General features: G+C 35.8%; 12 protein-coding genes, 3 long non-coding RNA genes and 1 pseudogene across 26 annotated transcripts; 9 read left to right on the top strand and 7 right to left on the bottom strand.

Moving 5' to 3' along the window:
- The first annotated feature begins 10915 nt into the window (after positions 1–10915).
- LOC147500615 (F-box protein At4g22280-like) lies at positions 10916–13693 on the top strand. Of its 2 annotated transcripts, none has more exons than XM_086562228.1 (4): positions 10916–12049; positions 12132–12290; positions 12392–12716; positions 12931–13443. In XM_086562228.1, exons 1-3 carry the CDS (start codon positions 11195–11197, stop codon positions 12692–12694), a joined length of 1317 nt encoding a protein of 438 aa, XP_086418354.1. In that variant the 5' UTR covers positions 10916–11194; the 3' UTR covers positions 12695–12716; positions 12931–13443. The 2 variants fall into 2 exon arrangements, with proteins under 2 accessions (XP_086418354.1, XP_086418353.1); XM_086562227.1 differs by lacking the exon at positions 12931–13443 and adding an exon at positions 13499–13693 and having other exon boundaries at positions 10920–12049.
- A 1048-nt stretch (positions 13694–14741) lies between these two features.
- EMB2656 (ARM repeat superfamily protein) lies at positions 14742–20723 on the top strand. Its single transcript, XM_086562226.1, is given in 13 exon segments — positions 14742–15255; positions 15324–15527; positions 15614–15759; positions 16072–16340; positions 16499–16584; positions 17446–17593; positions 17670–18056; positions 18059–18108; positions 18246–18760; positions 18868–18928; positions 19074–19355; positions 19647–19908; positions 20070–20723. Coding segments are annotated over 13 exon segments (3132 nt in total). The 5' UTR covers positions 14742–14868; the 3' UTR covers positions 20405–20723.
- A 3665-nt stretch (positions 20724–24388) lies between these two features.
- On the top strand, positions 24389–32321 carry MHK (Protein kinase superfamily protein). 9 transcript variants are annotated; one of them, XM_086562219.1, is made up of 18 exons: positions 24389–24511; positions 25153–25507; positions 25627–25705; positions 26634–26702; positions 26854–26943; positions 27129–27267; positions 27386–27488; positions 27593–27645; positions 28169–28235; positions 28648–28756; positions 28832–28897; positions 28999–29067; positions 29148–29208; positions 29314–29418; positions 29529–29563; positions 29688–29733; positions 30020–30104; positions 32014–32321. In XM_086562219.1, the coding sequence occupies exons 2-18, from the start codon at positions 25500–25502 to the stop codon at positions 32144–32146; spliced, it is 1317 nt and encodes a 438-aa protein (XP_086418345.1). In that variant the 5' UTR covers positions 24389–24511; positions 25153–25499; the 3' UTR covers positions 32147–32321. The 9 variants fall into 9 exon arrangements, with proteins under 9 accessions (XP_086418345.1, XP_086418348.1, XP_086418347.1 ...); XM_086562222.1 differs by having other exon boundaries at positions 24401–24511; positions 29154–29208; XM_086562221.1 differs by having other exon boundaries at positions 24401–24511; positions 29154–29208; positions 29311–29418.
- A 951-nt stretch (positions 32322–33272) lies between these two features.
- Positions 33273–35279, bottom strand: LOC147500612 (adenosylhomocysteinase). Its single transcript, XM_086562216.1, has 2 exons — positions 34464–35279; positions 33273–34354 (listed from the first exon to the last, which is right to left on the bottom strand). Exons 1-2 carry the CDS (start codon positions 35178–35180, stop codon positions 33608–33610), a joined length of 1464 nt encoding a protein of 487 aa, XP_086418342.1. The 5' UTR covers positions 35181–35279; the 3' UTR covers positions 33273–33607.
- Positions 35280–39481: 4202 nt separating this feature from the next.
- Positions 39482–43006, top strand: SHM4 (serine hydroxymethyltransferase 4). The gene is made up of 4 exons (XM_086562215.1): positions 39482–40243; positions 40776–41166; positions 41296–41397; positions 42442–43006. The coding sequence occupies exons 1-4, from the start codon at positions 39566–39568 to the stop codon at positions 42684–42686; spliced, it is 1416 nt and encodes a 471-aa protein (XP_086418341.1). The 5' UTR covers positions 39482–39565; the 3' UTR covers positions 42687–43006.
- Positions 43007–43731: 725 nt separating this feature from the next.
- Positions 43732–47316, top strand: AT-HSFA5 (winged-helix DNA-binding transcription factor family protein). The gene is made up of 2 exons (XM_086562214.1): positions 43732–44233; positions 45822–47316. The coding sequence occupies exons 1-2, from the start codon at positions 44000–44002 to the stop codon at positions 47025–47027; spliced, it is 1440 nt and encodes a 479-aa protein (XP_086418340.1). The 5' UTR covers positions 43732–43999; the 3' UTR covers positions 47028–47316.
- Positions 45013–45815, bottom strand: LOC147500610 (uncharacterized). The gene is made up of 2 exons (XR_015196424.1): positions 45239–45815; positions 45013–45105 (listed from the first exon to the last, which is right to left on the bottom strand). It is a non-coding gene; the product is annotated as an uncharacterized LOC147500610 (long non-coding RNA).
- Positions 47317–48720: 1404 nt separating the features above from the next.
- Positions 48721–49134, top strand: LOC147500608 (protein RALF-like 33 pseudogene; annotated as a pseudogene).
- Positions 49135–61426: 12292 nt separating this feature from the next.
- On the bottom strand, positions 61427–63376 carry LOC147500607 (phosphoserine aminotransferase, putative (DUF760)). The gene is made up of 3 exons (XM_086562213.1): positions 62900–63376; positions 62472–62758; positions 61427–62384 (listed from the first exon to the last, which is right to left on the bottom strand). Exons 1-3 carry the CDS (start codon positions 63041–63043, stop codon positions 61580–61582), a joined length of 1236 nt encoding a protein of 411 aa, XP_086418339.1. The 5' UTR covers positions 63044–63376; the 3' UTR covers positions 61427–61579.
- Positions 63377–73546: 10170 nt separating this feature from the next.
- RALFL32 (ralf-like 32) lies at positions 73547–73918 on the bottom strand. Its single transcript, XM_086563663.1, has one exon. It carries the CDS (start codon positions 73916–73918, stop codon positions 73547–73549), a length of 372 nt encoding a protein of 123 aa, XP_086419789.1.
- Positions 73919–74313: 395 nt separating this feature from the next.
- Positions 74314–78286, bottom strand: LOC147500605 (selenium-binding protein 2-like). The gene is made up of 7 exons (XM_086562212.1): positions 77945–78286; positions 77321–77516; positions 76450–76677; positions 75553–75784; positions 75335–75442; positions 74964–75235; positions 74314–74721 (listed from the first exon to the last, which is right to left on the bottom strand). Exons 1-7 carry the CDS (start codon positions 78093–78095, stop codon positions 74442–74444), a joined length of 1467 nt encoding a protein of 488 aa, XP_086418338.1. The 5' UTR covers positions 78096–78286; the 3' UTR covers positions 74314–74441.
- A 5636-nt stretch (positions 78287–83922) lies between these two features.
- LOC147500604 (uncharacterized) lies at positions 83923–90153 on the top strand (the record flags this gene model as incomplete). Its single annotated transcript, XM_086563662.1, is given in 4 exon segments — positions 83923–84022; positions 84025–84260; positions 84305–84413; positions 89651–90153. Coding segments are annotated over 4 exon segments (948 nt in total), but the record flags the coding sequence as incomplete, so codon positions are not given.
- LOC147500603 (uncharacterized) lies at positions 90154–90850 on the top strand. Its single transcript, XR_015194717.1, has 3 exons — positions 90154–90376; positions 90457–90543; positions 90654–90850. It is a non-coding gene; the product is annotated as an uncharacterized LOC147500603 (long non-coding RNA).
- A 66-nt stretch (positions 90851–90916) lies between these two features.
- LOC147500602 (uncharacterized) lies at positions 90917–91746 on the top strand. The gene is made up of 3 exons (XR_015194716.1): positions 90917–91003; positions 91389–91507; positions 91588–91746. It is a non-coding gene; the product is annotated as an uncharacterized LOC147500602 (long non-coding RNA).
- A 13699-nt stretch (positions 91747–105445) lies between these two features.
- Positions 105446–107598, bottom strand: LOC147500601 (Pentatricopeptide repeat (PPR) superfamily protein). The gene is given in 2 exon segments (XM_086559400.1): positions 105446–106752; positions 106754–107598. Coding segments are annotated over 2 exon segments (1821 nt in total). The 5' UTR covers positions 107548–107598; the 3' UTR covers positions 105446–105725.
- Positions 107599–108053: 455 nt separating this feature from the next.
- Positions 108054–110641, bottom strand: LOC147500600 (putative serine/threonine-protein kinase PBL28). 3 transcript variants are annotated; one of them, XR_015196423.1, is made up of 9 exons: positions 110266–110459; positions 109991–110017; positions 109668–109778; positions 109265–109594; positions 109049–109164; positions 108665–108928; positions 108385–108585; positions 108147–108301; positions 108054–108090 (listed from the first exon to the last, which is right to left on the bottom strand). XR_015196423.1 is itself a non-coding variant. In XM_086562211.1 (9 exons), the coding sequence occupies exons 2-9, from the start codon at positions 110357–110359 to the stop codon at positions 108236–108238; spliced, it is 1209 nt and encodes a 402-aa protein (XP_086418337.1). In that variant the 5' UTR covers positions 110360–110397; positions 110523–110641; the 3' UTR covers positions 108054–108235. The 3 variants fall into 3 exon arrangements, 2 of the variants coding, with proteins under 2 accessions (XP_086418337.1, XP_086418336.1); XM_086562211.1 differs by adding an exon at positions 110523–110641 and having other exon boundaries at positions 108054–108301; positions 110266–110397; XM_086562210.1 differs by having other exon boundaries at positions 108054–108301.
- Between the last annotated feature and the right edge of the window lie 688 nt (positions 110642–111329).

Here is a 111329-nt window from a genome sequence, read left to right as displayed (position 1 = left end):
TGAAAAGCTATATCACCTCGAGGGGAAAAACAAAACGTGTCCGAGATGTAACGCTAATGCAAACCACAAGCGCCACCTAACCTTCTTCAACACTAAACTCGTCAAAACTTATCAACTATGTTCATTGACGAACACACCCGATAAAGCAAACATGCAAATCGGGTTGAAGATTATAAAAATGCCGGTGTGAGTAGCCCTAAAATACAACATATAATTATACATATACATATACATACACAATCCATACGGTAGCTTAGTTCCTCCATCGAGCTTTTAACTTTCAACGACTAATACAACATCTTTAAGTTCAATAACTAAGGCGGTGGTTCCTCCAATCGAGGCTTTTAACTTCCCACTAACCACACAACATATTATACGCGATCATAAATAAGGCATGTAGTTCCTCCATCGAGGCTTTTAGGTTCTAACTAAACAAATAACCAACCAAACATATTACCATAATTAGATTATTTCAGGCTTTCTTTGTGTGTCCCTAAAAATCACGTCGTATCTATGTCTTACCTAGTTTCCCCTGCTACCACAATCGCAACTCCAACGCCGAACATGTACATCCACATGCCTCCTTACATAATGAGCCACTCCGTGCGTAACCACCGAAATGGGATGCCGCGACACCAGGTAAATCCTCACACGGAAGCCAAATCTATGTAAGCACTGCCACTATTCGGCATAAAATATTGCGCATCATCGTTCTATTTTGCGAACGGAATATATCAAGCCACTATTCGGCTACGATTGCCCAACACATGGGTCAATCAACATCTTATATATACACCCAACACATGGGTCAATCATATCACATAAGCCCACACAAGGCAAATCTCATGAGTTGTGGTAGTCAGGTTCTAGGATTTTCGTTACGTAATTTATTCAGGTGTCATACGTTTATGACTCATAAGCATTTCTACTATACCACGCGCAGGTCAATTACCTTATTGCACTAAGCCACAATACATAGAAATATCCCAGTTACCTCATAACCATTTTCATCCTTTCACGTGCCAATATATTATTGCACTACACCACACTCCCGTGCAGTGGGCAAATATTCACCAATACTATATTAGCATCTCACATATAAAATAATGGAGTGTATATACATTTCTCCAAGATATTGTATTAATACAACTATCCCAGCATATTATATCATGTCACAATGCTTCAACGTATCGCATACATTTTATTATAACGTATTAGGAATATAATGTCTCCTAACATCTCAATATCGTCACGTGTCAAAATACACAACATCAATGTCAAATCTTTCTTAGATAATGACAACCAAATATACAGGCTTCCACAGCATTTTATTACTATATGTGTCCATATAATATACACACAAAACGTAGCACAAATAAACAGTCCACAGTCCACAATCAAAGCCCAATATATATATATGCTTTACACACTACTCACGTCAAATCTAAATTAGATAATGACCAACCAAGTTATATAATATCGACAACATTTTATTTCTATATTTATCCATATAGTCCAATATGTGAAAACTAGAAAAGTCAACATTCACAGTCAACGGTCAAAGTCAAACGGTCAAATGTCAAAGTCAACGGTCGACGGTCAAAGCCAAAGTCAACACATCATGGTCAAAGTCAACGCATCATGGTCAAAATCAAATTCAACCCATCATGGTCAAAGTCAACACATCATAGTCAAAGCCAAAGTCAACCCATCATGGTCAAAGTCAAAGTCCAACGTCAACGGTCAAAGTCAACCCATCATGGTTAAAATCAAAGTCAACCCATCATGGTCAAAGTCAACACATCATGGTCAAAATCAAAGTCAACCCATCATGGTCAAAGTCAACACATCATGGTCAAAGCCAAAGTCAACCCATCATGGTCAAAGTCAAAGTCAACCCATCATGGTCAAAATCAAAGTCAACCCATCATGGTCAAAGTCAACACATCATGGTCAAAATCAAAGTCAACCCATCATGGTCAAAGTCAACACATCATGGTCAACGTCAAAATCAACACGTCATGGTCGAGTCAAATCATTATCATTTATCAAAGTCAAACCGTCGTTTCCGTGTTCGACATGTTCAGAATCATAGCCATGGTTCATGGCTAAGGTCAAAGGTGTAGGGCTCATGGCCAAGGTCATGGTTCGGACCCAACTGGCCAAGCCCAAACCTTAGAATCTGAAAGTTTAAACAGTGAAAGACCCATGTAGATCTATTTTAAGTCCAATGGACTGGTCCATGCAATATTAGAAACGGGCCCAAAAACTTATACTGAACTGGCCCAAAACATAATTTGGAGAAGGCCCAAACAAAACTTAATTAAACTGATCCAAAAATACAAATGGGTTCGGCCCAAAAACAAACAAAGAAAACTGTCCCAAAACTTAACTTAAACTGGGCCCAAACTAGACTTAATGAAACTGGTCCAAAGATTTCAAAACAAATAGAAAAGGGCCCAACCACTTAAATTAGATTTCGGCCCACATAAAACTAAAACTGAAATTTCGGAGTTCCTCCCTCGAAATTTCGGCCAAGCCACTAAAACATTTCGGCCCAACCGCTTAAAAATGAAATGGCCCAACCACTAAACAAACTAGGCCCAAACAAAACCAAACAGGGTCGGCCCAACCAAAACCAAAGGCTTTGGCCCAAGGCCCAACCGAACTTTACTGTTCATCATCTCTCCCAAATTCTCCTCCTCCTCCACCAAAACCGGCCACCACTAATTCCAATCGCCACCCCTCCAAACATACCCGAAAATGCTCAGGGGAAAAACCCCCACAACATTAACAAAACCGAAACCCCCAACTCCTTAAATCCAATCTTTCCCCAAAACTAGATCTACAAATATTTCCACCGCCATTAATGGCTTCCTACAGCCCACTCAACCCCCACTCACCTCCAACAATACACTCAACACAACAAAGCAAAACAACACAACCAATAAACCAAAAAAAACCCCCACCCACGCCAGCCATTGACGAGTTTTACAGAGCTTCAAAGACCCGATCAAAAACCGACCGTCAGCGTCCATCACCACCAACCACCGTCACCATCACCCCATTATCAATCAATAACAAAAACACAAACAACCATACCGTTACATAAGATTGTTGGGAGATTTCGTGGTATAGGGCTTTTCTCGCCATTAACGCCCATGAAGTTTCAACATAGAAACAGAAGAAAAAACAAAAAAACGATCTATAGCTTGGGCTTTAATCACGGCCATAAAGCTTGGACCGATTCGAATGAGATTTCTCGAAGTTTCAATAAAAACAGTTTAACCAATGTATAAAAACGAAACCTATACACCGATATACTTAAAATTATAACTTTGGGTGAGATAGCAAAATAGCTACTCACCAGTATGAACAACTCCTACTTATTTCTCCGAAGTCCGGAAATTTCGCTCCCACCCTCCGAAATCCAAATCTCTCTGCCTCCATTTTCATTATTTTATTTTTCTCAAACCCTATTTTCTAGAAAATGTGTTTATATACTTGGGTCCTAAACCCAAGCCCAACACCGACTTCGGCCCAAAACCAGCCCACGTATCCCGAAGTCCAATCCGAATTTAATTTTGAAAATAAATAATTAAATTAATTACTTAATAATTAAATATGTCTTTTAAAAATACGGGCGTTACATATACATAACTATTATATATTAATATTATATTAATTACTCAACCAAATTTCTTATAACGTGAAAACCTCACTCTCCATTAAAAAAAAAACTCACCTTTGATAAAATCCTTCAACTTCATTTTGTTGTTTAATAATAGAAGTTTGATTGAAGTTTTGTGAGATTGCCTAATAAGGCGAAGTTCATATATATTGAAGCTACTTGAATAGCAAGGAGTTCACAATCATACGAAAAGAGATAAGATAAATATCATTTTAAATGCAAAACTATACTTATCGAGACATTCCCACAACATATAACCCAACTATGTTTTGAGGTTAGTTCAATGCAGTTGCATCCAATTTCCAATTCCCGTTATTTATTTTTTGAGATAAGTTCAATGCATTTGCATCTAGTTTCTGATTTCTCGTTAATTATTCTTTTCGGTTAGTTCAATACATTTGCATCCAATTTCCAATTTTTTGTTGTTAATTGTTATATTATTTGAAGTCAGTTCAATGCATTTGCATCTAGTTTCTGATTTCCCGTTAATTATTTTGTAAGATTAGTTTAATGCATTTGCATCCATTTTTCGATTTCTCATTTATTATTTAATAAAGTTGCATTTTCATCTAGTTTCGATTTCCTGTTAATTATTGTTTGAGGTTAGTTCAATGAGTTTATATTCAGTTTCCGATTTTTCGTTAATTATTTATGGAGGTTTTGCATCCAGTTTATTTTTTTAGATTAGTTCAGTGCAGTTGCATCCGGTTTTCGATTTCCCGTTAATTATTTTTTAAGATTAGTTTCATGCATTTGCATTATGTTTCCAATTTATAATTAATTTTTTTTAGAAGTTAGTTCAATGCAGCTGCATCTAGTTTCTAATTCTCTGTTAATTTAATCTTTGAGGGTTAGCTCAATGCATTTGCATCCAATTTCCGATTTTCCGACAATTATTTTATTTATATTAGTTTGATATATTTGCATCCAAATTTTAATTTTCCATTAATTATTCTTTGAGGTTAATTTAATGCGGTTCTATCCATATTCCGATTTTCTATTATTTACTTTTTAAGATTAGTTTAATGTTTGTATTTGCATCCAGTTTCCGATTTCCCGTTAAATATTAGTTACGTTAAGGTTAGTTCGATGCATTTGCATCCAGTTTTCAGTTCCCCATTAATTGTTTTTTTTACATTAGTTTCAATCAATATTATATATATTTTAAAATATTTGTCATTATTGTTTTGCCGTTATTTTTTTTTTATTTTTTCATTTTCTATTATATATTTTGTGATGTTATTTTTTGTATAATTGTTTTTAACTATGTTTTGAAGCCATGTTAAGGATATATTTGAAATAAGTCGATGTTTTATCATAGACACTAAAATTGTATGATTTGTAATAGGGAATTAGTTTTTATAAATAACCTATTTTTTGCAATTTTTTTTATTTGATCAAATATATAATAATTGGAACACTAAAAGTGTTTGATTCGTAATAGGAAATTACTTTCTACACATCACCTATTTTTTTAGCAATTTTTTTTTTATTTGATCAAATATATAAGAATTTGAAATACATTCAAACTTTCTAAATACAAGAATTAGAAATACACTCAAACTGTCTAAAGAGGTTCAATGTACGTGGGATTATAGGCTATTAGAAAATATTATCTTTCATACTAAAGTGCCACATAGAATAGAGAAAAAGCTAACTCTCATATTAGAGTGCCACATAGGAGAGAGAGAAAATCCTCCTTTAAAGGTCTCTGCTTTAGTATATAGATAGTAGATTTACAGACCCTCCTTGGAAAATTCTTTCAGATTGTAAACTACTTCCTTAAACATTAGCAAACAGAATAAAATTAACAGGCAGTGCCCTGCACAAAACAATCCAGTGGAGGCCCTCAAGCAGATTGTTTCAAGCTTATTGGGCTAGTTCATAAGCGTTCCTTGACATTGCATCTATTCGTCCAAGCAAAACTAACCTGAATATTATAGCATAGAGTGTTATAATATTAGCAGACTCAAATCAGACACTGACAATACAGTCAAAGTATGGCATGTAAAGATGCAAAGAGGAAGCACTTCTGAGTTAAAAAAAAGTTTGAGCTCGCGGACATTATGCTTTAACGCAAATAATACCCATGCATAGATTTGAATATCGTCCAACACTGCATCACGACCATCAACGCTTTCATTGATAATTAGTTTGAAACTTCTTATATCAGACGTATCGTGACTAATAAGTAAACGATCAACAAAGTTCCTGAAATCCACCGCATTTCGATCCTTCCCCTCCATGTTTTCAAACTCCTGTTGGTTAAACTCCAAGTCGTAAAGAGAGTAGCAAATGTGTCTCCATTGTCGAGAAAGAATGCTGGTTTTCACATCTTCCATGGGAAGAAAAGATAGTATGTGGTCTCGGATTCCCTCGGGCAAAAAGCTAAACCTGTCTGTAACTTGTACTCTTTCACTTGTCATTGTGAACTTCATGATTTGTTTACAACAGAAACTGGCAACGTACGTTTCTTTCTCTTCTTATACGTCTCCCTCTCTCTCCTCGTATCTATTTTTCTTCTCCTCCTTTCTACTTCTCTTCAAGAATCCAAATCAAACAAAACTCTTTTTTACTAACACCCCCACTACTTACGGTTGTATTACAAATGGACTTTTGAATGCATAAATACTAATTTACTTTGAACCTGCTTTTAGTCAAAATGTGTTGCCAAACACCCCCCTACATACGCCAGTTGTGTTCGAAACTGAAAAGTAATAATTTCGGTAATGGGCTTGGGCTCATGACTGTATGATGCTAAAGTTATTTTAGTAGGCCCGACACCACCAATAGGCTCTATATCTTGGTGCGATAAACTCGCCTGAACTTAAGGGCTTGTGTAGCATCCTTCAGTCCTTCTATAATTTAAGTGACGGATGTACAACAGACTTTGTACAGTTTGAACATGGGTTGCCAAAGGACGGCAGATTTTCTGTTGTTTGTGGCATAATTTCCCATTTACGTGTACAGACTACAGACTAAAACACATTTTCCCGTGTGGCAGACTTAAAAATTGACACATGACAGAAATTGTGTTGTGCTATCTGCCCATAGTAAGTTTGACATGGCATATAGCATGCGCTAAAGACGATTAGGCTGCTGAATTTGACATTGTAACAACCGTGGTGTAAACGTGTATTTTAGTTCTACTTTGCATCCCATTCTGAGCCCCATGATTAGTGTTTCATACTCAGTCTCGTTGTTAGAGGTCGTAAAGTTGATGCGAACTGACTTCTCAATCATAGTTCCATCTGGAGATACTAAGACGACTCCGATTCCACTTCTTCCGGAGTTGCTAGAATTATCCACAAAGAGTGACCAGATGGACTTGTCATGTTTTTTAATGGATGGGATGTCTGTTTCTGGTTCCCAATTCAGGTCGTCAATGGGAAAATCTGCTAAAAAATCTGCAATGACCTACCCTTTCTGAGAAGTGCGCAGGACGAACTCGATGTGGTGTTCTCCGAGCTCTTCTGCCCATATTGTCATGCGAGTTGTCTTGTTTTCTTTAAGAATGATCTTTTTCAGTGAGAGGGATTGGATGTGCTAGAAAATAAAGCCTGAACTTTCTTGCAAAATATAGCAATGTGAGTATTGCTCTTTCAATGTAAGAGTAGTTCTTTTCAGCTAGTGTTAACGTCTTACTTGTGAAATAGATCGGCTTTTCTGAGTTGTTGTCCTTCTTGAAGAGAACCGAACTGATGGCAAAGTCTGACACCGCCAGGTAAAGCCCCAACGTTTCACTATCTGTTGGTTTTGCTAAGACGGGCGGTGTTGTCAGGTACTCTTTGAAAGTAGAGAACGCTTGGTGGCACTGGTCATTCCATGAGAACTGTTCCCCTTTTTTGAGAAGCTGTAGGAAAGGTCGGCATATGTCTGACGCCCTTGATATGAATCGGTTGAGTGCTGCAACCATCCCAGATAGCTTATGTATTTGTTTCTTTGTCTTTAGATCAGGCATGTCCAAGAATGTTCGGATCCAGACACATTGATATACGACCAGACACCAAGCGAAAATATCTTTATTCATTGATAAAAAAATTACAAGTTGGGCCTTGAATGTAGGGTCAAGGTTAGTCTCCACATAGACGAACTTGGGATCGTCTTCTGTTCCTAAGTTCACTCGCTCTTTTTCTTAAGTTTGAACTGTTGCTTTTGAAGATGAGGCGACCTCTGGGGAACTGGTCTTTGGTGGTGCTTTGTTGATCTGAGGAATGAAGGTATTGGCAACAAGAGTTGGAGCGACCTCTGTGGTTACGACAACAGGGGTTAATACGACCTCTGTGGTCATGACAACAGGGGCTGGTGTGACCTCTTGGGTCCTGACTGACGAATGGACATTTTTTATAAAACCCCCAGCGTTTTGCTTTGGTGATTTGGACTTGACTTTAGCGATTAAATCTTTGGCCATCGTGCTAGTGGTGGGATCGCCCTAGTGCTGATAGACGGGTCAGCGGACTTGTTCACTGAGAGGATCTGATTGCAGTGATAAGCCTCGAGCTGATTGCTGCGAAGCTCCATCATACCCCTAGGGCCAGGAAAGCGGAGCACTTGGTGGAGTATTGAGGGTATTACTTGCATTTGATGAATCCAGCTGGTGTCCTAAGATGGCATTGTAGGACGAGTGGCTGTCTAGAATGCTGAAACGCGTGTTGAAACTGACTTTGTCCTCCCTGGATCCAACGAAAACTGGAGTATGATGTCACCAATCGGGTCGGCTCAGGAGCCATTGAACCCGTAAAGAGGAGCTATTGGATCTATGAATACCGACTTGGGCAGGTTCATTTCTTTGATGTTATGATAGAACAAGATGTCACACAAACTACCAAGATCTATCAGGACACGTTTGACATGGACAACTAGTGCATCATTGTGAAGGAGGCAAACATTGTTAAGGTCGGCCTCTGTGAAAGTTATATCAACTGAACTGCGTGGGGCAAGTGCGACATGTGAAGAGAATTGGTAGATTTCTTTGAGAGCACCTACGCGCCTCCTTTTTTCTCTAAAGGATGTAACATAATCATTTTGGAAAGTTATCATATGTATCGTTTTGTCATTATCTTTGTCTGAAGAGTGCTAACGGCGTTCATGACGGGAATAGTCGCCGGGGCTGTCCTCTGCTACAGGAGCGAGCTTGGATACTTTGGCGATTATGGCGAGGTGGAGATCTACTCTGTTTCCTGCGAGCCATGAGCTTATGGCGCAGGTCGCCATTAGCGATATTGGGATAATGCTTGAGATTCCCTGATTCGATGAGGTCTTGGAGGTAGTGCTTGATCCCCCATTACTCATCGGTCTCATGATATTTTGCTCGGTGGAATGCATAATAAGGCTTGCTAGGTCGATCTTCTGGCTTCCGTACATCAGGTCGGTAATAGGCAGCTCTCTTGATCTTTTCCAGTATGTAACTGGGAGATCGGGTGAGTACAGCGAACTCGCAGTTGTTGTTTGTTCTATTTTCAGACTACTGTCCTTGTTATCTGGGTCGCTTTTTTGAAGGTGGGGCGTCATCAAAGATCGCTGCCACCTCTTGTTCTTCTGTTAAGCCATGACGTTTTAGGCCTTCTTGCAACTTAATATACTTGTCTACTCGAGCGTACAACTCAGACAAAGTTTCTGGACGTTCTTTTATGAGCGATCTGGAGAGCGCTGTGTTGCGCACTCGCCAGGCATTGGAGAATGCTAACGTTGCAAATGACTCTTTGAGGCCGCTTTCCATGCCAAGTAGTTCGGTTTTAAACCGACCTAAGAAGGCGCAGATGGTTTCATCTTTGCCTAGTGAGAGCTGAAAAAGTGAATCTATATATGCTTTCTTATGCCTATTGTGGACGTACTGCCTAGCAAATAGGTTGGTGAGATTCTTGAAGTTCTTTATCGAGTCTGGCTCGAGTGAAAAAAACCAATTGAGAACGCCATCTTGTAGACTGGCAAGAAACAAACAACAATGGAGGTGATCGAACTCCTGGGCACTATAGAATGCGAGGCTCTGAATGTAGCGGGCTACGTGTTGACCTGGACACGTGCTACCATCGTACATTGCAAAATTTGGTTGGACGAAATCTGGAGGGGAAGGTTTACTGAGTACCTCAGCAATGAAAGGGGATGTGCGGTACATCTTTAGCATCTTCTGAACAATCTGGGTGGCGTCCTTCTTGACTGCGCTATGGTATATTCTTTGTGACAACTAGTTAACCTGCTGATTGACCTCGTTGATACCGTCCTCTGCTAAAGCACCAGGTGGAGTTTGCGCATCCACTTGTGCTTCCAAAGCAACATTCTCCTGCCTGAGTAGGGTGATATGCTCATTCATTGTACCTAACTAGGCTTGCTAAGCCCTGGATCTTAGCTTCAAGGATTGCCATGCTTCGTGGGCTTAAGTATTTTTGTTTTTGTAAAGTGGTTTCTCAAGAAATCGAGACCACAGACGGGGATAATGTAAAGGTGTATTTTAGTTCTACTTTACATACAAGATAAAGAAGAAGGGTTTGAATATTGGAAAGACCGAGTTCATTGTTGAGTGAACTGTCTACGTATCTATCTCTCACTTCTGGGGGGAGAGTAGAATTAGGTCTGATGTAGTTCATGTAGGGGGTATTTATAGCTGGTGAACGTGGAGATTTATTCAACACGTGTACTGAAAAACACAAATGTATGGTTGAGACTGAGAAGGAGTAATGGAATGGTGTTGGTAGGGAGTGGTTACAGAGGTTCGTAATTTGCGGTGATGGAATGTGTAAGTACGGCTTTGGCAATGATTGCTTCTAGAAGATAGGCGGTGTCACGAGATTGAACGCTCTGTGTGAGGATGTGTGAGTTGATCTGTTTTGGAGAGATCTCATAGTTTGGGTGTGTGAATTGATGATGTAGGTCGCTCTGAAAACATTTCGAGGAACGAGGTCAGAGGTCGGTGTGGTATTTTTGCTATGTTGGACACGTGCTTGATATTCATGAATGAGGATATCACTCCCTCACACATGGTATGACGGAGTGACTAAAGACCTGAGCTTCCTCGGTGAATTAGTTTTCAAACGATTTCTCATATTATCTCCAAACCGACTGATTAATTGGCCGAGATGAACGATTTCTCACCAAATAGAGGAAAAGATGAAACTCACGAAAGACCCATTGAAAATATCGGTTTCTAGAGAAGAAATTTCAACGGGTTATATAAACGCCCCAAGCCCAAGCAGAAACATTCACTGATGATGCTAGGACCAAGCCTTTTTACTCATCACGCAAGAAGCCCAGAAGTGCATTGGTGATGCTAGGCCCAAACCATTGCCAACTTTTTTCAGTTCAAGAATCAAGAGTTTATAGAGCTGCTTGTGGAGTTGTGATGTGAGGACTGAGAAGCGGGAAGAAAGAGGAAAGAGGGGAAATGAAAAAATGAGCTGGGAGCTGATGTAAATATAAAAGAGTGAGAAGTAGAAATAGGGAACGGAAAACCATAAGTTGTCAATGCGAGGACAAGGTGTTTGAAGAAACTTTTCTACTAAACGAGGGATGGACAGGCTTAGCTTTTTACCTGATCGAATCCGAGAGCACATACTCTCATTTCTTCCTATGGAAGAGGCTGTTAAGACTGGCATTCTTTCTTCGCAATGGAGAGACATTAGCGGTTCTCTTTCCAACTTGGATTTTGATCAACGCAAGTTTGAAGAAGCGGAGGGAAAGAATCGAAAGGCGATCGATTTCAAGGATTCTGTTAATTGTTTTCTTATCAATTATAATAGGCCTCAGATAAGAAGCTTCAAACTCAAACTCCCTTATTATGCTAATCCACATATTACTGATATTCATACCAATGCGTGGATTTCCTTTGCTGTAAAGCATAATGTTCAGGAGCTTCATCTCGCTTGCTTACCTCAGCTTCCTGGTCGCATCTTTACGTGCCATACCTTGACTGTATTACGTTTAGAAGCTGTGGAATTTCATGTTCGTAGTATGGTTTCTTTTCCTAATCTCAAAAGATTGGAGCTCGGTTGGTGTAAACTTCATGGTGATAACTTTACTGGAAACATATTCTCGTGTTGCCCTGTTCTAGAACATTTGATCTTATTTGGTAACTACTGGTATGATTTTAATGCCGTAATAATTTCTCCTCAAAACCTGAAGGTGTTTGAGTATTGGAATAATAGGATTGGTACTTTCACCGACATCTACATTTGCACCCCAAATCTCCAAAAGATAACTTATCTTGGGATGGACCTCCCAAATATTAGTTTGGAGACCCTTTCCTCTTTGGTCAGTGCTTGTTTTACGTTATTTGCAAATCATTGTCCTGATAAAAATCTGGCTAAGATTCTGATGGGGTTGCACAACGTGGCAACATTACGCTTGTTTGGTGGTTGTCTTGAGGTATGCTTCATCTTTATGATTTGAAAAAGGGAAACAGAATAAGTTTTTTTTATTGGTATCTTACACATATATGTGCATCCAGCTGTTAAGCAAAGATCCAGATTTAGCAGCTTCTCTTACCTCATGTTGTAGCTTGAGACATTTGCAACTTGCGACGGATCCTTTCAAAGACTCAGTTAAAGTGTTAATCCTCTTACTCAGGACTTATCCCAACCTGGAAACTTTGGAGATATGTTTTGTGGTATTACTTGATTTTTTTTTAACGACATTACTAATGCCTCCGAATTAGTTTTAAACTTTTAATTTTACTTTCTTGACTCATGAATAACTATTGTTGATTAGTCAGAAAACTTGGAAAGTGTCCTCGAGCTGTCTAAGGAGTCGTTTGATGCCTATTTGTCAAAGCACCTTACTGGACATTTAATGAAGCACATAAAAACAATTGAGATAGAAGATTTTCAAGTTGCAGCTGAGGATGAATTACACATTGTGAAATATTTACTTGAGAATGCCACCAGCTTAAAGAAAATGAAAATCAAATACCACGACAAAGCTCAAAAAGATCTAAAGTTCCGGATGTTGGTTGCTGAGTCGCTATTGACAATTACGAAGGCTTCTTCCCATGCAGTAATTGTGTTCTCATGAATCAATCTCATTATGTTGGCAGGTGCATACTCTATTCTGCTATCTATCTTCTGAGCATTGCACTTACACTTTTTCTTTATCTACAGATTAGCATGCACTTAGAGTTGAATTTATCTTCTTTTGAATTTTACTACTGGCTTCATTTCTTTTTCCAACCTGTAGAAATAGACTTGTTGATCTTACTCGTCCAAGATGTGGCGATTCCTCTAAATTAAGTTATCATGCTGTTTTTACAGGTTGAAAAGTTGGACGTATCTGTAAAATTTGATTAGTTTATGACAATCTGGAGGACTAAAAATGATGCTATATTCAAGGGGAGAACAGCTCCCGTTGAGTCCATCATTTGCAGTATCAAAGTCGTATTAGACTTTGGACTTTGATTGATTCGGAGAGGAGAAAGTGTTTTTTCGGAATCTTGTGTTAGATTGGGGGTATCCCACAGCTTTTTTCCTTAATGCATAAGATACCGATTTACCAAATCGAAAAACCTAATAGTTAATACGAATGTTTGTGATCTTATTATAAATCGAAAGACTATACATCCCTGACCAATTATATGGCTGCTCCTGTTACTCTGCTAATATTGTTTATTTCTTTTCTGCATACATAGAAATGTTTTTATTCTCAGTGCCTGGGAAGCTTTAGCTAATCCCTGAACCATACTAGCAGAAATCTAATATCCCTTATTAAACCACAAAAACAAGGCTAACTCAAAATTTTATTCCCCCTCTAAACCCGAGAGCCAGTCGAATACTTGCACTGGATTCACACAGATGATCGACTCACTCTCCTTTGTGTATGCAGGAAGTTCAAGGAGCGAAACACAGTCCCAGAAAAGCTTCGCTTGAGAGAAGGACTGCATAAAGCATTTTGTGACTATTAGTCGGATATGATTGCAAAATTTATGGAAGCAGTCTCAGCCCAAGTGTGGATAATCTTTTCTTTTGTTTTTCTATGTAGAAAAAGAGAGAAACGACTTATATAGAACTCTTTCACTTATGCATGGATACTTAAAATCTGTATGACTGTTTCTCAACTCGGTACTAGTAAACTGTTATGGGAGGGGTTCTAGGGACGTTAAAAAAACACCTAAACAAACTCAAATTTGTTAGGGTATTTATAAGTTTTAGATGAGGCTAAGTTTTTGTAGATATTATCTCATAACTATTCTAAATATTGTCACAAATAATCAAAAAATTACAAAAATTATAAACTTTCCAAATATGGTAAAAAAAATGGTGAAAATGAACGGTCCACAATTGGCCAAATTTTGCAATTTGTTGATTGTATTTAAAGTTTGATTTTTTTTTTATTATTTGTGATAATGTTTAGAATAGTTAGGATAATATATTTACAAAAACTTAGCCTAATCTAAAAGTTATAAATACCCTAACAATTTTGAGTTTGTTTATATGTTTTTATAACACGTGTCCCTAGAACCCTTTTCTAGGGCTGGACATCGAGTCAAGTCGAGCTTTAAGTGAGTTCGAGTTCAAATTCTTTCGAGCTGATCTCGAGTTGGCTCATCAAGTATCCAAGTAGCTCTCGAATCTGGATCTTGACGGTTCAGATCTATATGTTCAAACTCCATCACAAGTTTTCAATATTGATTTAATTTGTGTTTGTGCATAAATTTGAATTCGAACATATTCTAGAAACAAGTGAGCAAAAATAGATATATAATACTTACTAAATATCAAAATAACATGCAGAGATAGTCTCACGATATACGAGAGTGTGATTACAATTCACTAAAATAACAATGAATCTCTATCTAACAAGTATTATAAGTTGAACACATTATTGTTACAATCAATATTTGATAAGTTATTATAATTTAGCACACTATTATAACAATTATCTTGTGTTTTAACAAAATTATCTAAAATACAAATAGTTTCGAGAGCTACTTGATTTTGAGCTCAAGTTGCTCACGAGCAAAGTCTAATGACCAGTCCTACCCTTTCCAAATCTTATTATGTCAATGAAGAAGGACCAGGTGTCCAGATTGTCCAGGCCTCCAGGGACCAACAAATACTTAAAATCTAAAATAAAAAAAAATTCAAAACCATTTTCCCGCCCAAATCCAATCCCCATCTTAAAACACAAAAAATTGATTCATCAAAAAAGAAAATAAATCATTTCACATTCCCAGACAACAAACTTCAATTCCAATGGCAAACAAGAACAAGGCAGAAGAAGAAGAAGAAGAAGAAGAAGAAGAAGAAGAGAAATCCCTAATGGGAAAAATAGCTAGGGTTTTAGACGAAAGCAGTTCAACTAACGCTATTCACAATCGAAAACTAAAACAACTCTCCTCACTCCGTTCTTCATCTTCACTTTTCTTCTCATCTTTCACTAAAACACTAACCCCACTTTTCAATTTCCAAAAACGCACTTCCTCATCTACGCGTATCATTCGTTTCATCTCCATCTTCACTGCCCATAAAAACCCCACAATCTCAGACAAATTTCTAGAAGATTTCTTACGATATTTAATAACTGCCTCGGCTGCTTTAAACAAGACTGCGAGATTTCGGTCTTGCCAGATTCTTTCAGAGGTAATAATTTTATTTTAAGGTTTTGGATTGTTGAAATTTTGGTGATGGGTTTGTTTGTTTGTTTGTAGATTATATTGAGGTTGCCGGATGATGTGGAAGTGAGTGATGAGTTATGGGATGAAGTGATTGAGTGTATGAAGGTTAGAGTTGGGGATAAAGTGCCTATGATAAGGACTTACGCGGTTTGTGCACTTGCGCGGTTTGTTAATGATTCGGAGAATAGTGATGTTCTTGATTTGTTTCTTCAAACATTGTCTCTTGAACCAAATGCTGTAAGTGTTTTCATTTCGACAAATATATATTTTTTTTTGTGTAATGTTGTTTTTCTTGTATAAGTCTAATGGAAAAATTTGTGTAGGAGGTTCGAAAGACTATAATTTTGTCATTGCCGCCTTCAAGTGAAACGTTAACAACCATTATTGAATGCACACTTGATGTGCATGAGGCAGTGCGGAAGGCAGCGTATTGTGTTATAACTAATAAATTCCCTCTTCAAAGTCTGAGGTAAACTACTCTTCATACTCATTTGGTATTTTCCCATCATTCTTCATGCTAGGATTTTAGTCGAATGAGGTTGGTATATGTATATATATTTTGGCATTTATGTGAAAAGAAGAGTGATTTAATGACCTTGTGTAGTAATGTTGGGTAATAGATGATTGTTTTGTTATAGAACCTGCAAATGGCATATGCTTTGAACTTGTACTCATGGAGTTATGGATGGATTTCTTAGTAGTTCTAACTGAAAAAGTTGTTGATGTATATGAGAGTGAATGTCTAACAGGGATTTCTCTCCTTTTTTTTTTTTGGTTTTAGCATCAAGCATAGGACCATCATTCTTCAAAGAGGGCTATCAGATAGGTCTTTGTCTGTGTCAAAGGAGTGTTTGAAGTTAATGAAAGATGAATGGCTTGTGAAGTCCTGCAACGGAGACCCTTTGCTTCTTCTTCAGTTTCTTGATGTGGAAACTTATGAATCGGTTGGAGAGGCTGTAATGGAATCGCTTTTGAAAGATGGAATGGTAGATGTCAGAGAAGATCAAAGTATTCGACATTTTATAGAATCCACCCGTGACACAAATGAAGGTTAGTAGAAGTTATAGCTCAGTTGCCTGCCTGCAAGTTTAGAAAACACTGTGCAATGTGTTGGTGTTTTATTAAGCTTAATTTCTTTGTTTGATTTAAGGAATATAGATAAGTAACTTGGTTTCCTTGTTTTCTTCATGTAACTTGGGCATACTCAGGGGAACACACTCAGAGCACTGTGCTGGAAGCCGAGGTCGCTTTTTATTGGAGAATCGTTTGTAAACACTTGCAAACTGAAGCACAAGTAAGCACTACTTTCTTTTGGAGGTTTCTCAGCTTATAGGTGGACATGATTATCATATAAATACATTTACCTTTATGAAACTTTACATCTGCTATCCAGTTGGAGAAGTTTCATATTTCAACAACTGAGGCCAGAGGATGTTGCCACTTCATAGTATGTCCAATTGGTGAATTAACTTCTTAACGACGACGATTATATTCTGAACTTTCTTTTAAACAAGGATCTTTATACATTTGACTTACTAAGTCTCCGAGAACCACATCACAACACCAAGGCACCAATGTTTGCTTTTTTTTTGGTTTTTCAAGACCCGCCTCACCACAAGTTCCCAATGCGCCATTTTTAATTTTTGTTTTGAAAAGTAGTCACAGTTTGTTGTCTAAGGCACTCATTTGACAAGCCTAGTTGATGGTTATTTGTATCAGAATTATTATAAGTTTATAACTCATATGTACTCTAAATCTTATGAGAACCAAGATCTACTAATACATGAAAAAGAAGAATTTAGCTTAAGTTGGTCAGCCAAATGCTTCTGCACTTATCAAGCATTTGCCTATTTCTACAGTAAATTATCAAGCAATGTGTTCTTGCATTGCATTTTATTTCTCCTTCAGAAACATTTTAGTTTCCTGTGAACATTTTAAAACAATTAAACAGAATAGATTTAAATTTGCTTAGATGCTACACTCTGTTGATTTTTCACTGCCGGTGTGTACTGTGTAGTAAGTTTTTCCAGGCCATTGCCCAAATTCTAAATGTTTCTGCTTGACAATGTTTTTTATAATTAGAATCTGCTGACTTGCTGAGACACAGTTATGGATAAGGATCTCTTTCGTCTAAACATTTTTCATATAATAACAGGCTAAAGGATCTAATGCCGCAGTAACATCAGGCACTGAGGCAGCAGTATATGCAGAAGAAGCGTCTGATAAAAATGATCTTCTGGAGAAAGTTCTTCCTGCAACAGTTTCTGATTATGTTGAGCTGGTCAAAACTCATCTTGTTGCAGGTCAGTATATTTTTAACTTAAGTTGCAGTAGCATATAGGTCTCTGATCTTGTAAAAGTTTAACACAGTTTTCTCAGGACCAAACTATCGGTTCACATCCAGACAGCTGCTACTGCTTGGTACGATGCTTGATTTTTCTGATGCTACAAGCAGGAAGGTTACTGGTGCTTTTCTGCAGGAGGTATTGCACAAACCACTTGAGAATGAAGTTGATGTGGACGGTAACCAGTATATTATAGGAGATGGAATCCATCTTGGCGGAGACAGGGATTGGGCTCTTGCCGTGTCAGAGTTGGCAAAGAAAGTCCATGCTTCTGCTGGAGAATTTGAAGAAGTAGTTAGTCGGGTTGTGAAGGAACTTGCTCGACCTTGCAGAGACAGAACTGCGGATTTCATGCAGTGGATGCACTGCCTTGCAGTGACCGACCTTTTCTTGGAAAATGTAAAATCTTATCATTGTTTGCAAAGGGGGTCATAGAACCATCTGAACTACTGCACTGTTTACTGCTTCCAGGAGTAAGTATTTAAGCAAAAGATCTGCATTAATAATAATATTCTTGCTTTACTCTGCCTGTGTTGTTGTAACTCTTTTCAATGGTGTCCTTCGGATCTTTCCTAATATGTTTTTCAAATGGTATGAAATATGGATGCAGGCAAATCATGCTCACTTGGACGTGCAGAGGGTCGCTTTAAGATGCCTTGGTATCTTTGGGTTGCTAGAGAAGAAACCAAGTGAGGAACTAGTCAAGCAGTTGAGGCTTTCTTTTGTTAAAGGCCCCTCCTCAGTTAGTATCATGGCTACAAAAGCATTATTTGATCTTGCAATGTGGCATGGCCCCCAGGAAATCGACAGAGCCATGGGACAGGACCTGTTACCACAACCCAACATTAATAAAAAGAATTTCTCTTTGATTGATTTATCTGATAGCAATCAAAGCTTGAACATTGAGTTGCTCGATCTCTTATGTGCTGGACTTGACAGAGAATATTGGGGTGAAACTGTAGAAAGTGATGAAAACGAGTCGGTTCAAGCTATTCTAGGGGAAGGATTTTCAAAGATTCTTCTCCTTAGTGATAACTATCCAAGCATTTCTGCATACTTGCATCCAGTAGTCTTCGCCAAACTCATCAGCTTGTATTTTAATATTGAAGCAGAAGAGCTGCCCAGGTGCATCTTGTTCTCTATTTCATTTTTTTATCTCTCTGAGATCTGTTTCTGTTTAACATTAACAGTAATTAAGTTTTCCTTGCCTTTTTCAATTTTTTTACTACAAGGTTGAAGCAATGCTTGTTTGTTTTCTTTGAGCACTATCCAGCACTCTCAGCTGATCACAAGGCAAGTGACTCTTGTTTGAAAATTTGATTCCTTCCTGGTCTCTTTTTTCCTTTTATAGTTTTTTGAATTTTTGAAGAAGAAAAGCTTGTTACTTTATACATTTTGACATCAATACATCCCTGTCATATATGTCTTTCTTTTGCAGAAGTACATATCAAAGGCTTTCATTCCAATCATTCGTTCAATATGGCCCGGCATTTATGGCAGTACAGGGGGATCTGCTGTTCACGTTTCTCGTCTGCGAAAGCGTGCTTCCCAAGCATCTCGTTTCATGGTGCAGATGATGCAAACTCCTCTTTACTCAAAAGGAATTGAAGTGCAGAATGAAAATGGTAGCAAGTCACAAGAAAATATTGATGGTTCTGTAGAAGAATCAGTTGGATTTGATGATGGGGAGGAAGGGCTTGCCATTCGCATTGCCACTGAGGTTTATCTCGATCCTTGATCAACTTGTTTTCTTGACAATACCAGATTCTGTCACTTTTTTTTTTATTTGTTTTGGAATTTGAAACAAAGAACCCTGTTTCAAAGGGTTGTTTAAAGTTATCTGAAGAATTTTTTTTTGGAATGATAGAAACTCATCTGTTTTAGTAGCTCTATGTGTCTAGGGCTGTAGGCCCTAATGTACGTGGTCTGTAAAAAAGATCATAGTTCAATGCCATAGATGTAGATGTCTAATGAATTAATTTACTGAGTTATTGTTTTGTGCTAAATATAGGTGGTAAGTTTCCCTATGAAGAAGACAGCTGCTGGGAAGGCATACATGTCAGCACTATGTAAAACAGCTGTTTTGCTTCATTTTCGTTCATCAGAGCAAGCAACAATTAAAGTCATGAGAGGACTTCTGAACCGTGTGATTGAATCTGTTCTGCAAGATAAAGAACTTGTGAAAGACTTAAAACGTTTGGCTGCAAGGCTTGAAGCTCTGGATGAACATCCAGATCAAAATCTGTCACCAGATCAAGCTGATCTTGTTCTTGGTACAACACTTCTCTTGTGCCCACATATAACTTGCAATTTCATACTTAGCAATTTCAAGTGGCAATATTGATTGATGACTTCATGGACTTGTAACCTTTTAAAACAAGCTCTTGATTTTAAGATTTCTCAAATTACAATACTTTGTCTTATATTCTCTCAGGGAGATTGGAACTGGAAGAGGATCTTGGTATGGATGTTTTAACAGCAGAGCTCCAAACACCAGTCCCATGCTCAACCCGACCCAGTCGGTCCAGGAGAAGGGTGATACGTCAAGAGGATTCTTCGGATGAAGATGAAACACCACCATGTATTGTTTCTGCAACTCCTAGCCTGATAAGCTCTAGGTCACAAAGGGCGAGCAAAACCGCTGCATTAAGTAAGATGATTGCACGACGTGATGTTATAGTTGAAGAAGATGATGAGGATGTTGATCACCATGATGAATCATCAGATGTGACGTCTGAAGAGGAATCAGAAGATGAGTTTGCAGAATGAATACATCTTTACCTATGGTTGTTCCTGTTGTTGATATCCTCGTCAGCATTGTTATTATTGTCAGCTGGTTCTTGTTGGTATCCTAACATCTAAAATGGAGCAGTAGAAACTAGAAACTAGGACTTCTGTTATACCTTTTTGGGTAATTTGAAATACTTGAAATGTAAAGCGAGCTGCATCTTGCAGCTCTACATATTAAATCATGTACTGCTGGTGTGGTAAATGTATCTTAGGCATCTTGTTGTAATTCAACTTTTGCCTCTGCTCAGAAGGTATTGAGCTGAGAGGTGTAATTTGTGAAATTTAGATTCAGAGCCAATGCCCATTTTACATCTATATATTTTAGTTGCTCAAAGTTTCAGCTGTACATTCTAGCTAGGGTATAGAAAAATTCCTTATGGCTTCAGCTGTAGTTATGTTTATGAGATTCACCAAGCCATTATTAAGAAAGCCTCAGCCCTCAGGATGAGTTTCATAAAATGCAGCTCGAAACTTTTTGTTTACTAAGGTTAGACTGCCAGTGAGGATCTTCTATGCGGATTTGCAAACATAGCTGGTTGTTAAGGAGATTAAATTTGAAGCCAAGAGTTCATACGAGGTTAAACAATAAAAGATCCCCACTTCACATTACAAAAGCCATGTCCTAAGATCCTCAAAGCTGAGGCTATTCGCATATTATTACAATGGCACCAAAGGTTCACAGTTAAGAATTCAAAACAAAAGCTCAGTAACCTAGAGTATTGTAACTATGTGAGATGCCAAAGAGTTAAAACCAGTCAAAACAAATGTTCTTGAAGATTCCGAGAGTTAGACTTTGGGTTATACGGTAGATATAATCATCGTCGTCGTTATCATCATCATCATCATCAAGTGAGCCAGTGAGCGTTCTGGGCTAGGGGGTATGTGGCCTAAAATGTTGTTTCATTGGTTTCTGTCTGTTCTCAATCACTCTTTTCTTCTTCTTCTCCCCAATCTATCTCACCTTCCCTCTCCCCTCACTCCCCACCGCTAGTAGTTAGCTGAATATCTCCATGAAATACGAAGACCCTTATTGTCAAATGTAGTCTGTCCATCCCTCTTCTCTATGCTTGTTCTTCCAGTTTAACTTCAGAATTAGTCCCAAGGTAAAGTACCTGAGTTCAGCTGAACAAGACTTGCAACATGAGTCCATATGAGTCCATATCTCCGTACAATTACAATTGAAAATGCCACTAGTCTTGAGAGTGCGAGCTGTTTCTTGGTTTTGATCGTACATGATTATACGCTTTCCATCTTTAATTATAATCTCGCCATTTTTGGCAATCCACAATAACTGAGTAAACGCAAGAGTCGATAATCGGATTATCCACTCAGTAGTCGAGTCTTTCATTGAACAAAGCTCTGCCCAGTTGTTAAACAAACATCTTTATGCTAATAGTAAAAGTACTTCAAACTATAAAGACTCGCACCCCCAATTATTTTAGCAAATTTCCATTATGGCACTCCCAAAATTTTCATAGTGAGAATATAATCAACAAAAAAAATAGTATGAAAAAAAAAAACTAATAAAAAACATTCCAATAAACTAACTTTTTTTTTTACTTATCTTTTTGCTCTTACAAAATTATCATTTATTATTTATTTTAAGTCTAAAACCATTAAAGAGGGACAAATGTGTATTTGAATGTTTGATGTGTTAATGAGACTAAAACAAATAGTCAAAGGCTCGAATCCCAACCAGTTAGTTTGTATAATTCTAATCACCTATAACAAACTCGTAAGCTCTCCCTCCTTTTTTTCACTTTCAATTATTAAACAAGCGTTAGACCTCAATCCAAAAAAAAAAAAAAAAAAAAAAAAATTTATAAAAGGACTTACGGACGTAGCTTGTTGCACGTTTGTCCTAATTATTTGTAAAACTCGTTATCATTATCAATAAAATTTTCACTTAAAAAAAAAAAAACCAAGATAATTTTTTACTTTCAATGTTAATCTTTTATACTTTTATCCACATTATAGTAGGGTTATATAAATTTATAACATTATAGGAAGTTAATAATTTGTTGAATTGTTATAGACTTGTGGACTAGATTATATAGATATATATATAGACATAGTAATATCAATTAATGGCTTAAGTGCTTTAGTAGTTAACCTTTATCAGTCCATATTAAATTCTTAGTAATCAACTCACTATATACTTGTGAATTAAAATAAATGAGCAATTTTGTTAATATTTATTGTTTAGACCTTGTGGAAAAAAAAATTATATATATATATATATATATATATATATATATATATATATATATATATATATATATATATATTATTATATATATTTTTTATTTATTTATTTTTATTATTATTATTTTTTTTGAGATGGGGTGTGCACATAATCTCGCACTCCTAGGCTTATAATTCTGACTCAGTCCCTACCATACAACTTTTTATATACTATTATTGTGAAACATCACCATCATCTTACCTACACCTTCTCACCTAAGTATACATATCACACATGTTAACATACAAATTAGAGTAATAATTCTCATCTAAACCAAAAGAAGCTAGTACATATTCATCATTTGTAGCATGATATCCAAATGCAAAAGTAGAAAGACTGCCACACAACCCATGCTCAAACTCCAAAGTGTTTTATTTTTTTGTGCGTATATATGTTTATAAAAAATATGCACAAAAGAATACAATACTGTGGAGTTTGAGAGTGCGAGCTGTTTATTGTTTTTTATCGTATGTGATTATATGCTTTCCATCTTTAATTATAATCTTGCCATTTTTGGCAATCCACAATAATTGAGTAAACGCAAGAGTCGATGATCGGATTATCTACTCAGCCGAGTCTTTCATTGAACAAAGTTTTGCCCAGTTGTTAAACAATCATCTTTAAGCAAATAGTAAAAATACAGTGTTAAAATTAATTAATGCACTTAGCTTTTAGAATTTCCCCGTATTGAGCATGGGTTGTGTGGCAGTCTTTCTACTTTTGCATTTGGATACCATGCTACGAATGATAAACATTTACTAGTTTCTTTTGGTTTAGCTGAGAATTATTGCTATTATATATATTGCAACTAGTAAATTCGTAGACGACAAAGGTTCGATACAAAATTATTTGCTAAGATTTGAAATGTTTAACAATAATACTTTTAAATATTTAAAAATATGATACGTGTTTTAAATGGGTATAATACAAATGTATTCCTTTGAAATTCGGCTATATATATTTTCATTTAAAATTTTGATATATAGTGGGTTTTTTTTTGTTTTTTTTTCATGAACAAAATAATACTAAGTTGAATTTTTTTGTTCTACTTACTATTTAGTATTTATTATCACAAACAAAATAATTTGATGACTAATTGATTATATATGCTTGCAAACATTTATATAATCGCTAACAATCAATCAAGCCTTAGCAAAAAAAAGATATAATCAATAATCAGTTGCATAAAGCCAATAATACTTAAAATACTAGTCAAAGTGACAAACTGAAAGACTAGCTAAATTCAAAACAAACTCTAATGTCTTGCAGGCTCAATAAAATCCAAACAAAAACTTTAATGTCTTGAGAGTACATACTACAGACTAACTAAATCCCAAAATAGTGAAAATTCTATTAAGTCCTATCACATAGAAGACCCAAAAAGCTCTTCAAAAATAATATTATCACGAGTAGCATTACATTATTTGTAGCATCATTAGCATTTCCAATAGCTTCATTAGGAATTGCATACTCGTCATCCCCATTTCCACGTTCTTCATATACCGGAAGTTTTCCAAAATATTCAAGATCGATGGCTTTTGTATCTCATTTCAAGATATTCACAAATTAAACGGTGAATTACTAGCTATGTTTCCAACTAAGGCCTTTTTTTTTTTAATTTAAAAAATCCAGATATTATAATTCGGCAATAATAATCCGAAGAAATTCACAAATTATAGGGGGCAACTATAAACTAAAGGGTAACTATTGTAAATATTGAGGCATTTGAGGGGGGTGTATGACAAATAGCAAGAGTCCAAAACGTTTTGTATAAATAGTCGGGACCATTTCAACTTTTGTCTAATGGAATTATGGAAACACCCATAATTGAATTCCGATGTGTAAGTTTCCTTTATCTCTTTTTTTCATCTACAATTTTAATATTTATTATTAATTCATCATAAAAATCAGAACGAATTCAGGTTTATTAATTAAATATTGATTTGACGCTTTTTATATTGTTGATTTGTTTCGTGATCTTATACATTTGAAACGTTGAATAATGTTTATGGATTGAATAATGTTTATGGATTGAGTTGATTTTGGGAATATTGGTTTGTTAGTGAAATTCCGGATTGATATGAATGTTTATGTTGTTTGAGGTTTGGGGGATTCGTTTGTTATAGTTATACACTTTGATTTTTTAATAAGTTATTAATGTTTGCTGATTGATGGTTTTCGCGCTTCTGGAAATTTCTTTTGAGTAGTATTGTTTGTTTTTTGATTGTTAGAAGGATGTTATTTGAAAAATGAAGTACAACAGGAGTGAGGGAGAATCTTCACAAAGAAGTAACAAGAGAAGTCATTAAAATTGCATATACACTGATTTTAAAACTAAATCCTGGAAACCTCAACCGTGAAAGTAACTAAGTGAATCAAGTCTTTAAGAATAGAAAGTATAAATTGTTTGTCACTTTATTTAATTTTATAAAGAATCACATAGTCTTTAATAATTTTATTCACTTCCTGTTTCTATTTACAGCTGAGTTCACCACTTCGGATTCTCCTTTGATTAAGCTGACATATCTCTCTGCTGGACATCTGCTGTTGGGTGTACAGATCAACTGTATTTGTTGATGATAGCGGGTTGACTGCAGCTTACAGAGGCTGCATTTAAGCATGTCGAACATCTTCTGGATGATGCTTAATCAATCATATCATGAAAAATGCACTTTTTCCAACATCTTGTATTTTTGGCAACAGTTTAGCTGTAATCTCTACTTACAACCAAGTGCAAGGCATTGCATTGCCGGTATAAGGACTTGTGGCTCAAGTTTGATAGAAGTTCACTGACACATACTGATCTTAGGACTTGTTACAAATTCAATAATGGAAAGGTGAGCTTAATGTGGTTTGACCTTTTTATTTTATTGATTTCTATAATTATTTTTATTACTACTCTTTTCTTTGGCACCTGCCGTGGGTTGTAATATGGCTTTTACGCAATGGGTTTCAGATACAAACTTATGAATGAACTTGGAGATGGAACTTGTGGATGTGTATATAAGGCACTGAATCTTGATACAAATGAGATTGTAAGTATAGAAGTAGCATTTAAGAAGTAAATTGGGGGTAATATATGGTACTTTGAAAATGCAAGTCGATGTGCTTTTTGATTTTTCTACATACAGGATTCGTGGTCACTTCTATGATAGGATGTAACTTCTATGTTCTTTGCAATATTTACCGAAAACTTTTGGAATTAGTTGTGAAGGAAAAGATGACGAATACTAGTCTATTTCTAGTCCATAATATAGTATACTGCACACTTGGAAATAATGCTGTACTACACATTTAGAAAGAAAGCTTACTTATTGTTCACACTGTTAAGGAGGGAAAAATATACAAAGTGAGGTGACAAACACCGATTTTTAGAAACTGTGTATTTCCTTTGAGTTTGAGTACAACATCCAGTAAACCATGAATATCAGGATTTGTTTTGTATCTGTTACTTTTCTACATTTAAGTTCCCTAGATCTCTTCATAGCTAAGTTATTTTGACACGGACACGTGTGTCCATATCCAACACGGCCAAATATAAAAACTGAGGTATATCACATACAGGATGTGTCAGTGTCGTGTCCAACACGGATGCGTAGATACGTATCCGACACGGTTTATTTTTAAAATATGGCGTGTCCATGTAACATTGCCTCATAGTGCTAAAGGTGCCTTCATTTATTAGTAAACACTATGTTATATATCCAAAATGTTGTAAAGGTCATGTTGTTCATATATTACACTGATAATAAAAAAAGTGGAAGAGAAGCGAGTATAATTTAACTGTTTAATATTCTGGTTTTTGTATAAATTTTTTGTTAAGACTTTCTTAGAAAGATATTGAGTTCAATCTAAATAGTGAGAATTATCATACTGATGTGTGTTCTTACTCAAGTAAACAATATTACCTGTTACCCTTTATTGGTAAAGAGATTGAATGTGAGTGCACACCCATGGCCATAGGTTGCAATAAAGAAAATGAGGAGGAAGTTCTGCTCTTGGGAGGAGTGCATGAGTCTACGTGAAGTTAAGGTAGGTTAAGAATGGTTTTCTATCAATTCGATTCTTACCTGTTTTATTTTTTGGTAATTTTTTTTGCAAGCTTCTATATCTAGAGAATCAAATTTTCTATCTTGATTTGGGCCAGGCCAGTGATGTTGAAATATAATTTTTCCATTTGCAGTCCCTTTGTAAATTGAATCACCCCAATATTGTTAAGTTGAAGGAAGTTGTTCGGGAGAATCAGGAGTTGTTCTTCATCTTTGAGTACATGGTAAGGTCTTGAGATTTACAAGTTTAACTGCCTGAAACTTGGATTTAGTATGTGATGAATTGATCTAGAAATTTAGCATCATATCATTTTATGGATTTATGGCGATAAGATGTAAGGTTTGTTTTCTTTTCAATGCAATTTTGACCGTTTTTATATATAGTTTATTCTTATCGCCATGTTTCCAGGAATTTAATCTTTACCAGATCATGAGAAGTAGGCAAAGCCCTCTCCCTGAGGCGGATATACAAAGCCTAATCTCTCAAGTGTTGCAAGGACTTTCATACATGCACAGCAATGGATATTTTCATCGGGATCTGAAACCTGGTATTTTTACTTTGTATTGAGTTCTTTCACTTGTTTAGTAAACATCTATTTCTACGCATTCACATAAAATACAAGATTATTTGTATGGGAAGTGATAAAAAAAAATGCGTGCCTTCAGAGAATCTGCTGGTGACTAACGACAAAATAAAGATTGCTGATTTTGGATTGGCAAGAGAAGTATCATCAAAGCCACCATACACTGACTATGTTTCTACTCGCTGGTGAGAGTAGCTTTGAACTGTATTACCACATTTTCTGCCATCCATGCAAGTTGGTTTGGGCATGATAAACATTATTTATCATTTCTCCTATCCTATATCTGAAGGTACCGAGCACCAGAGGTCTTGTTGCAATCATCATCATACACTCCTGCTATTGGTATGTGGTTCCTTACCTTTTCTCTAAATCAAATAATCCTCGATTAATCAATCAAATATTTTAAAAAATAAAATTAATAAAAAAAATCAAAATAAATCGTCTATTGTGATCCAAATAATTTGCATGTCAAAGTCTTCTCCCTGCACAAACAACTAATGGTCTTGAAAATTTTTGTGGATCAATAGCAAGCTCTTTTGCTCTCGATGTGCAAGCTAGCACGCCTAAGAATGATTTTTCTACTTTCATAAGGCATCTGTATTATCATTTTTCGTACTTTCGTTGAGGAAAACATGTATTGATATCCCTGCCGGTGTGCAGATATTGGTTGACATATACCCCTGAAGTTAGTCATTTTGAAAACAAATATGTGCATTTTCATCAGGCTTAACTATTATTTGTTATATTGCCATTTTTTTTGCTAGGAGTAAATATTGTTTGTTTTATCTATTGCCATTCATGTACTACTAGATTGATGTAGGTATTCTTATATCTTTTCATTAATCGAGTAATAATTGATTTGCAGATATGTGGGCTGTTGGCGCAATTTTAGCTGAGCTTTTCACGTCATTTCCTATTTTTCCTGGTGAAAGGTATTTTTATTTTCCAAATCTTAGGTGTCCTTTGTTCTTTGCATGGATATGAAATAAATTTTGCTTGGTGAATAGTAGAAACAATTTTGCTTTCAAACCAATGTGCAAAGATAATTGCACAATTACATGTAGCTAGCATGAGGGAAAATAAATGCACAACAGCAGGCTGCATGCTTGTGTCCAGCCTGAATTGGCAGTTTGATGAGCTCAGAAATTCATCAGAGCCATCAAGAAATTTTATTAGCTTCTACCTTGGCTGCAGTGGGTTTAGAGGGATGCCTTCCCTTGCAATAGAAAGATGTTTGTTAGTGGATAAGTTCAAACTTCAAAAATATCTAGAGTGGAAGAACAGCGGAGTGAATCTTTGGTAAAAACAGAACTGGTACTAAAGATTATTGGTGTGCATTTTCAGTGAAGCAGATCAACTTTCCAAAATATGTTGTGTTCTTGGTACTCCAGATTGGACTAGCTTACCAGAAGGACTGAACCTTTCAGGGATAAGTAACTGTACTCTTACAGAGGTCTGCTCTTTGGTTAACCTGTTAATTGGATTGTTAATGATATCCTATTTTGTATTAACAGTTTCTTTCCTGTAGGTTTCGCCTGTCAATCTTTCATTTGTCGTTCCGAATGCAAGCATGGAAGCAGTTGATTTGATCACGGTAAGTGTTGGTAGGATAATGAGATTCCGCATGTAGTCTTTTCTGCTAATACTTAATTTACTCTTTTTGTACTGAATATGTTTCCTTTGGACTATTGGCAGAAACTGTGCTCTTGGGATCCACGTAAGAGACCTACAGCAGAGCAAGCACTGCAGCATCCCTTTTTCCATGTAATACTCTATGTTAAACTTGTTGTTTTACCAAACTGAACATTAAAGGAACTAACTGTCTAACTCTTGCACTGGAATAGGTGCAGATGTGGGTTCCTTATCCCCTCTTGGATCCTGTCAAATCCAAGCTAGATCACAATGGTGAGTTGCTTATGAGTACATTCTTGGATACCCAATTCAACATCCAATATGTGTAACGCACACTGTTTGTCTCTTTTATATCTTTTACTGTTTCAACCTTAGTAGGTGCAAAGCCAAAACTTGAGTTGAGTTTATGGGATTTTGATACTGATTCAAACGACTGCTTCCTTGGATTAACATTGGCAGTAAAGCCTAGCGTTTCTAAATTTGGTAATAATTTTCACTTGGATCTGATATTTTATAGTGTAGTTAAATGATAGGTTGCTTCTCTGTCTTATAGATTGACAATAAAACTGTTAGTGATTTCCTTATTCTTGCAGAAATGGTTCATCCTCTCTCTCAAAATGCAATGGAGGTGAGTGTATGTCAATTTGCCTCACATCTGTATCATATCTATGAAATTTACCTTCGACTTGCAAGCATTTTATGTATTATGGCCAAAAGGAAGTTGTTATCTGAGAAAACAATTACCCTTGCAGGAGATAATGTTTTGCTCTGGTTTCCAGGACCACTTAAACCAGTCAGGTAGTTTTCTTGTCCGATATGGCAATATCTAATACTTATGAATCAACAATTGGAGAAAGATTTAAAATTAGATTCAAGAAAAAGTACAGGTAGTGATTGGTGAATTCTCGACTGTTTAAATTGTCCATGAGCTGGTCCATGTACATTGGCCCAATGCTGCTTGAAATCCCTTGTCATATTAGAATTGCTAGCCTGCTAGGTTAACAGGGAATCATATGCACTCCAGTAAATTTCATTCTCTCCTACTCTGCTACTAATGACAGTGGATACCCTTTTTGTCCTCCAGCTTGGTGGTCCTTACTACCTCCCAGTCAAAATGGAACCAATGGGCCAGTCGATTCTTCCTTGCCGTCATCCTATTTTTTGAACAGGTGAAAAATGGTTCCAATCTGTAAGTTTTCATTGTTTTGTTCTCCAATTTGCTTCGAGTTCTGTTGGTTGGTTAGAACTTTATGATATTCTTTGAGATGATGGTGGGGTTCTCCTGAGTGTTCTCCATGCAGTCTTGAAGACAACTGTTATTTTTTTCGGGTAATTGCTTGATTTGGCCATGATAAATGCACATTGTGCTCCAACCGGCTACGCCATTTTATTTTTGACCTTTTTGCCCTTGCTCTAAGAACAATAAAATTTCTCTCTCCTCCTGCAACACTCTATCCTTTGAAATTGTTGTTCTTTCATGATTCCCATAATTTGATGTGTGCAAGGATAGCAACCGCAACCGCAACTGCACGACCACAGTGAGATGAGCGATTGAGATTATCTTAACTTTTGAAATTAATAATTGTATTTTCGTCTAGTTCATTTTAGATATATGGTTGAGTTTGGTTTTTGGTTAGACCCTTTTTGGTTATTGTAATTTGAAAAACTTGAATGTTTGAACAGAAGTAGTACGATAATCATTCATCAAAAACAGAAATAAATATCAACAAGGAACAAAACAGAAAGAAAGAAATGGTCATTCTTCAAAAGAAAACAAAACATTGAAAAGCAAAAAACAGAAAGAAAGAACATCAGTCACCCTCTTTAATGTCCTCATCCTCGTCATCTGCCTCATCATTTTCCTCACTCACCCTCTTCAATGGCTGAGGGACCCTTACTGCTACGATAGAAAGGGTGATGATGGGAGTTCAAGTGATGGTGGTGATGAGGAAGATGGTGAGGCAGATGACAAAGAGGATGAGGAGAGTGAAGAGGTGATTGATGTTGTTTCTTTATGTTTTCTTTTGAAGAATGACCATTAAAGAATGAACAAGAATGACCATTTCTTTTTTTATGTTTTGTTCCTTGTTGATATTTCTTTCTAATTTTGATAAATGATTATCGTACTACTTCTGTTTAAACATTCAAAAATTTCAAATTGTAATAACCAAAAGAGGTCTAACCAATCTCGTAACCAATCTCGACCATATATCTAAAATGAATCAGACGAAAATATAATTATTAATTTAAAAAATTAAGGTAATCTCAATCGCTCATCTCATTGTGGTTGATCTCTATAAAATCGTGCGGTTGCTATCCTTGTATACATCAAATTATGGGAATCATGAGGGGACAACAATTTCAAAGGAGGAGAGAGAGAAGTTTTCTTGTTTTTAGAACAAGGTCAAAACCCGTTGAAAATGTCAAAATAGCAGGTGCCAACTAGCAAAGTTGGTAAAATTTTTGGGTGATGATACCAGAGGTTTGGGGCTCGAACCCTGCCAGCAACAAAGCGTTATTGATCTCATTTAAAAACAGGCTTACCAATAAAAAAAAGGTCAAAATAAAATGGCGTGGCCGGTTGGAGCACAATGTGCATTTATCATAGCCGAATCAGGCATTTACCCTATTTTTTCTTCAATTCAAAGCACCCCCTAGTTGAGCAGCTATCATCAGGTTAATTAGTGTGTAATGTGCGCTACCTATGCAAGAGAGTTAAACATTTAATTATAGTTGTTTCTTTTTTGATGGGTTATGACCTCACCCTCACCCTTCTAGGAGGTTACATGATGCCTAATGAATGAGAACCCTAGCTAGAGCATACCTTCGAGACTCGAGCTTCAGGAGAAGTTCATCCAAATAGTACTACTTCAGCTTCAAGTGGCAATGAAGAGAGTCTTTGAAAATAAGCAGCGGGATTGAATTTTTATAGTTTTATTTTGCTTTTTAAACCATTTTATCCTCTTGACACTCTGCAAACCAAACACCTTATCCTGTTTTAGTTTCTAGGGATCTCTAGTTATAGTGTGAAATGCTGTATATTTGTCATGTACTAGATATTCATTTGTGTGGCTGCAGTCAGCTTTCTTGTCCAACAATTGAAATCTCGCAGCCGGAAGGATCAACCATTTCATCACTTCAGTCTAGCATCCTAGACAGACCATTTCAGATCATGCCTTCACCTTTGCAGCAAGGTCATTTCTATGGATGATTGTAAAGTTATTTGGCAATTAAATTATTTCAGATCATGTCCTCACCTTTGCAGCAAGTTCATTTCTATGGATGATTGTAAAGTTATTTGGCAATTAAATTATTTTATTTATCGTAGTTCATACCATTTGAATGATTGATGTAATAAAGAGACTGTTAATAGAATTTAATACTCCTTTCTCTGTGTTTGGTGGGTTGTATTTTGTTATCCACGCTACCTCACAGTTTGATGAGGGCACAAGCATAGGCGTAGAATGTGAGTTTCTTGTTGTGGAACACTGAAGACTTATGCCTACTGAAATTGAAGAAGCCGTCTTTAATATTACGAGGGAGAAACTTGCATGAAAAACGAGCAGTGGCTGGTGAGATTGTTGTAGTCTAAACTCTTTACTGCAAACCAAGGTTCGGGAGAAATTTTAATTGTTGATTCTCGTTTTTCATTTGAATCAAATTAAACTTCGCAGAAAAACGGGAAAGTTTGCTCCCTCTTTGAACCACAAGTCTCTAACAGTCTAGCAAATACTAATTTGGGACAATGTACCCATGCCAGGCATCACACTGACTTCACGAGATACTGAGCATTGTGTTTAGACTTTAGAAATCCAACACATGCAAGCCATATTTCAGAACGCAAATCCTGCCAGCATTTTTCAGTTGATTTTGGACATTTTTCAGTTGATTTTCAGAAGAGCAAATGGTTGTTGCAACCGTTTTCGTAAGCTGGCTGTGCGAATCCTTTGCCTACACACATGTCCATTGCAACTTTTTCTGCGGATCTCTTTCTTAATCTTCAAGCAATTTTGCTGCTGAGAACATTTTTAACAAACTTCGCGTCCCTACTTCACACGCTACACGAGGAGGATTGTGGTACCATGTTGGAAATGTTAAACAATCCAACAATTTACCAAGGTTGGCATTGAACTCCAGACTTAACAGTTTTTAAAGAAATTAGTAGTTTTGGTGATGAGTCGTTAAACAGTATTTAGTTACACCAATAAACCTGGAAGTTGATATTCCATTCTATCTTTTAAGTTCACGAGCGTGAGCAAATAATGAATCACCTGTGATACTTCATGATATATCGAGATATTCTGAGGGGGTGAGAAAACACTAAAAGACACAACAGAGACAGAAAATCATTGTAGTTTGAGACTTTGAGCAATAGATAGTAACTCTTGCCAAAACATTGCCTAATCACAGTAGATAAAAATTCTTCTCAGAAAGAGATAACAAAAAGACCAAATAAAAATGATAACAAGAGATGCAGTCTATAAACTGCTGCATCAATCACATTGTTATATCCAACACATCCTCAACATTATTTGAAAACCCAAAAGAGTCTTACTGTTGAAATTCCAACATAGACCCATACCCTCCATTCTTCCCACCGACACGAAAATCAAACCTACCAAGAAAAGCAAAATCCGTTCAAACTTCCACCATTCCCAACTTTCTCACTCTCTCAGTACCTGTAGGCAGCAGGCTTGTAAGGACCCTCAACAGGGATGCTAATGTACTCAGACTGGTCGGGTGTGAGCTTGGTGAGTCTAGCTCCAAGCTTTCCGAGATGAAGTGAAGCAACCTTCTCGTCAAGATGCTTGGGCAAAACATAGACCTTCTTCTCATACTTGCCTGTGGTCCTCTCGTTCCACAGCTCAAGTTGAGCAATCACCTGGTTAGTGAAAGAGCATGACATGACAAAGCTAGGATGACCAGTAGCACATCCCAAATTCATGAGCCTTCCTTCAGCCAAAACAATGATACCCGACTTGGTATCAGGGAACACCCACCTATCTGTCTGAGGCTTAATAGTAATCCTCTTCACACCAGGGAAAGTTTCCAAACCATGCATATCAATTTCATTGTCAAAATGTCCAATGTTACAAACGATAGCATTGTTCTTCATCTTCCTCATGTGATCAACCATGATAATATCCTTGTTACCAGTGGTGGTAACAAAGATATCAGCATCAGCCACAACATCCTCAAGAGTCAAAACTTGTAGACCTTCCATCAAAGCTTGTAGAGCACAAATTGGATCAATTTCTGTCACGATAACACGTGCTCCAGCTTGCTTCATTGACATGGCACAACCCTTTCCAACATCTCCATAACCACAAACAACTGCAACCTTTCCAGCAATCATAACATCAGTAGCTCTCATCAAACCATCAGGTAGTGAGTGACGGCATCCATACAAGTTATCAAACTGTTACACAACAACATATAAACCATAAATCAACCCAATAACATATATAATTTAATTAACAAACCCCAGATCTAGATATCAAAATTAGATCTAATAAAAAAAAAATTACCTTGCTCTTAGTAACAGAATCATTAACATTAATAGCAGGGAAAAGAAGAGTCCCATTCAATTGCATCTGATAAAGCCTCTTAACACCAGTAGTAGTTTCCTCAGAAACACCAACCAATCTCCCCTTCATTTTCTGATACCTTTTAGGATCAGTCTTCAAACCATCCCTAATAATAGTCAATACAATTTGAAATTCCGCATTATCAGTCGAAGCCGGGTCGGGTAATTTACCAGACTTCTCAAATTCCTCTTCAGCCTTAACACCTTCATGAATTAAAAGTGTAGCATCACCACCATCATCAACAATAAGATCTGGACCACCACCAACACCCCAATCTAAAGCTCTCTCAGTACACCACCAATATTCTTGCAATGTCTCACCTTTCCAAGCAAACACCGCAGCACTATCACGTGCAATAGCAGATGCAGCATGATCTTGTGTGGAAAAGATATTGCATGAACACCAACGGACTTGTGCACCGAGGGCTGTTAGTGTTTCGATTAAAACTGCAGTTTGAATTGTCATGTGGAGTGAACCTGTGATTCTTGCTCCTTTGAATGGTTGAGATGGGCCGAATTCGGTACGGCAAGACATTAGTCCTGGCATTTCGACTTCGGCTAGCTCGATTTCGAGACGGCCGAAATCGGCTTGGGACATGTCTTTAACTTTGTATTCACGACCGGTGGAGGTTTTCTCAACTGATAAAGAAGAAGCCATTGTGGGAAGGGGGGGGGGGAGAAATGAGGATAACTCTCTCTGGATCTGGGATATGAAAGTTTTGGGGGAAGAGTTGGAAGAGAGAAAGGAGAGTGGAACGAGGGATTAGGTATGTGGGATGTGAGATATATATAGGGTTTTAGTTAATAGATCGACGGTTCAGATTTTATTGTGTAGGTGTACATTTTACTTTTTTATTATTATTATTATTATATTTTTTGTTTTTTTAATGATTTTGGGAATTAATTAATTAATGATTTACTGATTTGGATATTTTAGCGGTGGATCTGTGAGATCGTTGAGTAGAGGAAGCGAGGAGAGAGGTGGTAGGTCCCACGTGTGTTTTTAACCTTTTTTTTAGTCATCCAGTCTGCCATCTTTCTTTGTGGGGTTGGTGGGTTGCCGTGACTTATAATTATGAAATAAAACTGTGATTATTAGATATTTAGATGCTAATATGATTTTCTAAGAGCATCTTTGAGATACTATTCTAGCATCAAATACCAAATTTCTAATAATTTGGTATTTTCAATAATTTGATGTTTTTTAATCTTTAGAATAGACACATATTAATGAAAGAGCATGTCTTCCGTGCGCATGATGTATGGGTACGCAGGAATGAGGGCCTTTGGATCAGTACTTCTTTATTGAAATACACCCTCATCTCTGTGTGTGAGTGGCCCAGATTCATTCTCATTTTCTCTCTCCTGCCCACACTAGATTTACTCTTAATGAAAATACCAAAAAACATCAAACCAAACACCAAATCAGTCAAAATTTGGTTCCAGTTTTGGTGTTGTATCAAATCTCTCTTGTAGAAATCGTACAGTTTTTTAACACCCCACGAGCTTGGGCTAGAGTGTGGACTTTAATCACGCGGTTTTGCAATTTGGAAAGAGAAAAAAGAATAAAGTTGATGGATTTTTAAGATGGGCTTCAGTAGCGCGGTTTTGAGAAAGCCGTGTGAACTATATAGCGCGATTTATCTAAAACCGCGTCATTTGATGTCAAATATTTAATGTTTCTTTTGAAGTTGGATGGTGTTTTTTTGGTTTGGTTAAAAAATTTGATAATTTCTTAGTTTCTCTTGAAGATGCTGATATTGCTGAACAAAACTACCCACTGTCATGCTTAGATTTTAAATAGAGAATACCTAGTCATGGTTGGGCTGGTCATAATGTGAATAAAATTTACGTATAGCTGCTAGATGGATATATGCCCATGTTAGTAACTTGGTATCCGTCAATTCCTTTTTCAGCAGTGACCTTTAGTTGGTGAAGGTGCGTCGGTATCATGCTTCTAACTCCTATGATAGGCCTATCAAAGTCTCTTTGCTTTTCATTTTCTCTTAGTAGGTAAAATAAAAAATAAGCATAGGAGTGGAAGAAAAGAAACCCAAATCTTTCAGATCCAATTATAAAGTACAGTACGTCTTCGGGCTTGGTAGGTTAGTAAGTTGGTGGGCGGGTTCTTCTCTAAAACAAGAACGCAACCCACGGAGACTAGGTGAGGTGTGTGTTTGCTTCAAAATTTCTTCAGTAGTTCACAGTCCAAATGTCCAGTAGCTCAATATTAAGCGTGGCAACCGTTCATAGTTAACGTGGGCTGTCTGCTTGGCCCACGTGGAGCACGATATTTTTATTAATCGAATAGTTGCCTTAATCAAAAGAAAGTGCACTTCCACACTGTTGAATGCAGAATGCTCCAAAGTAGTGGCAATTTTGTAATGCACATGAGATTCTTATATATAGTTTTTTTTTGGTAATATAGTTCTTGTATCATGGTCGGAGATGACTTTATAAAAATGAAAATCAGCGAACAAAAATGCTTAGGTTTCTTTAAAATGTTTAGCAAATTTGTATCAAAATAGTTGTGAATGCAAGCTCACATCTAAATACATTTAATCAATCAAATATATATATAAATTTTGTCGTAAAGAGTTGTTATATTTTAGTAATGTAAAATCCTAACGAAACTGTCAATATAAATTGACAAAATGACATTCCATTATGATTTTACGAGTTGACCTAACGCTAACGTTGCCAAGTCAGTGACTCAGTGTTGACTACTGAGTACTGAGATGGCATCCATTTTAAATTGTACATTGTCATTATGTGAAATGGTTTGGTTTGTAACGAATTCTAAAGCTCGCCAAATTCAGTTAAAAATAGTGTTGTTGAAATATTAGATGCATTTTTATTCAAATGGATAAACCACCATCTTCACCAACTCTTTCGGAGTTGGATTTGGGTTGTGATTTAGAAGTGGAACTCTATACTTCAAGTCTTGAACAACAAAAATTAAGTCAAAAAGTAGGCTCCAAAGTACCCAACAAAATGAAAAACGAAAGAAGGTGGATTTTGGTAGACTACTGATTGTTGCACCAAAAAAAAAAAAAAATGCAATCAAAGACAAAAACAAATGAAGATTGTTAGTCAATATATGTTCTCATTTTGTGGACAAAGATTGGAGAGATACGAATGGGTAGGTGTGAGGGCGTAAGGCACAAGTCAAAATTATAAAAGACATAAAAAACATCCACACTTCCATAGCATCATTTTCTTTATATTTTTCTTCTTCCTTTTAATATTGTGAAAATTATAACTGAGTTGGTGTTTGGATCTTCACTTCCGCCTGATTTAACGCCAACCAACCCAACTCCCTGTTAGCTCACTGAACGAAACTTAAACAAAAGTAATAAACTCATGTGTCATCATCATCAGTGGTTGGTGTTGTTTAAAACCTTAATAACAAAATATCTAAATTGCCCTTTGATTATTCGTATATATTATCAATATTAAATTGTCATTTGAGCAATATATATGATAATATAGTAACAAAATGATTTATTCACTTCCCCTTGTATGATTTTCAATAGAACCTGCGGATAACCATTTAAAAAAAGTGGAGGTGCATTTTTAATTATGGCAGTCCCCAATTTTCAATTGTTTTACACTTTTACACTCATATATTTTGGTAGTTTAACTTATAATGATATACAGATGTACAATAGTAGTATATAAGTAAGACTTATAGTGATACAAGTTCATCCATCGAAACCAAGATAAAAGCATAGGTAGATGAGTAGATCACTAGATCAAAATAGAATTACAACTATCTAACAAATTCTTTGCCACATTAAGTGAAACTGTGGAAGTAAGATTGATTGAAATACCATGCCACTAATTATTGAAAAAAAAAATACAGTGCTTGTAAATTAAAGTTGGTTTTACTATTTTAGCACCCGAAATTAATTATATGATTTGAGCAATATATGATAATATAGTAACAAAATAATTTATTCACTCCCTTGTATGATTTTCAATGTTAACATGGTACTATGAACAGTTGAATAGAACATTTCCAACCATTTTTAAAAAAGTGGAGGTGCAAAATTATTTGTGGCATTCCCCACTTTCAAACAAACTCTTTTACCTCATATATTTTGGTAGTTTAAACTCTAAAGTATATATTGATTGAAATAGTATGGATCAAAATATCACCGGTATATTCATCAATATATGTCGGTATTTTAGTGCAAGTTCATCATCAAGATAATTTCTAGATCATATCATAATAGAATTACAACTATCTAACAAACTATTTGCAAAACCATTTTTCATCGGAAAAAATATATCGAAAATTAAAGTTGGTTTTAAAACTTTATATCACCGAAATAATTACACTATATTGTTTCGATATTTATGATAAAAACAATTTGATTTTTGACGCTTTTGCATAAATTTGATGTATTTTCGACCTTATTGCAGTTTTTTTTGATGTATCCGATATTTTTCGATATTTTATAAGTAATTTAGATTCTTGCCCACAAAAAAAAGATATAATTTGATATATATCCGATATATATCGGCTTTGGATACACTCGATATATTAACCGACATATGAATATTTTTTGGTCCTTGATTAAAACCATAACAAATTATCGAAAAAAAATACCGTGCCGGTAAATTAAAGTTGGTTTTACTGTTTTAGCACCCGAAATTAATTACACTAAATTGTTTTTCTCTGTTATGCAAAAAACAATATCAATTATAGAGTACGCAGGTTGCATATGTATGCAGGTACGAGAGACCTTGATTGCAGTATTTTTTGGCGCAATACACACTCACCCCGCCTTGATAAGTGGTCTAGATTCTTGCCCACACCTCTCCTGCAGGGGAAAATAGATTTTCTCAAAAAACAAAATAAATGAAAATCACATAAAAAAAAGAAAGGCTAAAATAGTAACTTCCAGGAATACCATTTCCCTATAAAAACCCACTCCTTTCATCCACAAACCCCTGTACCACATCCATTCTTCTTCCCTCGAAAAGAGCAGAAAAGAGGAGACGTCTCTTTTTCATTTCTCCCTCTCTCCCCACATAATGGATCCCGTTAACGTATGGGGAAACACCCCTTTAAAAACAGTAGACACCGAAATTTTCGATCTAATAGAGAAGGAGAAAAGAAGACAATGCAGAGGCATAGAACTAATTGCCTCAGAAAATTTCACATCCTTCGCTGTTATCGAAGCACTAGGTTCTGCATTAACAAACAAATATTCCGAAGGCATTCCAGGTAACCGATATTATGGTGGTAATGAATTTATCGACGAAATCGAAAACCTATGTAGATCTCGTGCTTTAACAGCATTCCACTGTGATCCAACCAAATGGGGTGTTAATGTTCAGCCATATTCAGGTAGTCCAGCAAATTTTGCTGCATATACTGCTGTTTTGAATCCACATGATAGACTTATGGGGTTAGATTTACCATCTGGTGGGCATTTGACACATGGGTATTATACATCTGGTGGGAAGAAGATATCAGCTACTTCTATTTATTTTGAGAGTTTGCCTTATAAGGTGAATTCAACTACTGGGTATATTGATTATGATAAGTTGGAAGAGAAGGCTTTGGATTTTAGGCCTAAGTTGATTATTTGTGGTGGTAGTGCTTATCCTAGAGATTGGGATTATGCTAAGTTTAGATCTGTTGCTGATAAATGTGGTGCTCTTTTGCTTTGTGATATGGCTCATATTAGTGGCCTTGTTGCTGCTCAGGTATTTTTTTTTTTCAATTCATGCATTTCGATTCGATTTGGTTGGATAGAATAGATCTGAATATTGTTATGATATAAAGATAATATAGTTAGTGAGGTTATAGATGTAGATCTGATTATTCATTATTTAATTTTACATGTATTCCTATACGCTTTGTGAAATGACGGATTGTTATGTGTGCGAAATGGGTTGAGGGTGAAGAGGTATGAGATCTTGTGATCCGTAATGGAAGAGTATGCAAGTCTATTTGCAATTGGTTCATTTATCTGTGATCAGGGTCCAAAGAGTTTATGAGATTCAGTTATATGATTTATATCTAAATGTTATATTAGAGAATGTTTATTATAGTAAATTTAAAGCCATGCCTCATTTCTTTGTGCCATGTATTTGTGGAACTGTAAATGTCATTTATCAATTAACAAGTTTTTCTGGATTCATCTTTTATGTGACCTTTTGTGTACAGTTTGGCCTACTAAATCTTGTGATAATATTTCACAAACATTTTTTTAAAACCGATTTTATTGTTTTTCAGGAAGCTAACAATCCATTTGAGTACTGTGATATTGTGACAACCACAACTCATAAGAGTTTGAGGGGACCTAGGGCTGGCATGATCTTCTACAGGAAGGGTCCCAAGCCCGCTAAGAAGGGTCAGCCTGAAGGTGCTGTTTATGAGTTTGAGGACAAGATCAACTTTTCTGTTTTCCCCGCCCTTCAAGGTGGTCCTCACAATCACCAGATTGGTGCACTGGCTGTTGCTCTGAAGCAGGCTAATACTCCCGCATTCAAGGCATATGCCAAGCAAGTTAAGGCCAACGCAGTTGCTGTTGGGAACTACCTTATGAGCAAGGGATACAAACTTGTCACTGGCGGAACAGAAAACCACCTTGTTCTGTGGGACCTTCGTCCTCTTGGCTTGACTGGTAAGAAGATGACCATGTTTATTATTCTTAATCTGATAATTAGGTTAAGTTAACTGTTAAACAAATGATAAATAGCCAGGGACTTGAAATTCTTCTTACGGTTTTGGTCTTCAAATTTGTAATGTGCAGGTAACAAAGTTGAGAAGCTTTGCGATCTATGCAATATCACAGTGAACAAAAACGCTGTTTTTGGTGACAGCAGTGCCCTGGCTCCGGGAGGTGTTAGAATTGGTGAGTATTTTTTTTGGCATCATGTCTCTGCTATTATATAGTTTGAGTCATGTTACTACACAGTTACACTCATAGTACAAAATATCAGGATATGGATATTTATCGATACTCAATTTTTGGATATGTATCGTGGATATATCCCTCTCTTTGGGGATATTTGACATTGTTTCACATGCAAATATTGTGGATATATCTAGAATATCGACAAATGTCGTAGATATTGTGGATATTTCTTGATATATCATGATACATTATTTATATTTATTTGAAATATAATGGTAAATATTAAATAAAATTGTTATATATACAAAATATCATTAAATATATCCAAATATCGCAAAATATCCCCAAATATCACAAATATAGCAAATATCGTCAAAATATCACTGATATTTGCAGTAGTATATATCTCTGAACATATCGTGATATTTATATATCTTTCTCTGAAATCTGGATAGATATCTCCAAATATCGCGATATATCGGGATATTTTGTACTATGGTTACACTACACAGTTTGTAGGAAGCGGTACTTTTCTGCTATTAAGACTGAAAGATCTTATATTCAGTGACCTCAGTTGCTCAAGCTGTATATTTCTACAGTTTATTATGCTTCAGGTCCTCAAATGTAGCTTGATATTTCCAATCAGGTCAACCATTTACACATGTTATCTACAGGCACCACATGCATAAGCTTCTTTTGCATTTTTTTTGCCCCATGTCTGGTTGAATGGGTATGTTGCTTGAATGTCGTTCTTTTAGTTTTTTCATCCCATATAATGTTTTTAAGTGCCAGAGCCCAAATGTTGGAAACTACCGACACACTTAATTAGAGTTTTGTATATGGTATCTGTTGGGAATGTGGTCCTGAGTCTCGACACTATTATGGCTTTTGGAGACTGATAAATTATCTCACATTTAAATTCCATAGCCATGGCAATCCTGCTGGTAGTTACATTATTGTGCATTCTGCCGACAAATGTAAAATATGGTGGTGTTGAACCTTTGACAATATAACTTATTTATTTGGGTAATCTTTCAATAGGTACCCCTGCTATGACTTCCAGAGGTTTGCTTGAGAAGGATTTTGAACAGATCGGTGAGTTCCTCCACCAGGCTGTTACCCTCACACTGAAAATCCAGAAGGAACATGGGAAGCTCCTGAAGGACTTCAACAAGGGCCTGGTAGACAACAAGGACATTGAAGACCTCAAAGCTGCAGTTGAGAAGTTCTCAGCATCCTACGACATGCCTGGCTTCTTAATGTCAGAGATGAAGTACCAGGATTAAGTGAAAGAACGTTGCAAATGTTAGTTAGCAGGCTTTTTTGAGCCAACAATTTTCTCTTTTACGTGCCTATAAAGTATCATGGAAGTAACTTTGTAACTTTTTTTATGTTGTATGTCGGGGCTTTCTATGGGCACCATCTGAAACCTAAAACCTTTGTTTTTTTATTTTATTATTCACATAGTCAGTCACTTGGAATTTTCAGGACATGGCTTTGCTGAATCATATTTGCTGTAATCGGTCTGATGTTTTCCATGGGACATCAGTGTAAAACCAAGTGTGCAGTTCTTCTTGAATAAAGAAAGGTAGCTTGGAGTTGAAAATTTCTAGTCCTGCAAAAATCATTCTACTAGCAACTATGATGCCTTGTCTAATTTACAATCAGATTGTCCAAGATGGAAATAAATTCATTCAAAATTACAATCAGATTGTCCAAGATGGAATTAAACGTTCAAAATGACTACATATTTTTATATGGCCCAGCAAATGGCACGGTGTTAGCTGGAGAAGTGGAGAGTATACACCTAAAAGAAAGGCCCCTCCCACCTTTTTAGAAATGGCCCATTTACTCTACCAGACCTGAGATGCCTCAGATTTCATGTGAGACTCCTCAAATCAAGCAAACGAGGCCTATTTACACCGTCCAATTACTTTTCCAGTGCATTCGAAGAATGAAAATGAAGTATTTTGCTCCAGAAAACAATACTGAAACAGAAATAAACAGAACTATTTTGCTCCAAAAAACAATACTGAAACAGAAATAAACAGAACTGTTTTGCTCCAGAAAACAATACTGAAATATAAGTAAACAGAACTGTATTGCACCAGAAAACAATACTGAAGCCGAAGTTATTTAGAAGTGTGTACATAGTAATTAGCTGGACAAGTATAATCCAAATGTATGTCAACTCTCAAATACTAAAGTAAAATGCAACTGTTCTATTTGACTGCACACCAACTCCTCAAACAGCCAACAATGTTGACTGAACTCAGCCAACCACAGTGACAACTATAGGTAACAACCCCCTGCTCACAAAACACACAATCACCACAAAACTGAAACATTTCATTAGTTGTTGTGCGCCTCAACAAACTGGAAACATATGGCAAAGCCCATGTAAGCTAACAACACAAACACGCCTTTTACCACGTAGTTATCTTACACGAAGTCAATGCCCCGAAAAGTGAGCTGATCTGTCCGATAAACATTACTCACTCTGCCTCGGCCTCAAAATCTTAAAAAACAAAAAAAAAAAAAACAGAGCCAAGTCTTTTCTTCTCTTGGTCTCTTTCACCAACCCCAACAAACCCAAACCATGGAAGCTAGTGGTCAAGGCAGCAGTGGTGGAGGAGGAGGTGGTGGTCCTGCACCGTTTCTATTGAAAACATATGACATGGTGGACGATATATCAACAGATGAAATAGTGTCGTGGAGTGCAAACAAGAATAGCTTCGTTGTGTGGAACCCACCTGAATTCTCCAGACTACTTCTTCCCACTTTCTTTAAACATAACAATTTCTCCAGTTTCATTCGGCAGCTCAATACTTACGTAAGCAAATTTCTCAAATTTTGATTCTTTTTATATAAACTTTAGTTTCTCAGTTGTTATTTTGTTGCTTAGTTTATTGAATTAGACCCTTAGAAGTTAGTTATAGTTGGAGTTATGGTTGCCTATTAGTGGCTGGCCCATTAACAATGCAAGAAGCTTGTTTGCTTTTTTCTGATACAAGGAATTGACTGCTGTTTTGTTTACTCTTTAATTGTTTGGAGATGGAACTGAATAATAGTGTTTGTGATTTTAGTGTAAATGTTTTCTCTATGTTCGACACTTTAGAGGGCTTCGTTTTAAGTTTTGTTCTGGAATATTTACAAACTAACAGTGTTGTCTGGTTGAGAGAATTGTAAATGGTTCAAGTTTGAGGTCTTTGCTGGATATATGCTGAACATGTGGAAAAATCAACAATGCCTAAACCTTTTTTGTATAATGCATGGCAGTGGGGAGTGAGCGGAGCTGCGGAGAGAGAGAGAGTTGGGTGAAGGAGAAAGGGTATTGGGGGCAAAGAAAAAATGAGAGAGACTCACGAACATCAAACAATTGACATTCTCAAACTTGTTAATCAAATTAATCATTCAACATAAACCTTCACAAAACCTCAATTCCAATATGAAAAATTTAAAACATCATCGAAACTTCGAAACCTCATCAATCTTTGAGTGCAAAGCTGATTCCCTCATCAACTAGCAGATGTGTCTACTACAAGATTTATTCCTTCTACCGTCTCTAAGTGCATTAATTGGTCAATGTTACTCCAAATCAATATTACAATTGACAAAAACAAGCTAAATATTAAAGAATACTCACTGAGTCACCAGCACTTGCGTCCAGCACTCCAACGAGACAAAAAAGTGCAACGACAACAACTGCCCGATAACGGATTATTCCGATCATTAACTCTGATTAAAAAACAACAAAATTATATATTCGGACAACACCATTTCAAATGAAGCTTCATTTGTCCAACTCAAGAAACTGACATTGGAAAAAAAAACGTACCTTTAGTTTGACCAAACACTTTTTCGTCTACAAAGAGTGGAAGATGGTAAGCTGTTTTTGAGCTCAATGGGTATTAGAGAAATTTGAGATGGGGTTCAAGAATCAGTCATGATTTTGTTCTTCTCCAACTTCTTTCCACACACCCATGCGGTGTTCAGTTTATTTGGTCGGAATTATGGAGAGACGTGTCATTAGGGAGAATTATTGTGATTGATTGAGTGGGGGAGGAAGAATAGAGAGGAGTGATTGACTGAGGAGAAAGAGAGGAGAGTGTTATGGCGTAGAAATGAGAAATGAGAGAGAAGTTGAGGACAGACAGAAACCAACCAAGCAATGTTCGCTCCGCTCACTTGATTATATAGGTTTTGATTTAGTAGTTGGTGATAACTTGTTTTGGAGAGTTGAATTGAGGAATCAATTATATTGTTTAGAACTGAATTCAACTATTTGCAATCCCTTTAAGGGCGTATTGTTTTGGTTTTTATAATTGAATTTTAGTGTAAGGAAATTGAGAGCGAATTAGGTTTATTTACTAAAAATGAAATCGGTGGTTTGTAACTGTATTTGCATTTGTATGTATCAGGGGTTTCGAAAAGTTGATCCAGAGAAATGGGAGTTTGCTAACGAGGAATTCATAAAGGATCAGAAGCATTTGCTTAAGAACATTCACAGAAGGAAGCCTATTCACAGTCATTCTCATCCTCAAGGGTCAGAGGATTCAGAAAGAGCAGCACTAGATGATGAAATAGATAAACTTTCTAGGGAAAAGACCTCTATTCAGACCAATCTTTGGAGAGTGAAACAACAGAAGTCCAAAGCAAAGGTTCAGTTGGAGGAGTTGGAGCATAAGGTACAAGAAATGGAGCAGAGGCAGCTGGGCATGATGAACTATTTGGCAAGAGCAGTCCACAATCCTACTTTTGTTGAACATCTGGTTAGAATGGGCAGTTCCTCTCTGTATTTCTCAGCAATTAATAAGAAAAGGAGACTGCCCAAGGATGATTATGTTCAGGATCTTGCAGAAACTAGTTTCATAGACGATAACAACACTAAGTCTGTTTCAAGCCATGTTTTTCAGCAGAATTTCTCCAATAAGCTGAGACTTGAGTTATCACCAGCTGTCATGGATACTGATTTTCTCTCTCGGAGCACACAAAGCTCCAATGACGATGGAGTGAGTCCACAGACGAGAACGACTGATGAAGATCATATTGATACAAACATGAGAACAGAAGCTCTTTTGTTGGTACCTGAAACATTGGAGTTGTCAGATACTGGTACATCATTTTCTTTGAGAAAGAATTCTTTGTTGTCAAGTCAAGTGAGGAACAACAATTTGGCTTCTACTGGAGATGGTGATGGTCATATTCCTTGCCATTTGAATCTGACACTTGCCTCTTCTTCACTGCAAGTCACTAGCAGTCAGTATTCAACTACAGCCCCTCAGTTAAATCATGACAATGTTACTATTGCTGAGCTTAGTTCTTTTGCTGATGGTAAAGAAGGTAATATAAGAGATGCTGGGACTAATAGAAATATCACTGATAATGATCCAACCATTTCATCTTCGCAAGAGGTGCCAACTAGTAAAAAAGGGCATCCAGCTGCTCCGGGCCGAGTGAACGATGTATTCTGGGAACAGTTTTTAACAGAAAGACCAGGCTCTTCAGAGACTGAAGAAGCAAGTTCTAATTTCAGAGGGAGCCAGTACGGTGATCAAGAAGAGAGAAGGGCAGGAGATGAAAAGTCATGGAGAAATATAAATGATATGGAACAGCTCAAGCTCTAAATGTTTATTCACGCTTAATCTGCACTCTCAGCCTCGTCAAATCATTATCCCTCGAGTTACATGTAAGATTTCACATCCTGCTTGGCTGTAAAAATCTCTATTATGTTGTTGCAACTTAACACACTTAGAATTAGATGCCAGCCTCTCTTTGTATAACACCGACCATAACTTTAATTAATAAAAAAGTTGCTAATGGGAGACAAATACTTTGTAAAGAAAACGGTAAACTGTTTTAATCCAAGTATCAAAGTTAAATTGTATATCTGATATTTGAAAGCTTCTTGACATTTTCCTTTGTCTTTTCCATTATCCTGGCTTCACATTAATGGAAGGAGAATATGTTGAACTGTTTCTCTCTCATAGTTTTCTTATATTGCAACTTTTAACAATCTCTTTTGGGAGTTTTGAGCTGAAAATTTGAAACTGTATGCTGTTTTGACTGTTAGACCATGATATATTAAACCATGTTTTATAAGCTCTGGTGCTTGGCTCAAACTTAAAAGTAAAACTGTAGTCCTGACTCCCGACTAGAGTAGTGAGCAGAACTGTAGAAGTTGCTGACTAGCTGACAATAATAAAGGCAAAATGTATGTGTGAAAATCAATCTACTATATTAAGCTGTCAGGAATCAGGATTGGTGCATATGCGCATCCTGACTCCCAAGGAACGAGTTGGTTACTAATTTTTAGACTTTCCCAAATTTCTTCCTTTAGAATAAAATCATTCAGTGCTTGGAATCCATGTTTCAAACCCTGTGCTCTTTATATTTTCATCGTCAGAACGTGCATGCCCTTGTACCTTTGTATGGAGTATTTCATCTCAAGGAGTAATTAGTTAGGCACTCTATCTCTACTGCTTATAAGTGGCGTGGTTGAGTTAGCCATTTGAGCTGTGTATTGGTTCTAACAATGCATAATTTCGTGCCACATGTTATGGCTAGCCATTTGAGCCTATTTTTGTGTTCTGTGTTTGTCTTTTTGTGTGTTGTTTTTTTTGTTTCATAATTTTTTGTTGGCTCAAAAAAAAAATAAAATAAAATAAAAAAAATAAAAATGAGAGAGAGATACCTACCTACGTGGGCTACTTAGTTAGAATATATACATGAACAGCTCTTTCACTGACAGACTTAAGGGTACATTATCAGAAATAAGTTTATCTGAAAAATGGAAGGTGGTATAAAAAATCACTTGGATTTGTCATTTTCTTATTCACAATGTTATTGCCAAATGTGCGACCAATTAATGTTGAAAGATATCTCGAGAACATTTAGGGAGATGTTTAGTGGACTTTAGTTTAGAAGATCGGAGATCGTTCTCCAATCAAGATGGAGGCATGGAGCTATTCGTTTTGTTTCAATAGCACTTTTAGCATTGCACTAATTTTGTTGGCGTTTGTGAAGAAGATTTGGTGTTCGCGAATCATCTTGTTGAAAACCCAGGTGAACTGAATGGGCCACAGCTACTGGTAATCCAATCAATACACTCATAAAGCAAAAGGACATGCTTCCATGTGATAGTGGGCCCTTAGACAAGGTTTGCAATAAAGTCTCTAATTGTGGTGGTGTTGGGTCATCTCCATTAATCAGGTAGTGGTTATAGGTGAGAGCGAGACCTTGGTGCCCTGCATTTATGATCATTCCAGAGAGAAACTAACCAACCCAATCACTACTACAAAGAGATCAGAGAGAAGGAAAATGCCAAAGAGAAGCAACAAAAGCCCCATGAGAAACCTTTGCTTGGCATTAGTACTAGTACTGTTACAAACCACTCTCTCAATTTGCAGTGGTTTTCATGTTTTGGACACAGCATCATTGAATAGCAGTGGAATGGAAGTCATGGTGAAGAAGGCTTGCGCTGGGAAACTGGGTCTGTGTTTTTGGGAAACAAAGAATGAAATGGAGATCATGGATGTGGAAATGGATTCAGAAATAAACAGAAGAGTGTTGTTGGTGCAGAAGAAATATATTAGTTATGAGACATTGAGGAGAGATATGGTTCCATGTGATAGACCTGGTGCTTCATATTACAAATGTCATGCTATGGGACAAGCTAATCCTTATACTAGAGGATGTGAAGAGATTGCTGGTTGTAGGAACGGTAGGTCTTAAGCATAAGTTGAGATTTTAGAACTTAGTTTTTCATTATGATTTCTGTTAATCTCACATTAATTGGAGAGTCCATTGTATTTAGTTATATAATTACTGGTTAACTAAGAATTCTGGGTGTCAAGTATTTTGAGGCTAAGGCCTCTAGTAGAATGTAAGTTCTTGAAGGCTGCTGTGCAAAACACTCATTTTGTACTACTTGCAATTATTTTTAGAATATCGGTTATAAGTTAAACATTTTAGGGTTATACGATTTCACAAATTTGGCCTTGGTTTATGGTGTTTGTTCGGCAGATTGAGCCCATGATTTTGCAATTTTATTTTTTTTAATGGCATTGTTAAGATGCATTCAGTGGTATGGATTATCCAAGCATTCTTTCTTAAGAATAAAAGGAAAAAAAAAGGGCATTCTTTCCAAAGTGTTCCAGATATATTAATTTGGGTTAAAGTGTTTCAGATTGCAAATGGGCATATGGCCACAGGTGCTTTCTCCGTTGAAAGTTTTTGCGATTGTTGGTAGAGACAGTAAAAGCACACACAAGTTATTAAGACTGCATCACCGCAAAATAATTATTTCTAAACTCAGACAAGTACAATGTGGTGCTAAAACATGATTGGAAGAGGTAGTTAACGTTATATTTTCTTGTTAGAACTGTGATTCACATTTGATCGATGTGCCTAGTTTGTGCAAAAAGGTTGTAATTTTGCGTAATATATAATCTAAGGTTGAAAGCATGGAGGGGGGAAGGAGTTCTTTTCAGCTTTAGTTAAATGCAGCCTGAATGAAGGGTGTTAGAAGGGCCGACCCTCAAACCATAAAAGCCCTCAAGAATATTAACGGGCGGGCTATTTTGTATTGAGTGTCGGGTTGAATAGTCATGATATGAAAACCCAAGTCCTTAATTTGACTCTTGGCTCTCATTTTTAAGGCAAAATGAGGGTTGGGTCGAATTATACTTTACTAGTTTACTTAATTGTTTTGGTGATTTTTTATTTATTTTTATCATACTTTGATTATGTATATCAATTTTAACTATGTATACAAAACTAATTCATATGCCTTTAGAAAAATAGAGATAGAGATGGTGGAAGAGATGATACTCTTAAAATTTCTATATTTTTCATACTTAACTATGTTGTTAGGTTGGATTTGCTTTTATGTATGACTTATATACCTATTTTTAATCAATCTATCTAATAAAAAAAACTTGGTGTAGGGGCCGCATAGCCCCATCCGGCTAGAGGTGGAACTTGGGCCGGGTTAGCCCAAGCCCGATGGACTAAAACCCGACTTTTGTTAGTCCTAGGCTAACATGTTAGATCGGGTCCGGGTTTGGTCTTGTAAAATAAAAACCCGACTCGGTTTTGGGTTGGGTTCGGGTTAGAATATCAAAAAACCGAAAAACTTGAGCCCGTATGCATATATGTACGTATATCTTTCAATTTTTTTATTCTTATAAAAAATATAAGGTTGAAAATCTCTATTTTAGAGAGAATAATGTAATCAACAAGGTTAACTTCCTTTTCAAACAATCAAATCTCTTTGATTTCATTAGAAAATTTCAATTTCGGTGTTTTTTGCCTCCTAATTCCAAAAAAAATCTGAGAAGTTTGACCAACTCGACATAACTCGACCCAACTCAAATTGGTCGGGCTAGGGCTTGGGCTGAAAATGTAAGGACCGGCTAGGGCTTGGTCCAAGCTCGGGTTGAAACATTTGAAACTCGGGTTGGGCTTGGGTTATGCCTCAACTCGACTCAACCCTCCCGAGTTCCACCCCAACATCCGGCACTACCATTGTATTTCATAAGTTGTAACATGGGAGATCCAAAGTTTTATAGGGTATGTGCAATTTACAATATTAATTTGAAAGAGTACTAGATTATTGTTGATTTGGTTGTTGATTTGGTCAACAATGGCTATTTTGTGGATTAGGTTTTTATCATTCAGTTGGTTGGGATTCTTTTGGGCTAATTTGAAATAGTGATGTCGGCACGGACTATATACTAGTTACAAAAAACACATATATTATGTTCTAATCTATCCCCTATTGAAAATTAATTGAAAAAAATTTTTTTTAAACAACTTAGATAATTAAAGTATAATACATAAATGTAATGTAAAATAACAAAAAAACGTATGAGAGCCAAGCAAGGGCTTGTGATGGTTTAATGAGGGTCGGGCTTATGCTTAAGAACCTAGGCCCTAGTCCACCCCTTTATAGACATGAGGGCCGGGCCGGCTTGCCTGCCCCTCAATCTGCGAGGGCCAACTTTTGAAGGCTTGAACATGCAATTTTGAGGGCCTGGTTGGGGCCGGTTGAGAGGCAAATTATCACCCCTAGCCTGGTAACAAGTTAGAGTAACAAGATGACCAAATTAGAATATGTGTTCTTATTCTATTTTGGGATATCTATCCAGATTTTAGAGTATATAAATATCAATGATTAGATGAATTCGTTTTTACATATTTGATATTTTGTGATATTTGGAGATGTTTGGCGATATTTTGTATATATAACAATTTTATTTAATATTTATCATTATATTTCAAATAAATATAAATAATTTATCATTATATATCGACTAGAGGAATTTATTGATATTTTGGATATTTCCAGGCTACCAGCCACTGTCGGAAAAATGCATTTGAGTTTGAAATAGATATACTGATAATCATTTCTCCCCACCTTTTTTTAAAAATAGGTATACTACTCATAGAATAGATAATCTTTCAAAACTATAAATAAATAAAAGAATAGATTCATTTCAAATAATAAAAATCCCCAATGATCCATTTAGAACTCAAAAGTGAAGACAAATGGTTAATTTGAAATTAGATGAGGTTTTATAGGCTAGAGAGAAAAGAAAATGCATAGAATGTGGAGATTGTTTCTGAAATGTGGGATTTTCACTAAACAATTTGACAAATCTACAATCAGAGATTAATATTAATACCAAGGAATCATTTTGTAAACAAATTGACTATCATAAGTGGATTTTATCAGTTGGTGACTTGGTGTGATACTGTGATGAGAAGTGGAACTTCATGTACTCCAGTATGAGGATTTGAAGTGTTTTTGCTATGGACCGTAAAACTTATTCTTTCCATAAAATTCTGGTACACTGGTAGCATTTTATTTTAGTTGATTATGTATTAGAATTGGACTTGGTAGCATCTTTCTTTTGTGATTGTCAACATAATAGTGGGGATTAGTGGGAGAGGAGGTTCAGGCTTACTCACCCTACTGTATGGTTCACTTTCGTCAAAACTTATAAATTGGAGGTCCTCGTTCGCTCTTTAGGTAGAGTGCAATTATCAGAACTCACCTTCCTGTTTGCTGTAAAGATACAACTAGTCAATTATACGTACAAGGGACTAATATCCTGTATAAAACTATAAATAGCTAAAACTGTGGCTAGTATGATCGAATTAGATGAAAATTGTACTCGAAAGTGACTGATCATCCTCTAAAGATTAAAAATTAATTCATTTTCCTCCTTATCTGTAATCCAGCAACTAATTTAGAATGGTCTACGTGTAGGCATGTTGGCCAAATTGCATACAGGAAAAGAACGGATAAACTGCACCACATAAATATGCATATAGATCAATTTTGAGTTGACTTGACCATTTTTAACAGATGATAATCTTGACGTGGAAAATAATAATTCGAATTCGAGTTACCTGCATTTAAGTATTTCTTTTTCCAGTTGACATAAGATATTCTAACCATTATGCTAGTGAAATTATTGACCCCAAAAAACAATTTAAAGTTATATCTACATTTTTATGTAGATTTATGATCAATTGAAGCGAGATAATTAATTAAGTATGGTTAATACGTACATTATTTTATTTTGCGAAAATCATCTTCTTGATGGTAAATCGATTCAATTTCAATTTCAGTTTATATTATGTGAAATGTATGACTATATCAAGGCCGGCTTTTACAAACTCTACATTTTGATCACGTTATGTTCGAAGTCCATTTCAAGTTTATCAAGTTCTTATCTAATGCTCATTATATTGGTTAAGATCTTCACCAAAAAAATAATATTTGTTAAGATTTTCAAATTGGCTTGGGTTTAAATACTCTGAACGAAGGCAGTCGACAACAAATTTTATAATTCATCACAATCACAATCACAAGTATTTTTTTTTTTCGATAAACAATCACAAGTAAATAGTGGAACAAGAAATCTATTTTTTCTTAATCAAGAATATATTTTACTTGATATCCAAAATAAATTATACAAATGATATAGAAGTCAAACATGCTACAAATTGCACGTCCTGATCGGAAAAAAAAAACATGCTACAAATTGCACCCAAGCTCTTTATGAGTAGCAAAAACAATCCTTCTAACATTTAGGGGCCATTTGTTTTTGCCTCTATAACCTCTTATAAGATGTGGCCCAGTGATTTTCGACATTTTTTTAGTTTGTTTTTTGTCTCTTATAAGAGGCATTTTACTAGAAATGTCTTATAAAGAGGCTCCGATTCTATAAGTACCAAAATTGGATCTACTTAAATTATATAAGTCTTTATAACTTGAAAAATGACTCGAACACTCCGTCCATATACCCCAAATTTCATTTCTCTCTTCTTCCTTTTCATTATTTTATTCTCCAAATAACTTCATTGCCCTAAATGCCATCATTTCTACCACACCACCACCACCACCACCACCACCACCACCACCATTATCACCTCCACCACCACTTATTAAAGACTATCACTACCACCACCACCACCACCACCATGCTATTAAAATCCCTCCACCACTTCCACTTACCACCACCACCACCATCCATTCACGAGTGTTATTAAGACCAATATCATCACCTCCACTACCACTACCACCACCACCGCATCTTATTAAGACTATCACCACCACCACCATCGTCTTTATTAAGACATCCACCACCACTTCTACTACCACCACCACCACCATTTATTAAAACCAATATCATCACCTCCACTACTACCATCACCACTGCCAATTAAGATAGTTTTTTAAAATCGATATTCTAATTATCAAAATTGATTTGAAACCGAAAATCAAACTATACGTTTGTTTCAAATTAATTTATTCAATTTAAATGTGATGTAAAGTAGGGTTATATTTGTCAAATAAACATCTATAAGATGTCATGTATTTATTTTTTCTATTTTTACAAGTGCTTATAAGAGGAACTTAAAATGAAAAACAAACCACTTTATAAGACCATCTTATAAGACCCTCTTATAACACATGGTCTTATAAGACCCTCTTATAACTTAACCCAAAAAAACAAATACAGTATAAACCAAACTTTTCAAGCACAAATGGAAAGAAGGGAGTGTTGGTTAACCACACACAGTGGCAGCGCCACATGGGAGTTACATGGGGCACGTACCCCAGGTGAACTTGGAAGAATATCTGAAATATACTTACCTAAGATACCATTATCTCTAATGTAGCCATAAAATCTTCCCATAAGAGCATTCCCAATGCAAGTCATTATTTTTCTCCTACTTTTACCTCCATGTAGGCAGTAATTCTCTTATTTTCCACCGTTTTGGTGAAAAATAAGATGAAGCTGTTCAATGTAAAGGTGAATATTAATTTCGGACGGGATGTTAGATTTCGTCTGAACGTAACAATCGAAAAAACGCTCCGGACGGAATAAAACATTCTGTCTGAAATTTTTTAAAAAAAAACCGAAAAAAAAAACCATCTTTTTTTAAAAAAACACATGAGACGGAATCCAACATTCCATTCGAAGTTCACAACTAAGCCATTATCTCGATTGAAGGTTTCACTTTCGTTTTGACTTGGGAAAATAGTCACCTTAGTATTCACCTTTGCATTAGGCAAAAATTTTGAACCATTTGGAAGTGAATAAAATCACAAACCCACCATAATGACTTGCATTGGGAATGCTCTAGAGGTAATCCTCACTTCAATAATTACCATTGATACCACAGTCACTAAAGGACCAAAATGAAATGGACAATTGTATTCTCATCAGCCAGTGTGTTAAGAATATTATTTCTTGACAACATTTGCGTTACGCAAAATTATTGACTTAAAAAGTGTATTTTAAACATGTCTACATACAAGATGTAGAAGATAGTTTTGATCTCAGGTAAGTTTCACCAAGTCAAGTCTAAATTCTTGTATGAAAACTTGATGTATGTACTTCTCTCATTTCTCATTTTCCATAGATTTCTTTAAGCGCCAATTGTAGAATATGTGATGTATACACACCATGTTGAATTTCTTGACGTTTGGAAAACTATATTGATTCCCCTGACTCATTGTTCAAATTTTAATATCTTCAATTAAAGTGGTATTTTACTAGTTGGGAAATCAAAATGTGATTCATTAGCTGAGACGCTCGGTGCCCCATGTGGAGGGGATTCCTGGATCTGCCACTGGCCACACACACCTTTTTTGTTGCATATGTGCATTTGAGCAAGTTCACATAATCACATCTATAGTTTTCGGAGATTTTGCTCTTCAATTTCTTTCGCTGATAAGTTAATTTTCCATACAAGTACGCAGTTTAGACTTTAGAGGATCTCTTACAATAAAAGTCTAGAATCCTGAAAAGGTCGCGATATGGTAGACAGACGTCCATTAGATCACGATGAAACAAGAAATTGGGCCGAGATTCAAACAAAGCACACATTACAGCTCAGGAGAGAAATGAAATCCAACAAACAGCCCAAAATATCGAACAAATAACGATCTAACCAGGTAGCACTGGAAATCAGGACCATTTCATCTGACGTGCTGCTACTGGAACAAGAAGAAGACTTCAAAGTCCAATGTGAATGTGTATGTCAGCTACTCAGATCCCATGTCAACCTAGATCTTCTAGAGTTTTGGTAGCAGAAAGCCGGGAAACATAGTAACGAATGGTATTGCATGTTGAAGGAAAATTGTAACGTAACTACCCTCCTTGGACTAGGCACTAATCTCTATAGCAATGCTTTAAAATCGAATTATTATATTTCTTCTATTTACTTTATACGGCAATAGAAGAAAATAGAGTGAAGAATATATGACTCAAATGATTGCGATATAGGCATATAGCAATGAAAATGACTGAAACAAATTAACGATGATGCTTAAGCTTCATTATTTTTCTTTTCGCCTGCAAATTATAAGGTCAAGTAAAATTTTGGATACAATTGGATCATTTAATAATACATGATGAGATGGGATTGAGAATTGACTGAACAAGTTTTCAGCATCATGAGAAAACACAAAATATTTTAGAAAATACAAATTTCAAAAGCACTTATTTGATGATATTTTCACAAAGAGAGCACCCTCTAGGCCTCTACTCGAATACATGTTAGGCGTTGGTTACCCCGTCTTTTTCAAGGCTGGCTCTATGCAACTATCTGAAAGAGTTAATTCTGTCATTCCCATAGCAGAAGCAAGTAATACTAAAACCTGGCTGATTAAACGTTGTTGTCTTTTCTTCATTTCTAACAATTTATACCAACCCCTCTCGATTTTGAATTTAGTATTCTTAAAACCTTTCATACTCTGGGTAGTGTTGGGGCCGGCATGCATTCTTTCTGGAAGTACATTTTAAAGTGTTTGCGTTGGTTCACCAAGGGGGAAAACCAAGAGTTCTACATACCTACATTGACAATTTCATGACAATGCCAAGTGACAATTTTTTTTTTTTGAAATATTTAGAGAGTTAATAGAGACCTACACCGGTTACATTTAAAGACTATAGCCCAAAGACTTACATTGTCCGATGACTCATTAACAATTTCATGACAATGCCAAGTGACAATTTTTTTTTTGTTGAAATATTTAGAGGGTTATGACAGACCCACACCGGTTACATTTAAGGACTCTAGTCCGAAGACTTACATTGTCTGAAGGCTCATCAACTCCGAAGAGAACCTAACCCGAAGGCTCTCGCCGATGCACCATTTTGAGTAGACCCAACCGCCTCCACTTTGTCCATCGTAGCAGCAATCTGTCTCTAGCCCGAAAACTCACATGGCCCAAAAGCCCGTCACATAATTACACACGAAATAAATCCCAACTAGCACTTGCAACTTCTCCCATGAGAAGAGGGGTATACAACCAATTGAGCTAGAAGCTCTTGTCCAAGTGACAATCTTATAATCCTTGTACCCATATTTCGCACATTCCGACAAAAAGGATTCACGCTTGCATAAACTTTAGAGCACCTTTTTTTTTTTTTGTTTTCGAATATTATTATTAGTTCCGTTCAAGTTCAATAATGGCATAAACTTTAGAGCTAGCACCTCTTTTTTCTGTTTTCAAATACTATTATTAGTTCCGTTCGAGTTCAATAATGGTGGATGTGCAATGTGGTAAAGCCGGTAAGGTACAAAGTCAAAAGAGAAACATTATGAATTTACTAGGGGTATGCCTGCGTTTACGCCCCGCCAGACCTCTCGGCCGCGCAACAACATTATCCCCGACAACTCATCGCCACTTAATCCGCAGCATCTATAGTTATCTTAGGTGTAAAATATTTGCAAAGCCAAAAATAAAATTTCAATTTATAAATCTGATGCAAGCCATCCCAATTTATATCTATAATCACATACCTTTTTTGTTGCATATGTGCATTTGAGCAAGTTCACATAATCACATCTATAGTTTTCGGAGATTTTGCTCTTCAATTTCTTTCGCTGATAAGTTAATTTTCCATACAAGTACGCAGTTTAGACTTTAGAGGATCTCTTACTCTAAAAGTCTAGAATCCTGAAAAGGTCGCGATATGGTAGACAGACGTCCATTAGATCACGATGAAACAAGAAATTGGGCCGAGATTCAAACAAAGCACACATTACAGCTCAGGAGAGAAATGAAATCCAACAAACAGCCCAAAATATCGAACAAATAACGATCTAACCAGGTAGCACTGGAAATCAGGACCATTTCATCTGACGTGCTGCTACTGGAACAAGAAGAAGACTTCAAAGTCCAATGTGAATGTGTATGTCAGCTACTCATATCCCATGTCAACCTAGATCTTCTAGAGTTTTGGTAGCAGAAAGCCGGGAAACATAGTAACGAATGGTATTGCATGTTGAAGGAAAATTGTAACGTAACTACCCTCCTTGGACTAGGCACTAATCTCTATAGCAATGCTTTAAAATCGAATTATTATATATCTTCTATTTACTTTATACGGCAATAGAAGAAAATAGAGTGAAGAATATATGACTCAAATGATTGCGATATAGGCATATAGCAATGAAAATGTCTGAAACAAATTAACGATGATGCTTAAGCTTCATTATTTTTCTTTTCGCCTGCAAATTATAAGGTCAAGTAAAATTTCGGATACAATTGGATCATTTAATAATACATGATGAGATGGGATTTAGAATTGACTGAACAAGTTTTCAGCATCATGAGAAAACACAAAATATTTTAGAAAATACAAATTTTAAAAGCACTTATTTGATGATATTTTTACAAAGAGAGCACCCTCTACTCGAATACATGTTAGGCGTTGGTTACCCCGTCTTTTTCAAGGCTGGCTCTATGCAACTATCTGAAAGAGTTAATTCTGTCATTCCCATAGGAGAAGCAAGTAATACTAAAACCTGGCTGATTAAACGTTGTTGTCTTTTCTTCATTTCTAACAATTTATACCAACCCCTCTCGATTTTGAATTTAGTATTCTTAAAACCTTTCATACTCTGGGTAGTGTTGGGGCCGGCATGCATTCTTTCTGGAAGTACATTTTAAAGTGTTTGCGTTGGTTCACCAAGGGGGAAAACCAAGAGTTCTACATACCTACATTGACAATTTCATGACAATGCCAAGTGACAATTTTTTTTTTTGAAATATTTAGAGAGTTAATACAGACCTACACCGGTTACATTTAAAGACTATAGCCCAAAGACTTACATTGTCCGATGACTCATTAACAATTTCATGACAATGCCAAGTGACAATTTTTTTTTTGTTGAAATATTTAGAGGGTTAAGGCAGACCCACACCGGTTACATTTAAGGACTCTAGCCCGAAAACTTACATTGTCTGAAGGCTCATCAACTCCGAAGAGAACCTAACCCGAAGGCTCTCGCCGATGCACCATTTTGAGTAGACCCAACCACCTCTACTTTGTCCATCGTAGCAGCAATTTGTCTCTAGCCCGAAAGCTCACATGGCCCAAAAGCCCGTCACATAATTACACACGAAATAAATCCCAACTAGCACTTGCAACTTCTCCCATGAAAAGAGGGGTATACAACAAATTGAGCTAGAAGCTCTTGTCCAAGTCACAATCTTATAATCCTTAAGTACCCATATTTCGCACATTCCGACAAAAAGGATTCACGCTTGCATAAACTTTAGAGCACCTTTTTTTTCTGTTTTCGAATATTATTATTAGTTCCGTTCAATTTCAATAATGGCATAAACTTTAGAGCACCTCTTTTTTCTGTTTTCAAATACTATTATTAGTTCCGTTCGAGTTCAATAATGGTGGATGTGCAATGTGGTAAAGCCGTTAAGGTACAAAGTCAAAAGAGAAACATTATGAATTTATGATATATCAGAAATGCCAATTAATTGGAGCCTCTACCTAAAACAATAAGCACCACCCAACAATCTACAAGCAGTAAACTTGAATACCACAAACTAAACGAATCTATTTGATTTGCAAGCATATGTATGGTATTGGACGTATGGTTCATCACTTCAATAAAACCAAGTGCTCTAAACAATGACTCGTTTATCTATTGTAATCTGCACATAATCCAGATTAGTTTTAAAGTTTCATATAAACTTTCATGTGATGCTGATTATAGCAGTTACCGCATGCAATAAAATACCATCTTAATTATCTGCCGACCAGTCAACCTCCTGGCTGATCTTGGTGCTTACTTCATCATAACAATGTTATAAAAGTAAAAAAAAACTGATAAAAGTAAGTTAACTGGAGTTTTCAAATGTGGGTTTGTTGGTGAAATGGGAGCTCTTTCTGCACCTGCACACATGCAATGTCATACACCACTATGCGTTCGTAAATTCCATGCCAAACAAAGTGAATATATGCCTTCATGTCCATACTTTAATTTGGACCATATATATTTTTTATCAAATCGATCTATGCACTATACATACCGTGGACTATATACCCATATTTTATAATCCATACCTTTGGCTATCACTGGTCATGGCTAAAGTATAAGTACCAAAAGCTGGGCACACACACACACTAATACTGGGATCACATGACTAGTGCTACACTAGTTAGTAACTTAGTATACTGGAGTTTATAAGGTTTTTCTTTAAGCATTTCAAGTGGAGGTAAAGTTTTCATCAACTACTTGCGAAAGACTGAAGACTTATGGCATCTTCAGCTTGATGACCTTTCAACTTGCGCAGCAGGAAAGGGAGAAAAGAAAAAAGAGAGACGAAAATTCTTTAACTCTAGTAAATAACAAAAGATTGATGTGGACAGTTCCGACTTTTCCAACACTTCAAAGGCTGAGAAGAATTAACGAAATTAGAACTTTCTCCTGTGAAAATATATTGTGGGAACCTTCCTAAGTCACCAATCACAAGTCACAAGTCACAAGTCACAACAAAAAGACTGAAAATCAAGTACTCTTGCATATTCTGATATGTATTAAAGTTGCAATTTTTTTTTGGTAACTAAAGTTGCAATTTAAAAAACTGGGTCTTCACATTTGACATTTTTACATGAGAGCCCTTGGAAGTTGCTTATTGTAGCAATACACCAGTACCCTTTGCCTAATCTAGTGGCCTACATTCAATTCCTCACTCTCCCCGACGCACAATAGGTTTATAATACCACGAGAATATCCTTTCGGACCGTTGGATCACACATCCAACGGTCTCGGATCTCGTCACTATGAGAATATCCTCGGGTAGACGAACTCTTACTCTTTTTACATTATACTGTGCATAAGCTGAATAGTACCGTGAGACTGGCAAACACTGATGGCCGATGGGCGCAAACCTATGCCACAGAGATATTTAGTTCCATTTGAGTTTGCAATATTTACAGTCAGTTCTAAACATTGTAGACTTCTTGTATCTATGGTGTTAGTGTGTTACACAAATTATTTTGCACGACTTGGGTTCTCAGAAGGGAGCTTAGTAACTGAAAAACGGATACAGACACTCCATTTTCGCCAAAGATGTGATCATGTGAACAACTTCAACTTCTGTAACTACCTAGTGTACGAAAATATAATTGATGAACTTGTATCTTATCCTGCTAAAAAGAATGAGCTATCAGAAAGAGAGTAACAGTTCATCTAAATTTTTAGTATTTCTTCATATGCTATATATACATTATATTGATTTCTTATGTAAGGGTGTTCAAATAAATTAGAACCCCTCACAAACAACAACACTACTAAACTACAAACTCCAAGATTTTTAATTACAAAAACTACCCTGCAGTTAGTTCTCCTGGAGTCCATATGCAGAATCTACTGATCTTTCTACATCCCAGAGGAAGGAACCAAAGGCAACAGCCTCCAACACCAACCTCTCTAGACTTGGAAATGTGATAACAATATCGCTCCCAGAATCAAGTTCACCGATCTTCTCATCCCCAAAGAGAGCCCAAGTGTGCTTCTCGATCAAATTTACAGCCTCCTTTGATTTTAGTTTTGCACATCTCTGCAATGACTCGGAGCCCATCCCCATCACATAGCTGCTCAGCTTCTCATGTCTCGTGTCACTCCGCGATTCTTGACACAATGAGGTGGCCTGCGTGTTGGTTGATTCACCAAGAGTTACAATACTGTTAAATCCACATGGATATAAGTCTGCAACTGATAGGTAATTCCTGTGTCCTAGAGGTTGGATGTTATCGTGAGTGTAAGCTATACTCGTGTCCAGCTCGTGCCTTAAGCAGGCAGACTTGAGGAAATAGCCATACACTATGGACGCAGCATAGATTCGTCCAAGATGAAGTCTATCAATCTTAGTTGTGTTCGACGTGACAATTGTACTATATCTCCCTCTCAAGCGCATGATTGTTGTAAGATGTTCCTTTATCAATTCCTGGACCTCAGAGCTATGAAAAGACTCAAGCTCCCTGCACTTTGATGGCCATATCTCTAGTCTATCGTCATTGATGCATTTAGATAGCTTTGGAACCATGGGAACTTTAATTTCTGAAAACTTGTGAACAATTGACATGTACATCACATCTTCAATTGCAACTTGGCACTCGTTCTCTTTCATTTCTGCAATCCTTCTGCACTAACGAAAACATAACATTTAGACAACCAATCAAAATGGAAAAAATCGTCTTCAAGATAATCAACATAACAGGTTCAATTACCTGTGGAGAAGAGATTCTATAGAGCCCGAACTTTGTTCCTTGCGCGCAACTGCACTGTCCCTATCAGAAGCCAATTCATTTAGCTGCTCTGATACCGCAAAAGGGAAGAGATGGCGCTGGTTTTGCAATACACCACTCAAGAACAAGCCCTCCGGTGACCTTGGCTCGAGTGGTGTACCCACACCACTAAGTTTGTACTCTCTAGATTCTGCATTTGCAACGGCAACAACCAATGGTCGAATGCTCCGCCTAGAATAAATACTTCGTCCAGATACCTTAAGGATACCCTATTAAATATAAATGAATACAACAATTAGTCCATGCCCAGTTGCCCACCTGCCATAACAATTAGTTGAAACCAAAGCCCAAGTGTGGAGATGTCAATACTAATACCAAATAATAACAAAAGAGAGCAGAACTTGATATACCTGAGAATGAAAATTGGATTTTCTGGAAGAGTTTGAGAAACCAATATTAACTAATGAAACTTGAGCACCCCTTCTTTGGGACTTCACCCCAATGGGTAAAGCTTCAATGATGGGTGTTCTTTTGATTGATCCACAACAGTCCATTAACAAATTCAATAAACCTCAAAAAGATGAAAAAATATAGAAGGCTCCACAATATGAGTGAACAAAATACAAGAAATAAGATGCTATCGATGAAAACAATGTTGAAAAGAAGTTGCTAAAGAAGTTGCTGTTTTATAGAGAGAGAAGTTATAATAAATAAGGGTTTCTAGAAGATAAATAGAGCAAAACTGGTGACTCCCTTGGGTGTCAAACTATGTAAATATATATATATATATAATAAGATTTAAAGGAAAACAAAAAGGAAGGTCCCATAGACGAATGGACAACGAACATCTAGAAGAAGAAGATAGGATTGCCACGTCAATTTTCTTCAATTGCTTGGATCATTCGCTGTTCTGTGCCTGTGTGCTAAAGCTTGTAGTATGGGTGGGTGGGCCTCATTATATTATTTTCAGATTAGATTGCCACCTATAGTGCAAGTGCAACAGTATTATTGTCGTGGATAGTCTTTGAGCCTAGAAAGTCGACCTTCACTGTGGTCAAGTAGGAAAGGGTCAAGCTGGTATTGGTGGTGGTATACGGAATGAGCTTGGTGAAGTTGTTATTGCTTTTGCTGGGTTTAACTCGAATATTTCAGTTATATACCAAGAATTACTTGCTGTTAAAGAAGGACTGAATGTTTGCATCTTGTTGCAGTATTCAAGAGTAGATGTGGAGTCAGATTCAATGAGAGCAATACAAGCTATAAAAAGTTCGGAACAACCATTTTGAAATTGCTTGAATATTTTTATAGCAATTTTAAGTTTTATTCTATTGTTTGAGGTGATAGAGTTTAAGCACATATACAGAGAATCAAATATGGTTGCTTCTCTGTATAGTATTGGTATGGATACAGGTCTTTGTGTAATGTTGTTTTCTCCCTCTCTTACTGAAACTCTTTCTAAACTTGTAAGGAAGATAGGAAAAAGAAAGTGTACTATAGATTTTTATATTAATGGAAGCAGGGGAGGCTATAATAGTATAATCCCAACTACTTCACTTTCAATAAAAAAAAAGGTTTGATCCTTTTTAACTAGGGCTAAAACATGCTTAAGTCTCCGCTGGGATTAACAACGAGCAGCTTGCTATATGATAGTATCCGTGCCGGGACTAATTGAGTTTTAGAATGTGCAGACTCATCTCGTCGTGTTCTGTAATCTGTACTCAGTTGAAAGAATCTTATCACGTAAAGACATGAAGTACTTAGGTGATCCCTCCCCAGAAGCAACTTCTATCTCTGGCGTTTAGGGTTTTGTCCTCTTCTAGGATTTTGTCTAGTTCAGGATTACCAAAAAAGTAAAGATGTTGATACCCTGTGGTCCTTTCCGCTGCTCTGTTGGCCTCATCTCGATTTTTCAACAAGCTTCAAAATGTTATCCTGGGATGACTCGTATGGTAACAACAATTGAGCTTGAGCGAGCCAAAAACGAATTAAGCCTAAGTTGAGGTCGAGTAACTCGGACTCGTTTACCATCATAGTGTTTTTTGGGCCATGGTGTGGTTCTCCATTGATCCTGTGATCAATAGAATAAGTAATTGGGCCGAGAGCCCAATTTTCTAAAAAAATTTGTCTAAAGTCCACTTGAATTTTAATTTTGTCCTAACTCTAAACACACGGATGACATCAGCAATAGAAATTTGTATGTAAAATACTGTGAAAATTTAATTTTATATATGTAATTGAAAATTTTATATGCAAATTTAATTTTTCATATGTAAATTTGAATTTATATATGATGACGTCTGCCCGGTTTGTCCTTGAGCCGAAATTATTAATGAAAATTTGTGATTGAGCCGAAATTATAATTAAATAAAAAATAATGACATCAGCCCGATTTTAGACTTATGACAAAATTAAAATTGAAATGGACTTATGACAAAATTATTATTGGGCAGCATTGTCCTTGGGTCGTAATCACTGATAAACAATATCCTATTTTATCAGCAAATTTAATCACCAACTCAATAATTTTGTGATTGTTGATATACAAAGGGCCCATGCAACCAACCATATTGCTTTCAACTCTTTAAAATAACGAATTATAAACAGGATTTCATTATAATCGCTACCCCCTATCTAAACAGTTAAAATCGGTTTTCGAAACTAATTGGTCAAGGAGCGATATGCGATTAATCGGTTATATCGGATGTACATATTTGATACTTCCAAAATATATAATAGTATAATCATACCAAATATTTCTAAATAGGTATCCGAGATGCAATAAAAATATCAAATTTTAATTTCATAATCACATCTAACCAACTCAATTTTGGAGTACAACAAAGATGTCAAAGACAACAATTATATATCAAAATATTTAAAGGAATAAGAGGAGAGAGAATATAATACAATAATTTGTATATTTAACTTTCGTTAAGGAGGGGAAAATAAGTAAACTCTTAGTTTTTTGTGTTGATTATGTTCTATTATTATTAATACAGTTTAATAATCCAATTTGTTAAGTTTATGTATTTTTTTTGGGTGGAAACCAATCTTTTTAGGGCCTAGGCTACCGTGAGAATATCTTCATAGGGATGAGGGCTCTGAGACCGTTGGATGTGTGATCCAACGGTCCGAAAAGTTTGTTTTTGATTTTCGGACCGTTGGATCACACATCCAACGGTCTCGGATCTCGTCCCTATGAGGATATCCTTGGGGTAGACGAACTCTATTTTTAGTAATGTTTTTTCTCAGTTTAGTAAGAAATCGGTCATCTCGGGGCCGATTAATCGCTCAATTCGATGATTAAATCAAGTTGGTAAGAAAATTTTAAAAATCGGTAAAACAACTATTCGGTTTACAAGCTATACGCGTGATTAATCGGTCATCTTGGCCGATATTGATAGCATAGCCCCCTATATGGCTATATCCTATATCTAGTTAAGGTCCAAAACATAGATATAGTCTGGCATATTGGATGCGAACTTTTTGTCATATATCATCGCCAACATATCGCACCCATAATTCAGATTTTCAAGTTGGCCATCGAGGAATAAGTGGAACGGAAAAGATTTAGTAATTTCAAAAAATCAGAAAGTGTGAATATGCTAGATATCTTAGGTCAAGAGCAAGTCCAATGGGGAGCTCCTAAAATGTGCCACCTAAAGCTTTTTGGCAATTTTAACTAGGCAAGTCAATTTTGCCATGTGAAAACCAAAAATAGATCCAATCGAGGTTTTAAAGTTGAAGTGTCAAATTGATATGGACAACAAAAAGTGTGTCATCCATCCAATATTTTTGTAACTTAAGTTGAAAGTTAAAACACAGATGGCAGGAAGTGTGTTGTCCGTCGAAATTTAACATGTAGACGGCAAAAATTCTGTCGTCCGTCTCTCGGAACATAATTATGGCAGCTACTAGACAAGACTACACATTTAGCTAGGTTTATCATACCAGCCAAATTTAAGACCATTCTAGCAGCCCTCTTATATTAGAATGACATTTTGATGTTTGAGGGTGCTATATGACCTTTAGCAGCCCCACTGGACTTGCTCTAACTCAAACGAGTGAGAGTATGACAGATACAATTACACATAACTCCCAACTCCCAAGGCACACCCATTTGAGTATTTGACAAATTTACAGGGCAAGTTCATGCAAGTCTCCCCTTCAGTAAAGCCTAATCCAATTTTCTGATCATACTCAAATCTAATTCCAAGTTCAAAACAAACTAACTCCTGCCCAACAATATTATGGGCACCTACCCATCCATATACTCAAAGCTTTATAGCGCGGAATTCGTCCAATTTAAGGGTGGAATTTGACCCGAGCGGCTCGAGCTCATTCAATTAGCTAAATGAGCTAAGCTTGAGCCTATATTATAGCCCGTGTAACAAATAAGTTTGCATCTGATAAGCTCAAATAGTAATTTCGCAATGTAAAATAACCAAGTTATTTGGGCTCGACTCGTTAAAAGCTCGGCTCAGGCTCATTCATATAATATATGAGCCAAACTTGAACTTATTCCAAAACTCACTTAATAAATGAGCTTAACTTGAACATAGTGAAGCTCGACTTGATTAATTCGAATTCCACCTTTAGGTTAACGAGTTGTTCATGGTAACTCCCTTCCATATCAACGTCCAATGCCCTCTCCAAAATTGAACACCAAAATTACATCAATTAGCGGGTTTACTGGTTAGTTGCATACACTTTTTTGGACCAAAATATTCATATCCCTTTTAAAAAAGAACTCTACATGCTAGATAATATGAATATACGATGATTGTTGATTAATTGGTACACTAATCCAAATCATCTTCCACAATACTTGGGGCTGACTTTTAGTTGATGCACTGCACTACACCGGCAAATTGAATTGAAAATGCATTTGACTATTTTTCTCATTTTCATAAATTATTCTGAAGTAAGCCTCAAGATCAGCAACGGGTTGACCTCAAAAAGTTTAATAGTAGGAAACCATTGCTGTATTAATACAATATATAGTTTGGGATTTTAGAATTATCGGAATTTCAAAAATCTGGCAAACTAAAATTTAAAACATTTTGACTCATGTATATTTTGATTTCAACTAATTTCAAAATCATTAAAATTTCAACTCTATGTTGTATTTTTCATTTTTTTGAAAAGTCGAAATATTCAGCAGAATTCTAACATTCTGTTTGGAATTGTGAACACTGATTAATACACTAATACCAAATAAGTATAATTATACAATATTAAAATGCTATCAAATGCACCGAATTACAGGTATTTGTGAGTGAAGGATGAGTTATATATTGCTAGCACTCAACACGGAGACATAAGAAACACAATGACTAGTGGGGGAGGCAAGGACCTAAGGTCAAGGTCGGTCAAGTAACCGGCCATCTTCAAGTTTATAATACCAGATTTACTGCGGAACCGACAATTTTTAAAGGTTTGAGCTTCAACAGCGCATGCACACAGGAGTGGTTTTTAATATAGGATTAACTAGTGTTACTCCACTAAATGAGCCAATTAGGATACCCCAGTACACAAAAAAAAAAAAAAAACAAAACATTCAACTCAATTTGATTATACTAGTTACTCCTTCAATATATAATCTGCAATCTATTATTTGGCAGTAAGTTTCTATGCAAGGCTTGCAAGCTGTGTTATCAGACCCGGCCTGGCCTGGCGGTTTGACCTAGTGAACTAGTGGCCCAGTCATCAAACTGGATTGGATTATATAGTAGATCGTTTAAACAGTTGACTCAGGCCAAACCCAGTTAACTCGTCCGATACTAAGTGAATTATATAATATTTTCAACTTAAATATTGACCCACTGGTTGAATCAGTGACCCACTAGTTAAACCGGTGACCCAATGACCCAATTCTTTTACTGGGTCAGTGTTCGGACTGGGTCTGATAACTGGTTGCAAGTGATCTGGAAACTCGACATGTAGTACCAGTCATCTTAATCTATGTCATCTTCATTACTAGATATAACCCGTGATCTTAATTAAAACCTGCAAAGAAAACTTGTTAGACTCAATTTAGAATTCCAAAGGTAAATTTTCTAATCTCAATTTAGAACTCCAACATAAAGTAGTTTTTTTAGCTTTGTTTTGCTTATTTTTTAAGAGTATGAGATTGCTTGTACTTGGTACGTCTTTTGAGAAGAGATCAGTTGAGAGTGGAGGCTAGAAAAAGGAAGGAGAAGAGAGTCAAGAGACTAGTTGATGTGTCTAATTAATTTGCGTATTCCTCTTTAGCCTTTTCTTTTGAATTTAATTTTGGTGTTGTCAAATACTTGATCTTTCTATCTCAAAAAAATCAATCTAGATAATTTAGAACAAAAATGTTTTTCTCTGTCTTCTATACACAGATAACCGGTTACTGCATAACCCGGACTCCTTTGTAAAATCAATAATTAAATGTGGACTTAATATGGCTGTAAAAACAACAACCAAAAAAAGCCTCATCCAAATATAAATTATTTCATAGTGCTTATTTGCTTACACCAATTAGCTATTTCTCCTCCTTTAATTTTTTGCTACAATGGAGGATGAGTTGATGACATCAATAATACCATCTATTTTTTTGTTTCAGTTCAACAAGAAAAATTAGATGCTCTAAGTTTAACCTAGGTGATTCTTGTTAATTGGAGAGATTTTGTGAAGAACGTAGTAGTATCAAAGGATATGTTACATTTACATCAGTTTTAAGTTTCAAGCGTAATCTCTTTCATTTCTTGGTTCAGACCGATAATAACCACGCAATAAGCCAATAACTCCATTTTTGGTCCTTTTCAATTAGCATTGGTATTTTGTCCATCAGTTATGTTTCTGGCAGCCGGTTATTTATACACTGTTCTTCATGGTGAAACTTGGTGATGTCGTGTTGCCATATGAATTACACAGTGATGATATCTAATGAGAAATTAACGATAACCTCAAACAGAGCACGGAAATAAAACGCTGCACGAAAAGAGTTGCACAAAATTCTAAGCAACACAAAAATAGTTATATATATCAAACTTAAAAGTAAAAACACAATATTCGATCCTTTACCAAAACAAAAAAAAACACAATATTTGATCTGTATCATTATATCTGAGTCGGTTTAATAGAAATTATATGCTTGATTTTATTTCGCCATCTATCCAATGTTTGGTTGATTCAATCGGTACCATAATCAGTTACCACCCTTGCACCGATGAATTTTAAGACAATTACTCCTCCTGTAAGGATTGGCAGCACGCGGTGGACCTTTCTGGCATGAAGGATGATTTGGTCCATGACGTTTGCATGGATCAACTACGATAAAACTATTACCAGGGTTTGCATTGGCAAGATTTGCATAAACATGGTTATTTACAAGCAACAAACTTACCAAAACCAACCCAAAAATCCATGATCTCATGTTGCTCACTGCAATTACAGTTTCCTTTTCTTTCTTTTGTTTATTTTCTCCTTCTTCCTTATAGAGAATGGCATTTATATGCAAGGTTTGTTTTGAACTGATGAAAGAAACAGACCAATTTTAATTTGGTACATTTCAGTTATTTACTGTGTGGTTTGATTATGGAGTATGGGCGGGTAAGCTATTTTTAGCTTGTTTATTCATAGCCTCTTGGTTTAGTTTTTCTGTGACCAGTGATTGTTTGGAAAACTAAAGTTTTAAAAAGTTTATGCCTCAAATTACACTTGATGCCTAATCCACAATCTGAATATAGGATCTGCTTTCTAGATCTTAGAATTGAGTCCCCCAATATAATCCAGTGATCTTAGACGCATATTTTTTCCGCACTGTAGAGTAAAGACACCTGTTGTCTTCGGATTGCCAAAGTTAAGTAGACCCCCAGGCAAATTGTTATCTAGTAAGTAGTAAGATAGGAATGTGTCTTTCAGTGAAGAGCATGAATGCAACTCACAGTGAACGAACCTCAAAATTAGAACGCATACTCTCCGCCATCTAAATAGTAATTCATGCATGGTTCATGATAGAAGAACACACCGCACTTCTCACAAGTACCATCTTGTGAATTCCCTTCTCAAGAAACATAAATTAAAATAGAGAAAATATCAAAATTCGTGAACCCCACTTTTCACATAAGTCTAAACCACATGGAATCTTAGATGATAAAATAACGAAAAAAAAATGGAAATAACCTATACTTGTGGTTGAGGTAGCACCTATCAATCATACTAATATTCATAAAAAGTAGGCAACAAAACTCAAAAGCAGAGAGAAAGAGAAAGCGAAAATGGTGGGTGGGTCTAAAACATCTATCATCCTCATGGCACTAGTATTACTTCTGCAAGTGTTTTATGCCATTTCTTCAATCAACTTCGATGAAGTAGTTCAACCTTGCAATGGTTCTATTGCAGAGTGTAATGAAGAGGATGAGTTGTTGATGGATTCAGAGATAAGTAGAAGGATTCTTGCGCCAGCCCGCTTCATTACTCCTCCAGCTCTTAAGAGGGATTCAGCTTGTCCTAATGGAGCACGTGGAGATCCTTATCATTGTGGTCCTCGTCCAGCAGGCAGCTATAATAGCGGGTGCTCCAAGCATTACCTGTGCAGGTCATGATGAAGTAATGTAAGTATCGTAATGCCCATGGCAAAATTGGATGTGTTTGGTTGACTTGTTTTCACGTTATTTATATAATCTTGTGTAATTTGAATTGTGCTCCTACAAGGCTACAATAATGATTATCTGTGAATAATGTACAAGCTATGGTGATTGAATTTGACAACTTGAAATCCTCAAGGGTTTTAAACATTAATATGGCAATCTAGAACAAAAATTTGATGTACTAACATAATGCTCCATGATCATTGGCATCAACATGTGTTTTTGTTTTGTGTCGGTGTGAGTTAAGTTGATCTTCATTTTGAGGGATCCTTACCACATACAGACCTAAGATATCCATATGGGCATATGGCCCTACACTTAGGACGCATATTTTTTCCGCACTGTAGAGTAAAGACACCTGTTGTCTTCGGATTGCCAAAGTTAAGTAGACCCCAGGCAAATTGTTATCTAGTAAGTAGTAAGATAGGAATGTGTCTTTCAGTGTCTTTCAGTGAAGAGCATGAATGCAACTCACAGTGAACGAACCTCAAAATTAGAACGCATACTCTCCGCCATCTAAATAGTAATTCATGCATGGTTCATGATAGAAGAACACACCGCACTTCTCACAAGTCCCATCTTGTGAATTCCCTTCTCAAGAAACATAAATTAAAATAGAGAAAATATCAAAATTCGTGAACCCCACTTTTCACATGAGTCTAAAGTCTAAACCACATGGAATCTTAGATGATAAAATAACGAAAAAAAAAATGGAAATAACCTATACTTGTGGTTGAGGTAGCACCTATCAATCATATTAATATTCATAAAAAGTAGCCAACAAAACTCAAAAAGCAGAGAGAAAGGGAAAGCGAAAATGGTGGGTGGGTCTAAAACATCTATCATCCTCATGGCACTAGTATTACTTCTGCAAGTGTTTTATGCCATTTCTTCAATCAACTTCGATGAAGTAGTTCAACCTTGCAATGGTTCTATTGCAGAGTGTAATGAAGAGGATGGGTTGTTGATGGATTCAGAGATAAGTAGAAGGATTCTTGCGGCACAGGGATATGCCCACTTCATTACTTATCCTCCTCTTAAGGCGGATTCAGCTTGTTCTAATGGAGCACGTGGAGATCCTTATCATTGTGCTCCTCGTCGAGCAAACAACTATCGTCCCGGGTGCTCCCACTATTACGGGTGCAAGTAAGGATGAAGTAATGTAAGTATCGTAATGCCCAAGGCAAAATTGGATGTGTTTGGTTGACTTGTTTTCACGTTATTTATATAATCTTGTGTAATTTGAATTGTGCTCCTACAAGGCTACAATAATGATTATCTGTGAATAATGTACAAGCTATGGTGATTGAATTTGAGAACTTGAAATCCTCAATGGTTTTAAACAGTAATATAGCAATCTAGAACAAAATTTTGATTTACTAACATAATGCTCCATGATCATAGGCATCAACATGTGTTTTTTGTTTTTGTGTCGGTGTGAGTTAAGTTGATCTTCATTTTGAGGGATCCTTACCACATACAGACCTAAGATATCCATATGGGCATATGGCCCTACACTTAGGACATTGAGCTAAAACGATTCCCACTGTCCACTTGATCGAATGGATATTTGGTCCATTATTGGTGTTAGGGTATTAAGGGTTTCAGCTCCAGATAAGGAGAAATTACTTTTGGTTTCGTAGTGAAAATGCTATTGAGCCATAATCAGTCCTGATCATTATCCGGCCAGTGCATATAAATATACATACTACGGGATTTTAGTGAAATGATACGATTTACTTCAATACATACATCATGATTAGTGCTAGCTAGTATATGTAAATGCCCTATCTAAGGTCTTGAACTCGAATAGGATTATAAAAGCCTTCCAGAGAACATAAATATATAAGATTATAAAGCATGGGATAAAATTTACTTTCAGTACTTGAAACTGTTACCGTTTCCTCACTTTCCTGACGCCCAAATATGCAATTACCAGCACAATTACGTGTAGTAATAAGGGCTAGTTTTATCAATCAAACCGAAGCCATATAAAGCTAATATATATAAGGTTGAAAGATTGAAATAGTACTGTTTCAGCAAGATTTGCCAAAACGCATCAGTTGAGGGTCGGAAGTAATATTTTTGGAAATGGTGAAGGAGATGATGGTTGGGAAAAAATGAGACTGGACTTCGGTTTTGAAGTTGCCTTCATACCCAAATATATTGCTTGGGATCAAGTACAGTTGGAAGTCATTGATCTATTGATTTTCATTCACTCGAGAACATACATGTTCAATTAATAAAATGGATTTGAAATCCCATAAATCACAATCTGATGTATAAAGCTCAATCAAAATAAAGTCAATAACAATCCCACCTTAATTAGTTGCCAAACAAAAAATCCCACCTTAATTACTTTTCATCACGAGTCCGGAAGCAAATACGTAGAGTAAACAACATTTAGTTAAGCCCGCCACATACATAGATTAGGCTCTAAGAACCACCCCGACATCGGTATATCTTGGAGCAGCTTGTGTGATAAGGATTTGATGGTGGAGGGAGGCAGCCACTGCTTGAATAGGATTGACCTCTTGTACCACCCCGACACGAAGGTTGATTCGGTGCTAATGATCCATAGCTGATGATGGGCGAATTTCCAGCAAGAAACCTTCTACTTATCTCTGACTCCATTAGCATCTCATCATCTGCCATACATTCTGCCACTGACAGATTGCATGGTGCTGGTAATGCATCATCACTACTTGTGTTATAAGCAGCTACTTTGAGAAATAATAGTAGGAAACCTGCAATAATAGGCAGAGGAATGAAGGAAGGGAAAGACCTTCTGGACTGCTTGGTGTTCATTCCTTGTGCTCACTCCTCACTTCTTGTTGCATTGAAATATTGAATCACTTTATATAAAAACAACTCGGCTTTTCAAGAGATAGTGGGAATACCACTTGAAACAACTCGGCTTTTCAAGAGATAGTGGGAATACCACTTGAAGAAGTGGGACTACAAGACGTCAAGACTACTTGATTACAGACAGAAACCCAAAAAGCAAATGCTTTCGATGACTATCATTATGGCATGAAATTAGGCCTCGCTTGATATAATGTGAAAGCTTTCACGTGAAAATGATGGGCGTTTTAGTGGACTGAGATTCTAAATCATTTCCACCATAATAAAACAAAATGCGAAAATTGTCAACAATTTGCCACATCTTAAATATGTATTTTGTGGCATGGCAATAGTTGAACTAATATACCAATGCCAAGTATTTTATTGAATGCAAGGTTTTGTACAAACATTCATCTGTGGCAAACTATAGAATCCAGATACAGAACGTAGCACAGTAACCCTCAACTTATCACACAGCTTCCAATTCTTAAACCCAAATATCTGAAGTGCAGTCACCACCAGGATATCTCATTTCATGGGCTAGGGATGGGCCTTCTGGTTCTTGACTGAAATCAACGAAGAAGTTTGGATTTATTGCTAGGCCCCCATTCTCTGTGTCGACATCAATTTGTAACATGTGGGAGCCTTTCTCTACCATCTCTGGATAAAACTGGCGATCCCAAGCGCTGAAAAGCGAATTAGTAATATAGAGCCGCTTCCCATCTAAGCTCAGCTGAATCATTTGTGGTCCTCCCTCAGTCGGTTTCCTGAAAAGAATAAATATAGCATTATAGTTAGTGTCATCATCGAGGCACATAATAAGTTCATGGGCTCTTAAGGGTAAAGCCAAAAAACTTCCATCAGAAATAAATAATGTTTGAACACCATCAATGCGGAATCCAATAGCATATATTATTCCCATTGCCGGTGTTGTTTCTGTTGTGGCTGATGAGTAAAATGACTAGGATTACCAAGAGAAGGTTTCGAGTATTGAATATCACAGAAATACCTTGATTTCTGGAACTTGAATTGAGTTTCTTTCCCATCTTCATCTTCTGCCACAACGAGGCTTCCCTTTTGAATCAGTCCCCCAACCCATACTTGGCCTGACAAGATAGGCTTCTTAGGGTCTTGAATGTTATATTGTCTGACATCTCCATGGAGCCAGTTAACAAAGTAGAGGTAGCGGTCATCAAGAGAGATGAGAAAATCAGTAATAAGGCCTGGCATTTCTGGAAGAATCCAGTTCTTAACCTTCAAAGGCGACACCGATATTGCAACCTGGAAAACAAATCGGGAGCATCTTGAAGATCAATGAGAACATTGAAAAATAGAAAAACAAAATCACAAATTGCTGTTAGGCAAAAAGGTATACATTACCTCATGGCTCCATGATCCATCAGCAGTCTTAAAAAATCTGACCATGTTACTTGTTAGCGCACACCCTACATATCCTGTATCTCGAGAAGGATCATGAAGAAACCTGATCTGCAAGATGATGCAATTAAATCAGTAGACCAAAACACATGCTAAACACAGTTTTGGGCACAGAACAAAATTGAACCAAAATAACAAAACAGGGTTTGCTGAGTACAAACCTCCAAGGGTATGAGCCCTGTATTGCCCAGATCCATTGTCTGTTTCAGTTCACCATCAGGCCAACTATATACGCACAAATGTCGTCCATATAGACCATCAGCAACATGTTGGAGATCAAAGCCTTTTGTAAAAGCTAACGGAGCTCCCCATGATGAGCTGATCATTGTCTTATGTCGGGGTTGGTACCAGAAATCATAACCGAAAAGAGGACTATGACCAGGTTTCTCCCACCTACATAATGAGACGTATAGTGTAGTTAGAATATGCAATCTGCTGAACAGGTATGGTGTAGTTAAGCCAAAATGTTACTCGAACGACCTAAACGTAGCTCACTTTCTTAACAAGACATGCTACATCCAATTAGTTATGCTGAATATAGGTCCATGTCCATCATATAGGATCCAATATATTATACGCCAGGATTGCAATATAGTGGTACATTTGTTGGTAACCCATATAGAATTCAAGGTTTTGACATAATGTTTTGAACACTCAAAAGACAATATAATCATCTTACGTAAAGATTTAGATAAATGGATGCCATATCTGTACGTCATATATCTATCAACAACAGGATTTAATGATTATGGAACTTGATTATGCCTGGACACAGATGTTTAAGTTTCCATCACAAGCCCTCTGCAATATATATAAATATCTCGAACGTACTCTCATCTGAGATGTATTGCATTTTTTAAGAGAAATCAAAAGGGACCACCATAGTTCTCACAATAGGCTGTTTGTCAGAGATTCAGTCTGATCCCTAGACGTTCACATGATTTGTTTTTCTAGTAATGTAGTTTTTCATGTTTATTTGAGACTACAATTCTTATACTTCACAGTGTGGATGGTAAACATCTACTTCCACTAGATTGAGTGAAAACATTCCAACTAACCTCCCTTTCACATTGAACTCTGAATCAAGAAGTAGAAACCCATTTCCCTCGGCATTTCCATCTTTATCTCCAAGGCAAGACACCAAGATATCGCCAGAAGCAAGGCAATGGGAAGTATGGGGATAAGCTAATCCAGTCTTCTGAATGATACTTTCGGGCTCAACAACTTTATGCAAAGAAGGAGCCTTGGGATTCTTTTGTGTGTCAACAACATATATGCGACCAGACCTGAAAGAGCATAGAACACGGCTATTTATGGAGGCAGATTCAGAGAAATATGGTACACACAAATAGTAATATCTTCATGTTAATCACTAAGTATCAACTACTGGAGAAGAGATTCAGATTTGTCTAGCCTACATGATATGGCTGAAGTTCAACAAGATGTGAAGTTTCTTCAAAACGTCAGCTATATGTTGAATATGGAATCAAGTAACCAGATAATTCTCAAATTGGAAGGTATACAAGATCTTTTGCTGAGCTAAAGGCTTGACAGTTGACAGTGCTAATCGTATCTATAATGCAAACTAATATACTCTGCACCTCTAGTAACAGAAACTCCGAGGAATTTAGGAGAGACGGCATGCCTGAGGATATATAAGCTCATGAATATCGTCATGAAAGTGAAGGCTAAATTTAGATAAGTGAGAAAATGTGTCGCTTCGGAACAATAGGTAATCAATATAACTAATATTTTCAAGGCTCTTTCTTTCAATAATAGCCACTTGGTGCACCGATTAACGATTTTTTGCTAGCATGGGGATCTATTTATTAATAGAGATCACTTAATTTGGATATTGAGTCATCTGGCTCTACGGGGAAGATCATATTCCAAATAATATGCCGCTTATGGCATGAGTTCGAGTCTTACACCAATGACGGCATGACCAGAAAACGCCGTTTAGCTGAAGCATCTCCATGGCAAGAGCTGCACGAATTCCAGCCAGTATGATGAAGTTCATCGCCAATGTGTGGCACTGGAAGCCTATGGATGACTTTTGAATAAGTAGGCGAGTTTGGATCAACATCCACTGTAGCTAAGTAATCAGGTTTCTCTCTTCCTGTCCCTATATGGATGACAAACATGCACACAATTATCAGACTAACTTTGAATTATATTTTATGATAACCAATCTATTCCACGTTAATACTCAGTTTCAGCTGAGGTTGCATTGTGGTCAGGCATTTAGTGTAACATAAAACAACAACAAAAAAAATGCAACATGTACATTTTTTATCATATGATAAATTGACGAAATTATCCTGGTTTCAAAGATCACTCATTTTTTTTTCACAAAGCAAGTAATTTATTAAATTGGTCAAGATCTCAAGATCATTGGTCAAAATTGGTCAGTGTTACCAATTTGGAAGATTACTTTATCCAAATATAGTAAACTGCCACACACTACTACTGGTCCCAAACAAAGAATTTCTGTAATTTAATCAAGAAATAAATAAATAAAGATAAGATTTTTTTTTTTTTTTTTTGAGTTACCTGAATAAACACAGGTAACATAGAGAAGAGCTTCTTTGGGACCAGACATGGCATCAAGAGGAGTAGCATACCCTGGCCCATTCTTACAACACCCTCCTCCTCCTCCACTAATCTCCCCCACAGTTGTGTATTCCACTGCGACACTAGCCATCTCCCCTTTATTTAATTATATTATTTTCTCTGCTCCGATCCTTTTACCGGCTAAACTGGCAGGGATAATGCACTGTCTTGTTTTTCTAAAGGTGGCAGGATTATATGGGGCTTTATTAATATATACTTCTTTGTGATATATGTCCAGGTACGACGTATCTCATTGAAGAAATATGAGGTTCTGATTGCGTTATGTTTATCTTTTTGTTCTTATAAAATATGTCTACGAGTGATGTATCTGTTTGGTCCAGATTATGACACGTATGCAGATCAGTGCTGTGCGTCACTTGTATTTTTCGTTGCCGTCTTTAGTGGGATCTCGTGCACCTTAAATTCAATAAATGTTGCGTTAAATTCAATAAATGAAGATCTCGTGCACCTTAAAACAATTCCGGTCTTTCTTAGAACTTTAGAAGTAACATTGTCAACCGATTGTTCTATTAAAAAAAGTTCAGTTCATCGCCTAATCCGCAATTGAGTTTTCTTACAAAACCGATAAAGACATTTATCAATGCTTTGTTGTAATGCATGGAATGCATTGCGTCCAACCACTCAAGGTTGAAATCACTGTGTGGCTAATAGAAAAAAGGAGAATTCTTAGGATGAGTCCAATGGCTAACTATACCTTTAAAAACTTAGCTAAAGTCAACAGATTTTATTCTCTATCATTAATTCTCTCTGTATATATATAAAGAATTTTATTCTCTATTTTTATCTTTAGATATATATTATAGTTGTACCCTCTTTGCTCTATTTTTTGAGCATGGACCGAGTCTCCAATATTTTGTAAAATTTTTTGACTAATTACTAAAAAGTAGGAGACTAATATGAAACAATTTTTTCTAAACTCTATTACTAATTAGTAAAAAAAATATGATATAAAGAAGTAAACAATCCTATCTAGATTTTCATAGATTCTCCAATTTTTCCTAAACACTATAAATATTTAATTATGAAAAAATATGGCACAAAAACTAAATTCTTAAAAACAATCGTTTCCAATCAAAAACGATTTTCCTAAAACCCTTACGCTACGAAGAATAGTTTCCATACTAATCTTAGGTGAAGTTTAACATAACAAAGTTTTTTTTTGCTAGAAAAAGACAATGAAATAATGAAGGAAAAAATAAATTGAGTTGCTTGAATATTTAGTTTCTACATTTGTTAACCACACATGTGACTGGGACAAAAAGGAAAAATTTAGGTGAAGTTTAACATAACAAATTTTTTTTTTAGAAAAAGACAATGAAATAACGAAGGAAAAAATAAATTGAGTTGCTTGAATATTTAGTTTCTACATTTGTTAACCACACATGTGACTGAGACAAAAAGGAAAAATAAAAGTCAACTAATCATAAAATAAGTAACAGTGTACACTCAAAACTAAGCGGACAACAAATAAAATTGTATTGTTTGTACTATATGTCTATATGGGCCTAAACAAATAAAGTTGGATAGATTTAATGCATCATCCACTTTGGGATTTAGACATTTAGTCATCGTTAAGGATTTCAAAAACCATAGTAATTACGACAAATTTCTGAATTTATATAAAAAAAATCAACATTATAATGTAATTTATAATTTTATAATATATATATATACCAAAACAAAACAAATTACAGTGGAAAATTAAACGAGAAATCAAAAATTGGATGCAAATGCATTAAAATAATCTCAATGAGTAATTAACGGAAAATCGGAAATTGGATGCAAATGCATTGAACTAACCTCAAAGAACAATTAATAGGAAATTTGATGCAAATGCATTGAACTAACCGCATTGAACTAACCTCAAAAAATAAATAACGGGAAATTGAAAACTAAATGCAACTGCATTGAACTATCATCAAAAAATAAATAATGGAATTGAAAAATCAGAAACTGGATGCAAATGCATTAAACTAACATTTTTTTTTCTCGATGAAGTGTAAATTGAATTGAATTAAAGAAAAACGAAATAAAAGAATTGTAATAGTGGTAGAACCTACATGCTATACGATGTAGGTTCAAGATATTCTAAAATAGCAACCATATGGAACCTCCCATTCATATAACCATGGGGGTTTGCCATTTGATACAAAAGTCTCATTCTCAGCTAAGAAAGATCCAAATTTTGCCGCCTGGTCTGCGACTAGGTTAGCCTCTCTCCAGTTGTGCTACACTTTCAAGCTTTGCACCTTCGTCGTGCAAATTTTTCATCTACATAGGAGTTGCCAAGGGATGCCCCATGAGTTAAAAGCTGTGACAGCTGCTGCCAAATATGATTCCACCTAGAGATTACTTCATCCTTTTGAAAGGGCAAGCTCCACACTCTCCAATATAGCCATGCACTCGGCTGTATAGTTGTCTGCAATTTCGATACCCTTGCTCAAGAGTAAGACAAAATCACCATAAACATTTCTAAAGGATCCACTCAACCTAGCTAGACATGGGTTCCCTCTAGAAGCCCCATCTATGTTGACCTTAATTTGATCACCAATTGGAGGAGGCATTAAACTAACATCAAAATATAGTTGTGTTATATGTTGTAGGAATGTCTCGATAAGTATAGTTTTGCATTTAAAATAGTGTTTATCTTATCTTTTTTCGTATGATTGGGAACGCCTTGCTATTCAAGTAGCTTCAATATGAACTTCACCTTATTAAGCAATCTCACAAAACTTTAATCAAACTTTTATTATTAAACAACAAAATGAAGTTGAAGGGTTTTATCAAGGGTGAGTTCTTTTTTTTTAATGGATAGTGGGGTTTTCACGTTATAAGAAATTTGGATGAGTGATCAATATAATATTCATATATAATAGTTCTGCATATATAGTTGCAAATATTTTTCAGAATAATTTAAATTATCCCACATAGTAAATCAAACATAATTTATTTTTATGTCCTGTTTGAAGTTGATATTACACACTACATTGGATAATTAAAAGAAAATCAGAAACTGGATTCAAATACATTGAACTGAGCTCAAAGAGTAATTAAAAGGAAATCGGAAACTTTATGTAAATATAATAAACCATACTCAAAAAGTAATTAACTAAAAATCAAACCTGGATGTAACCTAATAAACTAACGACATTTAAAATAACTAACGATAAATTAGAAATTGGATGCAAATCCTTGAAAAATATTTAATCGGAAATTGGAAACGGTATGCAAATACATCAAACAAACTTCAAATAATAATTAACGGGAAATCGAAAACTGGATGCAAATGTATTAAACTAATCTAAAAAATAATTAATAGAAAATAAAAACCCGAATGCAAATCGTTGAACTAACCGCATAGAAATAATTGGCGGAAATCGAAACTAGATGCAAATGCATTGAAATAACCTCAAAGAATAGTTAACAAAAAATCAAAACCGGATGTAATTGCATCGAACTAACCTCAAAACATAAATAATCAAAAACTAGATGCATATATATATATATATATATATATATATATATATATATATATATATATATATATATATTGATGGTTGATGCATATATATTGAACTAACCTCAAAGAGTTATTAACGGAAGTCGAAACCGTATGCAAATGCAATGAACTAATCTCAAAGACTAATTAATCTAAAACATCGAAAAATAGATGCAACCGCATTGAACTAATCTTAATGAATAATTAACAAGAAAGCATAAATTTGATGCAACTACATTAAACTAACCTCAAAAAATAATTAACGGGAAATCGGAAACTTTATATTGAACTAACCTCAAAGAACAATTAACTAGAAATCGAAAATTGGATGCAACTACATTGAGCTAACCTCAAAGAATAATTAATGTAAAATCGTAAATACAATTGCATAAAACTAAAATCAAAGATTAACTAATGGTAAATCAGAAATTGGATGCAATATCTTGAGGAATATTTAACTGGAAATCAGAAACTTGATACAAATGCGTTGAAATAATCTCAAAGAATAGTTAACTAGAAATCAGAAATCGGATGTAACTGGTCGAACTAACTTCAAAGCATAAATAACCAAAAATTTGAAACTAGATGCAAATGCATTGAACATCGAACTAACCTCTAAAAATAATTAACTAGAAATCAGAAACTGGATGCAGATGTATTGAACTAATCTGAAAGAGTAATTAATGAGAAATTGGAACCTGGATGGAAATGCAATGAAGTAATATTAAAAACTAATTAAAGAAACATCGAAAACTGGATGCAACTGCACTAAATTAACCTTAATGAATAACTAACGAGAAATCATAAACTTAATGCAACTGCACTGAATTAATCTCAAAGAATAATTAACGGAAAATCGAAAACTTGATGCAACTGCATTGAACTAACCTCAAAAAATAATTTATGGGAAATCAGAAACTAGATGCAATAACTATATTGAACTAACCTCAATGAATAATTAACAGAAAATCGAAAGCTTGATGCAAATGCATTGAACTAACCTCGAAACATAATTGTATTATTTGTAGGGGGAATATAATGTCTCAACAAGTATAATTTTGCATTTTAAATAATGTTTATCATAATTCTTTTATTATGATTGAGAGTGTCTTACTATTCAAGTAGTTTCAATATCATCTTCGCCACATTGAGCATTCTCATAAAACTTCAATCAAACTTCAATTGTTAAACCTAACAGCTAAAAGAAGCCAATAGGTTTTATCAAGGTTTGACGTTTTCTTTTTTATTGAGAGTAGTGCAATAAATATGAATGGGTGATTAATATAATTATCATATATATCTCATAGCTATGTATAATTGTTAATATTTTTTAGAATAATTTAATATAACGGCACCCGTTCGTAGGACGGGTTCAAAAACTAGTTTTATTTTGTATATATATAGAGTAAAATAAAGATAAAGAGTAAAATCCTTTGTATATATACACAGAGAAAATTGATTTTATTCTCCATCATTAATTCTCTCTGTATCTTATATATAATGGGAAAACTAGCTGCCCTTTATTAGTCCATGTATTCTTGATTTTAATCCAATCTTTTAAATTAAAAGGGTACCTGAAAGTTTCACCCACGAAATTTTCTACAGTTCATGTTCGAAGGGTAAATTGGCCATTAGCTCCCGTATTCCCGTAAATCGGACTATAAAACTCAACGTATTCATAAAACAGAAACACTGTTTCGCGGTTTCCCAATTAAAAGCAAATTAAACCGTTCGTTCGTCTTCTCCGTTCCTGATATTCCCAATCCCAATTAAAGCCTGTTAAGTTCGCTCCCTCCCGAATTTAAGACAAAAAGAACTCTGTCATTCCACTCAAAACATATTTGTCATTCCTCTGCTGATTGAATTTATGAATTGAAATCTACTCTAAAGCGCATAGGTAGGAATTTTGTTTATTTCTTCAAATTTGTCTGCAATTTTCGTATTGTTCTATTTCTTACTTTTTCCTTCTCTATTTTTTTTTTGTTCCAGTCACAGAATAGTGCCTTTATCATTCAATACTTTTAATCTGTTGCCCCAAGTTTTCAGTTAACCAACCGTTTCGATACTTTCCCAAAGAAAAAAATCATATTCAGCAACATCTCTTCTTCATCTTGAAAATCCCTCTCCACATGGAAGAGGTTAGATTATTATTTTTTTAATTTACTTTTAAATTGTGTTTAGGGAACAAGTTTGGTTTCCAATTTGTTTGCGCTGGCACCATTTTACAAGAGTAACGATGCTTTCTTTGAGACATCAACTTTCTTTATCTGCTCTTCATCGCTTGGGTATGTTTATTGTCTGCTCTTCATATTCTTCATCTTTCAGCCTCGTTTCCCTGGTTCACTTTGCATAATCTCACACAAGGTACGATGCAGAGGTTCAACAATAAGTCACTACAATGTCTCGCATTACCGCAGTGGCTTTTACCACACTTAACTTGGAGAAGGCAAGAAAAGACGGAAATGGTTCAAGCAAAGGGAAAGCTAAAGTTTATGATATGCGAACGTGGTTGTGAGCATCAAGTCTAGACGGGTAGCTATGACAGACGATGAATTTTTCTCGTCTTGCAATGAAAATGAGACGGAGAGTGATTATGGTGATCTGTTGACAGAGGATGAGAAGAGTCAATTGGAGGTTGCCCTTAAGATAGATTCTTCAGAGTCGATGCCAAAGAATGGGATTTCTGATGGGTTTATTGCTCATCGGCATAGTTGCTATGAGCAAAGATATATATATATATATATATATATATATATATATATATATATTGAAGACGCGACGAGTCAGAAAGGCCAGATGAGGCTAAGCAGGAGAAGAAAGGTTGATTTGGTGGATGGAGAAAACGGGAAGCCAAGCCCAAGACACAAAAAAAGTTGCTTCCTCCTAGAAGTCACTACACCAGAATTGTGGATTAAGGACGAACCTATAAGACTGATTTTACTGTCCTTAATAAAGTACTTGTATACCCATCGTACACTCTTCAAAACCGTCGCAAGGACAAAGTCCAGGAAGTCCAGGACTCTTTAAAGATTTGACCTGGTCATAATAGAAAACATGAAACCCAGCCGTCGTAATCCCAAACATTTTTCGTCGCCTTCCAAAATTCCCTTTTCTTTGGACCCGTGTTTCTACTTCACTTGAACCTAAAAAAAAATCCTCTTCTGCCTTTCTGTCTGTGGAAGCTGCCCCATAATCCCTTGATTTGGGTGAAGAAGCATTCTTCTCTCCTGGGGATCGATTCGGAATGGAAGAAGAACCATTTCAAAATCCTTTATTTAGCCCTAGTTATTCATCCAATGAAAACATTTCAATCAAAATTAGTACATCCCCATTTCTATTCCTCTTTCTGAAAACCTCGTCTCAAAGCACGCAGTTGTCCACGGTGAAGCTCAATTCCAATGCCCCACTATTCTCAACTCCTCAAAAGAGGAGCAGCTTCTCGAATGCTGTTTTTCTAAAATGCTATAATAGAAAGGAATGTGTAGTAGCAACAGCTTCTCGAATGCCCATCAATTGTTTGGAGAGCAAGCAAATGCGATGAAAGATTTGTTTCAAGAACGTGTCGGATAGTTGAGTCAAGTATGCGGTGTGTTGGATTGTCAATGGGGGTAATGAAGGTAAAGGTAAACTTGCCCATATATATTTTGGCTGCTCATTTCGACGCCGTTGCTCGTTGTCAGGTATATATATTGTTGAAGGCAGGAAACGCTTATCACAAATACAGGTGAAGAGGAACCGTTGGCCCAAGGTCCATGGTGTTGCTATGAATCCGTTAAGCATCCTCATGGTGGTGGTAATCACCAGCACATTGTGCATGCTAGTACTGTTAGTCATGATGCCCCTCCGGGATAGAAAGTTGGGCTCATTGCTACTAGGATCGAGTCGCCTCTCTCCTTGATCAAGCTTTGCTACTACCGCTAAAGAGAAGGCTTAGATATTATGCTTTCGTTCTCAACTTTTTCTTTGGAAGTGATCCGTATCCGGACATTTGTTATTCACATTTTGAGAAAAAAGGTATATATATTGTTATTATTATTATTTTTCTAATTTATTGAATTTGTTTAGTGTTTTTCTTTTTATCTATATTATTTATATTAATATTGTCATTTTGATTTTAGTATGTAAGTTGGGATTATTTGATTGGGAAAATGTAGTCAACGTAATCGTGTTGTCTAAGGTGGCCCTTAAGTCGTTGTCATAGGAAGACCAAGATGTCAGTTGGGAAACCAGAATGCCTTGCTCATGACCAAATAGCTCAATGACTCTATCTCGGGGCAAGAGTGTAACTAGATGTAAATAAATTTGTAAAATGCATAGTGACTAAAGGTAGTTATACAGTAAGACTACTAGTGTGTACTAAGAAGACGAACTATGGGTTGTGATAGAAGGCTTTGGTATATTGAAATTACGAGTAGTGAAGGAGCAATATAGAAGTATAATATGTTGTGCAATTTACATGTAAAGGACCGAGTCATTTACATGAAATAATGTTAATTATTAGGTATATACACTTTGTAGGTGCTTGTTTATATATCTTATGTGGAAATGATGAAATGAGTGTTTATATACGCTTAAGTTACAAATCTTTTTCAGCTCTTGATATCATCTAGTCTTGAGGAGGGATCATAGGAAGTGTTCGTCTGCTGATCTGTGGAACTATCTGATGATCTATACATTGGTTTTCCTGCGAACCAACTTAAGGATACAACACATATCCGCTTATCCGTACATTGGTTTTAAGTTGGATGCATCACACCATTGTCGGATAGTTTGTGGAACTATCGACATTCGACCATCCTTTCACACCGAGAGCGCCTCGAATATTCTATTATTATTTATAAAGATGTTCGAGTCACTATAATGACTATTTTAGGGCATCGTCTTATGAGATCTTAACTTCAAAGCATTCTTCTCTTGAAGTCTTCTTAAAAGAAGTCTTCTTGTCATGAATGATCCATCCGTTCTTTAGAATCACATATGTGTTGTATTATCTTTTCGTGAGACAATCCACAAGATCAAAATGAACGTTTTATCTCATGCAACTTGCTTATCTTTACTTGCTATTCTTATCTAGTATGTACCGGCAATTGAGTTCAAGTTTGTGATATTGCGTTTAACCGATATCGACTCTGCCTTGTAAATTATTCAATTGATCATACATATCATGGTTGAAAGTATATGCTTGGTCATTAAGAGTGTGACATTGAATGAAACTTTCGTAGCAAGACCAATTTTGATTTGCAAACCGTGAGACACCCATTTTGCTATTTGCTCACTCTACCATACATTCCACTCAAGTCACCTTGATACTAGTTGGTTCATCTCAATATTTGATGGGTTGTGCGTGTTGCTACCATTGTTAAAGTTACATAACATTTACTTGTTGAGTTTGTGATTAGTGTAGGTTTTCCTCATTTGTTTGTTGGAGAATTTCAAACGCCGGATTGTAATGTGAATTTTAAGAACCAGCAGGTTCATCTAATTCCATTCTCAATGAAAAAAATAGTTATGTCTTTTACTTTTGTTATTACTTTTTATTACAGCCAGTTGTATGGGCGAACATATCATTATGCAATGTTATATAACAAAGTTCCACTTGCCATATTTTGTGTCTATGTATACTTCAATACCAATGTTATGGTGTCTGGTCTTGTAAATTATGTTAGAAAATTTTCTTTGTGAAAGCTCTTAACTTAATGCCTCATGGTAGTGATTTTCATTGCAAAACCAATGTTTCAGTGTATAGTGATTTTCATTGCAGATGTATAATTACTGGGAATTGAGGGACTGGGTACTCATATCTTGGGCGGCCCTGGGGACCGTTTGGGAGGGTGGTGTTTGCATACACATGGATGGACACATGCATTAAACATGTGGGATGGAATAATTGGGGGAAAGCTAAAAATGAAAGAAGTGCTTGTTTTTATGAGTACAGGTATCTTGCATTAAACCCTTTGTTACCTGCTTTCTTCAAATTTATACGCTTTCTTCAAATTTATACCAACGCATTTGAACATGGGTTATGACAACTTGCTCAATATTCAAAAACAATATAATTTAGCTTACAACTTAAAGTGAGATGGAATGATTACTTGTCATTTTTTTATTTTGAAAATCAGCTGAGTGTAAGTTTGAGCTACTTGTTTAAACCAAAAAGATCTCGTTAGCACTGTCGATGTGATGCCCCTGAAATTTTGGGGGATCAAGTTAAGTAATCACTTTATATATTTCTAAATGACCTAGTATTTTGGAAAATTATGCTTGCATTCATATTAGAATGGTCCTATGTTATGTATCTGGATTCCAATGGAGGAGTTCTTTTCAAGTTGTGACGTAATGAATGATCGTTACATCTGAAATATAAGTTTCTACGTTCGTGAGGGAATATCCCTAATATATGTTTTGATCATTCTTAAATCATAACTCATAAGGGTATATCTAGGTATATAGATGTTTGTGGAATCGATGACTGCGTGAGAACCAAGTAGTCAGATTGCTTCATCCAACTTAAGGATGTTGATCCGTACATTGGTTTTCCTGCTAACTCTTGCAATGGTGGTGATGCATCCAACTTGGATCGAAGCTTTACACCTTAAAAGGTGAGCATGGCTAGTGAGGCATAGTGCCTGTCTCACTGTGCCATATAGGATATTTTAGTTTGAAAGCTTTATTAGGTTATAAAGTAGAAACAAAAGTAGTTGGTATGAGGTGATTACTTTGTTCCATAGTCCGGATATCTCCAAGAAGAGGTATTGTTTTCGAAAGTGTCACAAGTTCAGTATGGTCACCGATAAATCGACAAATAAGCCAAGAGGATATGCTTTCATCGAAAGTACACATAAACGGGATATATATGAAATGAGTGTAAACAATATGCTTTTAAACCTTCCGTTTTGTTTTCCTATCACAGACGCTATAGTCAATTTAAGTGAAATCGTATTGATTTTATTATAGTTATGTGAGGATATTTGTGGCATTGATTAGGTACTTTTTTGTACATATCTCCCTCTATTTATAGGGAATGAAGGTTCGATTTTTAATTATCCAAGCAATATCTAAGGTAATGTTAATAATTTTTTTGAATTGGGGTTTAGTTAATTTGTGCTTCTCTTGTTTCTGTGCATGTTAGAATTTCAGCATATGATTTTTGATTTTAGTTTTTTGTTAAATAAGACTTGTAACGTTACGATCTTGATGTTTAAAGACCGTTATCTAGACTATGAGTAAACAATAATTAAGGAAATTAATATGGAAGGCAAGCATAAAAATTAATAAGGGACTGATTGTTCTAACCGATCAAATTAAAGTCATCTTTTCGTATCGGTATATTCGAATTTAGATTTATCAAGGGTTAGTCTAATTATTATTTTATAAGGTTATGATGCATGTTAAGGTGTACGTAGCTATGTGTGTGGTATTGAACGGAAGAAGACCGTTTTACTTCATGTTTAGAATTGTCTAAGAATAACTATATTCTAGCTTTTCGTGGCTTTAAGTGTGATGAACTCGGCATGGTGCCCTTACATAACATTTTTTGTTTATTAAATATATCATATCTTTAGATCCTAGAATCAAGTTATATCTTGTTAAAAGAATTTTTGTCGTTGCAGGTTCTTATATGCTACACAAGGGCTTATCGAGAATATGGTGCAAGTAATGGAAAACTGAAGACTATAATTTGTTGTGAAGTTTAGTTAACAACTTTTTGATTTTTTTTATTTGTTTATTTAAATTGTTGATTGAATGAGCCACTTAGCAGGTAATGCTATTTATACAATGGAGTTATAATATGTTTTTTTAATTTGGTATGTGACCAATTGCCTAGTTGGTATGAGAACTATTGTGAAATAAGGGCGGGGATTTCCTTTGAATCAACTAGTGTAGCAGTTGCAGGTCATTTGGCCTGCACATTTTTTTTTAAAATACTTTTTTTGAAAAACGACGGTTTTGTCTGTCTTTGTTCTTGCGACGACCTTGCGACAGATGTGTTAGTCGTTTTCTAATTCCACTTACGACGGGCCTTACCCGTCGCAAATATTAACGACAGGGCGATTAACACTAAAAACCGTCGCAAATTAGGAAAAACGACGGACTTTGACCGTCGCAAATCACAAATTCTGGTGTAGTGAGTTCGCTTTGTGTGGAGGAGAAGGTCAGTGATCTCCTTGGGGATTCGCCTCCCAGAAACAGACTTGGTAGGCACTCAGTAGATATTGCTGCGAAGGGGGATGAACTCCGTAGAGGAATGGATACAAGAAAACCATCTTTGAGTTCGGTAGTAGTCATCTACAAGGAAAGTCATTGTGAGAGCGAGTACAAAAAAGGATTGAGACCTATTCTCTGGCTTTCACCCAATTTCCCGCTTCAGATAGAAGAACTTCTTCCTTTGCTTGATTTTCTCGCAAACAAGGTCAAGGCAATCCGTCGTCTAAGAGAACTTCTTACTACAAATCTTCCACCAGGAACTTTTCCTGTTAAGGTTGCTATTCCGGTGGTTCCTACTATCAGGGTGCTGGTCACATTTACTAAGTTTGAAGAGTTGCAGCCATTGGATGAGTTCTCTACGCCTTTTAAGTCCTCGTCTTTAGCAATGAAAGCCCAAAGCCAGCTGATGCAGTTACGGGTTCATCGTGGCTGCAATGGATAAAAGCCCCTATGAATTGTTGAAGTTTGTTCAATTTGGAAGCCTCAATCTATGAATTGTTGATTTAGTTTATAGAATTAATTGTTTAGTGTAGTTATTGGTTGTTATCTATTAGTTTACTTAATAATATGATTGTATTTTCTTCCGGCAGGATCTCTATATCAGTATTGGTTGGCCTCTATACCGAAAATATGGACATGCATATGAGGTATTTCTTAGACCATGCTCACCTTAAAGTCACGTTGTTGACTGAATTGCAAATTGGTTTAAGTGTTATTGTTTAACCAGGCATTCAGGTTAATCGTGAATGATCCTGACTCCATTTTAAACTCACTTACTCGCGAGATTAAGGAAGTTGGTCAAGATGGAAGGGAGGTAACTACAATTCGCGCCACTCATTATTTGGTAGTAGAAGGTATTCTGTTTGTGTTTAACTTATCAATTTGTCACTACACATGTGACTAAGCTGGTACCCGCTGTGTCAGATGAGATTAAAGATGCTCTTTTAATCAACATTAGGAGGCGCATGACCCTATAGCCGCTGAAAATACAAGCAGACATTGAAATGAAATGTTTTCAGATGGATGTGGTTCTTCACATCAAGGTCATGATCTCATACTGTTGTCTTTAATTCGTTTCGTTTCTTTTGCTAATATGATTTGTTTAGCTTATTTGCCCAAATTTTAGTTGTTGTAGCCCATAATACGTCCATTCTTCTCCATTTTACAGTCGCCATGCTGAAAGTCAAGAAGTTTCTGGAAATGAGGATTGTCCTGTTAAGATGAAATTGGTGGCTCCCCCACTGTATGCCCTTACAACACAGACTCTTGACAAGGTATGCACTACTATTGGCCTTGATTTTTTTATGTGAATGTCATATACTGTTTACCGGTTTCCTTTATGAGGTGTTTCATACTTTCATGTACGGTTGGATATGTAAACAATGTATATTTTGATCAAATGAGAATTGTTACTTACTTACTTATAGTGTTTTGTAATTGAAAATTTGGTATTAAGTAACTAAAAACTAATATTAGTTGTACTAATAAAAGTCATTTATATATTAGACCTCCTTAACAAATTTGATGTTATCCTTTCATTTTTTAAATTTAGTTAATTATTTGTGTGTTATATGGTTGATTGGTTGAGGGTTTCAAACATTTGCCTTGAAGCTGTGGGTAGTGGTTTAGTAATTAATAATTTGGTTTTTTCTCATTTAGTGTTGGGGGTTCTAATTGTCCATTCTATCCCTATCGTTAAACATATGCATTTCCAAGAGAGACCAACCCGAAAGAAGTAGCTAGCAAAGGACAAACTGTATAACATTCTCTTAAGGCAGGTACGTCTCCCATCAGTGTATGTATTATGCTAACATCACAGTTGACGATTTCTTAACTCGGATTTTTGTTGGGTATGCAGGATGTAGCTAAGCGTAACATTTCTAAATGGAAATGTTATGAAAGGATGGGCAGGAACTTTGGTTAAACCTGCATTGTTTGATGTTGTTGTTGCTGTCATTGTTGTGACCAGCTCCAACTTCTGCTGAATTGGCTAAATTGAGTAGTGTATTTATTTGTCTACGAGAGCCATGTCATACCATTGCAAAATGACCTCCTCTCTGCTAAGCATTTTGTGCATGTCTTTAGCCAGTCTTTGTAGTTTTAAGAGTTTTAGAGAAGTTGTTGTATCTTTATTGTTTTTAACTATTATAAGAAAGCAAGTCAAAAGAAAAGAATGGTGTCCATCACTACTTTTTCAACAATGTGCAAGTGTTGGATATTCTAAATTGTTAACTCTTCTCTTGGTCATGCTTCCTTCTCTCTTTTTTCTATTGGACTCTATTATCTGTCATAGGTTTTAGGAGATCTATTATCCCACCTATTAGCTGGATTTAAAAATCTTTGATCAATGGCTAAAGTATAAAGTTTAATCATGTGGACAAATAATGGAATTGTGGCCAGTCATTCTTAACTTTCATTATGGGTAATAGGTATTGACACATTTTACAGAGTGATTTTCAATTTATCTTCTATGTTTTCTTTGTTCATTTTTATGGATTTAAAGCAATTATTTGCTCTTTAACTTTGATCTTAACTTTCGTTATATCATTCGTGTTTCGATGCACTTTGAGAGAGAGGGGGTGGCCCCCCCTTGCTTTCATGCTCACGGTCTATTGTTATACGTAGCAAGATAGTTGGGAGCAAACGACTCTAGAAATGGTATACATGCAAGCTCCTGAACTGCTTCATCTTCGCCTCCTCTTAATCCACAACCGCCAGAGGTTCTAAAGTTATATTTTCAAAACCAAAAACAAATAAACATGCTCGCTACGGCATGTATAAAACTCTTAGATGTTTGAAACCGGAAAGTACATCTACTCTCCACATTAAGCGCTTAATGTATATCCTAATCCCGACCAGATCTCACACAGGAAGAGTTTACACCGATAAAGATAGATATCCATGCCAGTTTCAAGGGGGATGTGGTTCTCGAATGCATCCACTTAGATGAAGATCTCATAATGCGAGGAATGATGTTCGAGTTATGTATAACACTTCTTTTATAATGATCAAATATTCTATTGCTGATTATTGGTGAGGAGATTGATACACCGTGGGATGCCAAGGGCCACTTACCAAAGGACTTCAAAGCAGAGGTAAGGTACGACAATCATTTTAGTGGGAGTATCTATTTTGGAATTGGGAATTGAATGTTTGTGTTTTATTAGCCATGAACACGATCGAAATTAATTTCAATTGTCCCGCACTTTTGGTCTATTTGGCATTTTATTTCATGTCGACAGATTGTGTGCCTAGACGTCGACATTTTTCTTCATTTTGTCGTAGGACAATCATTAGAATTATATTCATGTACCTACATATATATGTTTTTTTTTTGTGAATCGCCAAAGCGCGGGGAGGCCACGAGAACATGTACTTGGCGACAAAGGAGGGCATTGTGCTTGCACCGCATGGAACATCTTTAAGATTCAAAAGTTGTCAATCCCGCAACTTCTCTTCGATCTTCTGTTTAAGAATGTAGTAGAAGTTAACGGGTTAGAACATGCAAAATACTAACCCCATCCATCTACTCTTATCAAGTGAAGACCGAGCGAGTACATCTACTCCACATTAAGCGCTTAATGTTTATCCTAATCCCGATCTGCATCTACGAGAAGAGTCTACACCGGTAAAGATAGATATCCGTTGTCGTGTTCAAGGGGACGTGGTTCTCAAATGCATCCACTTAGATGAAGATCTCATACGCGAGGAAATGATGTTCGTGAGTTATGTATAACACTTATTTTATACGATCAAATATTCTATTGCTTTGTTGTTAGTGGGTTGCGTTGGAACTTAATTGACCTCGCTTTGGAGACAACATGTTTAAACTCCTAGGGTTTTTGTTCTTAATTGACCTTCTTCTTTTCTTCTTGGATATAGGTCGGCCTCTCTTTCGCTTCTATCGGCAAGCTTTTCTCGAAGCTCGAGGTCCGGAGTGAGACCCTCAGAGAATACCTGCGCTAATAAGCACAAATATTTCCTAATTGCCCACCGCACCATCCGGATTCCGTGCTTAGGAGATTTTGGATCACCCGAACAAGGGGCACCGCTCAGCCGAGGTTTGAACCCCGTGGTGGTCATAGGTGCCCATGAGGAGAGCCGAGGTAAAGTCACCGCTTTAGAGAATGTAGTTGCATTACACATGACGTAGGAGAACCAACCAAAGCTTATCAAACCAAGGTCAATAATATTGATGCCTTGAGGAATCAGTTCATGGAGGTTAGGAATGTCAGGATAAACGAGTGGTGGAAGCATGAAATCTGATATGTTGTTCTTGCTGCATGAAATCTGATAAACGAATGGGGAAAGCATAGAGGTTAGGAATGGTTTTATGTTGTTCTTGCTGCAAGCAACTGTGTTTTCACCACATGTTATACCCATAAACTCAATCTGTATGTTTTCGGCGTAATTCAGCAATGCAAGATCTTTATAATTATGTACTCACTACAGTGTCCATCAGTTTTTTTACGCTATTGTGTCATCGATACTTACTACTCTCTTATAATACAAGCTTATATAGTTAACGTCATCGAATATGCTAACATAGAACGTATTATCCGAATCTTATGTCTATGTTACAGCAGTATAGTAGCTCTTTTTTGTACATACAAATTAAAAAAACTGACTCCAACAAATATAAATACAACCGTCATTTATTTATTTATTTTTGTTACAACTACCAAGGCCCAGGAATGGAAAAAACAAAAACAGACTTATCCCTTGGATCCCCACTGCTTGAAGTTCACTCCCTTCAATCGTCAAAAAACTCTTCCTTAAAAATTCAAGTACTAACTGCTTCAACTACCGTATGGTTTCTTCAAGCAATAACCGTTTGTTAAGCGAAACTGTCAGTATATATACAAAAAAATTTCCATTGTCAATTTCTCATGTGGAATCTTTGGCATAAAAAAATAGCATTATCCTGCAAAAAAGGTTTGCTCATGACTAATTTTAGTCTCTTCGACAACAGTTTGCATATTCCAAATTTATATAGACACAATTTTAACTTTAATAAATTGTTTCATCGTATCATTTTTTCTTTCATAGTATTGTAGTTTTCTTAAATAGCAGTTCGTCACTTACACTTTCAAGAGTGATTCGTTACTTTTTTGTGTACTTTTGCTTATTCACTACTGCATTTCATGGATGTATATTAGCTTTAAAATCTAGGCGGTGGGTTCATGGATGTATATTAGCTTTAAAATCTGTACGATTATAACGTTATAAGCCATACCATTGTGTTTGGCAAAATAATTAAAAAATAAATAAAATTGTTAGTTCTTTCAATCTTCAATCAACCATCGGTAAGTTCTATGCCTTAAAGTATGTTATCTGTTGCCATCTTTTATTATTTGTAACGGGAGGTGTTTCAATTAGAAAATTGCATATTATTTTGTTAAGAATCATGTCTTGGGCAGGGCAGCTCATTAGAAATTCAATCCTTCTTGATACAGATATTACCATTTGAAGATTTTGCTGAACAGCCTGGAACCTTGACTAAGGAAACAAAGCCTAAACGGATACGTAGAAAGTCCGAATGTGTGGTAAATATACAACAGCGATGATTTTTAAATATTTGTTTTTATAAATTCTTTATCCTTTATAACTAACACGGGGAAAAAAATATGCGTATTATGTTGGCATAGGAAATTTATCCATACAATTTTAATGAAACCGTGGAAACTTCGACACGCATCGCCGTGATCTAAGAGAATCCATAAAATTTACCGTGTAATAAACTTTAATTATGTTCAAATAATGCTAAACTTCCATCTATTGTTATATTTAGTTTAAATAAAAGTTTGCTGAAAGAATATGTCGTTATAGGAGTGAATGTGTGTGCTGTGGTGTGGTGTTGTGGATGTGGTAGTGTATGGTGTGGTCTAGTTTGGTGGAGGTGGTAGTGTGTGCGTGTTTTGTGTTCTATGTGTATGTGTATGTTGGCAGGTCATGTGCTAGAGTGTTGTGTGAGTGACGTGGTGTTGTGTTGTGTTGTGTGTGTTGTGTTGTGTTGAGTGTTGGGTTTTATTGTTGTTGTGTACTTGGTACTTGGTGTTGCATTCTCTTTGCTTGATGCTTTGATGCCCGTGGTGTGTGTAAGTTTGCTGGTTCGTATCTATGTTCGAACTAGTGTGTGATGCTGTAGTGATGTATGTGGCAGGTGGTTTAGTAGTGTAGTCGACTTATTATGTTGCTGATGTTGTGGTTTGAGATTGGAGCATGTAAACGGTTATAGGACTGAATGCTGGAGATGGATTGGACTATGTCGTTATTATTATTGTCCTAAACTTACTATTGTTTTATTATTTATGGTTGTTAGATATTTTGTTCTTGGAATTTAATTTGTAATGCAACAGTGATGTTACTAATGTCTACTAGATTTGCTCTGCCATGTAATAGTAATGCGATAGGATTTACATAAATAGTTGTTCTATTAAACTACTAGATTTGCTCTGCCATGTAATAGTGTTTGTTATGATATTGATAAACAAACACTTTCTTTCAAGGCCCCTAACGATTCAGTTGCAGCTACTGCCTACAATGTAGTATAACCATTGTTGCTTAATACGACGATGGACTTTAGCTGGGCTTTAGATGCTCCCTTTGGCCGAATCCTTTAACTTATATAATATTGGGCAAATTAGTGCCTTCGCTTTGCGTGAAAACTCGTTTCTATCTAGATTTTTTTTCCTGTACACAGCTGAAAATTTTGTGCATAATCATTGTTTGAGTTAATATAATGTTTTTTATTGTTTCAATTTATCATCATGCAGTCTATCTCTGCGCATGTATGAGTTTTTTCTCTTTGAATAGCCGCTTTCTGGGGCACATAATCAGCCTAAGATCTGTTTTAACTTATGCCCTTATAGCATGTTCTCGCCCTTTTAATTTGAACTTGGGAAGTGACAAGTGAATGCCTAATTTGATGCCTCTCAATTAAGCAAGATAGAGAGAACAATAGTTTGATTCTCCTGAATAACTTTTTCCCATTTCCCCTAGGAAACATATATATATAACATAAAACAAACAAAAAATAATGCATACTGCAATTTTTCCTTATGTGAGGAATCATATAGTTTAACCTGATTCACAATCAACTTGCAGTTCAATCTTTTGTTAGGTGTGTCATGCCTTGGTAGCTCAAAGCAAAATGGCTAAGAAAAATTAAAAAGTTCCAGGAATGAAGGATTAGGTACTCATAAACGGCATGAAACCAAATGATTACCAAGTAGGGAACAACGTAATGGTAATGTTAATGGAAAAGCTAATATTTGGCCTCCATTCTCTTGACCAAAATGTTCCTCGAGACTACCGTTTGGCTCAATATTTATATAATTCTCTGCATCCTTGCCAATGTCCATGCTATAGTAAGCCCATGTCAAGGGTCTCTGCACAAACACCCTTCATCCAATGCAATCGACAGGCAAAATATCTGAAATCAATGCTGCATAAAACGACCATTTATCCAATGCAATCAATACACAATGCTCCTCGGAAAACCAAGCCACCACTACCAAGTACAATGCCATGTCGCCAACCAAGTCACAACGTCACCACCAAATGACAGTCGCCGATAGGTGTCAGCGTGGCAGTACTGTTAAAGTTGACTTTGAAACCACTTCTGCTGATACAGATATTGAGTACTAACTTGAAATATTTGGAATCAGTCCCAGTGATGTGTCGCTTACTCTAGATGTAATTCAATGATGCAGCTAGAACCTATAATTTCTTCCTTCTTTCGCCTCCATACAAATGGATACAAATGGATTGAAAAAATTCACCCCTCAATCATTTGAATAATTCAATCTCTCTACACATGAAATGGATCCACATTATGTTAAAAGCTTATAAATTGTAAACTTGCCACATAGCCATCTTACCGAAAACTATTATTTACACATTCAATTCAGTCCGCATATTATATCCGACTTAAATGTGAACGTTTCTAAATTTTAAAAAAAAAAATGGCTTTTTTCAACTAGCAACAAATTCTTTTTCTGTCCAACCTACCTATTTATTTAAACTGACCAAAATATTCAACGATAAAAAAACAATTGCTAATGGATTTACTAGATCATTTTGAAGGCAATAATAAGAAAAAGGTTATTCTTCTTACATTTTTTTTTTTTATATTTTATATTCTTTAGTTTAGAATACCAATTATGCTGAACAACATGATGTAATATTCTTATATCTTACAGATAGTACACTCATATGAATCCAGCAATATTCCTCCATCACATATAAATGCTCGCCAAGAGAATTACACAACTAGCAGCACAAAGGTAAACTTCATCAACGTAATACCTATTTTTTAGGTAAATTAGTTTGTGCCATATATAATACTAATTACATACTAACTAAATTATAGGCGGTTAAATACCTTTTCAAATTTATTTATTCGCAGCATGGCAGAGTAGCAAAAATCGTCTCAAACAAAGAATAAAACTAATGTATTCAAGTGTTTTTTTTTCTTATTGAAGTTTTTTGAATATAAAACATTTTACATAATCCATTCAGACAAATTTAATATGTAATATTTTACATTTTACATAATTCTTTCCTTTCATTTTTTCTGCCCTAATTTTTTTCTGAAGACGTGCAACGACGTTCGCTTTTTAAGATATATAAAAATTTTATTTTATTCTCTATCTTTATTTTACTTTGTATATATATATAGAGTAAAATAAAGATAAAGAGTAAAATCTTTTGTATATATACAGAGAAAATTAATGAAAGAGAATAAAACCTGTTGATTTTAACTCTATTTTTAAGGGGATATGGAGCTATTGGAATTAGCGTTAGTAAGAAGTAAGTTTTGCAACACCATGATCGTTCATAAAAAGTCAATCTGAAGCCAAATATGGTTGTGAAAAATTGACTAATCATGACAAATTGACAATGATCTATTGGGTCTGTGGGTCATAATGATGTCCGGAAAGATTTTACGAGGAAATATAATATAAAATATATAAAGTAGAGATTATAACGATACAACCAGTATGGGTGATTGTTACGGACAAAAAACAGGTCTATCAAATCTTACATTTCAGAGTTTATCATACTGCACTCAAATCGGAATTAGGATGGGCTTTGCCTTTGATCATAATATATGTGGAAGCCGTCTAAATTCGCAGAGCTATTATAATTAAGCAAACAAAAACCTAGGTATAGAAGATCAGAAACGACAATTAGCATGATGAGTTGTATGTCAGTTTGCTTTATGTATAAATTTATCTACTTTCTCAAAGATTATAAGCAAGACAAAACAATACTGTATAAGAGTAACTACAATTTGAATGTACTGTTACATAGCGCTATTAATCTTTAATCTTCCTATATAAAGAAATGACACTAATATAAAAATGTACTAGATAAGGAAGATGGAAAATAAAGAAATACTACGTATACCTAACAACTTGCCTACTAAACTGCCAATGTATTGAGGCAGTATCACACCATCACGTGGTACATGATAAACTGCAGAGTTTGTATGACCTACACAAATTAGAATCAATGATAGCTGTAAGAAGATAAGGATTAAAAGTTATTTGCCAAACTAAAATGGATTAAACATGTCCTGTATTGGGCACTCATGAAATTGCATTGGGCAGCTTCTGGTCCAAGCCCAACAACTAATTCCAACAGAAATAACCCAATACACTCCTACCTCAACACATATCGGAAGTTTTGTTTTGTAACCGCTTGTACCGGTATTATCTCTCTCGCGAGTTTGAGTTTCGCATCTAAGAAATTTGAGTTTGCATCTAAAGAAATTTCGAGTTTAGCTGCCAAATCTAACCACTTTAATACAAAATTTGAGTTTGAGTTTGGGTGGAAGATTGGGTTGAATAAATTTGATGATTTCAAACTCAATACAAAGTGTTTTTTTGGATGACTTCAACCCAAATATTACAAACATTATGACTTCATATCAAACTCAATACAAACTTGATGAGTTCGAGTTTGGGTGGAAGATTGGGTTGATTAAACTTAAGTTTGAGTTTGCCCAAACTTGATGAAGTCGTTTCAAGTTTGGGTTAATTAAGTGAAAGTTGATTTTTAAAATGAACTCGTAACAAACAAATTGAATTTTTTAAGTCCAAACGACCCAGTCATGTCGCCCAAAAGAGTCTCCAAACGACCCCACTATGTCGTCTTGGAGACTGTCCAAACGACCCCACCATATCGTCTAGCTAAAAACCTAAGAGTTTTGTCTTAAACGACATGGCAAGACCGTTTCAGTGTACACTCAAACGATATGACAAAACCGTTTGAGTGTATACTTAAACAACATGACGAGACCGTTCACTCAAACGACCCGAGAGTTTCGTTATGGCAAGACCGGTTGAATTGGTTGTTAGGCCTGGGCTTTGATGACAAACTTGTAATATGGCAAACTTGTAATATTTTTTTATTTTTTGGGGTTGCCCAATCCAATTTGACTAGCTTTCGAACCCGTCCTACGAACGGGTGTCGTTATATTAAATTATTCTAAACAAATATTAGCAACTATTCATAGCTATGAGATATGTAAATTATATTAATCACTTGTTCAAATTTTTTGCACCACTCTTTATCAAAAGAAAACACCAAATCTTGGTAAAATCCATCAATTTTTTTTTGTTGTTATGTTTAATAATAGAAGTTTGATTGAAATTTTGTGAGAATGTCCAATGTGGCGAAGATGATATTGAAGCTACTTAAATAGCAAACCATTAACAGTCATAATAAAATAATTATAATAAACACTACTTAAAATGCAAAACTATACTTGTCGAGATATTATATTCTCCCTATATATAATACAACTATGTTTCGAGGTTAGTTTAATGCATTTGCATCAAGTTTCCGATTTTACGTTAATTATTCTTTGAGGCTAGTTCAATGTAGTTGGATCTAGTTTCCGATTTCTCATTAATTATTCTTTGAGGTTAATTCAATGTAGTTGTATCAAGTTTCTGATTTCCCGTTAATTATTCTTTGAGGTTAGTTCAGTGCAGTTGCACCAAGTTTACGATTTCCCGTTAGTTATTCATTAATGTTAATTCAGTGTAGTTCCATATAGTTTTCAATGTTTCATTAATTACTCTTTGAGATTAGTTAATTGCATTTGCATCAATGTTCCAATTTCCCGTTAATTGCTCTTTGAGGTTAGTTTAATACATCTGCATCCAGTTTCTGATTTTCCGTTAATTATTTTTCGAAGTTAGTTCACATCTAGCTTCCAATTTCCAGTTATTTATGCTTTGAGGGTAGTTCGATGTAGTTACATCCGGTTTCCCATTTCCCATTTCCAATTAAACTATTCTTTGAGGTTATTTCAATGCATTTACATCCAGTTTCTGATTTTCTGTTAAATATTCATCAAGGATATTGCATCCAATTTTTTATTTCCCAACCTGTTATTTAATATATGATTTTAGTTTAATACAATTGCATCTAGTTTTCGATTTTCTGTTAATTATTCGTTGAGGTTAGTTCAATACAGTTGCATCCAGTTTTCGATTTTCCGTTAATTGTTTTTTGAGGTTAGTTTAATGCATTTGCAGCAAGTTTTCGATTTCCCGTTAATTATTTTTTGAGATTTGTTCAATGCAGTTGTATCAAATTTATGATCCCGTTAATTATTCATTGAGGTTAGTTCAGTGCATTTGCATCCATTTTTTGATGTTTCTATATTCGTTAATTAGTCTTTAGATTAGTTTATTGCATTTGCATCCATTTTCTGATTTCTCATTAATAACTCTTTGAGGTTAGTTCAATACATCTGCATCTAGTTTATGATTTCTAATTATTTATGCTTTGAGGTTAGTTCGATGCAATTTTATCCCGGTTTCTGATTTCCCGTTAACTATTCTTTGAGGTTATTTATATTTCAATGCATTTGCATCCAATTTTTGATTTCCTGTCAATTATTCTATGAGGTTAGTTCAATGCAGTTACATTTGGTTTTTGATTTCATGTTAATTATATTTTGAGGTTAGTTCAATACATTATTTGCATCCAGTTTTTGATTCACCATTAATTATTATTTGAGGTTTATTTGTAACATTTTTGCATACCGTTTCCGATTTTTCGTTAAATATTTTTTAAGGATTTGCATCCAATTTCTAATTTCCCATTAATTATTTTATGACGTTAGTTTAATGCAGTTGCATCCAGTTTCCGGCCGATTTCTAATTAATTACTTTTTGAGTTTAGTTTATTGCATTTGCATAAAATTTCCGATTTCCCGTTTATTACTCTTTGAGCTCAGTTCAATGTATTTGAATCCACTTTTCAATTTTCTTTTAATTATCCAATGTGGTGTGTCATACCAACTTTCTACTTATCCATCTATCGTGTCCTTGCAAACATGACATAAAAATAAAGTATGCTTGATTTACTATATGAGATCATCAAAGATTATCCAGTTCCTGATTTCCCATTAATTATTCTTTAAATTATATACCTGACTCACTATGTGAAATCTTCAAAAATTATCTACAAACGGGTCCTGTCATATTAATTATTCTAAAAAATATATGCAACTATATATGCATAACTAGTATATACAAATATTGTATTGCTCACTCATCCAAATTTCTTATAACATGAAAACCCTACGCACTCTCTATTAAAAAAAAATAACTCACCATTGATAAAACCCTTCAACTTCATTTGTTGTTTAATAATAGAAGTTTGATTAATGTTTTGTGAGATTGTCTAATAAGACGAAGTTCATATTGAAGCTACTTGAATATCAAGGTGTTCCTAATATATACGAAAAAAGATAAGATAAACACCATTTTAAATGCAAAACTATACTTATGGAGACATTCCTACAACATATAACACAACTATATTTTGAGGTTAGTTCAATGCATTTGCATCCAATTTCTGATTTTCTGTTATTTATTTTTTGAGGTTAGTTCAATATAGTTGCATCCAGTTTCCGATTTATTGTTAATTATTATTTGCATTTAGTTTAATGCCTTTGCATCCAATTTCCAATTTTCTGTTAATTATTCTTCAAGCTCAGTTCAATGTATTTGCATCCAGTTTCCGATTTCTAGTAAATCATTTTTTGAGATTAGTTTAATACATTTGCATCCAGTTTCTGATTTCTTGTTTATTATTCGATGAGGTTGCATTTGCATCTAATTTCTGATTTCCCGTTAATTATTGTTTGAGATTAGTTCAATAAATTTGCATCCAGTTTTCGATTTTCCATTAATTATTTCTTGAGGTTAGTTCAATGCATTTGCATCCAATTTATTTTTTGAAATTAGTTTAGTGCATCCAGTTTCCGATTTTCCGTTAATTTAATCTCTGAGGGTTAGTTCAATGTATTTGCATCCAAGTTTTGATTTCCCGTTAATTATTCTTTGAGGTTAGTTTAATGCAGTTGTATCAATAATCTGATTGTCCATTAATTAATTTTTAAGATTAGTTTAATATTTGCGTGTGCATCCAATTTATGATTTTTCGTTAAATATAATTTGAGATTAGTTCGATGCATTTGCATCTAGTTTTATGTTTCTCATTAATTGTTCTTTGACGTTAGTTTCATGCATTATTATATATTTTTTAAAATATTTGTTATTATTGTTTTTTTTTAAGTTGTTATTATATATTTTGTGATGTTATTTTTTGTATAATTTAATTTTCCACATGTAATTTGTTTTGGTTTGGTTTGGTATATAATTTATTTAAGCCCAACGTCCATTTTAACTAAATCAATAGTTAGGGCTGGCAATGGGTCGGGTAAGAACCGATACCCGATCCGGTCCGAACCAATAAAAGCGGGTCTGGGACAGGTAGTTAGCATATTGGACCGGTTCTGGGTCTTGAAAATCAGAACCGGACTCTTATTGGATTGGTTCTGGATTAAGTATGTACCGAACCGTTATGGGCCTAATCCAATTAAAAAATTTTAGTCTTATTCTTTCTAATTTTCCTCCACCATATATTTCTATTACCTTATACAACATTGCAATATTTAAAGTTCCAAAATAAGATATGCAAAATACATATGTAATATTACGATATTTTTTTACATAATAAAAAAATAGTTTTTATTACAAATTTGGATTTCAAATCATTCATTATGCTTTTTTTATTTGTATATATTGTTTTTGTGTTTAGCAAAAAAAAATATTTAATATTTATATAACGAAAATTAGGATCCAATTATTAAAAACTCGGTTCACCGGGTTGAAATTGAGCTTATTGGTTCGAAACGGATCGGATCCGGAATAAAAAAAAAAATTTCGGTTCGGTTCTGGTTCTGGTTCTCTAACTCAAATATCCGTTCGGGTCGGGTCCGGTTCTGGGTCTGTATTATTGAAAAGCGGATCGGTTTTGGATTTGCCTATATCCGGACCGATCCAACCCATTGCCAGCCCTATCAATAGTTATATAATCTATTTAAGCCAACGTCCGTTTTAACTGAATCTCGTTACTCTGCTAAAATTGGGAATTATAAAATTCATAAATTTAATTAGAATATGTTGTAATTATTGTGACATGTGGTTTTTGAAATCCTTAACTATGACTAAATGTCTAAATCCCACAGTGGATGACACCTCAAATTGATCCAACTTTATTTGTTAGGCCCATATATATAGTGCATACAATACAATTTTATTTGTTTTGGGTGTACACTATTTTATTTTATGATTAGTTTACTTTTTTTTCATTTTTTCCCAATCACATGTGTGGTTAACAAATGCATAAAGTAAATGATCAAGCAACTCAATTCATTTTTTCTTTTGTTCTTTCATAGTTTTATTATCATTTTCTAGAAAGAAACTTTGTTATGTTAAACTTCATCTGAGATTAGTGTGGAAGCTATTCTTTGTGGCGTAAGGGTTTTAAGAAAATCATTTTTGGTTGAAAATATTGTTTTTTGTAATTTAGTTTTTTTATTTTATTTTTTTCCGTAATTAACTATATTGTTTAGGAAAAGTTGGAGACTCTGTGAAACTCTAGATGAGATTTAGAAAAAACTAAAGTCTCTGTGAGTGCTCCAAAAAAGAAATTGGTGAGGGTATAACTATAATATATAGATTTGGAATTTCTATTTTTTCGTAATTAGTATTAGTGTTTACAAAAAGTTGGAGACTCTACGAAGCTTTGAAAAATAGAGCCAATAGGGTATAACTATAATATATATCTAAGGATTTGGAATTTCTATTTTTTCGTAATTAATATTAGTGTTTACAAAAAGTTGGAAACTCTATGAAGCCTTGAAAAATAGAGCCAAGAGGGTATAGCTATAATATATATCTAAAGATGAATGCCCAATTAAACTACCTTAAACATGTAAGTATGCTAAAGTTCAACTTCGTTTACCTCATAATGATATTGCTTGCTGTTATTATGATCATAGTTCGGGATTTTGGAATTTTTGGAATTTTGAAAAATCCAAAAACCGAAATTCATCAAATTTCGACCCTATCATATTCGGAATTTCGGCTAATTTTAGAATAAATAATATTTCAACTCTATATTTGGAATTCCGGTTTTTAAAAAAACCGAAATATTGGGCGGAATTCCGAGGTTTTGTTCGGAATCCCGAACACTGATTATGATGCAAGAATCTCCAGCACACAAGCATTAATCTTAGGATATAAGAACATACTCCAGAACTTCCCTAAAAACTAATCACTTTTAAATGATCAGATACTTCTTCAGGATTCTGCTGCTTTTGGAGATTGAAATGCCCATTGCATCGAGATACCATGTCATTCCAGCTAAGTTATCGGGAAAAAATACAAAATGTCACTCCAGCTCATATATGTACATAGTTGCTTTGCAACAGGGACCGAGTTTTAATCCCCTTTGTCATTTGAAGCAGTTACTGTTGCTCTCTCTTTCAACCAAGTCTCAACATCATAGGATGTTGTGCAGCTCATAAGTAGCCACAAACTGCATCTAATTGAATAAGTACCGCCATGTATTATATGCTGCAGTTAAGCAATCATCATAGAAAACTGCCTCGCCACGTCACCAAAAATCACCACATGAGCATCTGCCGTCTTTGAAATGGTGAAAACGAGTAGCATCTCGTACAACAATCTCTCTCTGCACAATATCGCTAATTAACTTTAGAACCACATGGCAATCCCCACACACACGAAGATTTTTTACAATTCTAATTGTTGTTCTTGGAACAGCCTTTAGCAGCCCATAAGCTACAGCCAGTCTCTCACTGTGGAAATACAACTGTTGTTCCTTTTCTTGCTTTCCCATGTCATGCAATACAAAGCTTGTGTCAGGAACATAACCTCTCTTCTTCATCTCCAGGCTCAACTCTTGAAGTAAACCAAGAATCTTGTCTTTGATATGGTATGGTATCTCCCCAGCATAAAATTCCTGGCCATCCTTACCCAAGTTGACGCAACTATAACCAGGTTCTATTCTAACTTCCATTACTGCCATCAGCTTCCTCACTTTTGAAACATCATCCCACATACCAGCAGCAGCATAGGTGTTAGACAAGAGTATATAGCTTGAAGGATCTTGAAGTTTTAAGCCTAGTAGATGATTAGCTATTTTAATTCCCATTTGAGTTTTACCGTGGAGCTTGCAAGCACTTAATAAAGCCGTCCAAGTAGGTTCATCAGGTTCAAATGGCATCGTTTCAATGAGATTATAAGCCTCAACAAGACTTCCTGACCGACCAAGAAGATCCAGCAAGCACGTATAGTGCTGCAAAGAAGGCTTTATCCCATAATCATTAATCATTGAGTCAAATAACTGACGACCTTTGGCAACTAAACCTGCATGGCTACAAGCATAAATCAATCCAACAAACGTAACCTCATTTGGCTTTAATCCCTCCAAAACCATCTCATCAAACAGAGTCAAAGCCTCCTGAGCTCGACCATGCTGCGCAGTTCCAACTATGATACTAGTCCACGAAACTACATCTCTTCGCAGAATCTTATGGAATACATTTTGTGCAGCTAAGATATCACTACATTTAGCATACATATCTACAAGTGCATTACTAACGAACACACTATACTGTACCGAGGACAATAACAAGGCAATGAAACTGCTTTCCTAGCTCCAATGCAGCTACATTAGCGGCCGCTCCAACAATACTCGACAAAACAAAAGGGTCCTCAATTGGAACTTCGTCCCTCCTCATCTCAATAAATAGCTTAATTGCATCAACCCCATCTCCACTCTGGACAACTCCACTAATCAAAGCTGTCCAAGAAAACAAATCCTTCACTGGCATTCTCCGTAAAACCTCAACTGCCTCCTTACACTGACCATTTCTAGCATACCCAGATATCAAAGCAGTCCAACAAACAGTATTCTTCCTCAAAATGGACTCAAAAACCCGCCGCGCATCTTCAGTCAACCCACATTTCGAGTACATATCGACAAGAGACGACTTCACAACATCGTCATCGTAAAAGTGAGACGAAACAAATCTTGCATGCACTTGTTTACCTTGCTTCACACTACTCAAGCTAGCACAAGCTTTAACAAGAGTAGCAAAAATGTAATTATCAGGAAGTAAGTTATCCAACGTGAACATGTTAGGAAACATGGAAAGAGTTCGTTGGGTTAGTTTGGCCTGGTTGTGGGCTGTGAGAATTGAGGCCCAAGAAATCGGGTCTCGTTGAGGCATTTCGTTGAATAAGTTGAATGCGTCTTGTAATAGGCCACATTTTCCATACATGTCGATGAGATTGTTTGGAAGTGGTGGGCATTGTTGTAAACCTTGTTTTATGATTTGAGCGTGAAGCTGTTTTCCTTGGAAAGGGGTGTTGCGTTTTGCACAGAATTGGAGTTGTTGGAGAAGGTTCATTCGTTTTAAGTAAATATCGGAAACACGAAAACATATGTTGGAATATTTCCCTATTTGAATTCTACAAAATATCGTCTGGCATTTATCGACAGAGAGCTATATGGCTGCTAAAGTCAAATATAGCACTCCAACTACAAAAATGTCATTCCAATGGGCTGTTAAAAGGGTCTTAAATTTGAAAGGAGTCAAAACCCAGCCAAAGTTAGGACCTTCGCAGCTACCAGCTGCTATAATAAGTTCGGGAGACGGACGGCATAGTTTCTGCCATCCGTGTTTTAAATTTTGACGGATGGCAGAAACTGTGTCGTCCGTCCAAAAATATTTCAACTTAAGTTACAAAATAATGGATGGACGGTAGAAACTATGCCGTCCGTATAATTTAGCACTTCAAAACAGAAAACGCAATTAGATTGGTTTTTTGATTTTGGGGTACTAAATTTGGGTAAAATGCCTATGTGGCACTTTTTAGCAGCCCAATTTAGCAGCTGTCTATTGGACTTGCTCTCTGAAGCAGTCAATCTGATCCAAGTAACCATTTCCCAATATTTTGATTTACAAAATTATATAATCACACTGGGGGTAGAACACTAAGCCTGACAATGTACAATGTACTTATTTCACGGAGTAACAAATCTTACAAAGTGAAACATGTAAAGTTTCAAGAGCAACTCTTAGGCTTAGGCTTGTATTAAACCTCCATTAGTTCCAATGACTTTGATAGTGGTGTGGCTGAAGAAGTTTTATTCTTGGCTTTCTGCAGCAATAAAAACAGTGGAAGATTTGTTAGCATATAATCAAATGATGAAATTGTAAAAGAAAATTCGTCTATCGTCTAACCTCGCTGCCTTTGGTACGATTCCAAATTTTATCTAGTTCTTCAAGAACCACATCAATAGTAGGGCGCAATTTGCTCGATTTTGAGCTACACAATACAGCAAGCTGTAAAATGGACTCAAAATCTTCAACATTAAGGTATCCGTTCAGACGTGGATCCTCAAAGTCTGCTAAGGGTCGTTTCCGCATGACTACATCCTTCGCCTGTATTTGATTGTAAGAGTTAAGTTTGATTGACCAACAACAAACTTACTTGAACAAAGATGTATGCAGCATTACATACCTTTCTAGTTAGTTGATCACGGGCATCAAGATCCAACTCGATAAGTTTCCTACCTGATAAAAGTTGCAGCATAATCATACCCAAACTGTAGATATCACTGGCACAAGTAAGCTTGGCAGTGGACATATACTCGGGATCGATATAGCCTATGCTTCCCCTATGACCTCTATATATTGGCATCGTCTCCTCCATTTCAAGCAACTCTGCTAAACCAAAATCAGAAAGTTTTGGCTTCATGTCCTCAGTCAGCAGAACGTTTGTAAGCTGTCAAACAAAGTGCACCATTATAAGAGGGCGGGGGAGGGACCTCAGTGCCTTAGCGAATGTACTCTTGCAATATATATATACATGACATCTGCATTATACAAAAGATTTCTTTCTCACCTTGATAGCTTTATGAACAATGCAGCCTTCAGGATATCTATGGAGAAACCTCAGTGCCTTAGCGCAATCTCGCAAGATCTCGACTCTTTTAGCCCATGAAAGAGTAGATTCTCTCTCTGTAAATAGTTTCTATGTATTAGACTATTAGTACACAACTCAGAAATTAAAAGAAATTATAGATCAGAAAAAAAAAAAATGGCAGATCAGTATAGTTACTTGTGAGATGTTGAGCAAGATTCCCATTACAACAGTACTCGTAGACCAGATAAAGTTCGCTGTTTTCAGAGCAACAGCCCAGTAGAGAAACAAGGTTTGGGTGACGAATTCTTGATAGGGCTTCAAGTTCTCTGGTAAAAGAGTCAGGCGTGTTATTTTTCCTGAATATATGCTTTATTACAACAACTTGCCCACTGGGAAGAATTCCTTTGTAGACGTGCCCAGCATTTCCAGCACCAAGGCTGACCTTGCGCCTGCTAAAATTCATTGCATGCTCGATCTCAGCTTTCGAAAATCTATAGAACCCCGACCAAGTACAATTCACTTTCCCTATGAACAAAGAAGTATTATTAGTGTAATGTAATTTATAAACATTATAAATTTAACCTTATTGAGTAAGTACCTTTAGCAGATTTTTGGATTCTGTTCTTCACTACATACTTCATGATAATTAGCAAAAGACACACGATCACTAGAACTACAAGTACTGCTAGTAGAGTTCCTGCTACAGAAGCTGAGAAGAAAAGAATAAAAGAAATGAGTGTGCATGGATCAAACATCATATATTTTATCCTCATTTGTAAAGACGAACTACTCATAGTTTGCAGACACCAAATGTTCCGTATAGATAATTCCTCGTGGTTGTAAGAAAACATATACAATTGAATAAATCAAGTAATGATGAAAACAAAAATTGAAGAAAGGTTTAAAAATAGAAAAACTTACACTTGCAGATTTTCACATAGCCTGACCCTGCAACAGAAAAAAGAAACAGAGCAAAAATATGAATGAATTGATAGTTGTCACAGTTTAGTACAGCATAGTAAAACATAATGCCGCGATGTATATATTCTTCTATAGCATTCGTCACAAAAAATTCATTTTATTTTCCTTCATTTTTCTAGAGCTCAACACAAACTACAAATGGTGTAGAACCGTAGATATCATCCACTGAAAAGTTTATGAATGCAAATGAACAGTAAAATCATAAAGGTATATACCTGAGGGCTCATCTGGCGACGCACACAAGTTGATCTCCAGAAACAATACTACCAAGAGAACTAGTACAAGTTCTACACTGTCACTTGTTTTCATCTTCACTCACTTGAATATCCCCTTCTATATGCTTATACCTGAAGTGGAACAAAGAATCAGTTGATGTATGTGATTGGTTATTTAAGTTAAAGAAAGACATGCTGGGTAGTTGACAAAACAATTCAAAGAAAACTGTGGAATGGAAGTATTAGAGAGGTTTTACATCGTAATGATCGAGTAACAGCTGAACATTCATTCCCAATGTCTAAGTTAATTAATTTTATTCCTAGCCATCATTGGCTTAGTTTTTCACGGATATGATATAATCTTCAAAACTCATGTAACTGTTTGTGAATGCCTGATTGCGACTGCTGCAGTAGGAACACTATAAATTGAGGCAGATACATTACAAATTTTAAGCATGGATAACTGGACAAAGCTAAGACTTTATTTGCAATGGACAAACAAGGGAGGAATAACCTAGAAAGTAGCTAGGAAGAGAGGGAGAAGACTCCAAGAGTAAGGACAGAGAAGGGATATGAAGAGAGAAAAGATCCTTACGCTCTCTACGAAAAACTATCATTTCTGTATGAATTAATGCTGGCATAGTATCTGAATATCTGATACAGTCATCAGTAAGGTGGCAGGTGAGATAGCCATCTTGTCAAGAAATATGTTCAATGTGGGAAGATACTGTAAGATGCCTAACACTAGTGCTGAGCATGGATGAGTATGCTGGAAAAGTAGCTCGCTACAGTTTCTTTATGGCCTCCCCCCTCCCCGTTGATCTGTCCAAAAAGCGCAAAACTCAGCTACTGTGAAGTGTGAATGTCAAAACCTTATTTCCCATCTTATATGTTGTGTTAATTATACTTAATACCTACAATAGGAATTTCCTATTTTTGACAAATTTTTGTTGATATTATTCTAGGACATTCAAATTCTAGTTTTCAGACTTAAGTCAATGTATGTGAAATTGGTAACAAGGATCATTTCCCATAGTAGAAGGATCATCTCAAGTTTCTAGTCA

Source organism: Coptis chinensis, chromosome 5, assembly GCF_015680905.1.
Source record: "Coptis chinensis isolate HL-2020 chromosome 5, ASM1568090v1, whole genome shotgun sequence".
In the NCBI taxonomy this organism is placed as follows: Eukaryota; Viridiplantae; Streptophyta; class Magnoliopsida; order Ranunculales; family Ranunculaceae; genus Coptis; species Coptis chinensis.
Note: the sequence above shows the minus strand (reverse complement) of the source record. Positions and strands in the feature narration are given on the sequence as shown.

Bases quoted from the DNA above. Each gene is read 5' to 3' on its own strand.
- MHK (XM_086562217.1), top strand. The intron at 26,703-26,853 runs GTAGGTTAAGAA...TTCCATTTGCAG, and splicing joins TGAGTCTACGTGAAGTTAAG to TCCCTTTGTAAATTGAATCA. The intron at 28,236-28,647 runs GTATTTTTATTT...GTGCATTTTCAG, and splicing joins CCTATTTTTCCTGGTGAAAG to TGAAGCAGATCAACTTTCCA.
- RALFL32 (XM_086563663.1), bottom strand. From the start codon at position 73,918: ATGAACACCAAGCAGTCCAGAAGGTCTTTCCCTTCCTTCATTCCTCTG.
- LOC147500607 (XM_086562213.1), bottom strand. From the start codon at position 63,043: ATGGACTGTTGTGGATCAATCAAAAGAACACCCATCATTGAAGCTTTA. The intron at 62,759-62,899 runs GTATATCAAGTT...TATATTTAATAG, and splicing joins AATCCAATTTTCATTCTCAG to GGTATCCTTAAGGTATCTGG. The intron at 62,385-62,471 runs GTAATTGAACCT...TCGTTAGTGCAG, and splicing joins ATAGAATCTCTTCTCCACAG to AAGGATTGCAGAAATGAAAG.
- SHM4 (XM_086562215.1), top strand. From the start codon at position 39,566: ATGGATCCCGTTAACGTATGGGGAAACACCCCTTTAAAAACAGTAGAC. The intron at 40,244-40,775 runs GTATTTTTTTTT...ATTGTTTTTCAG, and splicing joins GTGGCCTTGTTGCTGCTCAG to GAAGCTAACAATCCATTTGA. The intron at 41,167-41,295 runs GTAAGAAGATGA...TGTAATGTGCAG, and splicing joins TCGTCCTCTTGGCTTGACTG to GTAACAAAGTTGAGAAGCTT.
- LOC147500612 (XM_086562216.1), bottom strand. From the start codon at position 35,180: ATGGCTTCTTCTTTATCAGTTGAGAAAACCTCCACCGGTCGTGAATAC. The intron at 34,355-34,463 runs GTAATTTTTTTT...GTTGTGTAACAG, and splicing joins ATTCTGTTACTAAGAGCAAG to TTTGATAACTTGTATGGATG.
- LOC147500615 (XM_086562227.1), top strand. From the start codon at position 11,195: ATGGACAGGCTTAGCTTTTTACCTGATCGAATCCGAGAGCACATACTC. The intron at 12,050-12,131 runs GTATGCTTCATC...ATGTGCATCCAG, and splicing joins TGTTTGGTGGTTGTCTTGAG to CTGTTAAGCAAAGATCCAGA. The intron at 12,291-12,391 runs GTATTACTTGAT...ATTGTTGATTAG, and splicing joins CTTTGGAGATATGTTTTGTG to TCAGAAAACTTGGAAAGTGT.
- LOC147500600 (XM_086562211.1), bottom strand. From the start codon at position 110,359: ATGAAAACAAGTGACAGTGTAGAACTTGTACTAGTTCTCTTGGTAGTA. The intron at 109,779-109,990 runs GTAAGTTTTTCT...TTTTCTTCTCAG, and splicing joins CTATGTGAAAATCTGCAAGT to CTTCTGTAGCAGGAACTCTA. The intron at 108,929-109,048 runs GTGAGAAAGAAA...TTTGTTTGACAG, and splicing joins TTGTTCATAAAGCTATCAAG to CTTACAAACGTTCTGCTGAC.
- AT-HSFA5 (XM_086562214.1), top strand. From the start codon at position 44,000: ATGGAAGCTAGTGGTCAAGGCAGCAGTGGTGGAGGAGGAGGTGGTGGT. The intron at 44,234-45,821 runs GTAAGCAAATTT...TGTATGTATCAG, and splicing joins TTCGGCAGCTCAATACTTAC to GGGTTTCGAAAAGTTGATCC.
- LOC147500605 (XM_086562212.1), bottom strand. From the start codon at position 78,095: ATGGCTAGTGTCGCAGTGGAATACACAACTGTGGGGGAGATTAGTGGA. The intron at 76,678-77,320 runs GTAAGACTCGAA...ATGCTCTTTCAG, and splicing joins CTGGTCATGCCGTCATTGGT to GTCTGGTCGCATATATGTTG. The intron at 75,443-75,552 runs GTTTGTACTCAG...ATCATCTTGCAG, and splicing joins CAGGGCTCATACCCTTGGAG to ATCAGGTTTCTTCATGATCC.